General features: G+C 49.9%; 8 protein-coding genes across 14 annotated transcripts; 4 read left to right on the forward strand and 4 right to left on the reverse strand.

The window, feature by feature from the left end:
* The first annotated feature begins 4859 nt into the window (after positions 1–4859).
* On the forward strand, positions 4860–9479 carry LOC147527574 (mesothelin-like protein). The gene is made up of 12 exons (XM_086622495.1): positions 4860–4997; positions 5119–5204; positions 5660–5786; positions 5864–6054; positions 6153–6243; positions 6326–6470; positions 7097–7281; positions 7460–7615; positions 7758–7891; positions 8156–8289; positions 8479–8579; positions 8814–9479. Exons 1-12 carry the CDS (start codon positions 4860–4862, stop codon positions 9477–9479), a joined length of 2154 nt encoding a protein of 717 aa, XP_086478621.1.
* Positions 9480–12096: 2617 nt separating this feature from the next.
* Positions 12097–27382, reverse strand: MSLN (mesothelin). Its single transcript, XM_086622358.1, has 22 exons — positions 27352–27382; positions 26943–27014; positions 23860–23990; positions 23106–23227; positions 22509–22680; positions 21981–22196; positions 21706–21876; positions 20552–20698; positions 20350–20399; positions 19345–19465; positions 18933–19018; positions 18278–18407; positions 17956–18146; positions 17103–17193; positions 16509–16620; positions 16088–16272; positions 15450–15596; positions 15084–15217; positions 14423–14550; positions 13798–13892; positions 12999–13188; positions 12097–12640 (listed from the first exon to the last, which is right to left on the reverse strand). Exons 2-22 carry the CDS (start codon positions 27010–27012, stop codon positions 12546–12548), a joined length of 2784 nt encoding a protein of 927 aa, XP_086478484.1. The 5' UTR covers positions 27013–27014; positions 27352–27382; the 3' UTR covers positions 12097–12545.
* A 10814-nt stretch (positions 27383–38196) lies between these two features.
* On the forward strand, positions 38197–41506 carry LOC147527576 (uncharacterized). Its single transcript, XM_086622496.1, has 6 exons — positions 38197–38222; positions 38994–39248; positions 39669–39775; positions 40189–40301; positions 40745–40832; positions 41385–41506. The coding sequence occupies exons 1-6, from the start codon at positions 38197–38199 to the stop codon at positions 41504–41506; spliced, it is 711 nt and encodes a 236-aa protein (XP_086478622.1).
* A 1117-nt stretch (positions 41507–42623) lies between these two features.
* Positions 42624–58338, forward strand: CIAO3 (cytosolic iron-sulfur assembly component 3). The gene is made up of 11 exons (XM_086622359.1): positions 42624–42724; positions 44336–44431; positions 45622–45765; positions 46088–46220; positions 46559–46693; positions 47010–47128; positions 48321–48450; positions 48690–48762; positions 52185–52322; positions 53447–53604; positions 54589–58338. The coding sequence occupies exons 1-11, from the start codon at positions 42659–42661 to the stop codon at positions 54825–54827; spliced, it is 1431 nt and encodes a 476-aa protein (XP_086478485.1). The 5' UTR covers positions 42624–42658; the 3' UTR covers positions 54828–58338.
* A 99-nt stretch (positions 58339–58437) lies between these two features.
* Positions 58438–61944, reverse strand: LOC104379636 (hydroxyacylglutathione hydrolase like). Of its 2 annotated transcripts, none has more exons than XM_086622361.1 (8): positions 61752–61944; positions 60753–60816; positions 60547–60692; positions 59937–60045; positions 59658–59761; positions 59356–59457; positions 59189–59268; positions 58438–58943 (listed from the first exon to the last, which is right to left on the reverse strand). In XM_086622361.1, the coding sequence occupies exons 1-8, from the start codon at positions 61854–61856 to the stop codon at positions 58778–58780; spliced, it is 876 nt and encodes a 291-aa protein (XP_086478487.1). In that variant the 5' UTR covers positions 61857–61944; the 3' UTR covers positions 58438–58777. The 2 variants fall into 2 exon arrangements, with proteins under 2 accessions (XP_086478487.1, XP_086478488.1); XM_086622362.1 differs by having other exon boundaries at positions 60547–60664; positions 60752–60816.
* Positions 61945–65116: 3172 nt separating this feature from the next.
* HAGH (hydroxyacylglutathione hydrolase) lies at positions 65117–74641 on the reverse strand. Of its 6 annotated transcripts, none has more exons than XM_086622073.1 (10): positions 74613–74634; positions 72433–72463; positions 70774–70955; positions 70254–70318; positions 69289–69406; positions 68090–68198; positions 67038–67141; positions 66480–66581; positions 65932–66011; positions 65117–65369 (listed from the first exon to the last, which is right to left on the reverse strand). In XM_086622073.1, the coding sequence occupies exons 3-10, from the start codon at positions 70876–70878 to the stop codon at positions 65270–65272; spliced, it is 783 nt and encodes a 260-aa protein (XP_086478199.1). In that variant the 5' UTR covers positions 70879–70955; positions 72433–72463; positions 74613–74634; the 3' UTR covers positions 65117–65269. The 6 variants fall into 6 exon arrangements, with proteins under 6 accessions (XP_086478199.1, XP_086478201.1, XP_086478200.1 ...); XM_086622075.1 differs by lacking the exon at positions 74613–74634 and adding an exon at positions 74497–74523; XM_086622074.1 differs by lacking the exons at positions 72433–72463; positions 74613–74634 and adding exons at positions 74175–74216; positions 74497–74512.
* A 238-nt stretch (positions 74642–74879) lies between these two features.
* FAHD1 (FAH domain containing oxaloacetate decarboxylase 1) lies at positions 74880–76172 on the forward strand. Its single transcript, XM_009977193.2, has one exon. The coding sequence runs from the start codon at positions 74930–74932 to the stop codon at positions 75599–75601; it is 672 nt and encodes a 223-aa protein (XP_009975495.2). The 5' UTR covers positions 74880–74929; the 3' UTR covers positions 75602–76172.
* Positions 76173–78571: 2399 nt separating this feature from the next.
* On the reverse strand, positions 78572–91834 carry MEIOB (meiosis specific with OB-fold). The gene is made up of 13 exons (XM_009977194.2): positions 91766–91834; positions 88461–88518; positions 86988–87119; positions 86161–86233; positions 84605–84800; positions 84001–84101; positions 82241–82293; positions 82059–82154; positions 81571–81672; positions 80903–81056; positions 80365–80548; positions 79568–79654; positions 78572–78685 (listed from the first exon to the last, which is right to left on the reverse strand). The coding sequence occupies exons 1-13, from the start codon at positions 91832–91834 to the stop codon at positions 78572–78574; spliced, it is 1419 nt and encodes a 472-aa protein (XP_009975496.2).
* Between the last annotated feature and the right edge of the window lie 23183 nt (positions 91835–115017).

A 115017-nucleotide genomic window follows, 5' to 3' on the forward strand; every position in this document is an offset into this window, starting at 1 on the left:
GACAGTGGCTTCACTTCATAATATTCCTACCTTGAAGGGGAATGAACGATCACAGCCCTTCCTCGCCGCTGAACGCTCCGTGCGGGTACCAAAACCCCGAGGGGTGTCACATCGCCCATCCTGTGCATCGTGGGTGCTGGTGGGTGCCAGCTCAGCGCGCTGCGGCGCGTGGCCGCGCAGGAAGGAGGTGGCCATTGCTTTGCTTTCGTGGCTCCGGCACAAAGCGCTGCCGTCCGCTGCAGGCTGGGGACAGGCACATGGTGCACAGCTCCATGGGCACCAATGCCAGCCCTGGGCACCCAGCGGGGACCGCGGGCTCGTGAGCTGGTGCCACAGGGCTCGGGTGGGGTTGGAGGAGCAGAAGATCCGTCTCCTTCCTCCCAGGCCCCGTCCTTGCCCATCCCATCTCCCAGGAGTGGCTGGGGAGAGGAGAGGCAGCCACAGGCAGGTCCCGGAGCTGTAAATCAATGCTGTCAACCTGTTTGCCAACGAATGAATGTGGGCGACGTGCACAGAAGGTCCTGAAAAGTCACGGGTGAGATATAGGGCATCGGAGACAGGACACAGCCTTCCCTTCCCGTCCCTTCCCGCAGGCCCCGGTGTGGGAACGGTCCCCATCCGGGACGGGGCTGCCCTCGGCCACGGGGCCGGTGGTCGCTGGCTTGGCACATGGCGACACGCCGGTGCCCGCGCACAGGAGGATGGTGATGGCCCATCAGTGCTGGGGGGTGGCACCCGGCGCTCACCCCACCGCCTGCACTGAGGAGCCCCCGCAGCACCCGCCAGCCGTCACGCGCCGTACTTTCACCCGGCATGGCAGGAACCAGAGAGAAACGTCCTTTCCAGCCCTGCTCCCTCCTCGCTGCATCGTCTGTGAATCCACTGGTGCGTTCGGAGCGGGGGGTCGTGACGGGGTGTGTGTCTCGTGACGTTCTGTACGGCTTGCAGTGACCCTGGCTCCTTGTTGCACGTTACCGCAGTAAACCGTGACGTACGTCCCCTGCACTTCACCCTCTGCTCTCTCCATCCCCGCGCGGGCCAGCGCCGTGCCTGGGGCTTCCAGGAATGAGCCCGGACCAGCACAGCGGGACCGGCCCCAGGGCTCAAACCCGGCCAACCTGTTGTGTGAGCACTGGCCGCTCGTCCTCACCCTGCTGAAATCCTCCCGGCCGAAACCACCGGGATTTATCTCCCCGAAAGCCCTCCCGGATTTAGTAACTGACACGGGTGGCTGAGGATGCCCGAGGTGGCAGCAGCATCTGCCCCAGCCCTTCCCCTGCCCATCCCTGCCCACCCCAGCCAACACCAGCAGCTGGGATTGTCCTGAACCGAAAAGCAGAGGTGGAAGAAAAACTCCCCATTTCGAAACCCAGCAGCTCTCTCTGCCAGGGAAATGGGGGAGCAGCCCCGGGGCTGCTGGTGTTCAGGGGTGCACAGGGAAAGCTGCCGCCGCACGAGATCTCTACATAACTCTGGGAGCAGCTGGAAAAATGAGCGGAGACCCAAGGGAATTATTTGCAGGCTTCAGATTTGAGATTTTTTAAGATTATAGACCTGGTAAGGATGGGGAAGCAGCTGGTTAAGCAGAGGGAGCGTTTCCAGCCCACCCATGGCAGGGAGATGCCATCAGATCAGAGCCCACCACCAACCCACCACAGCCCCCAAGGACAGGGCTTGGGCAGATGCACCCTGGCACGTTCAGGTTTGGGCTGGATGCTCCTGTGGCAGCTCCTCCTGAGGTCATTTCAGGGCCAGTTTGAAGCTCCGTGAGGACACGGTGGACGCGGTGACCCGCAAAGCAGCCCCGGTGTGCCCCTGCCCTCCCACTCCAGCCACCACTGGCCGCCCAGCCCGCGGCAGGGGCCATGTCCCACCAGCAGCCTCATAGCAAACAAGTTTCTGTAATTTTACTCCTCCAACAAGGGCTATTTTTACAGTAAATCCTTCCAAAATAGAAACCAGAAACAGCTGTGGGCGTTGACCAAGCCCAGGTGCTGCAGGACCGGTTGCTCGGTGGGGGACGAGGACAGGGACACCAGGGGATGGCAAACCTGGGGGTGGTGCAGCCGGGACCCCGGCCCGGCCGACGGCTCTTGCCCTTTCCTTGGCCAGGGATAAATGCAGCGTGGGGCTCCTCGGGGTTTCCATCACACAGCCTGGGAAAGGCTTTGCTTCCTTTCTGTTTGGTCTCCTTCTTCACGGCACGTGCTGGTTGGCATTTCAGAGGGGGGTCAGAAATTCCAGGGAGAAAGCTGTAAAACAGGGAATGGGGTTGTCCATGGCCAAGATGAAAGGGATGGGTGTGAGGGAAGCACCTCCTGGATGGTGGGCACTCCTCTCTTCTGCACCCCTGTCGCCCTATAAAATACACCCCTGAATAGCTCAAGGGTTTTTCACTAACTGGGAGGCCCTTTCACTAACTGGGAGGCTCCATCAAAAGCACAGAAATCACCAAAGCAAAGGATTTAACTCCTTTGCCCCAAAGTTCAAAGTGACCCTTTACAAAGGAAAAAAAAACAAAAACCAAACCAAAACCAGGAGAGGACGGAGCTTGTTGAGAAACTGCCCCGTCACACCCCGCTCGCAGCGCCACATCCCCACCCCGCAGCACATAAGTGCGGAGCCGTCCCAGTGCTGCCCAGTCCCGGCTGTGCCATACCCTGGGCACCCGACCGGAGCCCCCCGCACGGAGCACGACTCGGCGAGGCCGTCGGTGGGATTTAGGGAACACAGTAAGACACAGTGGGAAAATTACTCCATCTAGTTGGAAGGGCAATAAGGTAGTTAATTGCTCTGGGCAGCGCTGAGCAGCCCATTGATGGCGTTTCTAGAGCGGGGGGGTATTTTTTATCGGGGGTGAGGGGTCAGGTACAGGGGGAGGAAGATGCCTGCTGGTGCTCCTCCACTGGGTTACGCTGGATTTCTCCCAGTCTGCGCTGGTGTGGTCGCATGCGGAGCCGGGGGATGGAGGGGGACCCTGTCCTTGCAGGGTCCGGGCGGGATCAGGGCTCTGGGAGTCAAAGAGGATGATTTCTTGGGCAGTTTCTTCTTTTAATAATGGATGAAGAATGAAATTCTGTTATATAGGATTTAAAATCTCTCCCTTGGTCGTGAGGGGGTTGTGCGGGCACTCTCGGAGCACGGGTGGGCACGCTGACCCCTCGCGCTCCCACGGCTCCAGCCCCAGCATCGGACGAGGGAATCAGCTGCAGGACCCTTCCCAGCCCGACCAGCAGCTGGCACCATCCCGGGGTGTGGGACACGCTCCCATCTGCGCTTGCCCGCCCCGCGCCCAGGACGAAGCCCCGGCACAGGCAGCATGGTGCGGGCAGCCCCGGCCCCAGCGACCCTCCGTGAGTCATGTCTTGTGCCCCCAAAACTGGCCCTGCCTGGACCCCCATGCCTGCCCCAGGACGCTCTTCCACCCTGGGGCACTGGGATGCTCCAGCCCACGGTGCTTTTCATTCCCAGCCCGCGTTAGGAATCCGCACACACAGATTTCCAGGGGCAGGTTTATCACTTCTTGTCTTCTAAACCCACCCTGAGGCACCCCAGCTTGCCCGGGCTGGCACAGGGTGGTACGGGGGCTGCTCTCCGCATCGTGTCTGCCAGCGTTTACTAAATATTATTAAATAGACAAAGAAAAAGCCCTTCCCAGACTTCAACCCTGGAGCTGCTTTGGAACAGCCCCCGACTGCCATGCTACGGTCAGGGATGTTTTATAACCCGCTCCCACCTCGTTGCAGGTTTCTCCGCAGACCTCGTGAACGCAGCAGCGGTGAGTCTGCGCCGGCTGCTCCAGCGGCTCCGAATACGCCCGGGCTTTGCCAAAACATCGCAGCTGGAGCCGCGAGTGGCAGAGCTGCTGTGAGCCCCCCGGCTCCGGGGAGGCAAAGCCATCACCTCCCCGCTGGCCCCCGTGCAGCCCGTGCCCGTGGTCCTGTCCCGTCCTGTCCCTCGCTCACCCGCTGCCCAGCAGCCTCCCTGTCCTGCTCCCAAGCCAAGGGCAGGGACCCTACACCCAGCAGGCACCCAGCAGGGAGCAGGGACAGCCCTGCTGTTGGGGGGTTCCCACTCCTGAGAGCAGCTGGGGGGGGTTTCCCCCCCGACGTAACCCAGGGCAGCCTCAGGGCTGCTGCGGGTCTCAGCTGCCTGTGGCACCCGCAGCCTGTGGTCCAGGCACGCCGGCTGGGGCACATCCGTCCCATTCCCTGTTTGGTCCCCAAGTTTGTCCCCATCACTCACTGCGGCTGAGCATCCCCCCATCCTCCTCCCCAGGCCACCCTGATCGTCGGAGCCGTCCTGTCTGCCACCGCACAATGTGCCCAGTAAGTACCAGCCCAGCCGGGGGCTCTGGCACATGGGGGGCTGGGGGGCACGGGTGGGTGTTCCATTTCTCCCCACCTCCGTGTCACAGCCGCTGTGACAGGTCGCTCGGGCTGGATTTAGAGCCTTGCGCAGCCGGTTCCGGTGCCAGCGCCGGGGCTGGGATTTCGGCTGCAGTGGCTTTTGTTGTAGCACAAACACACCAGGAATTTCCTTCCCTTTACGGGGCTGACGCAGAAGCAACAGGAGCCACCCCCGAGCCGAAATCCAGGCTCTGCTGGTTTCTCCCCCACCCAAAGCCCAAGGTATGGCAGGTACCTCTGCCACCACCCACCATGGGGACGGGCACCCTCGTGGCTGCAGGGCATCACCTTCGGCACCACCACGGCACTGGGACTGGGGGACGTTTTCATGACACCCCGTGTTATTCCCACTTACCACACGGTCAGGGCGAAGGGGGATTTCCCGAGGGAACGTGCAGGTTTGTCCTCCACGGGCTGTTGGGGAGCTAAAGCTGATGGTGAGACACAACCATGCCCTCCCAACGCAGCGTCCCGGCCACGCTCCCGCAAGGTTTCCCGTGCGTCCCGGCCAGCGACCTGCCCACCACTGCCATCCTCGCGTTCGCCCAGGGACTGCAAAACAAAACAGCGGAGCTGAGCGGTGCCCAGGTGGGCATGGGTGGGGGTCACGGCCCCCACAGAGCCCGATGGGGCATGGGGAGACAGGGGTGCCAGGGAAAAGGGGCTCTCACCGTGTTGGCATTGTCAAGCAAAGCCTCTCTGTGCCCAGCTGTCCTGCCTGGCCAGGCTGCTCGCTGCCAAGAACCTGACGGCCGATTTCGGCAGGTACCCGCCGGACCTGCTGCTCTTCTTTGAGTGAGTACGGAGCGCAGCGCGCGGCTGTGGGTTTGGTGCCAAATCCCACCACGCAGCGCCTGCTGGCATGGCCCTGGCACACCCCGCGGCTCTGGGTGGGAGAAGTGTTGTGGAAATGCCCTGCATCCACTGGCACCTTCAGACCCGCTCGGGGCGTTTGAAGCCCTGCAGCCCCCCAGTCCCCTCCTCTCCCTGCTCCTCTCCAAGGCTGAGCCCATGGCGTGGGGCGCATGGGGCCAGGCAGCCCCCAGCCCGTGCCCAAGGCATCATCCCCCGGGTAAGATGGGACCCCCCAGCCCCGTGAAGCTCAGCAGCTTATTCCTCAGAAGGGAACAACCATTTAAAATGACTCTCCCCATGCCACCCCAACAAAAACCATTAAAGATCTCCTGCCCGGACACAATGAGCCCTTCGTCCCCGCTCCTCCCCACCCCGCTGACTCTTCCTCCCCGCAGCTTGGCCAAGGTGGGCGGCGAGACCTGCGCAGCATTTTACGCCCGAGCCTCCCGAGGGAACCTGGACCTGCTGCCCAGGGGCTCAGTGCGGCGGACGGGGCTGCTGCGTGGGGCGCTGGGCTGCCTGGTGAGTGGGGGCTGAGTCGGGGGGTCCCCCCCAGCCCTCCCCGGGTGTCGGTGCGAGGGACGGGTCGTCTCTCCCAGGGGGTGCGGAGCAGCCGCCTGCGCCCGGAGCAGCTTGGCAGCCTCGGGGCACTGGTGTGCGACATGGAGCCCGAGACCATCACGGCATCGGCCCCAGGCATCCTGGAGAACCTGAAGCTGTGCCCGGCGCTGTCGGGGCCCCAGCGGGACGCCCTCAACGCGGTGCTGCTGGAGGGTCGCACGGCGTATGGGTGAGGGGCTCCGGCTGCTCTCACGGGGGTGGGCGACGCGCAGGAGGGACGGCGTGCCCGTGAGGGTGCTGAGCTGGTCCTTCTTCCCACGGCCACAGGGCTCCTTCCAGCTGGGATTTACAGACTCTGCAAAATCTGGGGCCGCTCGTACTGGCTTTGAACCAGAGCACGCTGAGCTCGGTGCCCGAGGTGAGCCCCTCCTGGGATGTGGGGGCGAGTTGCCCGTGAGCCGGGCTAGCCCGGAGGACTCAGCCCCTCCGCCCCCCGGCAGGCAGCACGCCAGGCTTTCGGCAGGAGCATCGCGGCCGCCTACAGCAGCCAGCGGCGTTCCCAGCGGGAGCAGTCCCTGACCCTCCTCAGGGCCTTCGCAGCAGCGTCGGCTCCGTCTCACCCCAGGCTGAAGCGCAGCGCGGACCGTGAGTGTTCCCCTTTTTCTCTTCCCCGTGGCCAGTCCGGATCAGTTCAGAGCTCCTGGGGGGGGGAAAAATGCCTCTGGGCTGGATGGCATGTGGGTGCCCCTGGGGAGGGAGGCAGGACTGGGCAGAAAGCTGTGGGATCCCGTAATTTAACTGGGGAAATGGGGGAAATGTCCTTCCTTATGGCATGCTGGGCTGTTCGCTCTTACCTGGGAGCAGGAATGTGGCAGCAGCAGCCGGGAAGGAGCTGGAGGGGGAGAAAACTCCCAGGCAGGGGCAGCAGCAGGGGAGGATGCTGCAGACCAGAGGATGCTCATGTGGGTGACATGGGAAGGGTTCACCTCACCGGAGCGTCTTCAGGTGGTTTTAAACAGGACAAAGCGCACGTGGGCTGCGGAAACATCAGCGGGTTATTCAGGAATAACTCCTAAGGAATGAAAGCAAATAAGGTGCCTTTGTGGGTCGGGGACCCAGTGGGTGGAGGTTGATTTGCCATCCCCTAATCGTCATTTGCCATTCCCTGATGGTTCACCGGGGCTTTCCTGAGGGCTCTGGGTCCCACGGTCGGAGCAGCGCCCAGCGGGAGCAGGGAGCAGCAGCTGCCTGATGCACCCACCTGCCCGCAGGCTGCCTGCCCGGCCCCATCACGGCCAGCACCGTCTCCGACCCCTTCTTGCTCATCAACTACGACACCAGCGAGCAGTTCGACCTCTGCCTGAGCGACGAGGTTGTAAAAACGAACCTGGAGGCTCTGCTGGAGCAGCCGCTCACCGTGGAGTACCTCCACGTCGTGAAAAAAAAGCTGGAGCAGGTGACGGGTGACACAGGGCAGGAGCCCCCGCGCAGCCCCCCGTTAGCATGGGCACGCTCCGGGGACAGGCGCCACCGGCTGCGGGGATGAAGGCACCCGAGCGGGTCCTTTGTGCCCGTTTCTGCCTTCTTTTCCCTTCCCTGACCCTCTCCTGTGCCCCGCTGGCCTGGCACTGCAGATTTACCCATCGGGGATGCCAGAGGAGCAGTTGAAGCTGCTGGGGCCGCTGGCTCGCCAGTACACGGCGGGGGAGATCAGCCTGTGGCCACTGACCTCCAGCGAGACACTCTCGGCCCTGCTGGACCCCTCGGATGGCAAGTGGGGGGCTGCCCAGGTAAACCGTTCAGTGCCCGCGCCCGGCTGCGGGCAGAGGCATTGCCTGAGCATGCCACGGTGGTTTTGCAACCCACACGTGTTTATTCCCGGAACACCTTCCTTCCCTGCCTGCGTGCAACCACGCAAACCGTGCTTCCCAGGTCCAGCAGCTGCTCAGCAGGTACCTGGCCCTGGGGGGCACCTTGACTGGCCCCTTGCTTCAGAAAATCGGTGGAAGGCACCTGTGTAACCTCCAGGAGGAGCAGATCGAGCAAATACCTCCAGAAGCAATCAGGTAAGCCACCTTTTAGGGATGTTTTTCAGTCCTGCGAGGCCCCTGGGAAGCGGTGGTGGGATGGCAGACCCCCACCTCCGTTTTGGCTCTGCCCACTGGCAGGCAGCACAGCGGGATGGCTGCGTCCCGCTCCCAGCCCCTTCCTGAGCCACCAGCACCGTGGGCAGGGCTGGACCACTCACCTCCCCCTGCCAAGAAAAGGGCTTTAGCTGTGGTACGGGGTGGTGTCCCCGGCTCTAACCTGCGACCCCCCCCCTTCCCCAGGACTGCTGGACGATTAAACATCTCTTGTTGCTCCCAAACCAAGAAGGACCAGCTCTACAGAAAAGCCCAGGAGGCCTTTGCTGGCCAGGCTGGCACCACCAGCACCTATTATTGCCGGATTTGGCCGTACCTGGGTAGGTGTTTCAGCCTTCACCCTCCTTCCCATGACGACGGAGCATGGATACCTCTTCCTCGGCCAGGAGGGTTTGGCCATGCCAGAGACACGTCTAGCAGTCCCTAGAACCCCTTCGAAGGCGTTGGAAGTGTTTGCACGTGCCTAGGTGCCCCACACGTGCCTAGGTGCCCCACACGCTTTCTTTAAGGTGGAGCTCTGGCAAAGGACCTGAAGGATTTGGCTGCAGCTGGTGTGGCCATAGACATGGACATTGACACCTTCCTTGGCCTGAATCCCGAGGAACTGCAGGTACATCCCTGGCACGCTGCTGCTCTTCCCTGCTGAAGGACAGGGCCAGTTGGGGGCCAAGCAGTGAGGTTCCAGACCACAGCCCCATCAGATCACCAAACCCCTTATTTTTTCACCTTTTTAAGTTTTCTTTTGGAGGTTATTGCTTGCTCTGCAGTCTCGTTTGGAAAAGCGCTTTGTGGCGATGCCGGGCGCGCGGATGCACACGGACACGTTGTTGTACGTGTGTTGCAGAAACTCAGTGTCACGGACGTGAAACATTTGCTCGGGGAAAACCTGCCTTACCTGAAGGAAGCCGAAAACGAGACCTCGGTGATGCGCTGGGTGAAGGGCCAGTCCCAGCGGGAACTGGACTGTACCCTGGGAATCGGCCTGCAAGGGGGGACAGCGGAGACGGCCACCCCTCCTCACCCCACCGCCTCGGCCAGTATCACCTCCATGCCCACCACCGTCCCCACGCCTATTGCCACGAGCAGCCTCCCTACCACAAGTTCACATACCAGCCCCCCCGAGGCCCCCACCCCGAATGCTACCGGCCTGACCCCCCCTAACAGCACCCCCCCACGCACCCGCACTGCTGTGCCCAGTGCTGCCAGGAGTCCCGCTGCCACCTCCACCGCCCGACCTGCTCCGACCACCGGCCCCATCGTCCCGTGCTCCATCCACCAGCCTGCCACCTCAAACAAGGCCACCTCCCCCACTGTCCCCCTCCTCACCACCATCCTGGCCACTGTCCACCCCAAGGCCACCGCTCCCAGCTCCCTCCCACCCCCTGCTCCCACACAAAGGGCCACCACCAGCACTAGTATTGTTACCACTCTCAACACCAGCACCCCACTGGTGTCCAGGAACCCCCCCAGCACCTGGGGGTACCATCAGCCCTGCTCCTGCCACCCATAACACCGTCGCCCCGAGCACCCACAACGCTCCCAGCACCCTCATCCCCAACTCCACCTCTGCACCCGCTGCCACCACAGCCACAGAAACGAACCCCCCTCCCCACAAGCCCACCCCGATTCCCAACTCCACCGTCTCCACCCAAAAGAGTGTCGTCTCCTCAACAGCCAAGACTACAACATTGGCTTGCAAGACTGGTGCCCCTCCAGCATTTCTGAGCCCCTCTTCCACCAACACCAGCAGTGAGACCACCAAAGACACACCTGTGGGCATGCCAGAGCCACCGAGACCAACATCCAGTGGATACATCAACCTGCAGCCTGAAGCTGGTAAGGTGTGAATGTTTGGAGTAGGGAAAGGCTTAGGAACTGATGGCGAGGCAGAAGTCTTCACTGACACTCAGTAGCTGATCCACCTTGTTCCTGACTGGATCCAGTCCCACGGTGTGTGCTGCTGCCCACAAGAAATCCCAGGCAGTCGCTGGCTGGACGGGCAGCGACATGTCTCTGCTGGGCGTTACAGCCCTGGATCCGGAGGATGCTGCAGATCCCCTGAGCTCTCAACCCCAGCGAGGTCACCTGAAGTTGTCTCGTCACCTTCCGAGCAGGCAGCACCCCTCAACCGCTCGGCAGAAAGCCGGAGTGACGTCATTAACACCAAAGCACTATTTTTCACGAGGCCCTTCCCTATTTTAGCGGCACACGGGGTTTCTGAACAGGCAGCGCTGTAAAAACCCCGAAATCTCAAGTCCTCTGTCCTGACAGAGCTACATCCGCAGCTTTAGTGACTCCAACAGATTTACTCCTGCTTTATGCTGGAGAAAGGAAAGACTCGGTCCCGCCGGCTGTTCACGGCCAGGTGACACTTACGACGGGTGCAGGTCAGTGCCCGAGGTGCAGGAACGGCAGGAATGCCCCAAAAGGCAGACAAGGGCTGTCCTGGCTGGTGCGATCCTCTGGGATACCTGAATCCCAAAGCAGCTCCGACAGCTCACGCATGCCGTTTGCCTGGATAATCCAACCCTTTCTCACCTGTGTTCTGTCCCTAGGATCAGGATCCAGGCTCTCCTCCTGCCTCCTGCACGTACTGACTGCAGCCGTGGGAAGCTCACTGCTGCGAGCGCTTCTCTGACACCGCCGGCACCGTGCTCCCTGGATCCCTCCTTTATCCCTGCAAAACAAGGGTGCTGGCAAATTCCCTGCTGAAAAGCAACAATCCAGGAGTTTGTCCATTTGGTACCAGCACGGAATTTGCTTATTGTTTTTGAGGCTGGGCAGTGAAAGGAGGACAGATCTTTTTCCAGCCTAAAGAAGCCCCGCAGGTACTTACTAGTTAGTTGCTCTGAATAATCCAGTTATGAGGAATATTGACTGGTCTCGCAGTGCATGAATGCTGACAGCCGGCCCAGTTCCGCCAGCTTCACTCAACACTGACTGGTGTTTTAGTTCTAAGCAGTCCCACGGGGATCTGCTGAAACACTGGGACAACTCAGGGACTTGAGTTTCTGGCCGTTGCAAGAGAAGCAGAACGTGGCCAGCACCACAGTCTGAAAGCTCAGAGAGCCACCGACTTGCATTTGACTTCTTTAATGAACTTACGAGATTTTTGACCAAGATTTGTTCAAACTACGCCAAGCCTAGCCAGGGGATGATTAACTGAAGATGGTTTATCCTGATTACTGTTGCAATGCTATATAATAAAACATCAATCAACTTTTTTTTTTCCTAATCCAATGTGTTCTTCGATGCGTTTAGTGCTTTGCACTGTAGTTTTTCTAGCTAGCTTAAATCAAACAGTTTTCGCTTCTTTTGTTCTGACTTTCTTCAATACCTAGTGGCTCCTCCTCCAACAGCTCTCCTACAAGAGAGCATTTCTCTCTCCAACTTGCAGATCTCCCACTTACTAGTCTCGTTCTCCACAAGCTGAGGAGGTTCTTCCATGTCATTTGTTGAGAGTGAGTGAAGGCACGAAGAAACAAACCAAGATTTGTGCAAGTACCCTTCCAGCACTGAAAGGGGGCCCACAGGAAAGCTGGAGAAGGACTTTTTACAAGAGCGTGTACTGACAGGACAAGGGGCAATGGCTTTAGAATGAAAGAGGGCAGATTAAGACTAGATATAAGGAAGAATTTCTTCCCTCTGAGGGTGGTGAGGCTCTGGAACAGGTTGCCCAGAGAAGCTGTGGCTGCCCCATCCCTGGAAGTGTTCAGGGCCAGGCTGGATGAGGCTTTGGGCAACCTGGTGTAGTGGAGGGTGTCCCTGCCCATGGCAGGGGGGTTGGAACTGGATGATCTTTGGGGTCCCTCCCAACCCAAACCATTCTGTAATTCCATGATTTCTATGAGGGGACCAACGCTGTTAAAAACACAGACCGTCTTTCCTACATCGGGCTCTCTCCAACCCTTAGCTCGTGCCCCGGCACCACGAGACACAGGCAGTGGGCAAGTGCCCCTTGCCACCCCGAAGTCTGCAGCAGAGGACATTCTTTTTCTGTAAAGCATGGACAACAAACATTTACATGCATGCAGGCTCTCCTCCTGGGGAAAAATGGGGAGACAGGAAGGTGTGGGCAGTCTGAATGAAGAGAAGACAACAGCAACTCATCAGTTTGCTTCTGGCATTTTTTACTTAGTTCCATTACATAGTTACAATCAGACGGAAAACTTCACTCCCACCCCGAGGTCTTGGCAGTGTCAGGAGACGAGGCTCTTTGAGAAACAGAATCGTTAACAGGCAGAACAGCCCGTTTCCTCACCCTTACACCCAGCAGGGCTGCGCAGTAAAATATTGACACCATTTGTGCTGCAGTAACGTGGCTGGGGCTTCCCCGGGTTGGTCTGTACAAAAGCAAAGATCCTGCTCTGAACGGGCTGAATCTTCCCTTCAGACAGAACACTGTTCTTTTTCGAGTAATTTGAAAGACAAAAGTACCTAAAAGTGAACCCTGGGCTGCATAACAGTTGCCAGCTAGCACAGAGCCCCTCACCCCCAGGTGTGGCTGTCCCCAACGGGCCTCGGAGCAGGTCACGGGCTGGTCCCCCTCATCTTGCCTTCTCCTGAGGGAAGATTTTCAAGACAAGACTGACATCATCAGGAAACTGGTAAGCAGAGCAGGCAGGAGGTGGAGCGTCATGGCCACAGCACCTGGAGAGGCTGAGGATGGAGCTAGAGAAAAAGAGAGAGGCAAAGAAATCAACGATTGAAGCGTTCTCCCATGGGGGAGCATGCCTCTTTATGTCACATCCAGGGAAGATCTTTCGCTTTCTAACTATTGCAGCGACAAGTGCCACAGGAAGGGGCCCGCCGTGGCCCAGACCAACAGTCTCTGCTCCCAGCAGGAGCAGCCAGCAGGACTTTCCAGGGCCTTGGCACAAGCACTGCTGGGAGCAGAGCAGAGCTGTTGGCCAGCGCTGCCCAAGGCCACTGCTTGCTTGAGCTTGGTGCACCCACCCCTCCTTTGCAGACAACTGAAAGCACTTTGCTTGCAAAAGGCAGCAATGAGAGATCCTAACGTAGTACGTACGCTGAGCTCGGGGCGTGATGATGTTGATGTAGCCTTCTTGCGTTCCCCCAGTGAGCCCAACGTGCAGTTTATTCAGCTCTGACTGTTTCTGCCTTAAGATCCACTCCCGGATGGGAGACTTGTTCTGCCATTTCTTCAGATCACCCAGATTGATGCCCAGCAAGCCCTGAACCTCGGAAGGCGTCAGGCTCTAGGAGAAATCGGAGAGCAAGAATTACAGACGTAAGTGCAGGAACGGAAATAATACCTCTGACCAAGGGACCGATGAGGTTTCTATTAGCAGAAGTGTGAAGAACAAGGAAGACAAATTTCTAGTGAGTGGTTTCAACTGGGACAGCCTTCCCTTAGATTAGGGGAATGAACACGATGGTTCCTGAAAGGCTATTTCTCCTGTCCCCTGATGACAAGCCTCCTACATTCAAGTGGGGGGTCCAGTCCTTGCCCAAATCACTGGGCTTTCTTCCCAAATGATGACATTACTGTGAACACTCTTGTTGGAAGATTTGTCACGTAGCTGTGAACCGTAGTCTAGTGGATGCCCGTCCCCTGCTCCTGCCACTGCTGCTATGAGAGCCTGGTCTGAAGAAATTCCCCAGTAAGACTGGCTTAGTATTCATGTACAATTCCAAATTACATTTTTAAAGAAGTTTCGGGCTGGTTCTCCACTTTCTACTGGTCTAGCATCATTCTGAATTTGATAGAGTGACTCCTGATTTACACCAATGGACAATGCGACCAAACCCAACTACACAGCATAACACAAATGCAAGGAGACAAACAATTTCAAGATTCAGCTCACCATCAAAGAGTCTCTTCTCAACTTCACAAAAGTAGTAACTTTCATGTTCACGTTGTCCTTGCTTAAAACTTTGAGATCCACACTAGGAGCACCTCCTGGAAGCAAAAAGAGAAAGTGTATCCAAGGATGGAGGACAGCCCTCAAACAAGCAGTGTTGTGTATCTGTATAAGCTAGAGCTATAATGATGTATCCAAAATTTATTAGGCTGGGGCTGCTAACAGTGAGTTCCAACTGCAAAATATACTTCGTTTTGCTGGGAGGTATTATTGTGTTGGCCACTAAACCAATCTGTGACAATACCTGATGCTAGACAGAGGTGTAAGAAGAGTTTGCTCAGGATGTGAATAAATTCTTGGCTTAACAGGGAAAAATCTATGGTTTGTGACATGGAGAAGGGCTGGGATAAGCATTAAGCAGCAGCAGCTTGATTTCTCATGGATCTGGCAGATCTTATCCATCCCTGAAGTCATGAGTTTGATTTTCCCTGTGACAGTCTGACACTTGGTTTGGGCAACGTTAAGTCAGGTACAAAATATCTCAAGAACATTTTATGCCATCTACAAGTTGGAAAAGACTGTTCAGGTTCCTCTCTCTTTCCCCACACCACACTGTGCTGTTACACACCGAGATAGGGTTCAATGAGCTCATAGTAAGCAGGCGAACGGCGCTGGTCTGAGAAAGCACGTTTTGCTTTAGCATATAAGATTTCTTTAGTCAGCTGCGAGCAGTCCGAAGGATTCAGAGATGCCAGTCTGCAGAAAAATGAAGATTTAGGGAGAGAAAAGTTTTTATTTTCAACCTGAATCAATTTTGAACTATTCTGAGTGTCTCTCTGGGATCCTCTACATAGGACAGGTGACCCCTCTTCCCAGCAGATAGAGAGAGAAGCTGAGAGAAAAAAATAATGGCTCAGTCTCCTGCTCAAAATGATGTGTCTTCGAAGTTGTGATGGGAAGTTTATGTGTTTGCAAGACGTAGCTAATGACTTTCATTTAGCAGTCTTTCAAAGGAATTTAAATTAAATTTAATTAACTCTCTCTGGCCTCTAGATAAAAGCACGCATGCAGACCATATCAGTCAGCTGAGCTGCACTGAAGAGAGCTGATTGCAAATCTGAGCCTTTCCTGGCAGGATGGAGAACAGCAGGCTTTCAAACCCGCACTCAGAGCGGGTACTAAGCTGCTTCCCAGATTTCCCTTCACTGAGTGGAGAGAAAAGGCAAATGCACTTGCTGATAGGAAAGTGCTTTTGCAAGAAGCCAAGAGCATCACAATATTTGACTCACTTCAAGCTGTTGGAGTCTATCATATTCAACTCAGTTGTGTTTAGAAGGCACACGTATTTTGTGCCAATGGCATTCAGTGCAGTGGCATTCAAGGCATTTCCCAAGTCAAGATATCGTCTAATTATTGCAGAAGCCTAGGAAAAAAGAAATTTTTTTCAAAAGTTAACTTGAGTCAGAATTTATATTTTCATTCTCAAAAGAAAAACAAATGCGATAATTACAAAAAGAAAATTGGATCATTACACATCTATTTGTTTGGACCTCAAGGCCAGGCCAATCATCTTTGAACCCACTAAGCTAGTCCTAGACCAGCAGCTCCCAAACCAGGAGGCAAACATGGGCAGGAAATCAAACCCAAATTCCTACCTGATCATCAGGGGGCTGATTTTTTAGCAAGCCAGCCAGCGTGTCAGCTGAAGTTATCTTCCATTTGGAAACATCCCCAGGCGTGATGAAAGAAATGAGGGGGCCCAGCTTGGGCAGCAGGCTTTGAGGATATCCATCAGGATAAGTCTGTGGAAAGACTGTTGTTATTGCTGTGAACACTCATTATCATGCCTGCGCTTATGTCTTTATGCTCTTTGCAAAATTAATGTGAAAAAGTCCAAAAGATCTGCAAGGAATAAGAAACCAAAGCCAGTGAGATTCCATGAGCTCATCGGTCCTTTTTCTGCAGGACTGAGGGAGCTGGGTTTTTTAGTCTGAAGAAGAGAAGACTAAGCAAGGACTTTATTATTGTCTTCAACTACCTAATGGGAGACTATAGGAAGGATGAAGCCACACTCTTCTCAGAGGTGCACAGTGAACAGATAAAGGCCAACAGGCAATGAAAATTCTGATTAGATATTAAGAAATCCATATTTTCCCAGTAAAGGTGGTCAAACACTGGAAGAGGAGCCCAGACAGACGGAGTCTCAGTCCTTGTAGATACTTAAACTCAACTGGACAAGTCCCTGAGCAATCTCATCAGTAGATTAATTTGACATTCTTCAACCCAGTATTACCTCATCCAGATTCCTCTTCAGCACAGCTAATTGCTGAACGGTGAAGGCGTAGGTTAGTATCTGAGAGAGGTGATTCTCCAGAGAGACGTTCTTCAGGCAAGCATGTAACTCCTCAGGTGAGTAGTAAATAGGCATCAAATCATCATTAAGAACTGTCTCTGTTATCTGCTTGTCAGATGGGCAACCTGTTGAAGCAATTATCAAATGTGCTCAGGGTTAAATCCTTTTCCTTCACGCTTTGAATGCTCCCTTGCTAGAGATGGACACGTACGCAATTGTGGTACCACTCTCCTCCTGGGTGACCTGCCACCAAGTGTTTCATAGTTCAGCTCACACACATTTAGGGAGATCCACAAGCACTAGGGTCGGCCCTGACACCAGGGGTGATGCTGTCACTATGAATTAGAAAAAACTCCCATACCATCAGCACGCTTATGCCTAGTAGGCAGGAGTTCTTCAACAATGGTGGCCAGCTGTTCCCTTGACAGAGGTGAATCATGGGCGAAGTTTTTCAGCCAAAGAGTTAAGGCATTCTGCAAGGAAAATGTTTCATCAGAGGGATATTGCAATCTTGGGCATACCACCAGCATAACAACTTGCTACTCACACAGCCAAGAAACCTCATTGTTAAGGTACTATGGGCAGCAGACCTGTTGCTATAAGCCTAGAGATCTTTCCTTGGTAAGCCAAAAGCAAATTTCTAAATGCTTAAACTTGATCATATCCCATGTCCCATAAATGATTTTACCTCCTCACAAAGCATTGTGTATGGTTACTATGGCATTCCACCCCTGGTACTCTTCCAAGAGGATGACAGTGATCTGGATTTGCAGTTCCAGGCTGTCAGCTTGATCAGCCCTCACTTCTCACAGACCATCCATCCCCTTGGGCACCACACTTCTAAATGAAAACACTACTGAAAACATACTGGCTGAACCACCTCCATCATATTTCTTCCACACTGCAGGATCTAGGAGTGCTTCCCAAACTCCCCACACCCCTATGAATAACCCACCTTGGGAATCTTCTGCAAGATGCTGTGATCGAACACAGGAATCAACCCACTGAGCTCATTCAAGGTGAATGCTGACCACGCTACAGGAGGCCTGCATACAAAAATTAGCAGGGATCAGCTTTCAAAGAACAACAAAAAAAAGCCACACCTGAAAAGCTGCCAGGATTATGTCCTTGTAACATTTGAAGTTAAGGAAATGCAAGATTTAAATCCTAAAAATTCTCGATCACTTCCTGTTACACAAAACTTCATTCCTCCAGAGCAGGAGCAATTGTCAGTACCATGAATAAGGGCAGCTGGATGGGAAAACAGCATTTAACAAAGACATGATTTTCTTAAGCATGAAACACAGAGCATCTATTGCTTACTACCACCCAATTCAGTGCCAAGATGTCAAGGCATTCGACCCAGGAAGGGAAAATATTTTGCCTCCCTGGACAATGCCTCTGGTAGATACAGTCAGGGATTTATCACGTATGTGTCAGTTTGACAGGTAGAAACAGAATGTTTTCTGAAGGCAGTGGCTGACAAACAGCCAGAGCCCACCTGTGTGCATCAGGACAGCCTCAGAGAAGTTGGGTTAATGAAAAATAGACCAGAGGAAAGGCTTTTATAACTAGAGCAGGTGAGACACAGAAGTGACAATGTATTTTTTCAGTGGAATTCCAGCCAAACCTTTCAGCTGAAAGAAGTTCAAATAAACCAATGTAGAAGGCTCAATCTGAAATTCAAAATCAACTCATTATTCAAGTTCTTGATCACGCTGGTTGTCTGGAGTTCGATCAAGTCTTAGTAGGACAATAGTTTTGGTTAAGGCAACTGTTTTGCTGATGCCCAGAAGAAAAATCCATACCCAAATGTAGTGTTACCACTGCTGATGACACTCCTAACAGCCTCTTCTTGATCAGGCAGGAAAGATTCACACTTGCTTAATTGCTTCAGCAAATTCCCACCAGAATTTCTAATGTATTCTCCACCCAGGTCACAGAGCAGACGTCCCAGAATCTCTGCATTTTCCTCGTTTACTTGTGTTCCAGGAATTTTCTGAAATAATGCAGGACAGAAGTGTTAAATAGAACTGGATGCCACTGGAGAAGAGCATTCTTGCTCCTGTGGGCAGCTGACAAGCCCAAGTTCTCCCCAGGTTTGTGCAGAGCTGTCCCCTGATCACGTACCAAACATGCTAAAGCTTCCAAGAGCAGCTGCTTCCGCTGAGACGACTCTCTTTGCAGAACATCAAGATTTGCTTTCCCAATTTTAGTGAAGTACTGCCTACAGCTTCCTGTTGCTGCATAGTCTGAAGGACTAGAAAGACAAATACTCCATGAAATCCAGTGAGTGATATCAAACAGCTGGTCAGGTTCAAGGCTGTTCGACATACACCGTGTCCAATATAACATCTTCCATATCCACAGACTAAACTCTATGCAGTTATTCTTCCAAAAGATCCTAGTCTACATTTTTTAAAAATTCACTTTCACCTTAAGGAATCTATTGTGAGACTCAGTTTAAAATTGTTCAGTATTTAAATACAGAACCACAGAGAGTAGCTACTGGAACAGAGAAATCCACTCTACTGTCTATTTTCTTTGACATTTTAAGGGAAAAGCAGGTTCACAGAGGCCAGAAAGTACTAAAATCACCTACTGGCTTCATATCCAAATAGATATATTTCAAAAGAGCTTCATACTGTTTACATTAATATGATGGATGGTTGAATCTGAAAGGACCTTAAAACCCTTTTGAAAGCTTTCTGCAATCTGTATTTTTTTTTTCTCCCTGTAAGGAGTCCTGAACAAGCTTGGAATACACATCATAAGGTTTAGTTACCTTAAAAACAGCAACAGATCTTCAGGATAGCTATCCAAATCCTTAGGAATTCCATGCAGTGTCACCATCTTCACTAAGCAACTCAGCTAAAAGGACACCACAGTTTCCATCAAAGAAAGAAAACAGCATGAAAACGTAGGAAAAAGTAAAACACATAAAAGGATTTTACTCTACTCCAAAGTAAGAAAAAACAAAAAACGGAAATCAGAGATTTTGGTTACTGAGAAACCTAGCCAACTGGGTTTTGACTTCTCCTTTCTTCAGGGAAATTCGGAATTGTGGGATGGAGACTGAGGACCAGTTACATTTGTTCTAGTCCCTTAAGGTGAAGTGTTTTTGTTCTTGCTGAACAATCCTCCCTGCTACCTTCATGACAACATCAAACGTGGCATTTCGAAACACAGGAACTGACCTGGTCTTCACCTAGCTTGACATTCTTCTTCTTCATGACTTGGGCCAGCTCCTGAAGTCTTTCTGCTTCCATCTCATTGGCAGCTGCACAAGTGAAGCCTTGGAGGACTGACTGGGAAAGCCTGAACATTTGCAGAAAGCAAAGCAGAGGGGCAAGAACTTCAGGAGGAAATTCTGCACTGATCTCCCACGTATATGACGACAAAGCCAGCAAGCATAAACCTCCCCCATTCTCAAAGCTTAACGCTCTCCAAACTCCATTCCTTCAAAATTGCTAGTCTTGACCAATGTGGGAGATGAAGAAGCCGTCACTGGTCAAACAACCATGATCTGGATACTTGTACTGGTAGTAGAAACGCAGGGACCTCCACCCCGAGTAGTGTTGCTCTATCCTGATTTCCAAGATCAGTCTCCTCCCCGTGCTTTCAGTACATACCACATGTTGAAAGTGAAACGGAGCTGTGCAGGTCCTCACCACTGAACGTGGTTTGCACAGCCTGGGAGAGCTCAGGGAGAAGTCCCTAAAACTTTAATTCCTTTCTGTTTGGAAAAGCTTTTATTGTGAAATCAGCAGGACACTGACGTCGACTCCATTGTTTTTCCAGATATATATCACGGCTTTCGTAATTTTTCGTCTCAGATACAAGGGCTGACAAAAGACATATATCAGTCCCTCTAAACTTAATCCCTGGAACAGCACTGTGGAAAACTGATGTATTCTCCCATCAGAAACACCTTCCACGGAGGCAGTCAGAAACAAGGTTCCAGGTGCAGTCTGAGCCAGCAGCATCATTTTAGAAAAAAGTGTGGCTGATGGGTACATTTTGCAGCTGACACCCTGGTAAATCTTGATGCTACATGCCTGTGTTTGGGTTTGCATGGTGTTTCCCATCTGTTGCTGCAGATTGAACACGGTGGGTCTGCCATACGTGGCAAAAGAAACACAGAAATTGCAATCAAAGCAAACACAAACACAGGGAATGGAAGGAGAGAAGAAAAACGCTACCTGCTGAAGTCAGGCTCTGTCTTTATCACATCACTGAAAAACATGGCAGCCTGTGAAGCAAAGCCAGAGGGTCAGTGGTTTACCATGCTCTTCTGCAACTTTCACCTGTATTTTCAGACAGATTGCAGAGCGGACTCGTAGCTCTGTCAAGTCCAAGGCTGACACTGAGGGGTAAAAAGGACACAAGCCACAAGCATATTACCTGTTCTCGAGTCCACATTTTACTGTTGAGATCCTGAATATTGGGCTTCTCTTCCCCAAAAACAAGCAATGATTTTGGAATGTAACCGGCCAGAGCATCAGGGATGTATTTAACCAGGTCAGCAGGGTGGCCTACACTGGAGGAAATCTTTAAAAAAAACCCCAAACATATCATTCAAACACTGTGGCTAAAATAAACAATTGCTGGAGAAGAAATGATGAACTGGAAAGAAGCCAGGCAAATTCCCCTGCTGATCATCTGGGCATTTCTTAGAGACCTAACACTATGAAATATTTCCTGTTTAACACATCCATCAGGCTACAAGAGCTGCTTGGAGCTAACACCTGGGGTCCTGATGAACGGGAACGATTCGGTCTCATCAGTTTCCCACCTCCTGGTTTTAAGCCCTGAAAATGTTTAACTGGCCAGAGAGGAGGGACAAGTATTTCCTCTCTGCCAACCCAAACAAGATCTCAACTTGCTGAAGGCACAGTGCAGAACAATCCTGTGGTGAGTGAGATTTTATTTCCCTGATGCTCCTCACAGAGCCCCTGCAGCCCTGTTGACCCAGGACATGCCATAGGCAGGGCCAAGCACAGGTCAGACTCTTTCCTACCAGAGGGAGGATGAGTAACAGCAAACTTGAATGCTACACATGCAACTTGAAGGCTAAAGTCATGGCATGAAAGAGGCAAAGAGGCGTCCAAATTCTACACAATCACATGGGGAGATAAAACGTGCATTGCTGAAGGATCAATCTATCCTAAAAGGGACTTCCTAAGCCACCTTCACTTCTTACATGTTCTCACTTCAAACCATGACAATATCCTTCCTCTGAAAGCATCTTTTTAAGTCAGTAGGGAGTAGTTTCTAGGACCACCCTGTAAAACAACTGTCTCTTCTGCCCTTGCCCCCAAGAGGCTTGGCAGGACACAGTGGCTGGCTGCCAAGGACATCTAAACAGGCACAGTGATAGGGACCTGAGATGCTTGTCCTGCTGCACATTCTGCTCAGCAGTGACAAATACCCCCAGGGGAATGCTGGCTGGGTGTGCAGGTGTGTGTCAATGCCTGGCCCCAGGTAAGCAGTGTTCTTAGCTGTGAGTCACTGGAGCTTTGCTAATTTATGACGCCCGAAGGAAAAAACAACTTCACCTTTTCCACAAATGTCATTTTCAGAGCAGGGGGCAGGGTCATAATTTGCTGAACAAACTCAGGCAACTTAATGGCTTCCAAGATCACTTCTGGAGACAGACTTCGAAGTGTGCTGCTGTTGAGGCCAGCCACCAAGCTCCCTAGCTTTGCCAGGCTCTGTCCATCCAGGATCTGAAAGACAATGCACGCAGGGATGAGTACATGAAGGGCCAAACGTTTGCTGGCAGCCAGCTATACCAGGTGTGAGGTGCATTTGTGAACCTTATCCTTTGTACCTGATAGCCAGAGCTGAGCAGTTTGTTGATAATAGTGCTGGACTGCTCAGCATTCCAGCCACGAACTTCACCCAGGGCAGGAATAGATGCTTCAAGGTCTTTATCGCTGATGCCGTTTCTGATGTCGGATATGGACAGCCCAACTGCAGCCTGGCCCAACGCATGCAGGATCGCAGGAGGGAAGTGCTCAAACTTCTTCACCAAAGAGGATGCAACCTGAAAAGGTCCCACACAGACAGAAAAGCAAGTCAGAGGAGCAATGACGTGAGCCCATTGGATCCTACAGCCTTTAGATGTCTTAAATCACTGGACTTTCTGTCTCAGACTTGCATGGTGAAGCCTGTTGATGGACTGCCTCAACCACTGAGAATTTTCAGATTATGAACACCAGCCAGACGACACAACAAAAAAAGCAAGATTACCTACAGGAGTGTTCGTAAGAGGAAACATCAGAGTTGAATCCTCAACCCTCAGGGATTTTGTCCAGGTGAATGAAGAACTGAGTGGCAGGACTGGACTGGAGATTACCTGCAGTTCCTCTGTTGTCAGGGACGAGGGAGCTCTCTCTCTAGTTATTTCTCTGTGTGTCAGGTTCAACGGGCAGTTCCTACTGATCCTCTGGGCCAAGGTCAAAGCCTCTTCTCTGGTCAGGTTGCTCACTGCTGAGGGGCTCAAGTAGCAAACAAATCTGTCTGGGAGACTGCAGGTGGGAGACAAGGAGGAGAGGTTGCCAGTATGGTAAGACAGTGGCTCTGTCAGATCTTTCCTCTTTTTCCAATGGATGCTCTTCTCCAGAGCATGTTTCCCCCTAATTCATTTTAGCTCTAACAATGCTGATGCTCCTGTTTACAGAGAGCAAGCACTGCTGTGTCATGCAAAACTGCAAAAGCATGCAAGATGCGCTGTTGGTCATTAGCTGGTGGCTGGCACTGCATGACAGTCATTTCCCAAGATATGGAACTTGTGGTCTGGACCTCCCCAAGATCAAGTGCAATGTAATGATGTGAGGAAAAGAAATATGCTTTAAAGGAAGCAGCCATCAGAATCACCACCGAGCAAGCTTTTGCTAAGTCATGGTACCACGCTAATCGTAAGTTGGGTAGGAAGTCAGGTCAGGTCCTGTACCTTGATAAGGGAAAACCAGGTCCAGAGGTCAGTAGTGAGGTATAGTACACAGCCGTCTCCCGGAGCAAGGTGAGGTTGCTGATCATCTGTATGGTGACTGGATCCCTGGCAAACTTTTGAAGCTGAGGTTGTTGACATAAGGGGAAAAAAAAAAAAAAAAAAATTTAGATCGATACTTAAATCCTGCCAGTCACTTGGGACAGTTTGAACAAACCTCACTTCAAGCAACAAGGGTTTTTTCACCTGGCTTTAAAGGTCTAAGGAAATTAATTTTTTTTTTTGCTTTCAAGTAATACACTGGGACATTGTTTTATTTATCTTTGCACTCCAAGGGGCCTGTAAGCCTCTCTATGACTACTGTAAGGCACAAGGGTGGGAGAGCTGCTGAGGGACATGGCCCTGCCCCACAGCACCGCTTGCACACGCAGGCCTGGTGCAGTCATTCACCAAACTGGGCTCAGACGTCGGTCTAGTCCTGAGATAAAGTTTGGGTTTGCTCCTCGTATTGACTCCAGTTTGCTTTCTGCAAAATTACCTATGTGAAACCGACTCTGTGCAAGTGCCTCTTATCAGAGGAAATCACGATGGAGATAAAAATAAGAACCAAAGGGACTGTTCACCATAAATAAACAAGATAAATGTTCCTGCTAGCAGCATCTCCATGAATTTTGGTCAGGGCAGGAAGACAACCTCCCAGGCACAGAGTATTTTGCACACTGTATGCTCTTCATCGCCATGATGAGCCTGCACTTACTGTTGGTTCGTCGCCAAAAAGCTGCAGGTCTTCAACAGTAGCATGCTCCAAAAAGGATCCAAGATAATTTTCAAACCAAGCAGTGGAATTCAGACCCGGAACAGCTGCACTGTAGCATTTTTGGTTTGATCCTGCAAAACAGGCAGACACCATAAAACTACAGACTTGTACTGTATCAGCAGATCAGTGGAGACTGGAGATTTCTGAATGCGGAACGGGCTTCAGGCTATCGGAGAACTCAGTCAGCAGGGAGCTCCCTAAGTGCCCCTGATCACACCTTGTGCTCAAATCCCCGTGTTTGTGCATTCACGTTACAAATGCACGTGGGACAGGACACATGCCTCATTCTTTCACAGTCCTCCAAATATTTCATCACCAGTCTCTTTCTTTCTCCCTTAAAATTTCGTTTTGCAGCTTCTACTTGTTTCTTACAGTGTCCCCATCAACACATCAATCGTAGCCAAGCCTGTATTGTATTTCATACATTTTTCCTCCTAAGTCCTCAACTGGATTACAACCCCCTGTGCCGCAGAACTGCACAGGATGCAGGTAGCACCAGTGTACAACAGCCCTCACACCAGTCCTGCCCAGGAGCTTGACAGGGATTTACTGAAAGAAGTCAATCTGACACTGCTGGCTCTTGGCAGGTCTGTGCAAGCCTTCCACTTGTTTTGCTCCTTGTTTCCCAACTTTTACATTGTTCCTGATGGCAACTTGCATCTCCCCTACCAACACCATGAAGATGGAAAGGTGGTGAAACCCAAGCTTAGGAAACCAGTAACAACATGCACAGACTCAAATCTCCCTGGCATTAGTATTATTTCCTTCAGATTAGGAGCCTGCCGAGCTCAGCATCCCCTGTGTACAGAAAAAAGGGGAAGGTAGAGACTTCCCACTAGTTTCTGACAGGACAGAACAAGTGAATGCAACAAGTACTCCATGAAATGAGAGGCAGGAAGAGGATAAGGCAATGGTTGGAGGCTCCTGAGGCAAGCTGGCAGGCTGACTGTCACGATTTGCTAGCACTGAATCACTGCAGAGCTGGTTTTGTCTGTTTATTTCTCTACTGGCACACTCGGGACCCAGTTGGTCAGCACTGTCACCTTCACCCCTCTCCTGGGGCAGCTGTGCTGGACCTCAGCCCACAGTGAGACACCAGGGCCCTGCGGAGCTGTCTGCCACAGTCGCCCCTCGCTCACCACCGCGCCACACGGCATGTCCACCCTGCACCATTCTCCTCTCTCCACAGGGAGAACACCAGCAACTTCAGTGACTTTGGACCAGGCACCACAGCTGACAGGAGGCTGAAGTGGCTATGGAGATCACCTCCATCCATGCCTCATCTCCTGGACCCACAGACCAGTAGTGCTGAGTAGTGCCCAGCAAGCATACGGAGGTGTGGCAGAGCCCAGGGTCAGCACCATTGCTCCATGGCTATAAACCATCAGTGACTCCCAGCCCTCCCACTCCTCTGGGGGAAAAACTGTCAGGATTGGCATTATCTACAAATATTTGGCCAGAAGTGACTCGTGCAGGGAAATGTGGAGAAGCTGAGCCCCAAAACCAAAACACAGAAGCAACCTCCTGTTGATCCTTTGCACCATGCGGCTAAGAGACCGGGCTAAGCTGGCCCGGGGCAGTGTCAGTCAAACCCATGGTGATATTTGGGCACAGAAATCAACAGGATGGGAGACCCTTATCACTGAACTGTGATGGGGAAGAAGAGGAGGAGGACGACGAGGAAGGCAGTGGCTTTCCTGGGTGTGGATGTGTTCACCAGCCCAATGACCTGCATTAGGAAGAGGATTATAAAATAGCTCGTAGGGATGGACAAGAGGAGTCCCTAATTAGTGTAACAGCTTTTTTGATTACTAGCTGCTACACCTTCTTAATCACGTAATTAATGGAGAACTGTCACTAAGTAACAGGCAAAGGAAGCATACAGTGCTTTGCTCCAGGCTGGACACAAACTTCACCCCTAGAGAAAGTCCCGAAAGAGTAACCAAAACCATAACCAAGAGTTCAGTGCCAACGCCTGGCGCTGAGGCCGTGCTTCCCTGCTTGGAGACACAGCCGGGCTGCTTCCAGTGTGAAAATCACTTCCTGCTCACCTCAGGACTGGACCTCGGAAACATGCAGTCAAACCCTTTGGCTTCGCTCGTGGAAAGCTCCTACGCTTATGTTTAACTCCAAGGATGCAAATTGTTCCATTGACTCGAAAAAGCAGTGTTCAGAAGCACCCGGGAGCAGGAGGAAGAGGAAGGGTGGCTTCTCACTCTGCAGGATCAGGGAGGACCCCAACCTATCACACAAGCCACCTGTGTACTTCTGCTGGACAAAGACATCCCTCTTTGTACAGGATGTTAATAGAAAATCAGAAAAATCACATTTTCATCAGGGTGTCCACAATATATTGGCCAGTTTTGAACAGCAACAACAGCCTAATCAAAGAAATAAAGAAAAAAATCTGTTTATTTGTTTTCCTTCCTATAGTACTGCTAACTAAGCCTACTGCAGAGAAAATGATAGTCCCTTTAAGTAACTGTTTGCCAGCTGATGTCTCATTAGTTTGTTTGTAAAATTACCAGTTCATGTTTTATTGTCATCAACATTCATTGCAAATGTAATCTCAAATCTGACAAGGAAGGAAGAACAAAGCGCTGACACTTTCCGAAAGAAACAAAGATCCTGCTCTGGAATCCTTACTACCAAAAAAACAGATGGAGGGAAAGTAGGGGAATATAGAGGTAATCAGATTCAGCTAAGATTGTTTCTTAAGTGCTTTCCCAGAGACACCTGGATACTCCAACAAACGGAGCAGTGAGCAGACAGCTCTGCAACGACAGGAGGAGAACAAATTCCCATTTTGTCTTTCCACTCGGTTTATTACAAAAACTAATATATTTCAGTTCACAGATGCAATAACAAACAGGCATAACTACAGGCTGGGGATTTAGAGCAACCACCAAAGTAATGTTCCGCAGTCTTTCTGCACAATTTTCCCATTTGAGGATTATCTCAGCTGCAGCTGCTGGTAAGGAACATCCTCCCAGGACACCCATCACCCTCATGGTAATACTCACCAACCAAAAGGAGGACGCCCAGCCCTGGGAGTAAAGGCAGCATTTCTGCAAAGGTCTTCAGAGTGCCCATACCTGTGAGGAATCACCTTATTTCAGCCAATAAAAATCAGACATCAACGATGCTTCATTACAAAACCAAACTCGAGAGCAGGAATGTTAAAAGGTGACGGTCTCATAAGCAAACTGACACAACACCCTTCACAAAAGCTATCTGAAACTAGACCCAAAGCACATGAAGAGCTGTTGAGGGTCAGCTATGCCTGGGAAAGCAGGGAGTTGCACGCAGAGAATTCAGAGTTAAGCTAGATTCACCACTATCAACGCCCTGAAGTCAGGTTTCCCTCTGGCAGAGGAGGAGAAGAGGTTGCACAACCTGGCTTGGACTTGGCCGGATAACCGTGGGGCTTACCTCCAAGCCGCCAGTCGCCGGGCACCGCGTGTGCAGGGTGACGGTCGCAGAGGGCTGCTTTTCACTGAGCAAACCAGGGTGTGTCTCTGGCTTCTCAAAACTGCATCTGAAATTACAGGATGGATTTGGAGCACTGCACACACCTGCAAGTTCTTGAGAACACAAATGTTTAGCAGTACAAACAAACGGGTGTTGTTAATGCCATTCCTAGGATACAGTAGGAAACACTGAGCCCGACGTGAGGCTGCATGGAGCGAGGAGAGCAGTGAATAGGTGCGTTCCCTCCCTGCCCTGCACAGCACGTGTTTGGCATTCACAGGAGACAATAAAAATAAAGCTGCATTCCCAGGACAGAGCTACTCTAGGACCACCCTCCTCCAGTTACTAAAGAAATGTTTGTCATCAGGAAATTCTGCTTCAGTGGAGCTTGAAATATTTGGCACTTTTCTTGAAATTGCTGCTTACCGCAGATGTCTCCACCTGGGAAACTCCAAAGAGGAACACATGGCAGCTCTTCTGCTGGCCGGCCACGCCATTTTCAGATCACAGGTTACGTCCAACTGGGAACCCTGCTCCAGGCTCAGCAAGGTCAATCAACTGAAGCGCAGAGCTCTCCACTCAGGGCAGAGGAATCAGGGTAGCTGAAATAAAAAAAGAAAAGAATGCAGCCCTGTAGTAGGATAAAAGGCCAGGACTGGGGCAGGCAAATCCCACAGCATGGCCACCAGCTTATTTCCTTGATGAACCTTTGCTTGCTGAGGTGCTCAGGGCACACTGGCTTCATACCAAGGTGCCCAGCATCTGCACCCAAGTGCCATATGGGCTCTTGCACCAGCACCCGCAGCAGCAGCTTGTTAGCACTCACAAGCACAACAGCAATGAGACCCCTGAGTAGGAATGTTATATCCAATGGCTCCAGAATTGTAATCCCAGAGATGCCTGGTCTCCCTATCATCTGACGTGGCCTTTTCCTCAACAAACCCTCACTTACTTCCTTGCTGCAAAGTTCCTAGGACATAACTTTATGGGCTTTTCAATTCCTGCAGGCTGCTCTATTGTAAAAACTAAACAACGTTCTTGTTGTTTAGAGATCACATTTGCTTTTAAGGGGTCTTTCTGCAGCAACCATGCTGCAGGAGCTGAGGAATTAGTTTGTCCTGTTCCTTTGCCCAAAACACACAAGGTGGTGTCCCCCCACGATCTCCCCAGACCTGTGCATCAGCAAACAGGAGGACGTGATTTAGACTGAACTTGTGTTCTCCCCAGGCTAACGGCCACTCTCTAAGCACTTCAGCAAGGAAAACTTGGTAAGCATAATCTGCAAGAATAAAAATGAGACCTGCTGCAGATTGACAGGAGGTGGATATTAAATTATCTGCCACCCATTTCAGACTTTTTTCCCCCCTTGGCTCTGAGCCCCTAAGTCACTAGGAAATTGCCCGCAGTAACTATTTCAATTTCTCCAGATGTAGCAGAGTTATTTTGCACCCTCAGATTTTAAAATCTTTGTTTGATCACTTTACTGATGCTTTTCAAGAGAAGTTTTTTTCCATAAGCCTGTAACGCCCCAGCCTTAGGCCTGCCCCATCATGCCCACCTATAACTCATGTGTTAGTGGCAGCACTGAGAAAACCCAGTGTTGACTCACAACATCACCACCTACCCAAAGACTGGCTCTCTCCACACTCCCAGTTCTCTTTATCACACTTAACATGTTTATCAGCTATTTTGGAACTAGTGCAGCACTGAATCACAAACGTAGTTTGTCTGACTCAGAAGTGCACAGGACGCCCACTGTGAAAGTGACTCTCATCAACACTCATTCTAAGCTACCCAGACCTGTACAAACTTGAAACACATCATTCTGTAAACAGTTACATTTAGAGACTTCTAGTTCAAAGCAAGTAGCCTCTTCTCCAGGAAATCCAAATGAGGTTCCCTTGAGAAGGAGGGGAGATCCTTCAATCAGGTTTCAAATATCAAAGCTTCCAGTCTTGCACCTTTTAGAAATTCGACATTGCAAGCAGGCTGTCCACGATGGAGGGTCAGATAGGTATGTGCTGCTGAGGAGCCCTGGACATGCTGCTGGAGGAACTGTGGGTCCACATAACAGTCAACCAAGAAAGCAACAAAGACCGTGTGGCACAGCAAGCCTCTGCCATCTGCAGTCAGACCTATGGCTCTTCCCTAGGGCATCGGGAGGTGAAACACAAGAACAGAAGAGATCTGAAAAGCAGAAAAAACCAACACTGAGCCCTGGCCACCGATGAGGAAACCAGGAGGAAGGGGCAAGCAGAATGTCAGGATTTTTTGCTCATGTCAGCCAGGAAGTCATGCATACCTAAAGGGTGTGCAGAGCACCCCCTCTCATAGGAAGAGAAACCAGAGTTCACAAAGGCCAGGAGGAACTTTCATCTGCAAACAAACCGGTACTTTTCTTAGTCCTGTTCACAGAGTGGTCAAGCAGAAGCATCCAGTACCTGCCACTTGTGTCCATCCTTTAGCAGCTATGAGCCATGAGCATGGATCCAAGAGCACTAGGTGTGGTACAAACAAGAAGGTCTTTGATTCAAAGAGCATACAGTTGAGGAGATGAAGACAGACAGAGGAGCTCAAAGATGGGAGGATAGGCAATGATTTCAACACAGTAAGAGGTGAATCACTGTCACGTTTTTTGCTTCATAGCAAAGCAAAATTCTGATTGTTACATAGAGTAAGGCTGGAGCTGATTTGTGGTATTGCATCTGCTTGAGGAAGCCTAAGTGACAGTTACAGCTCTCTGAAACAGGCCTTCAGCTGGAGGATTTCTAGCTTTGAGATGTGGTGCCACATGCAGCTTCACCACTTGCTAACACTGAAAGCTGGCAAGAGCAGTCTGGGCTGTGACAGGTTTTCCTGCACTTTCCAGCTCCCAGCCTGGCCCGGCCCAGGGACACAGCCACGTTACCACGGGAGGCTCAGCACTGCTTAGCACGTCAGGGCAGTTTTCAGAGCAGGGTAAGACCACCCTGATGGGTGGCCAGAGAGGAGAACGTCAGTCTCGCACAAAATGACACAACTGTGAAAAAGCAGGTTTTATGCCCATAATTCAGCAATAACCTTCATGTCAACCAGAAGGGACGTGGTCTAGGAACTTTATTCCTATTACCTGAACATCCTTAGCAGCACACAGTGATCCAGGTGACAACTGTGGCTAAGCAAGAATGAGATATTTGCAGCCCACGCCTGGGCAGGCGAGTCTTTCAGGGGACGGAGCCCAGAACACCCTCAGCTACCACCTCCCCAGGGGCAGAGCCCTCCCTGTCATTAGTCTCATCTGCACCATGTTCCCTTCCTAAACACGGCTCTCCCCACCCTTTACGGACTTTTCTAATTTTGCAGCATCAGGCTTCTCAGCTGCAGATAAATGGCAACACAGAGCATGTAACAGGAATGCTGGTAAAACCTGCTCTCGGTGGGAGACAACCTGAGATCTTCTCTGATCCAAGAAGTACAGAGCTGGAAGGGGTCTCTGGAACTGTCCGGGCCACCCTTGGCACCATGGTGCAATTGTATATACCCAGCCTGCCCTTGCATAGGCCTGTGAGGGGGATTTTGGAGCTCACCTGTAATAACAATCACTTCTAGCTCAACACGATTATGCAGGAGACCTCTCTCTGCCTTCCCTTCCCTCTCGCATTCCGCCCTCTTCGCAAAGTTTATTTTCTTTTGGAGAAAGGCAATGAAATCTGCAGTGGGTGAGCAGGAGCGGGACAGGCCTGAGATATGGTTTGTACCACAGGAAAGTGAGTCAGTGCCTTAATAACCACCTTCCCACCCGACCTGACGGTGCATGTGTAGCATCAAGTATGGCTCAAGTGCTCTTCAGTAACAATAAACTGCACAATTTATTGCCAAGGTGTTCCTGCCATGCTAAGCCAGGTGTGGCAACGGACAATAAATCCTTCCCCATCCCTTCCCCACCACTCACACCACACACCCCACTCAGCCCGAAGTCACTGTGCTTCCCAGAGGTTTTCATCCAGGACAAAAGGGGCTTTGTGCTTTCTCGGAAAAGTCAGGTCTCCCATTAGCTCAGGAGAGCACCCTTACAGGATGGGCCTCAGGCTTTTACTGATGTAAGTCAGACCACAGCAGAGCTCCTCTGTAACCTTGCAAGGGCCATTGTGACTCACTGGGTCCAGAGAGCCCCACCAGTGAGCTCTTCTTTATCCCTAAACACAGTGCATCACCCAGAACTGGAAGGAGACGTTCAAGAACAGGAACAACAGAGCACAAAATAAGAAAGCTTGCTGAAGAGAAACCAAAAGGGGCAGTTAAAAGGCTAAAATGTTGCCGATACCGTGGAAATTACGTAAAGGTATAGTGAAGGCTGAAAGCAAATGCATAATACCTCACAAAGAAACCCAAACTCCTAACTGAACAGAAAGGCAAAGGAAGTTATTGGAAGTAAGAAATTTTTCTGGTTTTATAGGATCATAGAATCATCAGTTGCCTCATGAAGAAGAAATCTGTCAGGGCCGTGCTGGGACAATATGATCCAGTTGTAAAAGGAGGATCTGGAGGCATCTAGGAAGGGAAACCAAATTAATTCTTTGTTTCCATGTCCATCACAGTAGATCCCTTCACCTGCACTGGGGCGATGCCCAGTATCAACACAGGCTGGAGGATGAAGAGATTGAGAGCAGCCCTGTGGAGAAGGACATGGCAGGTATTGGTAGATGAAAAGCTGGACATGAACCAGCAATGTGCACTGGCAGCCCAGAAAGCCAACCGTGTCCTGGGCTGCACCCAAAGCAGCGTGGGCAGCAGGTCGAGGGAGGGGATTCTGCCCCTCTGCTCTGCTCTCCCCAGACCCCCCCTGCAGTGCTGCGTTCAGCTCTGGGGTCTCCAACACAGGAAGGAGATGGAGCTGCTGGAACAGTGAGAGAGAGAGAAAACTCTGAGAGACTGAGAGTCCCCAAAAGAGAGATTCCAGCTTCCCAGTCAACCTTCATCTATATACTGGGCATGACGTTGCATGATATGAAACACCCCATTGGGCAATTTGGCCCTTGATTTGAAATGTAAGTTCAAATCCTAAGGGGAGTTGTGGGCCTTTTGTCCCAGCCATGCCTCCCCCAGCCTGTTGTGCTCCTGCACACTGGCAAAAAAAAGATCCTTGCTGTCTCAGTACCAACTCTAAACATCAGTGTGCTATCAACGTTCTTCTCATAACAAATTCCGTGCTTAATCCAAAACACAGAGCTCTTCTAGCTGCTAAGAAGAAAAACTACCTCTATCCCAGCTGAAACAGCGGGCAGCGGGGCAAGGGACGGATGGGCTTGCTGCTAGAGCCTGCCAGAGCTGCACGAGCCCCCTACAGAAGGCTGCATCTAGAGCTGACAGAAGAGGATAAAGACAGAAGTGATGTGAAATCTGTGGTTGAAGGCATCAAAAGCTCCAAGCTCTCAAAAATGGTGTTATGATACAGTCATCACTTGCAATTAGCTCTTCTTTTATCCTCTCAGGAGGAGTGGGACTTGGCACACAAGGGAAGACTCCCTGAGAACTGAAGTAAGGCTGTGTGAAATCTCTCCCCTCCTTATCTCTCCAAAAATGCCAACAAGGAAACACTGCTAAAAAACCAGCCACGCGCGAGAACTGTGATTTCAGTGGCAGTGAACCAACTAGCATTGCCCCATGGCTCAGTGCTTCCTCTGCACAGCAGTCCTGCCCTTGCTTCTGCTGCTCTGGACCAAAGCCGCTGTTGCCCACCTGCAGAACCGCAGAAAAAGCCAGGAGAGCTCTCCAGGCACTCATCAGAACGTGTCCCAGCTTAAGAGTGGATCAGTCTCACAACCACTTAGCCTGGAGCAATGTTCTGGGCTGGCAGCCTGAAAAGTCCTGAGTTAAGGCAGAAGATGCATTTTTTGAAAGCCTCATGTCACAGATAATCTAAAAATAAAGATTTCCTCTTGAACAGACTGCTGTGGTCAGTGCTGGTAACACGAGAGCGTTAGTATGAACGGGCACGTGTGCTGCCTGGCATCACAGCCTTCGCAGCACAGGCTGCGTAGCCACCTTCCTCTGCAAACCAGTGCAAACCAGTGGATTCACTGGGACAAAGCAGAGGGACAGTTCACAGCAGAAAAGGAGCTGACTCTCCACACAGGCAATTAAATTACACAGCTCTGTCTCAAGGAGCGGCAGATACTAGAAGCAGCCATCGGTTCAGAAGGCGACGGAGCAAAAATTACACCCTCAGGTTTATTATCAATGCAAGTAGAGTTTCGAATTGTCAGGACTGGTTCTTATCTCCATGCAGATCTTTAAAAGAATGCGTAAGCGCACAGGTCACAGCCAGCTAAGTGACTGCGTGGAATTACGTGCCTCCTCCTTAAATGTCAGCTACAGAGATTTTTATAAACAAGGCAGTATTTGGTTCAGTAAGCAGCTTCTCTCACCTCTGTTTGCTTAAGCATTTGGTTACAAGCAGGGGATGTACGAAAAGAAACATCATTGTCTTCAAGATGTTACTGCACCCACACCTAGGAATGCCAGTGGGGTCACCAGAACCTGACACTGAAGGTTTGTGCTTCACAGCTCACACAGACCAGCTGTCCTCCCCTGCCTGCACCCACCGCCCTTCGCTCGAGGCTCCTTCTAGGCTGCACTGGAGGAGAGAGGAAAGCCAGGGGTCTCAGAGACCTGCCTCCCATCAAACACGCCGAATTCTCAGGCACCTCAGCACTAAAACTGAATCCTGACTTATCTCCTGTTGCAGCAACTCCAGAGCAAACCCTGTTCTGGCCACAGGATGCTCCTTCCTCTGCACGCTGCTAAAGGAAGCGCCACGGAGACTAATGCAAATGCACCAGAGATGATTAAGACAGGATTAAAAGACCAAATAGCATCAAATATCAGCTTATAGCTGAAAGTAAAGCCCAACCACCACATTACACCCTGCCAGAGGTTTACACAAGAGATTTTGCTCGCTTTCTACCTCTCTCTCTCCTCTTTAATCTCCTCTGTAATGTTTGTGTTGCACATAGTCAAAAACCACCTACGTCTAACGCTCAAACCTTGTCCTGAATTATAAGCCCAACCAAGCTAAAAAAAAAAAAAAAAGTGTTTACTCTGACACCTGATCTTCCTCTCTCTGTAAGGTTTCTATTCCTGCTGGTGACCGACTGGCTGCACTAGAGAGCAGAAGTGTTGTTTAGCAATGCCCTAATCCCGTTTATAGAATCACAGAATAGTTGAGGTTTGAAGAGATCTTAAAGATCATTTAGTTCCAACACCCCCCGCCAGGTTTAGCTACCCATCAGGACAGGGTCTTGAGGCTATGCCTCTTGGAGACACTCAAGACACATCAGCAGCCAGGAGTAAGAAGCACGACCAGTTTTATGGACATTTACATTACTGGAAGACCAGTTTTCAGCAGGAGGAGGCTCAGAGCTGACACGTGCTCCCAGAAACCCAGCCCAGCCTTGAAGGGCAGCTCAGGAAGAACCAGGCTAACACAACACTGGCCCCTCAACCATCAGCTCTGCTGGTACCATGGTGCTCACAGCATTAAAAGTATTTGGCATCCAGCACTACAGGAACAGTGCTACTGGTGTGTCAGCTGCTGTGCCACATTCTCCCAACTCCCACGTCCTTTGGCTGAGCAGGTCCTCCCAAAGCACACACACACCTTCCAGAGTGCCAGGCAAGAAAGGGTGAGGTGCCGCAGGCACCTAACAATGCTCCTGCCCCTTCTGCCTCTGTTGTGAGTATCATCAGCACTTGGCCATCTCAACCATGCACTGAAGTGCAGCAAAACATAGCAATAACTGACAGGCACTCCTTATTCTCAAGCACACAGAAGCTCTGCCTCTGTATTTCACAGCTTCAAGGAAACGTGCTCCTGTATGAGTCAGAAGAAACCAAGAGTTCTCCACTGCTTCTCCTTACAGCAAGGCTGACACCTTGCGATGCAACAGAGCAGTCTAACCTGCCCCCTCCTTTATCTATGAATATACACGCACGTGTGTGCACTTATAGTGGTGACAGCTCACACACAGACCTAGGAAAGAAGGTGGGGCAAAGACAGAGCCCACGTTATGGAAGTCAGAGACCCAGCTCATGAACTGGGAAGCCAAACTCAATCTCTAGCATGACTCACATCTCTCACTCTCCCTAAACCCATCAGCCAAAGGTCACCAGCCCTAAACACTCTTCTTAAGTACCCTCTCCCCCCACTCACCCAGCACCTTGCTATGCCAAGTACCTGCAAGGGACTTACTTTGCTCAGAGTGTCCAGCCTTGTCCTGCCCCTTGCAGTGACCTGCTCTGTAGGGAAAGAGACAGAGGGTTTAACCTGGCTGAATGTCACATTCAAAACAGCACATGGAGCCACAGGCAGGCAATTTGTCTGGCTGTGTCCTTATTTTCCAGGACGGGAAAGGCAGAAGAAATATAGGTCATTTACAGACATGCTCCACCAGGCAAACAAAATAGCCAGGGTCAGATCTTCCTTTGAGTAAAACTGCAAAAGCAAATAAAAGCATTTGCTAATACAGTACAAAGTTAGTTATGATTTCTATTAAATAGATTTCACCTGTTTGTAAAACAGTGCAACTAGGAGCAGTAAGATGAAAGAACATCAGGAAGAGATGAGAGGAAATACCTTGTCTAATGAAACAGATTAAGCTGAGAGACAAACTCCAAAGGGCAGCACTGGAAGGAAACGGCACAGACAGTCACGTCTGGGCCACACAAAGCAGGGAAGACCATGTTGCCAACAACAGTCCTGCTCTGACCCAGGAAAGATGCATGAAAAGACCAGCAGAGTTGGGCCCAGGATAGACATTTCCAACCCGGTCTTGAATTTCCCTTTCTGGCACAACAGTATTCTTGGGGGCTGGCATGACACGGCTCTGCTTTTTGCATCTGTACAGGACTTGTATATCGATAGCAAATGGTCCAGATCCAACAGTTTATATTTGCTATATGGCAAACACTCCGAAATGAATTTGGCAACCCATTTCATGAGCTGTTCAGGGGGTTCAGGGATTCAGGAAGCACACAAAGAGATCCCTAGGGGAGGCTGCACTATCACAGTCTCTAAGGACTTCTGACAACAGCCTAGACAAACATCTGCACAGAGCTAATCCTGCCCTGCAGCACAGATCTCTCACACACCCTTGGTGGTCCAGTCTTTCACATACAGATGGCAGCCAGTAAGAAATGAAGCAACATACCATTCCCTGACAAGTGAGCTTTCCCTTCCTCTTCCTCTTTCATTTCATGAAACTCTGTTCATGCTACAGAAACATCTCTCCCATCTATAGCATCACAGCACCAGCTGGAAAGCAGGAATTAAATCTTTCTGATGTGATTTCCCTCCACGGTGTGTTCTCCTTGAGCCAGGCATACATGTCCCTGTTGCCCACGAACCAGCAAGGCATCTGTAGGGCTTTGCTGACCTTCCTTGAAAGCCAACACACCATGACAGGTAACATGAGCCAAAATCTCAAATGGGTTTTCAGCATTCCTGTGCGTTCCCGCAAACCACGAGAGTGGCGCTCTCATGTTCTCCTGTGCTGCAGGTTCTGCGTGTGCTTTGGGACAGGAAACAAGTCTGGACTGGCTGCAAAGGAACTTGGGGGCATTTGCAGCCAACGCTTGTTACGAAGATTTCACTGGATTAACGACAGATTTCAGTGGGGTCAGTTTGAGCTTTGCCTCTGCTCAGCTTAAGCCCCCTGCTCTGCTACAGCTCCTTGCGCGCCCACGGCTGAGCACACTCCCAGGAACAGGTTGCCCAGAGAAGCTGTGGCTGCCCCATCCCTGGAAGTGTTCAAGGCCAGGTTGGATGAGGCTTTGAGCAACCTGGTGTAGTGGAGGGTGTCCCTGCCCATGGCAGGGAGGTTGGAACTGGATGATCTTTGAGGTCCCTTACAAGCCAAACCATTCTATGATTCTATGATCTAATTCAGTAACCAGACCTTGCTTCAGCCACAGTACAGCTCTTCTTCCCAATGCAGGGAATCCAGCCAGCTCTATGGCTTAGGTCTCTGCCTTTCAGCAATATTTTACTTCTCTCTGATCATCTCCCATCCACCACTCCAACCTAGAGCCAGGATGTAAACGGCAAGGGCTTCTCTACTGCTGATCTCTGGTAGTCTAAGGGCTTATAAAAGGCTCTGGACCAGGCCTCTAAAATTGTCAGCATCCATTAAAACACTTGTGTACGAGCGAGAAGCAGGCTCTGCCGCCTGCCCTGGTCCTGCTGGGCTGAGGCCGCTCGTACCAGTTAACAATAAGCCCAGCTGAGAAGCCTGAGCGTTGCCCCAGTCCCGCTTCACACAGTAACCACTCTGCTGACTGCCCCAACAAAAGCAGTGGCTGTGGGAGTGTAAAGGAAAGGAAATTCAAGCACCTGGCTTGCTTTGCTGTCCAACTCTGCTGACAAAAGAAAACCTGGATTGCCAAGGTCAACTCCCTCACAAGAACACAGTCAGGTCATATTTCCAACTTTTGTTGTTAAACAGGAGAGGAAGGAAGGGGAGGAGAGCAGCGAAGAAGAGAAATTATGGTTATTTTGCCAATTTTTCCTTCACCACTTTTTTAGCTTCGATATTCAAGGCTTTCTAACAGCTCTGCTCATCACCTGCCTCAATTTCTCCCTCCTTCCTCAGAGCTCTGCTTTCCTAGGAAGCACTAAAGTTCGAGAAACAATGCTCATGATGTCAGCTGAGATCATCTTTCCACAAATCACTGACACGTCCCTGGAAGACACAGCTACGTGGCTGCACAGGCTGCAGCGTTCTGCTCCCCCACGTGAACGCAACAGCACTGGAGCTGCTGCCCTTGGGCATGCCATGCCCCTACTACCACTCTGTGTAAGTGCCCACAGGGCTGCAGCTGCTCCAAGGGCAGTCACTCTTGCATCACTAGTTATGGATCAGGCAAGAGCTGCTTTTTACCTTCATGTTTTATCACTGGGTGTAACCAAAATCAGACAGTGACTCTGCTCAAAAGGGGGTATTTTCTTGTAGAATCACAGAATGGTTTGGGTTGGAAGGGACCTCAAAGATCATCTAGTTCCAACCTCCCTGCCATGGGCAGGGACACCCTCCACTACACCAGGTTGCCCAAAGCCTCATCTAACCTGGCCTTGAACACTTCCAGGGATGGGGCAGCCACAGCTTCTCTGGGCAACCTGTGCCAGTGCCTCACCACCCTCAGAGTGAAAAATTTCTTCTTTATCTCTAATCTAAATCTGCCCTCTTTCAGTTTAAAGCCATTGCCCCTTGTTCTGTCACTACACGCCCTTGTAAAAAGCCCCTCTCCAGCTTTCCTGTAGGTCCCCTTTAAGTACTGGAAAGCTGCAATAAGATCACCCCAGAGCCTTCTCTTCTCCAGGCTGAACAACCCCAACTCTCTCAGCCTGTCTCCACAGCAGAGGTGCTCCAGCCCTCAGATCATCTTTGTGGCCTCCTCTGGACCCGCTCCAGCAGCTCCATGTCCTTCTTGTGTTGGGGACTCTAATGACCAAGAAGATAATAGACTTAAATCCTGGATAGGGACAGGCAACTAATATATTTCATTTTGTTACAATAGTGCTGCAGATGTTCCCTTAACAGCCTCTTCTGATTTAAATGTTTATCCAGAACTTATCAAGAACTTCAAGATGGTTTTGCTTTCCTTACACCACAGCTAAATCTGACCTCTTTACCCAGCATGCCGGTCAAAGACGCAATAGTGAAGACAGTACTCGTAAAGCTGAGACCTGAACTCCAGAACTTCTCCAGTGAAAGCTGGGCAGCCTGGTTCCAGCAGCAGCTGCCCTTATTGCTGTCTGGTATGAACAAAACCTACCTGGGGTGGCTGGGGACCAACGTCTCCTGTAACTCCTATCAAGCAACGTGAGTTGACCTCCACTCTTAGGGTGATGACAGCACAGTTAAAAGCTAGAGTTTCAGCTAACACCTCCATGGTTTGGATTTTTAAGACAGAAGGACTGAGCTCTGAGTCTCTTAGCATTCTGTTTATCATCTGAAACCAAACACAGAACCACTAGGCAGGAATTGCACAGAGGTCTTCCAGGTCGCTTAATTTGCTTGTCACTGCTGGAAAGCTGTGAGCAACTTCCATATGTTCTAAAACGTTTTTCTGCTCATATAAATGGGAACTTTCATGAGCCTCTTCTGTTAAGTCCAATTAAGAGATGCGGCAGCCTCAAGCACCACCTACACCACGCAGAAGGTTGGAAACAAGAGGTCAACCTCCTTAAAACTCCAAACAAGTACAGTTCCTGTCTGAAAATGTCCTCTTTTCTTTCCCAGAGTCACAGGATTCAGTATCGCTTACGAGTCCCTCTCACCTTCCAACAAAACCAACATATATAACAGCTACATGAAAACCTACCTGAGCCAACAATCACACCCAACAGGTAACAGCACCAAAGCAGCAGAATAATTCTAAAACCCAAAGGATAGACAGCGATCACAGAGTTTGTTTCCAGGCTACAAAATATCAGCCATGGATTCCTACCTTCACTCAACTGTCCACGTGGCAGGAACCAACTTCACTGAGCAGGAATCCAGACTTGATTTAAAGTCTCCATGGAGCTGTTCCCGTTGTGGGTTGTACTCACACTGCATGAGGATATTTCCCAGAGTTAGAATTGGCTCCGTTATAGCCCCTTAATTCAGCAAACAATCTAAAACAGCCAATACCCAAAGGAACAGTGTCCTACTCCTGTGCCTTTCATTAGCATCATCACGCTGCCCTGAAAGAACACAGGTCATCTTAGTTTGTAACGCTGCCTTGTCAATAGACCTGCAGGTTTTCTCCTCTTTCTAGGGATTGCCTGTGATATCCAAAGAGGAATGAGAAACTGGATTGACATAAATCTTGGGAAATTCATACAACGATCCTCCATGCAAGATCTCGTTCGCTTCAACGTCAAATTCAAGGTAGTGAGCTGAAAGTGAGTGCAGAGCAACCAGCACCGCCATAGTTCACTCTTGACAACAACATGTTGTACTGGGCTTCAGAAGAATTAGAATTTCCTCGGCAAAGGCCAAATCACAGCCCAAGGCGTCATCAAATTTGCCTCCAACCACCCCACCATGGTCACCAATCCATTCATAGGGCTTTAATGCAGAAGAAATGATCACAACACATCACAAAATTGAGCACTGCTGCCAGCTCTGCCTTGGAGACACCAGCCTCTCTGTAGAGAGCAGGGCCAGGTTCTTGCACAATCCCACCTGCACTTTGTCTGGGAGCAGCCAACATGACCCAAGTGCTGCTGTACAGCTTCGAAGTCTCTGTTATGTAATACTGAACAAGCAACTCCACATAATTTTGTATGAACGCACCCAATTCTTGCATTATTATTATTTTTCCTGTGTAGGAACTCAGTGCTCAGAGCCTGCAAGATTTGCTGGGACCTAATTTTGCATTTCCCCTTGAAGCAGGATATTCTCAACAGCCATCAGCAGGTGAGTGAAAGAGGTACTTCGGAGTCACTATCTGGATTCCCCTAGTGCTGACACCCTTGCATTTGTTTAGAACGAGAACAAATTCCGAAAGGCTTTTACATACACAGCAAAAGAATACAAAAAAAGGTCACTCCTTGTCTGCCTGAGGGCAGATTCTCTCCTACTGTGTAGGAAATCGTAGCTTATCACGTGAAAAAAATGACGTGTCAGATTGTGCAGTGGGATCTGCTGGCACACATTCTGCTGTAAGCTCAGTATCACTGCACAGAACGCTGCATACTGGGTCAACTGGGAAGTCTCACTGGGTCTCGCTGTGAAGGAGCAGCAGGACCGTTGCACATCACGTGTCCCCCAGTGCTCTGCACAACCTAATCGTAACCGACTTCGCAGCTGACACTCACTCCTTCCCTTGGGAGTCTACTCCACGAGTAAAACATTTCCAAATGGGCTATGGGGAAGCTATCAGGAGGTGGAACAGCTATTCCAGACCCCTGAACAGATCGTTGTCTCTGTGGATACAGAACTCATTAAGTGCCCTAATATTTATTTCAGCACCTCCTGTAACTGGAAGAGCAACAACATATATGAGAAACCACACGTTTCAGCTTTTTTACTGCGTTCTCCCCCTCTGGCTGCTAAACACTGTTTTGTTAGGATTATCCCCTAAATGGTAAGGGGTTCTAGCACAGAGAAAGCTGCACAACCCTTCAATCAACAAGGTTGCTTACCTTCTTCAGAGTTCATCGCTGCTTAGCAATAACCTAGAGGTGCAACTGCAGGATGGTAAAAGTCATAAAGAAATCTGCAGTCTGGTGCATTGGCTGGTAAAGTACGTTGTGTGGAGCCCCATCTTCACACCTTAACCAGAGCTTTGAAGCTGCAAGGACAAAACCCAACAGTGCTTTCAGGATCGGGCCCTAGAAACCACAAGTTTCTCCTTGGATTCTACCTGGAAGTAACAAGCAGCTCTACTTATTAACAGCACACTGCACTTAGCACTGCCCATCTAGGTACCCCAGGTACTGTGCAAAGATGGTTTTTTTGTTAAATAAAGCTCCTGTTAACATAAAGTTTCACGCTGTAAGAGCCCAAATTTGCAAGGCTTTCCTGGAAACACCACTGATGCAGGGAAATCTCCAAGCAGGGTCTGCAACCAAGAGGATGCCAAGTTCTCAACCAGACCACCCTACAGCCTTACCAGCAACCCCAGAAAATTGTCACACTGCTTTCTCCGCTGCTTCTCACGCAAACAAAACCACTTCCTTCAGAGAACTAATCGTTTCTCACCCCAAACCCCTTAACAAACGAAGTTTGTGCGTTTGCATGGACACAGCCAGCAGCTCGGGGAGGATTTACAGCCTCAAATCCCTCCGCCACACGGGCAGCAGCCTCACTGGCTGCCGCTCTGGGAGGGAGCAGCCCCAGGAAGGGCGGCGGGTGTCCAAGGGGCCCCCAAAAGCTCAACGGCTGCGAGGACTCGCTCTCTGCGGGAACATGGAGACCCCGACACAGACCCCGCGCTGTTCGCAAGGCCGCGCTGCCACCCTGACCTCACCTCAGCCCACACACGGCCCGTAGGCCCCGCTAACACACAAACCCTCCCCACCCCTCCCGCCATCACTGCCCCTTCCCCTCGCAGCCCCCCCGGACCGCTCCGCGCATGCGCGCCCACCCCCGGCGCAGCCGCGGACCGCCCCGCTCGGCCCTTTCCGGCGGTGTGGCGCGATCCCTTTTACGGCGGCGTGGCGCCATTTCTTTTACGACAGTGCGGCGCTTCTCGTTTTACGGCAGTGTGGCGGTCCCCGCCCGCCCCGCTGGCCGCCGCGATGGCGTCTCCCTTCAGCGGCGTGCTGCAGCTGACAGACCTGGACGATTACATCGGGCCCTCGCAGGTGGGTGCGGGCCGGGGGCTGCCGGGGCTGGGGGCGGCGAGGGCCGGCCGTGGGGAACAGGCCGCGGCCCTATGGCGGGGCGGCGCGGCGCTGCCCACCGCCGCCGATCCGCGGGTGCCGCCTGGGCAGGGTGAGGGGATGGCGCTGGGGGGGTGGGTGACAGCCCCGGCCGTGCCGCCCGCCCGCCCAGCAGCTCTTGGCCCGGGCAGGGCCCCTCGGCCCGGCAGCGTGAGGGGGGGCGGGGGGGGAAGCACGGCCGCCCCTTTCCCGCGTCCTTCGGGTGCTGCTGATTAAAGTGATAAAAGGGAAAAAAAACCCGGAGGTGCCTCCCCGCCTCCTCCAGCCGGTGTGTAGGGAGCAGAGCGAGGAGCAGCGCAGATCGCTGCAAGCCTCTGTCAGCAGCTGGAGAGAGAAATCCCGGCTCCGCAGCCAGCTGGGCATTCCCAGCCCGACCTGGAAACCGCCCTGTTAAATGTTAGTCCAGATCCCCCCAAAAAAGCCTAAACCAGTTTCCCTGTGCACTGCTCAACCGCACGGATCCTTACGGGAGCGGGTGGCAGAGAACTGGGAATGCGCAGCGGGGATGGAGCAGCACTGTTCCTTCTGGAGTGTTCAAGCAAAAGCACAAAATAGTCATCCTGGATGTGTTTTCTGACAAGTACGGCACAAAAACTGTCCTGAAAAGAGGTCAGTGGAATGGGGTGTAGCAAATCCCGTTAACGTTTGAGCAACCTGGTGTAGTGGAAGGTGTCCCTGCCCATGGCAGGGTTGAAACTGGATGATCTTTGAGGTCCCGTCTAACCCAAACCATTCTGTGAGTCCATAACTCTCCTTGCAGTACTTGGGTTTCCTGGTGAAGTCCTGCTTTTCTCTTTCAAGCAGAGATCCTTGTTTGTTTTATTCAGTGAGCGTAGCTGAAGAGTCATAATGAATTGTTCCTGCTGGTCTCTGAACCTTGCAAAACGTAGTAAAGCTGGATTAATGGGGGGGAACAGAGCTGAAAATGTTGACAGAGCAAGGAGGGTAAAAGGCAAAGCGAATCCCCGCTGTAGAAGTAGGACAAGGAGTAATGAGGCACCTAAAGAATAAAAAAATGGCACAAAATGCAAAAGCACCCTTGGGACTTCATCACAGCACGATGCAGAGCGCTGGAAGCAGTCCATCTGAGGTCGGTGGAGTCCTTTGGACGTTAAATGGAACTTCCTTGGCACGAGGCACACGTTGAGGGGGTGACCACGCCTCCGTCGGTTAAAAGTCGGGATGGAGAATGCACGGTGGGCTGTGAGGTTTCAGGGAGCAGGGCTGTGCAGGCAAGCCTCCCTGCCCTTAAAGGCTCCGTAAAACAGGCTGTGTTCCTCGGCAAGAACAGCACAGCTGCCCTCTGCTTTTGGTATGATGCCAGAAAAGTGTTCCTTCTGTGAAAAAGGGGTGAGCAGTTCTGCTTTTCCCTTTTCCGTGGTGGTCACGGGCGCTGTGAGTAAATCCAGCAGAGCTTAGGGAGAGCGAGCCACGTTCGCTCCGCACTGGTGCCGGGTTTGAGCGTTCTGGTCTCTGTTAAATCTGACACTTCGTGGCTCATCTCCTCGCTCTTGGGCTTCGTTTCTCTTCCAGGAGTGTATCAAACCTGTAAAAGTGGAAAAAAAGCCTGGAAAAGCAGCAGCGAAGATCAGGATTGAAGCAGATGGGAGCTATTTTCAGATCAACCAGGTACGTGTGGGTTTTCTTCATCATTGTGTAAAATATCCAGAAACCCTGAGTGTGGTGTTATGTATTTGCATTTAACGCCTCAGAGAGGACCAAGATATTACAAAAATGTTGCTATTGCTGTCAGAATTCTTGTGTCTTTTCTCCAAAGCTCAGCTTTTAATTGCCTGGTTTTGTAAGCAGTGTTTTTGTGTTTATCTTTTTGTGCTCTGAAACCCTGGCGTTAATTAGAAATCTGTTTTGCCATCAGTACTTGAGCATCAGCAATTCGTAGATTATTTGAGACAGTGTCTTTTCTTACTGCATTATGTCATGCAGTGGGGTGCTCGTTCCCAAAGAGGTTCAAATAGATACTCTCAAATTTGGCTCTGATTTTTTTTAATAATATTTCAAATTAGTTGTTAAATAGCCTGCAGAATTCGTAAGCCTCCTGTTTACAAAATTAATGCCGAGTTCTGGGGAATTATTTTCCTCTTTACACAGAAAAGGTTATTAGCATTTCTTAGTTAACCAAGGGAATCCAGCTAGAAATGGTGCTTTTAACTTTAAGCAGATAACGACCTTTTGGTTTAAAAAAGGGGGATAGAGCACTTCCAGAGAAATCTGGTTTCTTATTTTAGAATTTTAATTTAGCAGTACCTAATTGCTTGGTCTGTTTCTGACTTTATTAAGAAGTGAAGTTTAAGAGGAGACTCTTATGGGAAAACTGACTTATTCAGGTCAAATATTATGAAAAATATTTCCTGCCAGTGGCAAGCCACACACTGTCTTTGCTATGCTGCCATCCAGTTCTCCCATCAGCATTGAAAAACTGAGCAGGACAGACCCTGTTGGCTTCTGGGATGGTATATTCAGTGTTTTGGTGCAATGTTGCCCCACCAGATAGCACAAAAAATTGTGGCCTAAGCAACTGGTCTGTGTTTGAAGGAAATGATGTTCTTAGTCTTGCTAAAATTTCCCTGAGGCTCCTCAGCACGTTGGCATCTGTGTGCCAAATAATCCCACGAAAAGCAGCAAACTTCCAAGATATTTGTCTTCCGCCACATCTTACTAAAAATAAAAGATACTTTTTTTAGTGATGAACTGAGAGCGTGAAAGGGCAACATCTTTGTTACTAAATATAGCAAAGGTGGGAAAAGTGCTCCCTAATTCCACACTGGGACCAGAACTGAGTCTGATCTGTTTCTTTCCAGGATGGAGAAGCCCAAAAATTGGAAAAGGCTAAAATTACTCTGAACGACTGTTTAGCCTGTAGTGGCTGCATTACGTCGGCAGAGAGTGTTTTAATCACTCAACAGAGCCACGAGGAGCTGTGCAAAATCCTGACTTTTAACAAGGTGGGTGACAGGTCCTGGCTAGGCAGGCTGCAGGGTTTGAAAGTCCTCAGGGATTGGTGTGATGCATCTGCAGAAGCACGCGTGGAAAGAGCGCACACAGAAATCAGTTTCAGAGATCTAAAGGATCTGAGGGCATTCTTAGTGCATTGTTTTGTTTTTTTTTTTTAAAAAGTAATCCTGGGTTTGGAAAGGACCTTTGCTGTAGTTACTGACTTCAGAGTTAAGCTGGGAGATGTTTTCTGTGTTCTAGTGTGCTGGGAGCTCTGCATGTGCCACATTAATACTGTCTGAACAGTGCTGTTATTCGTTTTTTTTTTCAAAGACTGCTGCTCCCAATGAACAGAAATTGGTGGTGGTTTCTGTTTCACCACAATCCAGAGCGTCACTAGCTGCAAGATGTAAAATGGGTGTTCTGGAAACAGCGAAGAAGTTGACTGCGTTCTTAAAGAGTTTAGGCAAGTGTGGTGGTGTGTTCTGTTGCTCACGGAGGGGGCTGCTGGGAATACGTTAACCATAACTGTTACGAGCACACAAGAGTGGCTACAACTTCAGTCACGTAATAAACTTGGAGTGATGGAAGGAAGGAACTGTAAATTTTGGATTTGCAGTCCTCCCATCACTTTTGCTCGTCTTACTGTGCCAGCGTGCTGGGGCGAAAGGTTCACTCTCAACTGCAGAAATTGATACCTGTAACTAAGACGTAAATAAGTTTGAATCCAGTTTGGCTGGAGGCTTTTGTTGGGGTTTGCTCTGTCTTTCCTGTGGATTTTAACCCAGATGCTGTGCTGCCTAGGTGTGCACTATGTGTTTGATACAACCTTCTCAAGGAACTTCAGCCTGTTGGAGAGCCAGAAAGAGTTTGTAAAACGCTTCCGAAAGCAATCCGAAGACAAAAAGGCTTTGCCAATGCTCGCTTCTGCCTGTCCAGGTGTGGTATTAAATCAGCTACAGAAATAATGGGATGGCATACAAATAGTACACTGCAAAAAGCTAGGCAGAAAAGTTTAAATGGATAAATTTCCTTAGAGGATTACTCTCTTCCCAATACAAAGAGATCTTTGTGTTAACAGTTTCCTGCTGATCTCCAAAATGAATCTTGTGTTATACTTCCTTTGCTTTTTGTGCTGAAGTGAGGCTGAAAATGGCTATTAATGGATACTAAGCCCGGGGTTGGGGGCAGGGTGGGCAGAGTAAAGGGCTGCTCGTTGTTTTTTAATTCAGTTTGCTAATCACACTCTTCCCAGGTTGGATCTGCTACGCAGAGAAAACCCACGGCAGCTTCATCATTCCGTACATCAGTACCACCAAGTCTCCGCAGCAGGTCATGGGCTCCTTGGTCAAGGGCCATTTTGCAGAACAGCAGGTAAGGATCTGAAGCATGCCATGGCAGGCTGCTAAATTTGAACACTGAGAGGTGACGTTTTTTTATTTTGCTACATGTTACACATGAGAGTTTAAAGGTAAAAATTGTCCTGCAAAAGCCAGCAAAGGCAGCATCTTTCTCACTCCTATTTTGTCTAATGAGACAAAATAGCAGCTAGGGCACTAACACTAAGCACGTGCTGCATGGACTACTTCTGTGTGTGCTTTGGGAAGGCCAGAGAAACTTATTTTTCAGTGTCTTTGTGCTCCCATCTTGTCTGTGTGTGGTATTTTCCTGTTGTTTAAAGTTGGTGAAGAACTTAAACCAGATCATCCTAAGACAAAACTTCAGTCAGTGCATACGTGCAGATCATGTCTTGTCTGAAAAGCTTGTTCCCAGCTTAAAGTTCCATTTTAGTTCTGTTCTCAGTCTTTAACCTTTGGAATCTTTCCAAATGTAAATTTGATGTTTAAAGACTAGAGTTATACTAATAGCCTAGATTTGTCCAGTAAGAAACTTAAGCACCACTTCTGGTTGGATGATTTATTGTCCATTAACGAGCAGCAGTTTAACACTTGCATGGAGTAAATGCTGACATCTGCGTACTCGTTACAAAAATTGGCAGCTGCTAAGAATATTTGGCACAAGATACTGAAACAATGGCCTTGAGTCAATGGCTTGTTTCCTCAGCCTGTGCTTATTTCTTGGATGGTCATGAGGTTTTTTTGTCCAATGCCAGATCATTTCTTAGTTGCAGATGCAGGGGCTGGGTTTTAGTAGCGTGGAGGAAGCATATTCTCTAACTGCATAATTAGGAATTCACTTCACTGGTTGACTTTTTTGGATCATCTGCACTAGGAAAAGGACCAGGGAGGAACCTGTAAAAGATCATACCACTGGTGCTTGCTACTAAGGAAAATCAGGTTCTATGAGAGAAGTAATTTAATGTCTATATAAATGTGTGTGTGTATAAAAGTTCGGTAATAGTGGAGAGTATTTCCAGAGGCATGGTGGCATTAGTTTCATCATTCTGCTTTTTACCTGGCAAACATCTCTCTCAATAGTCCTGCTCAGGCAGGGGGATTGGACTAGATGATCCTTTGAGGTCCCTTCCAATCCCTGACATTCTGTGATTCTGTGATATAGGTTTGATGTTGGCCAGTTCAACTGCACAGCTTTGTCTTTCTCGCAGCACTTAACGCCTGACCAGATATACCACATAACAGTGATGCCTTGTTATGACAAAAAGCTGGAGGCTTCGAGGCCAGACTTTTTCAACCAAGAGTACCAAACTCGTGATGTGGACTGTGTAATCACCACAGGTAAGCAGAGCCAAAGGCAGTCCAGCCCATTGCTGAAAGCCTCTGTAGCGTTTGCTGGTTTAGTAACCCTTTGTCTCTGGGAAAGGACATTGTGTGTGGATGTTGCTGTGCAATTACACTTTAATAGCACAAATCATCTCCGGGTAAGAGTTGCAGATTACTTGCAGTTTCTTATCCGTGTATCTTCTTTTCCTTTATCCCCAAAATAAGAACTTTTTGTATCTGTGGTTCTGTTTTAGGAGAAGTGCTGAAGTTGTTGGAACAAGAAGGAGTCTCTCTGTCAGACATAGATCCTGCTCCGTTGGATACCATGTAAGAACAAAATCTCGTCGGCATCTTCAGTCATGTTCTTTTTCATCCAGTATTTGTAGAGCTGTTCAACACAGTTTGCTTTTCCACTACTGTTCTACATAAGGCTGCATGTGTTTGTACTTGATTTGTTTTCTTGTGTCACCTCAATCAGGACAATTGTGCATTCAAATAGTTAATGTACAGAATATGATGAATTTCCACTTTTCAAGAATCTCAGGCTATTTGTTCTGCATTTTAGTAGTCCCAAGGATTAGCAGCTGTCACTGTAAAGCAGCAGGATTGCTAGAATTAGCTCAGTAAGAATATAATGACAAAACAATTGTGCAGAGAAGTACAAGTTGCATGACAGTGATTTACTTCAGCTGCTGTTACTCACAGTATAGCTGGTGGAATCCCACAAAAATCTACCTGCAAACTGTGAAAAGTGTAAAGTCCAGATCAGTGATAAAAGAGTTTGCTAAAAGAAAACCTGTTATTGCACCGTACTCAGTTCGCTTTATCTGTTCCTAGTTCTCAGAGCTCCTGTAAGGATTCCACCATTAAAGCGTAAACAAGAAATATTTAGGTCACTCAGCTAACCTCTAGGAGTCTTTATGTGAAAAAAAGAAAGGTATCTAAGCCATGTGCAAAAATTAGACTTGAGTTGCTTCAACTGAAAAGTAACATCTGGTTAAGTGACAGCTGCACAGAGATACAAGTGGCTGTGGCAACCTGAAAACCACGTTTGACCTGTCTGGATTGACGTGCGGTGGTGGTTCTGCCCAGAATGCTAAACAAAAGCGTTCTCTTCTTCAGTTTAAAAGAAATATCTTTGTAGCTCTTGGCACGTTAATAAACAGAAAGGCTACATGTGCAGCAACCTTGAAGCAGTGAACCAAGTATATGGTTCAAAAACTCACTGCTCAGGAACCTTAAGTTTTTAGAAGAGATTTTGATTCCACAAATCTGCACCATCTGAGTAACAGTGACACCAGTCTGTTTTCAGCTGTACCCCTTGCAGATGTGACACTTGAAATTTGGGTTATTTCTAAATAGACTTCAAGTCTTTCCAGTCCAACCAAGTGCCACTGGCAGCCTTGGCTCCGGAATTGTCTGATCAGCACGTGTACGTTCACAGTGCTGTGAGAGGAGCTGCTTTACGTGAGGCCTATTTCCTAGATTAGTTTTAATTTTTATACACATTGGGCACTCCTGTGCTTCTGAAAAGAAGGAGAATGTGAGGTAGAGACAGCCTCTTGCTGTTCAATCCCTTTCATGTAATGAATACTTAATTTAAAAAAGAGATTGAAGATTATGTGCACGCCCAGAGCCTCAGTTTCCTTCTGCTACGTTTCAGTGCATTGGTAGGGGTAGGTTTCACGTAACACATTTACAAGCACAGATGATTCATGCACACTTTTTCCAGGATTAAATGCCTTTTTCTCTCATGGTGCATACACAGATTGCTTTCACATCAAAAAAAGAGAAGTACTCCCAGCTATAATAAACTTCTGCATGGTTGAGTCCCAAAAGCACAACTTCAAAAGTTGCCCCTGTGAACAGGTGCTTTGATCCATCTGCTGTGTTGCTAACACCGCTCACAAACAACGGAGGGGTAAAAAAGATTCCGAAGCGTTTGGGTTCCCTTAGGAAATGACATTATGGAAGTGTCAGTTATAACATAGAACTGCACGTCTAATTACTCGATAAACATCTCTGGCCAGCTGCTTAGGAGCACGTTCTGGGCAGTAAGCCTCGTGCTGGTGGTGATAAAGCACCTCCATAACCTTTTGGTGGCTTTAACAGGCCCAGTAAATCGACTGCTTGCAAACAGCACGTATTCCTCAGGACTCGGAGCCTTCACATCAGCAATCCACTGGCTGCTGTTCCACTTTATCCACCAGCACGTGGAAAAGCCCATTAAGAGGTTATTACATTTGGCAGCAGGAACGAGATAAAGCGCCAGAAATCCCAGGACTTTTGCTGGTACGAGCGTTTGCTCCAGGCCAGCACTGGAGCTTACTGGCAGCCCCGTTCTAAGAGAGCAGCAGTACGTGAGGCCAGACACACCGAACTGTTTTGTTAATGAAGCTCAGTTCCTGTAAACAAGATCAAATTAAAAATAGTTTCTGGGGGTGATTGCAGGCTCAAGTGTTGCCTTCTGCAGTTCTTCCAAAGCGAAGATTTTATCTGCAAGAGGCAACGTCTTCGACTGGGCTTGAAACTCCTTGGCCTGAGTTCAAGTGTTTTCCCTTCTGCAGCTGTTAGGAGGAGAAGGAAAGTGTCGCTGCCTGCTGAGTGCTCACAAGCAGATCCCTCATCTTGTTGTTCTCTCGTAACAAAAGCCATTGTTGTGGCTGCCATCTGGTGAGCTGTTCTTGAGAAACGTTATCTTGACCGCGGAATAGCTGGTTGTGTTTTGGCATGTCAGTGAGGTGGAATTATTTGTGCAGCACTGGGATTAGCGAACTTGTGGTAACGTGGTTGTTCAACACGAAAAATGTGTTGAACTCAAACCAGGAATCTGCTGAGGACAACCCTGTACGGAGCAAACACCCTGGCATCTTGAGGCTTGTTTGCCTTTGTGACACAACTTTAAGCACGTGAAACCACAGCAACACGGATTTCTTCTCTCTCTGCTTCTGATCGTAGTGCTGATGCCTCCTAGAAGTGCTCTCTTCCGTCCCAGCAACCACATCTAAAGCAGCTGGTTTCAAAAAATGTGTCGTAACATGGAACTAGAGCTTTCAGTAATGAACTCTGCTTTTGTTGATGTCACAGAAAAGCTTTAGCGCTGATGAGCTTGACTGAGACAGGACTTGTGCTAGGTTCTCTTCTCCAAGAGACACGTAGGTTGCACAGACCTGTACCACCATTGCTTCATTACCCTCCTCCTGTTTCAAAGTGAGGGTGGTGAGGCACTGGACCAGGTTGCCCAGAGAAGTTGTGGCTGCCTCATCCCTGGAAGTGTTCAGGGCCAGGCTGGATGAGGCATTGAGCAACCTGGTGCAGTGGAGGGTGTCCCTGCCCATGGCAGGGGGGTTGGAACTGGATGGTCTTTGAGGTCCCTTCCAACCCAAACCAGTCTGTGATTCTATATTAAACAGGAAGCTAAAAAAATATGCATGTCAGGTGATGATGATTGTCCTTGTAACTCAAATATTCCAAAACATATTTTTGATACATGAAGACTAAGTTGGCATAAGTCAGGCCTACGTGACAGTATTTCCACTGAGCTTGACCCAAAGGCTGCTGGGCAGCACAGGGTTAGATCTGCTGGGCCCTGAAGCTATAAATAATTGGTTCCCAGGAGAAAGGGAGAAGCTGGGAGGTCAAAGGGAGGGGGGCTGTTACTTTCCAGTCCTCTGGACCTTTGCATTTGTGCTGGCTGTTGCGTTTTATCAAAGATTCTGCTAAAACTGCCTCCTCCTTCCTTCCCCCAGGTTCAGCAGTGCTGCAGCAGAGGAGCTCACCAGCCACTCCGGGGGTGGCTCTGGTGGCTATTTGGAGCACGTGTACAAGCATGCAGCCAAGGAACTCTTTGGAATTCATGTGGATACACTTCAGTACAAACCTTTAAAGTAAGAAGTGTAAAGCCCTGCAGAAAGCACTCTTTTTATTGCAATTTGGTCACGTTGTTGCGCTGCTCATGGGCCAAAACTTTCTTTGCAACGTTGAATGTTTTACTTCAAGGCATGGGAATTGGCTTCTCACTCCCACAGCTGCCAAGCAGTAAGTCAGCCAGCGCTCCGTGCAGCCTTTCCCTTGGAGACTTCCAGCCCCTTCGCCACCCACACACACACTTTATTCTGGCCTGATGGATTTTCCCAGTATCAAGTTGCAGGCAATTTTTAGAGTGATTGAGAAGACAGAGCTGGTATGGATGTGGGCTTCCTCACCGGCAGTCAGACCGATAACCTGGATTTGTTACTATCCCAGAGCAGAAAATCTTGTGTCAGGGCTTTGGGATAACCTGGATTTGTTACTCATCTGGCTATCCCAGAGCAGAAGACCTTGTGTCAGGGCTTTGGGGATCTGTTTTAACTCTCTTGTGCCAAGACAGAAAACAAATGGCTTGAGTTTGGGCACGGAGGCTCATTCAGCTGAGATTCCTTCTGGCTTCCCAGTTATAATATTGATGTACCATGAACTGTATCCCTGATCAGCAATAGTTATGTTTAGGATTCTCTGGTCTAGGACGCAGAAGAAACAGTCCCCCCCCGCCCCGAGTCTGAATATGAAATACTTGTAAAGAATAAGGGATTTGATTTTTATATCAGGAACAGGTATTTCCACTAGGAAATAGGAGCCTGGAAGCCTTCAATAATGGTTTGCTCCTTGATTTTATGACCCACTACAGTTTAAAAGTTTCCTCAGTGGCCTCACTAATGTGTAACTCGGCTGAAGCCAACTCAGAAGACCTGTCACAATGAAACTCTTGTGTAGGCTCCATTTGCTTAGATTTTAAGGATTTCTTCAGCACAGGTGTTGTTCAGCAAACTCAGCCAGGTGGCAGGTCCTCAAACGAGATTGGAAAAGGATCTCTAAGCTCCTTCCTTCCTCTGATTTGTTTGGGTGGCAAAGAACTAGGCCAGCTGTCTTGAGTAAGACTTCACAAAGAACCTTATTTTAGCACAGGGCTCTTTGAAGTTTAAAATAGAAGTTAATTTGGATAAGAACGGTTTTCTCTGCTCTTGTTCCTCAGAAACAAGGACTTCCAGGAGGTGACACTGGAGAAGGATGGAGTAGTCCTGCTCCAGTTTGCTTTGGCATATGGGTTTCGAAACATACAGAACTTAGTGCAAAAGCTGAAACGAGGGAAATCGCCCTATCACTATGTTGAAGTCATGGCCTGCCCGTCAGGTGAGACTCTCAATCCATAGCTGCAAGAAGCTGTATCCTACCCAAAATGTGAGAACAACTGGCAGTTCCTCACATCCTGATTATTGTGGCAAAGCTTTCAAACTCCTGAGATGTGATAGTCACAGCATCGGAATTTCTGAGGTTTTGTGTGTATATTTTCCTACCTAGAAGCCAGTAATTCTTCAGGATTTAAGTAGTTACAGTTAAATTCCACTGCACAAAATTGGCATAATTAGTGCTTTGAAGAAGGTCCTCCTGGTTTTCTGAGCTCTTTGCTACATGAGGAGGTTCTTCCTCTAAAATGGCACAAAATTGACCGTTATGCTTTTGGAGAACACTTGCTCCGGCTGGTGAAGAAAGTCTCCTTCTAGCTATTTTATTCCCTTTTCCACTTTGTGCAAGCCCTCTTTTTTTCTCTCCCCTGGTTCTCTTTGAGGCTGCTAGCAGAGAGCACGGGCAGCTTGAACCCAGCCTGAAGTGATGCTGAGCTGCCACTCTTGGCACTCTGAGCAAGCGTTTTCTCCCTGAGGGGCTGCTCAGCACCAGGACCCTGCTTTGGGCGACCACACGATGCGCAGCTCAACTCGTAGCCCACCCCAGCAGCAAACCCAGAACACATCCCAGGCACGTTTATCTTACCTTTAGTTGAGGCTCCAAGGCTGTTGTCTCCTGGGTTGTGTCCTGGCCTTTTTCTGGGGGCATGAGATGAGTGCCAGAGCTCCCTGCTGCTTCTCTCCTGTCTCTCCCTGGCAGGAACCAGCCCACCCTGTGCTGCAGCAGGGCTGGGGCACACCAGGCCAGTAATCTCCCCTGCAGCCTGCCCTGCTGGTGGTAGATAACTGGGGAGTAAACCACAATTATAGTGGTGCTTTTATTTCTGTAATTGTTTGCAGGTGCAGAGTAGATTAACTGTAGTTGGGTTTGGGTTTTTTTTCCTGCTGAAGCGCTTCCTAAACTCCGTGCCGTTTTCTCCCTTTCTCCCAGGCTGTTTAAACGGAGGCGGTCAGATCAAACTCGACAGTGAATCCAGCAAGGACCAGCTTCAGCAAGTGGAGAGGCTGTACGAGTCCCTCAAGACTGAAATTCCAGAGAAGAACCGGACTGTGCACGAGCTGTACGAGCAGTGGCTGGGCGGCACGGAGCCGGGAAAGGCAGTGAGAGCTTTGCACACCGAGTACCACGCCGTGGAGAGAGCGAGCGCCGGGTTTAACATCAAATGGTGAAGATTGATGCTGTGCAGATACTTTTTAACACAATTGTGTTTGGGATTCTCAAAAGACAGCCGTGGTTCTGTGCCATCCCTGGGAGTTTGCAATTTCGGGCTCCTGCGAGGGAGGAGAAGGAAATGTGCACGAAGCAGGCGATGTTCATTCCTGCAGCTTTATAGTTATTGGCGGGATAGAAATAAAAAATGCTCGTGTCAAAAGCAGCAGTAGTGCAACCCAGCCTCTGCATACTCTTGAAGGACTAAATCCACACTCCCTTTACATCCTGTTCCCACCAGCACTGATGAATTTAAGGTCCTGAAGGACTTGGCTTGCAGTAGCCTCGTGGCGATGAGCTTTACGCTGCGTGACAGTATCGTCCAGGCCTTGCTGTGTTTTCACAGCACCAAGTTTCATGGCTGTCTCTGTCAGGACATCCTCGTTTAGTTACAAATGGTCTAATTAGGCCTTGGGGTCTGTTTTTCCAGCTCCCTGCCCCTGCCTGGGCTGCCCTTGAGGTCCAGCTGCAGTCTCTGCCCTGTCAGGGGCGGGCACCGCTGCCTGCGATCGCGGCAGAAGCCTCATCTCCAGGGCTGTTACCACCTGCTGAAACGTGACTGGAGTGAACGTGCAAGAAAAAGCTAGGGTGATTATTTTTTTTCCCCTTTAATGATAACAACTGTCTGCAAGTGTGGGCAATTACACTCTCTTTCTCTCCCTAAATACACAGTAGAGAGGGAGTCACAGAATTGTCTCATCCACCCCATCTTCAGCAGCCAGTTACTGAGAGACAATATCTTTAAATTCAGAGAAAACAATTTTTTTTACAGTGTTTCAAGTAAGAATTTGTTGCCAACATTCTTTCCAACGAAGGACAAAGTCCTTGGTGCCTCAGAAAGGTGTTACTAGAGTGAATAGAAGGCGGCTGTGAGGTGTAATCATTACAAGTACTTTACCAGGACAGTCCAAGGGGTTGGTGAAACCACATCTGGGTTAATTATGGTGCCTTGCCAGAAGACAGACGTGAAGCAGAATTGGTCTCTTGCTACTGGAATGTGCTTGTCTTGTTATCTGGATTTTTACCTACAGGTATTTTCAGAGCTATTTACAGAAAAACAACTGAATTAATAACTCTGTCTTGGTCTATTTAACCTGAATATCATTTTTTCTGGAGTTAGAATGCTGCAAGGAGGGGAAGGCAGCTGCTGGGGGGATTTGCAGCTGGGCCTGAACTCGAGGGGAAGGGATGCTGGCAGATGTGGAATCTCCCTGTAGCTGCAAGTGAACGTGAACTGGAGAATCACGTTATCGAATCACTTCAGTGTTTCTCCTTTTTCCAGTTACTGCTGTGGGAGGAAGAAGGGCTGTGCAGGGAGGAGAGTTAAGTGGACGAGAACTGAGAAACAAAGCTGCCACGTTGCTTTGTTCCTTCAGAGTAAATCCAGACAGCTGGAGCTGGTTACTGCATCTAGCCCAGACCGAAACCTTGCCCGGCCCCTCTTCAGAGATAACCCTCACCCAGTTACTGCCGGCCTTGAGCTCAGGGCTGGCGAAAAGCAAAGCTGGCAGACCTTGACCCGCCTCTCCTAACGGCTTCTCCGGCAGTTCTTGCCTGTGTCCTCCTCAAAGCCTCCTCCACTCTTTATTAAAAGGCAGCCAACAATGTAAAAGGCATTTTTTTAATGTTTTTAATTAAAAGCTTTCTGTTTTCCAGGTGTTGCTGATCAATCAGTGAATTCACAGTGTTCATAAGGCAAGAATCTCCCACAGCTTTCCCCCTCCCCACGCTGTTCATTTCACAAGCGGGTCGGTGGTTCCAGTGCGTGCCCTTTTCCATGCGTGGCATTAGAACCCAGTGTTACACTAAACCATAAAGTTTTTATCTACAGCGAGAGATAAGCACTGCCAAGGCAAAGTCAGTCCCCTGCGCTGAAGTGCTGAGGTCAGAAACTCCCTACCTCAGTGCACGAGAAACACGGTCTGTTTCTGCTGAGAACATGCACGTCGGGCCAGAAGCGCACAAATAAATAAAGCTAAATTAGCTGCAGATTGAACAATTGGGAGTTTAAAGTTTGTCTTTTCTCCAGTTACCAACAAGTGCACTGCTGGAGAGTCACAGGACTCTCCACTCAGAATGTACCAAGATGCTCCCGGGTGTCTGTTCTTGCCATGGTGTCAAGAACAGCTTGACGTTCTTCCAGCCCCTGCGCTGCGTGCTGCTGCTATCAGCGTCAGCAGGCAGGGTGCTGGGAGCCCTCCCCGAACACACATGGGTGCAGCTCTGCTCCCAGTATAAACAAACTGCCAGAGGAACTCCCAGGTGACGTCTACAAACTGTACCATTACATTTAAACTGAGGAACTTTGAGGCCACAGTACCGAGGCAACTCGTGCAGCAGGATTAATTCCTCCCCTCCTGGAGGGGAGAGTAAATTCTGACTCTATAACTTAATAAAAGGAAAAAAAACAAAAACCTTAGTCTAGTTTCTAGCAAGGGAAGAAACAGCCACAAACCAGGCTCTAGTGGCGACGGATGCGGCTCACGGGTGAAAGATCCTGAAGCCAGCTCTATTCCAGTGTTAGGAGCTCCGAAATTTCTCCTGGGCGCTGTTTAAGATGCCAACACACGGTGACGGATTGTGGGACCCACTCCGCTCCGCTGTGTTTTCATCTGAATTACACGGAGCGGGTGTAAACGCAGCAACACCGCGACCGTCGCGCCCGCTCCGCATGGGGAGGTGAAGAACCACCCAGGGACGTGCGGCTGTCCCACACGGAGCACCCTGCCCAAGCCCAGCCCCTTCGGAGGGATTCTCACTCCTATTTACAGAGCCACCATCAAGCCCTAATTCTTTTTCCCCAAAAAACCCAAAACTACTAGCTTGTACCGCGCCTCCCCACCACCCGCAACGCAAAGCTTTGCACAATTCTCAAATTTAAAAAAAAATAAAATACAGTACTGATTTTGCACAAACTGAAGAGGCTTAAGAGACCCAGCTCCTCCCTCGCTCTTACTCTAAAGACGAGGCAATGTAAATGTAGGTTTCAGCCAAGTGTTTTCCAGTTTTTTTGTCTTGGGAAGGTGGGAAGCGGCAATAGATGCGCAGCAGCACGTTGTTGTTTGCTGCCTAAAAACTGTCACACCTTCAAAAGCATTTCCCAAAGACGCACACCTTCCTCCAGGCCTGAGCTGCACGGTTTGGATGGCTCCCCTAAGTCAGCAATTCCAGTACAAATCCCTACGCAACATTCCCACGTTGGCCTACCATAAAAATAAGGAAGAAAAAGGGGAAAAAAGTACCTAAACCCCACTGCAAGGAGGGTTTCTGTTAGCCCAGGTCTGGAGCCAAGTAGGTACTGCTGATGGCCAGCAAAAATGCCAGTGGTCTTCCTGGCTTCCTCTTCCTCCACACCTAGTTGCTCCCAGCCCGGCCAGGTCGGAGCTCAGCGCCTTTGGCACCGCACTGCTGCAAAGCTCTGCTCCAGCTGACCCCCCCCGGAGCGCGGTGCAGCACCCAGGTCTGGCAGGACCACAGGCAGGAGCACCCAATGGGTGCCGCTGGTCCGGGGGGCACAGCACCGCAGCCCCCCGTGCATCCCCACCTTTCCCATGCTCTCCCGTGGCTCCTGCACCCACCAACCCGAACATGGCGAGCGTGGGTGTCCTCACCTCCAAAACACCTCCCGACCAGCAGCGACCGCAGCCCAGCAGCCCGGGGGGCTTCATGGTGCCTGAGCTCGCCGAAAGCACCCACATGTTCCCGTGCCCCAGGGAGCGGGCGCTCGGCAAAGCTCCCGTGGGCCAGGGGAGCTGGCACGGTGCTGGGGGGAGCGAAGCAGAGCAGCCTTGAAACGAGCAGGTTAAAGCCAGAAACCACTTCCCAACTTCAGAGTCTTACAGGAGTAAGGCAGAGCCGGCCGGAGCAGCCCAGGAGGAAGCCCCCACCACGACGGGGACACCACGGCTGCTCACTTCTTCTCGAGAAAAGGGCTGAAAAGTCCCCAGTCAAAGGCCAGCATGGCCTGGGGATTGGGCCGCTCCTTGGGCTTCTTGAAGTTATCCTTCTCGGTGCGGAGGGTCCTCAGCACCTCCACCGGGTCCGTCTTGCCCGTGAACTTCTGCAAGGGCTCCTCCCTGCAAGGAGACCAGCTCTGCTGTGACCACGGGGAACGGGATGGGGACCCCCCTCCCCACCGGGACCCCAGCACACACCGGGATGGACAACAGGGGAGTCACATCCTGGTGCTGGATGCCTGCTGGGGCACACGTGCTGGGGCACCTGTGCAGGACCAGCCAGCCCGGGCCTGCCCCCCCCAGCTTGGTTCGGGGTTGACCTATGCCAGGGCCCATCGCACCCCCACGGCACTGGCGCTGCTTACGTGACCCGCAGGAAGGGGTTGTAGAGGAACTCCTCCTGCAGCGTGGAGGGCACGGTGGGCAAGTCCTCATCATCCCGCTGCTGCCAAGGAACCAGAGACATCCCAAAACCCATCAGCATCCAACACCCCCCTCCACCCTCACCCCGGGCAGGGGCACGGCCACTTACTTTGGCCCACGCGAGTTTCTTCTTCACTATTTCATTCTCCGGTTCCACTTTCAAGGCGAACTTGAGGTTTCGGACGGTGCATTCGTGGCCGCAGAACACCTTCTGCAACACCAGCGGAAAGCACCTGGCGTCACGCGTGTACCTGGTGCCAGGTCTGACCCACCCTGATCCCACTGCAGCCCCGGGGACAGGGACAGGTGCTGCCTCCAGAGCAGTGCCAGCCTCGAGCCCCGTCCTGACTGTGGGGTCTCTCTCTAGGCTGGGGCTGAGATACGGAGGAGACACGAGATAAGAAGACTCACCGTCTCCTTTGGCAAAGCCCCCAGGATTTGGGTGAGGTTGGTGTACATCTGCTCCGCCGTCCCCTCAAAGAACTTCCCGCAGCCTCCCACGAACAGGGTGTCACCTGCAGGAAAAGGGGTCTGGACATGGAGGGCACCCTGGCCCCGCTCCCAGGGAAGGGGTGCCCTGTGGGAGCCCCCATGCGCTGGATTCGCCCCGTGAGCACCGAGCATGGGGGGACAGGCAGCAACCCCCGTGTCCCCAGTACCCACGGGGCGCACGTGGGCAGGGTGGGATACCTGAGAAGAGAGCCGGAGCATCCGGGCAGCCGTCCTCCCACATGAAGTAGCACATGTGGCCCGAGGTGTGGCAGGGGGTGAAGAGGCACCTCACCCGGATGGCCCCGAACTGCGGGGAGAGAGGGTCAGGACCCCGCTGGGGTCACCCCGGACCTGTTGGACACCCAGATCCCCCCAGACCACACAGCACCGCCTGCCCGGGGGCTCAGCAGGTCACAGACATGCTGGGGGACAGCCTGGGTGAGCCCCGGGTTGCACAAGCCTGCTCCGACGCTGTGCAGCAGCGGGGTCCCAGGAGAGGGCTGGGCCCCCCAGTGCAATCCCGAACAGGCTGAGAACGGGACGAGGTTTCTCCTTCAGCCCAGTGCTCCGTCCCAGCCCCGAATCCACGAACCTATGGTGCCATATCTGCAACTGCCCCAGGGCACGGGGATTTCGAGCACAGCCCCAGCCAGGCACCAACCCCATTACGTCCCGGTGCGGTGCCGTGCTGTGCCACTGGGGACTATGCCATCGCCCAGCACCATGCCAGCCACCACCGCCCCACGGGGCAGGATACATGCACGGGGGGCCGGGCCCCAGGTGCTCCCGTGGTCCTGTGGCCACATACCGTCAGCTCCTGGTCATGGGTCACCTTGTGGGTCAGGGCCCCGATCCGCTCATCGGCACCGTACACTTGCAGGCCAGGGCAGATCCTCACCAGCTCCTCATTGCCCCTCGCGTGGTCCCTGCGCCAGCAGAGGTGGGAATGGGCACCCGGTTCCACACGGGACGTGACCACCCTGACGCCCCCCACTCATGCCAGCGGCGCTTACCAGTGGTGGTGGGTGGTGAGGATCGCCCTGAGCACCACGTCCTCCTTCCTGACGATTTCCAGCAACTGAAACGTACCCAGAGCAGACGGAAGTGAACGCACGGAGCAGGGGGCACGCACACCACGGCTGCTACAGCTGCATGGCACAGTTGTGAGCAGCCGGTGCCCGCTGTGCCCGTCCCAGCGCAGGATCTGTCCCGTACAGCACCGCTCTGCCAGCGAGAGGCCCAGCGGACCACGGCATGGAAAACAGTCAAAACACAACCGCCGAGCTATGAGAGGATGATGGTGGGACGAAGGCTTGGCTGCCCACGCCCCCCCTTTTCGAGCAGAGTGGAGCAGACAGATGGAAACACGCTGCTTCCACGGGGACAGCGACATTTTACAGACGGTTCTTTCGCGGTGTAAGCACGGAGGGTGCAGCACGGGCCGTGCACGGGGTCGCCGCCGTGGCAGGGAGATGGCGGCCATGTAACCCATCCCGTCTCCTCCGCTACGGTGAAGGGCCGAGCAGGGCTGCCAAGGCTGCCAACCGCGCGGCTCGGCTGCCAGCAGGCTCTTAACACCAACTTAAAATTCACCACCACTGACAAACCCTCCGGGCTGCTCCTGATCACGTTCCTTGGAGGAAGGAAACGTCTGAGTCAGGAACAAACGCTTAAAAACCGCGACAGCGTTTGCACGACGTGGAGCGGCTGAGGGTGGCACAAGGGGGGGTCACCAGGCCGGGGGACCACGGGGGTCACGGTGGCGAGGGGTGACCTCTCCTCTCCTGCCTGCTCCAGCAGCACGGCCGCAGGCTCCCGGAAAACAGGACTTGACGTGGGAGACGCGCTCCAAAGCCCTGTTTGAGGTTATTCTCCCTTGTTTTGGGTCTGGTTTGGGCCCCATGTGCCAACCCCGCGTGGGGCCACCGCCGCAGGCACAGCCCCCCCAAAGTGGGACCCCGCAGCCCACCCGGGACTGGCGAGACTGGGGAGGGGGGGCCAAGCACCTCTCACCCTTTTGGGGACGGCGGCGTCCACCGCGACGGCGTCCCGGGTGCTCTCCTCGATGACCAGGTACATGTAGTTGTCCTCCAGGACAGAAATCACCTTCACCTTCATCGTCCCTCCCCCGGGACACGGGGGGTGCGCGGTGTCCGTCCCCCCCCAGCGCGACCCCCGCGGAGCCCACGCAGGACGCGGCCGGTACCTGCGGGAGGTCCCTCCCCGCAGCGGGCGGGCACGTCCCGCCCCCGCCGGTGCCGTGCGGGGCGGATCCGCCCCGCACGGCACCGGCGGGGGCGGGACGTGCCCGCCCGCCGCGGCGTGACGCCCCCCCGTACGGCCGCGGGTGCGGGGGCTTCGTTCCGTCCTTCCCGTTCCCACGGTTCCCGGCGCACTGCGGCTCCCGCAGCTGCCGGCGGGGAGCAGAGGGATGAAACACCCCCTCGGTACGGCACCGGGGACCCCCCCACACCTGCAGGACCCCCTCGGTACATCCTCAGGGACCCCCCACCTGCAGGACCCCCTCGGTACGGCACCGGGGACCCCCCCACACCTGCAGGACCCCCTCGGTACGTCACCAGGGACCCCCCACCTGCAGGACCCCCTCGGTACGGCACCGGGGACCCCCCCACACCTGCAGGACCCCCTCGGTACGTCACTGGAGACCCCCCACCTGCAGGACCCCCTCGGTATGGCACCAGGGACCCCCTCTGTATGGCACCGGGTACCCCCCCACACCTGCAGGACCCCCTCGGTATGCACCAGGGACCCCCCACCTGCAGGACGCCCTCGGTATGGCACCAGGGACCCCCCCACACCTGAAGGACCCCCTCGGTACGTCACCAGGGACCCCCAACCTGCAGGGGACCCCCTACCTGCAGGACCCACGGCTCACCCCCCTGACACCCACCAGGTCCCACCAGCACCCAGGCTCACGAGGATGAGGGTGCAGGGGAGCGCAGCAAGGAGGAAGGATGCAGCACACGGTGTTCCCCCCCCCAGATCCCAAAACCACAGCCCTGCCAGGTGCTGCCCACCTAAGCAGCAAGTCACAGCCCGGCCTGCAAAAACGGCCACTTCTCCCATGAAATGAGAGGGATGAGGCTGTCCCAGCCCTGGGAGCGTTGTGGGGTGCCAGCTCCCACCAGGCACCACTGGGAGCATCAGCAACACGAGCTGGTACAGATGAGCCCTGGGCACTGACGCTGCTGTTCAGCAGAAGGGAGATCCTGGGAGGGTCCAGGGACAGACTCCGAACTGCTCAAGCCCAAAAATCACCCAAGGCACAGGGCAGGCAGGAGCCTGGCACAGTTCAGGGTTGGCCATGGTCCCCCAAACACCACTTGTGACGGGGGAACGGCGCTTGCAAGCAGGAAACGAGCGCTGAACGTGCTCCGTCCTGCTTTCAACAACAAGGTACAGGTGGATAAAGCCCCAGAGGATCCCAAAACACCACCGCTCCCCCCCAGCATTAGGCAGAAAGATGCTTCTAGTTGGCTGACTTCAATCACTACTACAAAATAAATAAATTAAATTAAATTATGAGATAGAAGGAACCCCCTTCTCCCAGACTGCCCCACCAACGCCCAGTTTACAGCTGTTGTTTATTTGCTCATTTGTCTAACGGCCATCAGTACAGTCACGCTCCGTGGCAGCAGCACAGCATTAAAGTTAAGGAGGCAGGAAAGTCCTAGGTACCGCTTTCGTTTCTGAACTACATAAAATTTACCTTTTCAAAGCAAATAAAGAAACGGTGCTACCCCAAACCCCACTCGTGCACTGCCATGAGCGTGTTGGCTGGAAGAGCAGACCAAAGTCACACCAGGGACACCCAGGTGGTTACGGGCTCCATCGAGGCATCACTTACCAACACGCACTGGGGAGAGCAGGAGAAAACTGGAACCAAAACTGTCTGAATCTTTTGTTAGTTTCAGCTGCAAAACATTTGTTTGAAAATCTCTTGTACTTGAGCAGATCTGCAGTATGCAGCCGAGACCAAGACACAAGGAAGAAGATCTAATTAGGAGGAAAATATAATTAGGAGGAAGATGCATTAAAGAGGCAGATGCCAAGCCCGGGCTGGGTCCTGCCACCCTTTGCTCGCGTCTCTCTCGTTTAAAGACACCGAGCGGAAGGATGGGAAGGTGCAGGGGAGGGGTGGCCCACTCGGCGAAAATCTGGATTTATTTTCCCCCAAAGCTCATCCCATCCATTTTGACACACTATTGTCCGGTCAGAAAAATGGCCCGAGGGGAAGCCCCCTCCCTGCGGTCTCCAAGCCGGGGCAGGCAGGGGTCATGCAGCACCAGCCGAGAACAGAGATGGCTGTTAAGCCCCAGGGAACACACAAGAAAGAGAAACGTGCCACACTAACATGGTTTCTCAGGGGGATTGAGATCTGAGCCCAGTTTAATCTGGCAATACGTGGACAACTTCTCCATTTATAACATCACCTCTGGGGCCTTTTCCAGCAGAGAGGCTGGACCAGGCAGGGGCTGGAGGGTGGTGATCAAGCCCAGCAGCCCACAGCATCTTCTCCAAGTCAGGCCCCGTCAGCTGGAGTCTCCCAGGCCCAGCACAGCTACCACCAGTGCTCACCAGAACAGCTGCTCTCCTGCTGGGGAGCAGCACCCAGCTAGTAACTGCTCGTTTGCCACGTTACTCCCAGCACGGTACACAGCAGCTGTTCTGGCTATCTGCTGGAGGAGCCTCACCGCTGCTCAGCTGTCAGACACGCAGTCAGTCACTGGGCCAGTGGATTCTTCCCGGGGTTTTGAGGCAGCAGACTAATCCCTGCTTCGTTTGCGTGGTACTGACACAAGTGATGCACAGATCACACTTCAGGTACACGCAAACAGGCTTAAGTGAAAAGTGAAAGGCTATAAGCAACAGTGCCGTCTCTGAGCCAGCACGCTGCCTGGGAAAGTTCCTCCAGTCCATGACAGGGAACATCAGAGAGAAGAGAAAAGCTGGACAGTCCCTGCGTGCCCTTCCCAGAGCCAGAGCACCCTGCGTATTTCACAAACTAAGCCCCGAACTGGGGGTGGCAGAGCAGGTCAGTCACTGGTGGTAGTGCGAAGCGACAGCCTCAGCAGAGTTTAAGCAGCAGCACGGAAGGGAAGTTGAAATCTTCAGCTGGTAACGGAGTTACTGCACGAGTCTCGGGCCCCAGTCCCACTGTCTGCATGTGCATCAGGTTCCTACAAAAATAACAGGAGCTTTTTCCTAGACCTCGAGGTTTGACCCTTCCCCAGCCCAGCCTCCGAACCACATACCAACACTTGTAAAATGATCTGCATGTGCCACGTGACAGTTTGAGAGCCAGCAATAGAAGGATAAATATTCTTCATCATAACATAAATATGCTGTAGAACATCTCAACAAGGGCAAAGTGCTTTTTTTTTCTTAATTAAAACAAACCAAAAACCTAAATATGACTGTCTCAACCACAACAGAAGGTTCAACTCCTAAAACATCTGAACATTCTAAATTACACTTAAACTGACATTAAAGTGATCCAGGCAGGGTGCTCAGTCCTTCGGGACTCGGAAGTTATCCTTCTCCTTTCTGATGGCCCCCATTGTTCGGACGGGGTCGGTCTCCCCAGCATGCTGCTGAACTGTCTTCTCCCTGCCAGGAGGGAACACCAGGGACAGCAAATGCAGAGACTGCAAGATTAAATCTCATATATGAAGTCACCACTATCATGTTTCACCGGCATCAAGGGGAAACGTTGCACTTAAAGATCAAAGACTCAGGGCTTCGGCACAGGCTTATCAGCTTCCCTGGTTTAAACGCCCATTGGCGAGAGGAAACTGGAAACACTCTTGTGCCTTGAACAGCACCTTTTGCTGCGCCCAGCTGCCAAAATCTGCACCATGAGGGAAAATAATTACACAACAGAGCTTGTTCCATCTCCTTAGTCAGGATTTCACTGGTGGAGATGCTCACCACCACCCTTCAAGTTTCACTGCAGCAAGCCTCCTCCAGGGCAGCAAGTACATTTTACTGTACTTATTTTTGAAAGGCAGATGTTTTAAGGAGGGTCTTGAAGGCATCGCAACAGGAATGTGTGAGGTGGGAAAGTAATTCCTGCTTATGGCTCTTTTTTTGAGGACCTCCTCCTTCCCAGATCCCCCCTCCAAACAGAAGGCACAGAAGGGCCATTCCTACACCCACATCCCCTCCATACCTCACTCGCATGAAGGGGTTGTATGTAAACTCTTCTGCAATGGTGGAGGGTATGGTTGGCTCACCGCTGTCGTACTTGGCCTGTAATAAGGGAGAGATTTCTGCTTAATGAGGATGTTTTGGTGAACAAGAAATGTCCTGTACATCAACCACCGTGCCGCACCCAACTGCCTGAGATGCTCCTCGGGCCAGGCCCCTCCCAGGGCCACACACACAGCCGGACAGACAAGCACTCAGGCGCACAGGGAGAGACTTGGGACAGAGCTGACTCTCCCAGACAGACATGGATATCAGCCTGTAATTATACCAGGAAGTTTCCAGGGAGGGTCACGTCTCCACCAGACAGCAAACCGTCTTGTCTGGGTCCCACACAGATCCTGTTCCCCAACACATCACTCCCCTGGATGCACAACATACTGCAGCTCCTGCTCTTAACTCCCTTCCCTCAGCCTCTCTTTCTCCCCAACATTCCTTTTTCTCCTCTACCTCCTCAGAGAGGCTCTGCCTCCATGAAAGCATCAAGCCTAGGGAAAGGAGGAACCAGCTTACCTTGGCCCAAGCAAGCTTCTCCTGGATAGCGACATTATTGGGTTCAACGTGTCGAGCAAACTTGAGATTGTTGATCGTGTACTCGTGACCGCAGTAAACTCTCTAGGAAGAGACAGGAAGACACTGGGTAACTCTGAAGGTACAAAGGTGGAGTGACAGGTACCATCATTAATGTTATGGTACGGCAGGAACAACAGTCAGCCCTCCAGGACACATGACGCTCTCCTCCGGAGACGTGCACAGGAGAAGGGCCAGGAGTTATCAGCCAGTCCTACCTGCCAATTTAACTGCAAGCCTGATGAAAGAGCCCAGAGATCCCAGCTCGCTAGCCTTTCTTTTAATAAGCAGCCCCTACTCTTTCCCCACAAAGCACAAACGTATTTCGGGTAGGTATTTCCCTCCCAGAGAACTCAAGCTATTCAGCATCAAAGACAATTCCTGATGTAAGCATTCATTCCTTCGACACGGGAGAAATCCTCTCTCTAAACAACATTATTAGGAAGACAGTTTCTTTGATGTTTGTAGTAGTTTCTGGCCCATAAAAAGAGAGGTTCATACCGTTTCGGGGTCCAAGTTGCCCAAAATCTCAATCAGCGCTCTGTACATTTCCTCTGGAGTTCCCTCGAAGAATTTCCCACAGCCAGCCACAAACAGCGTGTCACCTGCGAGGGAGGCAGGACACGGCATCAGGACCAGACAAGGCTCCTCACACCACAGCATGAGCTCATGGTCCCCGAGGGCTCAGTCCTGCCACTGCTGTCCTGGCTGCAGCTCAGCAGAAGGCACGGGGAGAGCCAGGCGACACCGCTGCCCCGCACGGGCTCCGCGCTGCACGAACCCATGCGGCAAACACAGCTTCTAAGGCAGGAAACCCCTCAGCCTCTCCAGGCAAACCATGCCAGCGCTTCCCTACCTGTGGGCAGCCTGCTGTCCTCTCCTGTCCTTTCTAGAGTGGACAAGGAACTCGTGTTCTCTTTGCTATGAAGCTGAACAAAGATGAGCCACCTCTGCGTTTTCTCCCCAGTGCTCCCTAAAATCTTGCTTAAGCCGTTACTTCTTCCATGCAGCAGCTGGTGCAAGCTCTGGAGAATGCCCGTCAGGAGAGGGAGGACATGGCAGTCTGGGGAGACTGGGCACAGCCTCATGAAGGGGGAACCCTACTCTCCAAAACAGGATCCGGAACTTGGCTACCAGAGATGGTGCACCAGCCCTCTCTTACTCCCCAGTTTTCTCTCAGTTTGGATACAGACATGAGTACAGATATACGGAAAAGCAACAGGTTTTGGAATCGGCCACAGTTTGGCCTGAGACAGTAAACCAACAGCTCTTGTTTCAAGGAAGAAAACGCTAGATGTAGGACTCATCCAGGGCTCGCTCTTCGTGTTGCTTGCAAGGTGTCCAGCAATGGTTTGCAAACCCAGAGGGGTTTCACCAGTTCCATCTACAACTACTACTTGGTAGCACTTGGTGAGGGGACAAGATGTGGAAGGTAACCAGCTGCACTGGCAGTGAGGGCTGCACGCACATCCAGAGTCAGGAGCACACACAGGCAGAGGAGTAGCTTACTTTGCAACACAGACTGCCGGCAAGGTAACCTCCCAACTCCTCACCTGTAAAAACAGCAGGTGGCTCGGAGCTATTTGGCTTAGTCACATAATAACAGATGTGTCCAGAAGTGTGACACGGCGTACAGAGGCATTTCACATTAAGAGATCCCACCTGAGAAGAAGGCAGAAGACTAGAGCTTAAGCTACCGTTTGCTAGCATTCGTATGGTTAGAAAAGAATTGCAACTATTACAGTGGTCTGGGAGTCCTACAGGCAAATTCTCACATAGCTGGCCAGTAAACATCAGCTCTGCTCCTGGGAGAGTCCAGCAAGAGGGTTTTATGGCAGGGACTTGGAAGGGAGCTGTTTCCTCCTGGCAGGTGTCTGACAAAGAGAACTGCCAGATTCTTTCATTTACATGCAGAGTGACTCAGCGTCTGGTTGGCAGCGAGAGCAAACAGATCCAGAGCAACACAAAATCCTGAACAAAGTTAATCGAGTGTAAAAAACTCCAAACAAAAATGAAGCTGAAGGGAAGAAGTGGATGACGCTCATAAAAAGGGAAGGATTAAGCACATTCATGAGGCCAAGAGGATGTTTTCCCCACAGCCCTAATTTCCAGACCTTCCCATGCACTTCTGCGCTCCCTTCTTTGCTGCTGCTCCCCCCTCCAAAAGTGCACTGCAAGACTAGAGGTGACATTCATGCCAGCCTGCACGTTTCACAGCAGTTCATGTCATCTGCCAGCACATCTGCAAACAAACAGCTGGGATCCAACAAGGTTTGCTGCTTTAGCTCTGGAAGAGCAAGGCAGGCAGCTAGTGCCGCTGGCCCACTTGCTCTTCACCCCGTAATCCCAGCCTTCGCTCAGAGAGGACCACCTGCATTTGTTCAGTGCTAACCAGGCTCTAAGCAGAGCACAAGCCCTGTCCTTTCACACCTCGGTCCTGACCGTCCCAGTTAAGGTAGCTGGGAAGGAGCACACACACCCAGCAGGCCCCAGGCAATGCAGGTGTCTGAGCCACACCAATGTCCTCATCGATGAAGTATCACCCGCCAAAACAAGACAGAGGGGTTACGGTTCACAGGGCTGGAAACAGGCAAGAGCTCTATGTAAACTATCAACTACATCCAAGAGATGTTAAAAAGTCAAAGAGCTGTGACCACATACTAACTCGAGTTGGATCACACTGGTCCAGCTCTAAAGCTGTGACACAAACGGGAATTGCCCCCACACGAGTCCTGCAGTTCACTCCCTTTACCTTGAGTGACGTCAGGTGAGACACTTTCTGGGTCAGTGCTCCGACTCTGCTGTCTCCCCCATACACACGCAACCCCGTCTCCATCTTTACGAGCTTCTCGTTTCCTCCAGCGTGGTCCCTGGAAGGTCAGAAAAATGGACTTGGGCAGGGTTGAAGACGAATTTGTCATAACTCATATTACAACGGTAACCTCCAGGTGATCATTTCTGATCAACTGTTCTCCCAGTATCTAACACTGTCCTCATATCAAAGAATATGCCACATCAACACGAGCAGAGATAATTTCTCCAGTAACTAGGGCAGAGAGAGGGGGACAACGTCCCACATGTTCATACCTAGTTGGAAAACACCAGCCTCAGGGGCTCACAGTCAACTCTCCAGTAACTAGGGCAGGAAGAGATCGGGCTAACTGGGATACATGTAATTCAGCGTTCCACAAGATACCGTGGAGCAGGCACACAGATGTCCAAACAGCTCAGCATTTGCTTGCAGTGCTGGTCCTGCCAGACCAGGGCAGGCTCTCCAGCCACAGAGGTGGCTCCACTATGACCCACGGGAGAGGTTACTCAGGTTCAGCAAAACATTCATCTTTAGGTCACTGGCAGAGTTAATCTGAAACTCAGGTAATCCTCCCCAGCAGCGTGCCTCACAGGCACACGTCCCAGCACCTCCAAGAGACTGTGCTCTCTCCCGAGCTCCACAGCTACCTGCACACACACTTACTTCACTGGCCACCTGGCCAAAATCAGCATTTTAAAGGTTAAAGGCACTGACACACAGAGCTTGCAGCTGAGATAACGTATCTGGTCATAGCAAGCCCAAGGCAACTCTCCCTGAGCTATGATCCTTCTCCTCACACCTGAGCTCCTGCTTAGAGAAGACCAACCTGATCCAGAAAAGCAACAATTCTTGACGGCTTGTTCTTATGCAGAGGGAGGAGGGATCTCACTACAGCAGATAGTTACCAGTGATGGTGTGTGGTCAGGACGGTGGTCAGCTTCACGCCGTGCTTTTTGACTGCATCCAAAACCTGCAAGCACGGGGCAGAGCAAAAGCATTACGACCCGCATGAAATGACTTCACAGCAAACCCGGTGCCTGCCGTAACTTGGACACAACTGCTCCAAGGTTTGAGAGCCACACCAGCAACTCTGCAGAGAGCTCATCCCTCTCCAAGTCATAGTTACAGATCAGGACACGATGTCTTTGATCCAGCTAGCCATGACTAAGCCCTCAGTCCTGTTTCCTCTTTTCTGCACTGCATCAAACTAAGGGCAAAGAACAAAGCCAGGTCGATAACCCTTGAAGCCAGGGACAAGCTGTCGGAGCCCAGAAGCAGACTGCCTGTGGAGCACTGTCCATACCTATGCATGGCCAGTATTTCCTGCCTTTCCTCCACCCTGAGTCAGTGTGTGACTAATTCTCTCATGGATGTGGCAACCTGGAAGGATCTCCCAGAGTCTCACAGGGCAGCAGACAGCATTACCTTCTGGGGCTGCACAGGATCAACTATTGCAGCCTCCTTCGTTTCCTCATCGATGAGGAGGTACATGTAGTTGTCTGTGAGGGCTGGCAGTAATTCCACCTTCATGTTGCCTTGTGTGACCGTCTTCGACTTCCTCCGCTCGTGCTCCGTGTGCAGGAAGACAGCTCGCAGCTGCGCCGGACCTGCGGACCCCAAAACAGTCAAACCTCAGGTTAGCCCAGGGAGGGGAACAACTAGCCCAGGGCACGGCAAGTCTCCCAGCCCACAGCCCCAGAGAAGGAAGGGTATGGACAGCCCAACCTGCTTCCTTCAGAGGAAGAGGAGAGAGGCCACCATGGAACAAGGTGGTAGTGCCTGGCTGTGTCACCCTGTGCCCCGCAGCGCGGGCGGCTCCCGGTGCTGCCCAAGAGGACGGGACACTTTGCTCCCAGAGATGTGCTCACACGGACAAAGCACTGTACCTTGACTGGAGAGAAGATTTCAAGGGGCAGGAAAACAGAACGGAGAGGGAACAGTGGACAAAGGTCAGGCTGGGACAGTGACTTTGCAAAAAAAGCACAAAAGGCCACGTTACAGCCAAAAGGCAAAAAAGGGGCAGGGGGGAGGGGAGAAATACAGAAATACACATACTGCTTCTACAGAAGTATCTGGTTCATTACTGGGGGCAATCACATCCTGCCCAGTGCATGGAAAGAAGACAGGCCCTCCGCATGGGAGGCAAGGCTCCCCACCTGGGCACGTACCAGGCACGCACTGCAGGCGGGTTTCTTGCTCACGGGCTACCTGGATGCAACAGCAATGCTTCCCTATTTGCTTTTGGTTAAATGTTTAAACAGATGCAAGAAGCAAATCTAATTCCAGCTGCAAATAACCCGGGCTCCACTGTTCAACTCACAGATACACAGTTGTTGAAGAAAAAACAAAGCCCGAAGAGGCTCTGCCATAAAAAATAAAGGGAAAGGAAACAAAGAGGACAAGGTCTTCCATTGCTGGGGCCCTGCAATTCAGGCCTGGGTCCATATGCACACAGGGAAGAGGCGTCAGTCTCAACAAGTCAGAAACGAGGTGTCGCCGTGCCCAAGGCCCTCGCTCACCACCGAAGGTGACCGCGTTGGTCAGAGCCGCGCCGGCTCAGCCGCTGTTTCATCCCGCATCACTGACTCTCTCCCTAAGGCTCCCGACGCTCCGCTTGGTGCTCGGCCACCTCCATCGGTGCCAAAGGGAGGGGTCACCACGCTCCTAATCAACCACCCCACTCTCCCAGCACAGGCCAGTGCTGCCCACCCCTGATAAGAGCCTGCTTTTGAGAGAAGGCGCCGCGCAGACTGGCTGCAGCCAACGCAGACAGCCCCTCCGCAGCTCCACGGACCGACAACGCTGCAAAACCCAGACCCAAGCTCTCACCATGGCATGCACCTGCTCCTGCTGCAAACCCAGCAGCGGGACCTGTAAGGCCCCTCCGGGACAACTGTCCTGCCCAGAACTTTTTCCCCTTCTACCTCCACCATCTCACTTGCTTATGGGGGAAGGGAGGCAAGGAGGGGAGATGGCAGTAAAATTAAACACAGTGCTGCAAAGAAAACGCCAAAGCATGACAGCGTAGGCATGCACTGAGTATTTGACGGTGAGGACACGTAGTATTGAGAAAAGCATCCATACCTGCTGAGTGTTCCTCTGGAGCAGAAGAGTCCTTTCAAAAAAAGAACACAACAAAAAAAAAACACCTTACTATTTCTTGATAGGAAAAAAAAAAAAAAAAATCAACTGCTCTTTAACTGCCCCCTAACATGAAGCACTTTTGGATGCTATCAGTCACAAGAGCTATATATACTGCATGTTTGTTTGCATGCTAGACACTAACTGGGGAAAAAAAACAACCACAAACAAAAGAAAACACAACTTGAAGTTAAAGTCAAAGGAATTACTCACATACTTAAAATGCTTTCTTCCTATGAACCATTTCTAACCTTGGCCATGATCCCAAAGTCTCTCTGCATGTTTAAGTCACAATTCTTGCAAAACAAACAAACAAGCTACACCACATAAGGAAATGTTTTCTAAAATGAATTGAAACAAAGGACTGAGAAAACAACCACCAAGTATGAAACTCATTCTGAATTCCCATCTGCAGCTAAGCTGCACCTTTCCAGAGCGGGCAGGCAGCAGTGCTCTCACGCACGCCCAGCGCTGCTCCTACGAGAAGGGCGTTCTCAGAGCCCGCTCTGCTCAAGGGGGCTCCCCCAGGACACATAACCCCAGCACTAACAACACATCCTTTCGGGATCGCCATCATGCACGCAGGTCCGCTCCAAAATCAACGCCCAATGACTTCATTTTCACTTGGTTTTGTAACGCGTCCCTCCTGAAGCAGAGAGGGCTGGAGAGAGCAGAACGCCATCAGCCTCCGAATCACACGCTGCGGTGTTCTGGAACGGCTCCTTAGTGCAGCTTAAGTCACCAGGAGGAGAGGGTTTGCCAACGGGAAAGGTTAACGTTATCGCATAACGCGTACATGCCGGAGACTGAAGGCAAGCAGGCAGCAGCACAGCTTTAGCAGTAGGCTCCCTCAGAAGATGGATGCTTCCTACGTTTTCCCTGTAGCATTTTGGTTCACTTTCTTTATTACAGAAAAGAGTGGAAAATTCCTATTTCAAACATGGCTGTCACTCCAAAATGACTGCTCATAAATACTCAGATGAGAGTCCCTGTGTTGCATAAGAAGAAACACGACATTCACTTACTGCGTACTCTGCACACAGATGTTTTTTGGATGCCCAGCGAGTCTGTGGCTCCACACACCCCAGGTAACCCCCGCTTCCACTTGACTTGCCCGCCTGGCACACGCTGCTGGTGGCACAGCCGGGTCCAGCCAGTGTGGGCAGGGCATGCACCCATCCACTGGTGGGGCAAAGCCTGCGTGGAAGGCACAGCACCCACCCTGCAACCTGGGGAGCTCAGGAGCTGCTAGCTGCTCGGTTTGACATACTCGCTCCCAAGATAGCATCAGGGTTTCCAAGTCTGGCAGTTAACTCCAATGGATTCTCACTCCTTAAGGCCAGGTGTTAAAATTGGAGCGATGCAAAAGGCCTCTGGCAAGACTTCCCAGAGACACTGTAAAGCTAAAGCCCAAGCTCCAGTTCAAGGAGACACTTCCATCATTTAGGGCCTCGATATAAACACAAATCTTAAGACAGTTTTGGTTTTGTTTTTTTTTGTTTACACTGCCAATATAATCCGCCATCCATCACATTCAGCGAGGACGCCAGCGCTGTCCCCGAGCCCTCCTTGCAGAGCAAGGACCAGCACTTTGGCAGCCCAGAGACTCGGCAGGAGCCTCCCAGACCGGTTACCGATGCGAAAAGCCACCGAGAGAGACAGGCTCCAGCTGAGCAGCTACTGACCTACTTGGGGCTGTGAGTCAGCTAAAAAACCTCGGCACACCCCTGAGCCGGGAAACGAGGAGAGAAAAAACCTCCGTCAAACTTCCGAGATGGCAGGGGACCCGCTGCCAGCCGGGCTGGACCCCACCGCCGGCTGTCCCGGGGCATCGCACGCAGCCCCCGCGCCCCGCTCGGTGCCAGCTGCAAGGGGGTCGCTGCGCAGCCCCCAGCCCCGCTGCAAGGGAACATCCCACCGCGCCCCAGCCCGGCACTGCCCGGCCCCGCGGGTCCCACCGGGGTGCACCCCCGGCCCCGGGCCGGCCGCGCCGCCCGCCCCACGTACCGGCTCGGAGCAGGGCCCCAGCTCCCAGCGCCGCCAGGGCGGTGCCGAGGCCCCGCCAGCCCCCGCCGAGCATGGTGCGCCGCGCCCCGCCCGGTGCCCAGGCCCGGCCCGGTTACCTTCGCTCCCCGCCCTGCGGCCGGCCCCGGGGAGGCGGGCGGCGGCGGCCGGCCCCGGTCCCGGCCCGGCGTGCGGCGGGGGCGGTGCTGCGCCCGCCCGGCCCCCTTCTTCCCTCGGCGCTGCCTCTCGGCTCGCCGGGCCGGGCGATTTGCTCACCCGGTAGGGAGGCGGAGGGCGGGCGGCTGCCCGGGGCAACCCGCGGCGGGCAGGAAGGGCGGAGGAGAGGCGGCACCGGCGGCACCGGCAGCGGCTCCGGGCCCGGCAAGGACGGCCCAAGGGCGCTCACGTCCCTCGGCGAAGGGGACCCGCCGCGGCCATGGCCTCCTCCAAACCCCTGTCCCGTTTCTGGGAGTGGGGCAAGAACATCGTCTGCGTGGGGCGCAACTACACGGAGCACGCCAAGGAGATGGGGAACGTGGTGCTGCGGGAGCCCCTCTTCTTCCTCAAGCCTTCCTCGGCCTACGTGCGTGAAGGCTCGCCCATCCTCCGGCCCTACTACTGCAACAAGCTGCACCACGAAGTGGAGCTGGGGGTGGTGATCGGGAAGAGAGCCCAGGCCGTGTCCCAGGAGGCCGCCATGGAGCACGTGGCAGGCTATGCCCTCTGCTTGGACATGACGGCCAGGGACGTCCAGGAGGAGTGCAAAAAGAAGGGTCTGCCCTGGACCTTGGCCAAGGGCTTCCGTTCGTCGTGCCCGGTAAGCGACTTTGTGCCCAAGGAGAAGATCCCGGACCCTCACAAGCTGAAGATCTGGCTCAAGGTGAATGGAAAGCTGAGGCAGGAGGGGGAGACATCCTCGATGATCTTCTCCATCCCTTACCTGATCAGCTACATCTCTGAAATAGTCGCCCTGGAAGAAGGGGACTTGATTCTGACGGGGTCTCCCGAAGGAGTTGGGTCTGTGCAGGCCAACGATGAGATAGAGGCTGGGATAACTGACATCCTCTCCATGCGGTTTAAGGTGGCACAGCAAATACGTGGATCCTAACCGGGAGCTGGGCTGGGCCCCTGTCTGCGTCGGAAGAGGCTTTTTTGGGAACATCTGGCAAACGAAGAAACACACAAGCTGTCCTGTCCGTTAAAACCACTTACATGGTCCAAGTGTCTAATGGACCATCAGCCAAAGACACGTAACGCATGAGCTCGAACGAAGTTCAGCTACAATAGCCTCCTTGCCGTGGAGACTTCAGCCTCCTCTGAGACCATGAACTTGGAGTCCAACCTGGGCAGGCAGTTAATACCTAAACCATACCTTGGGACTGGCAGTGGGGAAGCGTGTGGGACAGCTGGGGATGGGAGCTGGGCTGGCTGTCCCTGTGTGCGCTCTTCGGTTCCAGTGATGCTTTGAGCTTTGCCAATGTATTGCCTTAAAATAAAAATTGCAAATTAAACCATTAAAACGATGATTTAGGAGATAAAAGTTCACCCATGCTATGTAAAATCAAAGATGTACGTGTAACAGTAAATCAAGAATTGCAGCTTGAGAAATAATTTCTCCCCTTGGGATATTCTTGGGGTATTCTCCAATAAAAAGATGTTTGCTTTTTAGATTAGTTTCATGATTCCTCCGTGCGTTTTTCAAGTGTACAAATTAAATGAGGATTGCTTTCCCTCCCGCTCCGAGGGGTGCAATGCAGCAGGAAGTGTGCCAGATGCTTGGCAGATATTTTTCCTAAACTGAACTTTAAATCATAGATGTGCTGCTAAAAGTAAAATAATAGAAAATATCAAGAACAAAGCAGCTCGTTGGTAAAGATCACAAATAAACTTGTCTTTACTTTTACTGATTTAAATATATTTTTAATAAAAATCTAACTGCAACAATTACCATTACTTGCACAATGCAGTGCAGCAGCTGGAGCTTTTAAACCTTTCCAGCTGTTAAAGAGCCATGCCGTGTGACTTTTCCCTTTTCCAAACTCCAGCTGCTCTAACAATCTCTACCAGTTCGCATGACAGCCAGTTCTCTTTCAATTCAATGGAGTGACAAAGTTGTAAAATATAATTCAAAAAACTCCCCTGCAAACATCAAAACTTATCATTTTCAAAGGTTGCACAGAACTGACTTAATTTCAGACAAAACCAGATGGATTATTTTTTACATACACGCAAGCACCAAAAGTAAATGCTTCCATTCATTTGAGCCAGATCCTAATAACCACTTTGGTTTTAAAAGTGCATTTGGGGAGTCCTGCAGAGAAAATTAACCGTAGCCCGAAGACGAGCACCTCTGTGGAAAGAGCAGCGTGGTCCAGGATGCCACAGATCACCTGGCAAAAAGCAAGCAGAGCATGTTGCAGAAGAAAAATAAAAATTTTTCTGTCAACTTAATCTCTGGCTGCATGCATCCGTGTACACCGCTGTGCACCGACCCTGCAGACACACAGACATTCGGCTTCGTGGCATTTTGACTCAGGCCAATGGCTTAAAGCCATTAAAAGTGGTGGGTATGACGAGCCCTAGATGCTGCAGACATAATTCAGGTTTCCATCAACTGAAACAAACATTCGGCCGTTACCTCTGAGCAGAACCATCCCCGGGCTCGTAGAAGCCGAAACGCTCCATGACTGGAGCCTGCCCCTGCCAGCGGGGAAGCCGTGCTCCGAATTCCTTGCAACTCGGTGAGCTGGGCCAAGCGAAGTCAGGCCAGCAGAGCTGAGCTGAGCAGGGAAATCAGGGTGAATAGTTCTGAAAGAGGAAGGATTAAATTCACTTTCTCTACCGTTTCTGTTTTCTTCGTGCCTGTAAAACACTACCATCCATGGCGACAGCAACAACGCTACAACATTTTGCAGTTTGGTCTTAAGCACCACGTATTGATTGCTGAGCTGAGTTGTGATTAAAATTAATGGAAACATTAATGGAAGTTAATGGAAACATTCACTTCCACATTTTCCAGCCATCACAGCTAATATTCTGATGTTCTTTACTGCTGCAACAGGAGAGACGCAGCAACCCAACACTGGCAACGTTTTTTGGTTCATTTATTCCCTTCTTCCCACTCACGTGAGTAGGGGGATGAAATCCTGGAGTGTTGCTTGTCAAAATTCAGTGTTTCCGTGGTGGTTTTCTCTCTGCCATGTTGCTTTAACGGTGCACCGGGGGTGATCCAAGTTCCTCAAGGCATTCTTAGCCTGACAGATACTTTGCAAGAGAAGGGCAGTGGTGTCTCACCGCCATTTGAAATATGCTCAGAAGATGAGGGCTGGTGAATGTAGCAAGGACATCAGCTGCAGGGAAAGATACAGATGAAAGGACAGAAATAGATTAAAAAAATAGGAAAAAATACAGAGTGAAGGGCAAAACGTACATACCTGGGATCTTTATGTTCAGCTAACAACAGCTGTCTTGGTGAGGAAGAGTCCTTTCTTCTCTGCCACTTTCAGCCTTAACTTGCTTGGTTGGTTGTCAGAGGTCCCTGGTAATGGTTTACTCCGTTCTAGTAAGACTTAGTCTGCGTAAAGCAAAGCAAACTTGCAAACATCATGGATATTTCTAAGCCACTGCAGTTGCCAGAAGTTCCGTGTTTGGATTCACCAACGTACACCACAAACTCAGGCAGTATTTCAAAGTGGGTCTTTATTTTTTGAACTACCACAAAAGTAGAAGGAAAGTAGCGCAGCAGTTAAAAACGCATTAGCTCAACAGATCTGTCTTGTACTATTTGTTACTTCTGATTTTTTAAAATGTCTTCTAAACTGAGAGAAGAAAGCTTCTGTCCCCCTAAGGTGGGTAGAACCAGCTTTTCTTAAGCTGAGGCCCCAGTACACTTTTTAAAGTACAATCACCTGAGAAAGATGGACACAGGAGCCCACTTACAGGGATTAGAAATGCATACTCCTTCTTTACTATCAGATCATACTTAGCAAAACACGACAACAACAGCATTCTACCTCTAACAATACAGTGAAGAAACAGCCTTTTTCCCAGCTGTTATCAAGCCATATAGTGTAATCTCTTATTTCCAATGTCTTTTTCCCAGCAAGCTCTGACTGGCCTCTATAGGGTCTGCCAGTTTGCATGAAAGAACATTCACTTTCAGTCTGGTTCTCCAACTAGGCGGCGAAGTAACCTGTAAAAATAATTAAGGGTCTTTGTTTTGACTGCTGTAAAAGCAGCACTTTGAAATATATTATTTTTAAATATTACACAACATGTTTAATTGACAGATTTGGTTATACATATTTTACATTATTTTATACATGGGTATGCACATTTTATGCTTTATACCTGTCACCACGGAAGTAAAACACACTCATTTTTTCCTAGAAACAGAGGTGGGGGGGGGGAACTGGGAGAGTAAGAACAGTTTTGCTAAGAAGGGCAAGTTTAAAAAAGGGAGTCAGTTTAGAGTTGTCCTAGAACAGGCAGCTCTACGAAAAATGAATGCGGCCCAGTATACAACATGCAATTAAAAAAAGTCAAGAATATTGCAAGTAATAGCAGTCTTCCAACAATTGCTCCAGGTGTGTGAATCTAATATTGTTGTTGCATTAAGGAGAACTGCAGATTTTAGACACACCTAATCACATTATTGCCAAAAATACAGGTGACTTAGAAATATGCTTAGGTAACCCTATACACATATGTTGACCAGGTATTATTCTTGCAAAGTGAAGTGTTGACTTTATTCATTATAGACCCACAGCCTTAGAAGTCAGTGAGTAAATTATGTGTAGGTGCTTTGGCAATATCAGTGCCTTCATCGGTATGGGCTCAGGGCAGTTTGTGTCTTCCACAGTTTGCCTGAGAGAGGCCTGTGTGTCTGATCCTGCAGGTACATCCCCTAACGCTGAAATTATGACAAAGACCGTTTACCTGCAATATTCAGAACACGTACAAAAACTAATCCTTGTTTTAAAAAGTTCGGTGGCACTGACATGGGATTTTTCAGTACTAAATACACTAGTGAATGGAAAACAGCCACTGTTTTAAATTAACATTGGATACTAACTTTAAAGTAAATCTTGCTTCGTTCCAAAAGAAGTTGCCATTTCAATGCAGTCCTCTTGTTTTCCGATAGTCTGAGGAACTCATGGACCTGTTAATAACAGGACAGAACGGAACACTTCTTCAGCATATAGTTACAATGACATCTCCACAACAAAATGATGATGAAAAGACTATTCTGTGCATTTTTTTATACATTTTCATAGAATCATAGAATCACAGAATGGTTTGAGTTGGAAGGGACCTCAAAGATGATCTAGTTCCAACTCCCCTGCCATGGGCAGGGACACCCTCCACTACACCAGGTTGCTCAAAGCCTCATCCAACCTGGCCTGGAACACTGCCAGGGATGGGGCAGCCACAGCTTCTCTGGGCAACCGGCTCTAAGCTGTATTTTCCCTCTTTTAAAATATAGTGTTTGGTGTAATATATGTACCGAGACAGTCAGATTAATCAGAATAAATTGTGAGGTGTTTGAGAATCAAAATTAGGGAATTCCAGCCGTGTTCTCAGAAAAGCAAGTTAATTCTCAGAAATAGAAGTTAAAGCAGTATTCTGAATAGGGTATTCACTCTTACATTTAACACATTTCTTCTGATTAGCAGCTACTGACTTCTAAATCCGACTTGTTAAAAAGCCAAGAGAGTGTGTGTGCGCGTGTATCCGTATCCGTACACAATTTTTTTAACCAGTGTACACACATTTGCACACATGTATGAAGAACATTTGCGTATATTTGTAATTCCCATCAGGCTCCACAGCTGAGATCAAATAACAACAACCTCATTCGTTTCTACTCACTGTGCAGCCTAACGTGTCCTCAGCTACGCAGTCAGACAGGTAACAAGAACGAAGAGTGCCCGTGTGATCTGTCAGATCAACGAGCGTGTCAAAGCTTGCAAAAGTTGACTTGGAATCTGAGGAGATGTCACGGCAGAAAGTGCATGTGTTTGACGTTTCATTCACCACCAAATAGCATATTGAACTGAAACATAAGGAAATGGTTGATGCATATATGCAATTCCTCCTTGTTGGAAACTCTTTTCTAGAATGAGATTTCAAAAAAAAAAATATTCATCTTTTAAACTCTTAAGTCTGTCTGAGACAAAACAGCCTCTTTCTTCACTTCTCTAGGACCAGAAAGAGCAGGTCCCTCATAAAGCCAGCTCCTCTTCCTTGCTACTTCTGGAAGCCTACACAACAGAAATTCACATGGCATCCTCCAGAGGAGTTTTATTTCTCATCCATAACTGGACCAAAATATTATTCCATCTAACTTGGGTCAGGGGAATAAGGATAAGCACTTTTTAATACAAATTTGAACCAGGCAGTTGCTTACCATCTGTTGCGAATCACTTTAGATGTATTATCATCAATGTCCAGCGTGGAAATGTAGCCATAAATAATACCATAGGCTGGTTCAAGTTTCCTGTCACTCTGGAAAGCTTTTTCTTTCAGCTTTTCCACGGTATAAACATCAACTATAGTCTCCACTAGAAGTTTAAAAGACACGTTAAGTGTGTCTGAGAAAGAAGCAGCAGAAGAGCAAAACCAAAAAAGGGTCTTAAGGTAATAAAAAGGAGAGGATTTGGTCTAAAGCTCCAGAAAAGCCTCCCACACCTTCCTTTTGAAGCAGGCTTATCATTTGGGGAAAAAAAAAAAAACCAAACAAACAGAAGGGGAGTGAAATGAGGAAAATATCTAATATTTAATCTTTGTATGCCCCAAAATGAGTTTTTGGCAAAAACTTTCCCTCTCTCCGTTTTGAATGTATTCAAGGCAGAAAGAGCACACCAGACAGGCTGCAAGTTGGCGTAGTCACCAACCCTGCAGGTAGAGAACGGAGGTTGTAAGGGACAGTGCAGTGACAACAGGCCACATTAAGTGTTCAGCCAACCTTAGTTCTGTCTCCGTGAACACACAGAGCAAGAACTTGATGTTTTGACTGCACTGTCCAGCTACGTCGTGTAGTTAAACACAAATCAAAGCGTTTGGATCCATCCTTACGGTTAATGGATTCTTTTGACTGCTCCTCCATTTTGTCTTGCAAAGCTCCTGATTGTGCACTCTCTTTTATGAAGCTGAGGAGAACATTTGCTTCTGCTGTTTCTTGAAAATGTATTTTTAAAAGTTATTAATATACGTAGCATGTTGGAAGTAACGGCATAATTACATTTTACAACACTTTATTCTAGTAGCACCAACAAGTTGGCTCTTGGAATTAGCTGAGAGATGCTTTTCTTTTTTTTTTACTTTAGCTGTTAGTCCTACGTGGAATATATGAAGAAAGCTGCTTAGATTAAATAAATAAATAAAATTTTTAAAAAAGAGGGAAAAGGGTGGAAGTCAAAAGCGTTGGTCGCTACGTAACAGACAAGAAGCAGGGAGCTTTCTGAGGGAAGAAGACAGAAGAAATCTGACCTCCGATAGATTCCTTCATGCATTCTGCTCTATAACAATTACTAACACCAAAGCAAGACTTCAACAGCTCTTACCTGGGTTAGTTGTAATGATGGTTTTTGATATCACAGTTGCAGTCATACAGTTCCTAAATTTGTCAAAATTTATTCTCACGTCTGATGCAAATATTACTGTGCACAAAAAACAACCCTGTTAGTGTAGCGTTAAGTATCACATTAAGAACGACAGTAAAAACATAAAAACCAGACTATTATACCTGTTTCTCGTGGGATCCAACTCTGTGCAAGCTGGATAGACTCATTATCCCAACTAAATTAAAAAAAGATAATGTAAGAAAACATTTTTGAAAGAGCACTCAAACTGTTTAGTACTGATCTACTAAATAATATAGTTATAATTGGTCAAAGGGGACACAACTCCTTTGTTACATGCACATGGAAATGAAACGCCATGAATATCCACAGGCATCTAGTTTGCAGCCAGCCAGGATGCTTTATGTACAGTCTGACACAGTCCCTATTTTATCCCATGCCAAACAGGATTAAATAAAGGGCTATTGGACTGTTCAAAATGATTCAGTGCGGAATATACCTGGAAAAATACTGTGTGTATTTCAGAGCTTTGGCAGAAGTAATTTCTAACTAAAGCAGCTCACAGTTAAATTACTGTTTATCAGCTGAGCCTTTTCTGTGGGAACAAGGTGATTGCTCACATCACTAGGCCAGATGTTCAGCCAGCTTTCCAGCGCTGGAATCTGTGTAACTCTGGGTGATGAGACTAGAGCAAGGTCAGTGGTATCCCTCAAAAATGGTAATTTGGTGGTTAGGTCCCTTGATTCAATCTCATTCAGTTCCTTGTAAGTTTGGATGGCAAGAATACCGCCGAAGCACAGTTTTGCTCTTAATCCATAGGAAAAGATTTCAGATATTTACTTTTCATCCGTCATTGCTCAGCCACCTCTTCACTGACGGCCTCTGAAATACCTTCACCACAGTGCTGTTGCTCAAGGATTTCCTGAATCCTTGCCTCTACCTACGGCTCCATGGAAGTGCAAAAGGCAGTTCAGAGTAACTGCAGGAACACCATCGAGTCCCTGCTCTGAACACTCCTGAAGAATCAGCTCCGAGTCGCTACGTACCGGCACTGAAACAAGAGCACCAGAGCTGCTGCTCCAAATTAACACGGGTGGCAGCTCAGAAAACTTCACAGCAGAGATGCTTATCAGTGCTCACGTGTAAGACATTGACTGTGTTCAACGTTACACGGAATGATAACACAGTTTCTAACTCAGGCACAGTGTGGTGCTATCCTGCTCCTTCTATCCAGGGAACAAAGGTCATTCCAACCAACAGACAGCAAACCCAGCGCAAACGAGCACCCACATGCCCTTGCACGCAGATAGGCCACGAGTTTATTGCACTGACCGTGGGCAAAATGCAAAAGTTCCTGTGTAAATAAATCACCGTTTACATGCATAAACGGTAGGGGCGTAGTCGTGTCTGTAAATCGGGTGCAGTTTGAAAATGTGGCCAAAATGGTATGAAAATGTTTCTGCACTATTTTAAACATTTTGAAATTATTTCAACCTATTTCCATTCCACTTGTTAGTTCTGCTTGGCTTTAAGAATGAAGCATGCTTCTCTTCTCCCCCGTCCCTCCCCCAGTTTGTGGAAGAAATGTACTGCTTTGCAGCTGGTTTGAAATGCCATTTTCTGAATTAGTTCAAATTTCCACATTAAAAAAAAGTAACTATTTGGAACTAAGCTTCATTTTGCCATTCATGATCTAGCAGTCTGTCAGCAAGTCATAAAACTAGACAATGTGTGTAAGGTCACTCCAATGAATCTCTTTTTTAAGCCCCTGTTCAGTGTACATTGCTGCCTCATCACAGTTGCCACTCAAATAACAATATATTTAAATTAAAAGACAGCGTTATAACAGCATGTTTTTACAGTTAATTTCTTTACCTACTCTTGCATAAATTTGTATATTTTAGTTAATTAAAAAACATTTTACCATACTAGTGGAAAAGACATCTCTGTTTCATCAAACAGCTTTACTTCACATCTCTGACCTTTTCTTTTGTCTGAAGTCATAAAATACTTCGGCTCTCCAACCTTTTAGAAGAAAGAGAAGCAGTCACTTTTCCTCAACTGAGTGTTTAGGAGAATAAAAGTGATAAACTAGAAAACAGAAGAGTTAAAAAGGGGCGGGGGGGAAACTCCTATAGATCACTAAAAAAAAACCCAAACCCAACCCCAGGTACACCACTAACAGTTTAACAACAGCAATTTTACTTAAAGGGACCCCTTTTATTTTATAAAAACCTGTGGTTTAAAAATTTCAAGTTATCTACTACTTGCACATGCACCATTTCAAAAAGACAACTGACGCAGGACACTTCTGTTCCCTTAATTTCCCTCCTAATGATGTTGATTAAAATCTTATCAAACATAGATTTGTATAGTTATTGTAACTCACCTGTAAGTGACCACCGACCTAAAGAAACAAACAAAACCAGTGGTTCCCGTCCACTATGAGTCCCAAAATCCACGTTCACACTTAAGTCAATTAAGTTTTAAGTAGAAAAACACTACTCTGTCGTGGCTCCTTCACTTACTGACATTACAGCTGCGAGCATGTTAAGGACTCTCCCATCAAGGCTTTGTCCATTTGCGATGATGTCGCCCAGTGAATAATAGTCCTGGGGGTCCTTGACGGGCAGGTGCAGCAGAGAAAGCAGTCCGGTGTCCATTTCGTAACGTGAAGACGTTTTGACCACTGAGTGATTTTCACTGAGCAATAATTTATAGCAACTAGAGAGGATGCACAAAACAAATCACATCACTCAGCATTTCACTCACCAGTGTGTTAACAGTGTAAAATGTTAATTCAGTTCACATAAGGAAAAAACTGCTGGCTTATTCCTTTATCGTTTTCCCTAAAGGTACAGAAAAGTTGGAATTAATTTGTTCTAAATTTATTTTTTTTTTAAATCATATACTTTTTTCTTATGGAAGACTTATTACTGTGTACTTTCTACTTATTTAGAATTAAAAAGCCACCATGAATTGTACAATACATATTTGTAAGTCCTTCAGCACTTATCAATCACTAAAAATAAAATAAATTCTGAAATGTCTGTAATCCAGGTAATTGAGAGGTTTTGGGATCATGACAGAATAAGACTGCTATAGTCAAACTGGATTTGGTAAGGTGCTTTCAAAAGTAATAGCCCAGTGACCTCAGTAATATTTATCGTGCATGGCTAGCCGGTGGAAATAAGATATATTCAACATATTCTGGATAAACACTTTACAAATCCTTATGAAATCTACAGATTTAGAGAGGAGCTCTTTTCCTTGGTGAAGTTTCCACCTGACATTTGCTTTTTTACTTCTTTCTGCTTAGCCAGGAAGTGAGTGTAACTGCTACAGCTATACATTTGCTACAAAGCACAGAGATGATCACCAAGAAAAAACATAGAACTTCTAACTTGCCAATTTAATGTGCGTATATGCAATATTCTTACAATTGCCATATGATTAAAAATATTAGAGTAGGACCAATTAGGAAAGAAACAGGTATATTAGTCTACCTAACATCTACATCTTACGTAGCAAAGATAAGTTAAACAGATCTAAATTACAACCTGCAATATTAGTTTCATATACTGGTTCCAACTGTTCAGATTTTAGGGAATACACTGAAAGACAACGTATATACATGCACGATACAAAAGGAATGGCAGTGCCTTGCCAAGTAAGTGACAAATGCCCCTACAGTGTATTAAAACACCTTCCAGATGAACATGTTGTGTGAAGGGATTTTAAAAGGCTACGCTGTCTGTGAAACAGTTCTGTCTGATAAAACGCTTGGGCAAAAGCACATCCATTTCAGATAATTTGAGCAGACTTTACTCAGAGAATGAAATTTACTCTGTTTCGTTGCAAAGAGCGTTATTACTTCGAGACAAAGCTCCAAAGACCATATACTGAGAAATACATTCTCTTTTGAGATTCTTGGACCATACACAGAGAGGAAGACACAGCTACACAAGATGACTAATCCCAAATACTTCTACCAATTGCATGCTGCTGCAATTGGCTGGCGACTAAAGCAAGAATTAACTTGGTTCTTTCTAGAAAGAACTACCAGTCTATGCTTTAAACTTACCTAGGAGTTACAGGGTTGAATTTTTCTTCCCTTTCTGCTTCCTTTGTCTGAACTAAAGGATTTTCAATGATAACTAAAATAAAACATTGATAAGTAATGTTAGAAAATGGAATATAGATATGTGTAAAGCAAGATGGCTTTTAAAAATGGTTGTTTTCAAGGTTCATATGGAAAGGAAAAGATACGTGCAGTAATTACTGCTAAATATTTTCATACTGAAAACCACATCTGTCCAGAGAGCTCACGTTATGGCCAAAGTCCCACAGGAGTCCTCAAGACATTTCATGGAAACCAAAGGACACCAAGTTCTTGTATATTCTTCATAGTCACGAGTTCTATCCGAACACTCTGATCTATCAACCGGGGGCAGCAAAGTCTTTCTGTTAACGGCTTAAAAGCGCAGACCGTAAATAAAGACAAGATTTTGGTTGTGTTTTTGTGAACAATCATAGTCAGATCTGTAACTAAACGAAGACAAATGAAAACACCAAACTGCTTGACAGAGTTTATCTTTTGTAATTTATAAGAACTGAGTAGAATGTAAGAATTTAGAATGATTAACTATAGGTAAGTGCCGGGTGGCTGCGTTCAGGGATTTGTACCAGATCTTTTTGTTGACATACTTACTGGGTTTGAATTTAAATCCTCGAAATCTTATTCCTTTCCTCTTTATACTTAGCATAACTGAACAATTTGTTTCCAATTAGACTGTTTTCTGAGTCCTCAGAGAAAACTATAGCAAACCCACAAATACATAACACTGATTTACTGGAAAAAAACCCACGCACATTCAAACAGCAACTTGTTAAGAATGAACTCCGGCTTACCACAGTCACCAACTCTAAAGCTTTCGGAAAGTGCTCTCACGTATTCTTCTCTGCCCCAAGAATTTACGTTTATGAAGTGAGCCGGTGAATCACGAACAGTAAAACTGAAGGTGTATCTTTCAGAGCCAACGTCTGCAAAAATAAAGAGCACTATTACAATTCGTTAGCACAGCTTGATTCCAATCTGGAATATATGCGTGAAAACTATTGTTTCGAGGCTTTCCTAGATTTTGTTGTGGATTTACTACCCGCAACCCGGGGAGCACCACTAGAGGTCCCAGCAGGCGGTGCAACAACCACCTCGGTGCACAACTCCCGCCGCAGCTGCGCCTGCACCATCCCGTCTACATCTCGCTTAACTTTAGGCAGCACCGTACAAACTCAGAGATCTGATGCAGGAGAAAGGAAAGAACACACACACCTGAACAGGGCTGGTGCGTGAAGCAACGCCGTGAACGAGTGTCTGTGGCAGCCCGAGGGGCGTGGGTGGCAGGCAGACTGCCTCTGGGCGGCTGTGCCCCTGTACGGGACCACCACGTCCAAGGCTGCAGATCACAGATGGGATCACTGGCCAGATAACGCCAAGGGTTCAACTGAATAAAACAAAGTGTTTCCAGCTCTGTGGAAAGTTCACGGTCAAGAGAGTATCAGTCTGAAACACTACACTCCCTTTTCTCTCACAGCTAATTAACAACCATTTCCACTGATCAAAGAGCATTATGCAATGTGTTAATTGAAGTAATCAATGAAAACTGTGTAGCAATCAGCCTGGAGTGAGCACAATCTGACCGCAGTTCCGTGGAGGCCTAAACACGAACACCACATTTTCAGACTGTGTGGAATTGTTTCTGGTGACGACGATGACTTCCTCCTAAAAATCCACCACGAGAGCAGCTCAGCATGACAACAATGCCAACAGAACAGCTGGGCACTTCACTCAGAGCTGGAACAGTTCTCTAGGGTGGGAGATGCTCCCTAACAGTGCCTATATCACCCCTAAGCTGTAGATATGCTATTGCAATTTACAACTAATGCCATATTAACATGTTATTCCCGTTTTTCTTTAGGACTATGCGATGAGGCTGGTGCTACTCAGAGCAGAAATTACTTGCTTCACTCCTCAAGACATGTCCTTAATATTTCTGTTTTAAGAGAGAATGAATATGAAGGGACCAGGTCAATTCCAGCAGTATTTATGCAATAGTGGGCTCATATCGGTGCCTTCTTCAGACCCTTAAACACTTACTTCCAAGATGGAGTTTTTCCAAACAAATTCTAATGGATAAGGTTTAGCCAAACTAATGCTGCTCTTTTGTCTTAGTTCTCAAACACAATTTTTTTTTTTTTGCACATTTTTATTCTATATGTTTTACACCAAGAACTCTGGTTATCATTTAAATATTGATTTCAGCCATGTATGCCAAATTATACCACACAAGAAAATGAAGCAAGAACAGTTAAAAGGGACTGTACTTTTTCTGTCTGGAAAGCCTCTGACATCTGTTTTCCCAATAACCACACCGATCACATTCTGAAAAATAAAAAGATTATAGAATACAAGTATTAAACACAGATGCATACGATATATAAGATTTCATGGGCTTGTACACTAGTGATGATAATAAACATATTTCTGACTGGTAATCATTTTAATCTATTTACTCCACAGCACTACACAAACTAAAGACTAAAACACAAACATACAATTATATCTCAAGGAAAAGAGTGAGTAATAAAAATATTGAAAGAAACACATCTGTTTCTGTTGGTAAAGACAATGGGAGGACAAAAGCTCCCCCACAACATTCACGATTCTGGCTGTTCTGCAGCAATCTCTCCTCAGGTAGGCAGCAATGTTGTTGACTCACGCTCTCTGCACGGGTCTCAGATCTCCGTGAAAAGTCTGGACAGGATTTATTTTACAGTGAACCATCCAAGGTTTCCCTTGCTGTCAGCACCGAGATACACACACGTACACCCACAGGGAGGGCCGTTTGTCCTGCCCTCATCTCAGCAACATCAATTTCTACAGGTGCCTCTTTCTTGCCACCTGTCTCTCTGCCAACCACAAAAGGAGCTTGGGCAATGAACTTTTTTGATGATTTAAACCAAAATCAATCTTATTCTGCTTTGCTAAACTTGTATTTATTATGCAAAAGGAGTCTTGATTGTCAAACAAAACTACTGGGAGCTAACACACACAGGAAGAAAGATATATAGATAAAATATATGTATTGATAATACATAGCTGCGTGGTTTTGCGTGGTTTTTTTTTTTAAAAAAAAGGTCCTTCTCAGTGTGAGAGAAGAGTCTTGCAGTGCTAGTTTGGGATTTAAGAGGTAAGCAATGAAAGTTGGTACGGTAACGAGGACTGGAAAGAGAGACTGACATTACAATAGCACACAGGTCCTTCAAAACTGAGGAGTCCCTGGAGAGGGACTTTTTACAAGGGCGTGTAGTGACAGGACACGGGGCAATGGCTTTAAACTGACAGAGGGGAGATTTAGATTGGATATAAAGAAGAAATTTTTCACTCAGAGGGTGGTGAGGCACTGGAACAGGTCACCCAGAGAAGTTGTGGCTGCTCCATCCCTGGAAGTGTTCAAGGCCAGGTTGGATGGGGCTTTGGGCAACCTGGTGTAGTGGAGGGTGTCCCTGCCCACGGCAGGGGGGTTGGAACTGGGTGATCTTTGAGGTCCCTTCCAATCCAAACCCTTCTGTGATTCTATGATTCTAAAACATGAAACAGCTTGTCCACTTCCCACGTGCCCTTCCTTGCACCACTGCCGGCCTTTCTCAGCCGAGCAGGGAAAGCGCAGCGGGCAGTGGCAAGGGGCAGCGTGGCGATGAAGAACCCACCCAGGCTGACTTTTGCAGCTGTCCCCAAAGCAGTGCGACCTGCCCGACTTCACTGTGACAACACTGACGTGTGCCCAAAAGTGAGCTCGTTTTCCCGGTTGGCTTTGAATCGCTAGGTGGAGCAAGGTAGCTGTCTTACTGGGTGATGGACATGGGCTCGTGAGAAGGGAGTATGTGTACAACAGTAATATCCTACTTCTTCCAGACTTTCTAACAGAATACTTCCCATCTGTCCACATGCAGTGATTTAGATTAGGATTTTATTGTTCTATTTTTGGTTTTGTTTCTTAAAAAAAACCCAAACAAACCATTTCAATTAAGTCAGAGTGCCACATATCCTGTATTGCACCACCAGTCATAAGAACTGACGTTTAGGATGACTCTTCACAGCAATCAAGCTGATGTAAATCGGCAGTTTCCAAAAGATATCTCCCCTGTTCCTGCTGCGAATATGTTCATTTCTCTTGTGAGAGCACTAAGCCTGCACAGCAAACTGGCAGAAGGAAGTGATCTGGCTGGAAATATTTTTTGGGGGGGAGGAGGGGCAGGGAAGAAAGAGGGTAGAAAAACTTCCAGAGATCATTTCCTTGATCAGCTTGTTGAGCAACTACACGTTTCACTAGAAGAGGAGGAGCGAAGACGCCTGCAATGAGGAAGCAGGACGTAGGGCCTTCTTTGGCGGAGCATTGCTTAAGGCTGCTCACCCAGATCATGAGACTACAGCGTTAGTTAACACGCTGAAAGTTCCTTAGACTTCCATCTATCTCACTTTCAAAAAAATTAACTGCAAAGTAAAAAAACATAACTTTGAGTGGTGTGTGCTCAACTGTTTTAAAGTCCTAAACGCATACTGGGCGTTTTATCATGAGATGTGACTTACTTTTTTTATAAAAACACTTTCTCTACTATGAGTTGTTAATTATAGTACTCAAGATTATTTTTATTTGTAAAATAGATGCTTTTAACTGAGTTAGTGGATCTCTGTATTTGGGAGTAACTGTGAATGACAGATTAAATTAGCTTTTCTGGAGACCAGGAGTTTATAAAAAGTTGGAAATAATATACAATACCACTGCATATAAAACTCCCTCTCCTAAAATCCAAAAAATCTCGCTATTTTTCTCTTTTGGATTTTAGAGAAACTTATTCAACTCTCTAAAATCCAAAAGAGAAGAATAGTGAGTTTTACAGCACACTCTTATTCCAGTGATGACAATCCTCACTCATACCAGGACAACAGAAAAAAATCATACTCAAACATCTGTACAACTTTACCAACTACAAAGCTTTGCTGTTTGGTTAAATTTACTTTTTGGTTCATCCTTCTCTCCTGTACTCCCACCAATAAAATTCTTACCTCCTTATAAACTGACAACCCCAAAACCTGCTTTTTGTTCTAAAGAAACAGAAACAATCCTGTCTGACATGTGAGGTTTTTGTCCAGTTAAAACACCATATCATTCAGCAAGAGTTTTGTCTGAAGAGTTCGGGACTACGTTATTTAGCTCAGAGGGACGGAGCGCGCCAGCAAAGAGTGCAGGATTGGGCCTCACGTTCGTAGCTTGCAGAGAAGGGCTATTGTAGGTTACAGATGTATTGTGACTGCATAATGCTGACTCTGTACGTGTTTTTACAATTCAGCATCCATTTAAAACATTACAAAGGAGCCTCTGATACTTTCAAACCTCGAATTGTCCAGTCAATATCTATAGTTGTGGTATCCACATACTAGGGACAATAACAGCATCAATTTTCATTTTGCTGCTCTATACACAAAGAAGGTAAGGTGCTTTATATCTAACAATTATACTAATGCTATTAGTATCTAAATACACGTCAATTACATAATTTTGCAGTAATATAATACAGCCATATACTGTTTCATTTGAGAACAGAAGTACTATGTCTATGAGACTTACAGGACGAGCAAGATTTGGATGCAGATCTGAAAGCGCAACAAAGTCCCGTGTTGAACTAGAATAAGCCATTCTTTATCTGTAACTTGAGAAAACTAATTTAGATTTTTTGAACATCTAAACAAATCACTTCAAACTATTCATGGTGAGAATAACAGGTTATTTTTTAACACAAATGTTTTGACCTAAATAACGCCTATCTTCAATAAAAGACCATCTGAAGTAGACAATTCTTTATTGTTTGTATTCGGTGATATAAGTTATGCATTTTACTATGACTATTCTACCTATGCTTCTTAAATAAGGGTCTGCAATATTTATTTATTTATTCATTCAACATTAAACGACTCCATTAGAACCAGCCTCTGAAAAATATTTACCCTCCTTCTCCTGTCTGGGAAGTCCAACTGAATTTAATGAGGCAGTTCATATATAAAAGGCCATTTACATGGGAGGAAAGAAAAGCGTTGGGTTGCAAACCACCTTAATTGAGGTTTTGGACTTAATATTAAATTACTTCAAAATATGAGTTCATTCCTCCCTCAAAAGTAGAAGAGTATTCAATTTATTAAAATAAAAATTTTTAAAAATCAGTTATTTTCAGGCTGCCAACATAGCATTACTGCCCATTCCTGTGAGCTACTGCACACTCAAGTCCTCTCTATTGATGCCAAAGTCGGGCCATGGTCGCTTTGTTAGCCTGTCTGAATGCCTCTTATTATTTCATGGGTACCCTCAGAGACATTATTGATATTTAGCAAATAGCTGTCAAATTCTACTTTTTTTTTTTTGTAAAAGGAACCATCAAGTTGTCCAAATCTTAATAACCTTTAATAGGAGAGAACGGCTGACATTTTTCAGAGGACGCCTGTTCAAAGTTTATAACAAAAGTCTTGAATGGCTTTCGCAGCCTTTATACCTGGCACCTCGTGTGGGAATCGTTAACCATTTCCTTGGGCCTTAGTAGAACGATCTGTTGAACGTACTAGAAAAGGAATAGACAGTCTACACCTTAAAAAAGGTGTTTATCTGAGAACATAAAGTGTTTTTCTCTAAAAGAGCGTTTCAAACTAGTCTCACAGAAGGACATCCCAAATCTGCCTTACAAAAACTACTCAACAGTGGAGCCCTCAAACCTATTCCCACGCCGTTATTTGGAAGAATTCAAATTCGCTTATGTTGGAAACTCACCTCAACTACCCCTCGAAGGCAGGTTAATGATCTTGCCTCAGAAGAAGTTAAATATTGTTAAATGGCATATCTCACACCACAGCTGAAAGAAAACAGCGCTGGGAGCACCTGTGTCAAAGGAAAATCCGAGGGGCGATTTAGGATTTAAAGCGCCCTGACAGGGGAGGCTGCAGCACACAATGGCGCCTCTCAGTCGCCCTCAGAGGCAGTGGCCGCGCTCCCGGGGACAGCTGAGTAACTCGCTCTCCAAACCACCCGGGATCAGCCCTTCTGCTGGGAGAAAGGACAAGGTGGAAAACACAATAAATAGCAGCATGAAACCTTTGGCACCGCTACCCCGTCCCAAGCTGGCGGATGGCACCTTGCACCCCCAGAGCTGGGCTCTACACTGCAAATTTTTCCTCACATGGACCCTTCATCATCCTCATTCCATTCCCTGCCCAAGCTCTGCACTTGGAGCACTCACCACAGCCCCACCGACTGCCAAAGGGCGTCAGGGCAGACACGGAGCAGCGGGGATGGGAAGGAAGCCCCTGAGAGAAAGGAGCGAGGCGCTCAGGGCAGGGGGGACAAAATGGCGGGAAGCCCCTTGGGCGGGAAAACGGCTTTGCACCTCTCGCTGCGCATGGCCGTCCTCCGCGGGCCGGCGCGGCGTGAGGGGGAGCGTGCGGAGAGCGGCGTGGGGACGGCCGTGCGCCACACAGCAGGCGCTGAGAGGACAACTACCAAAAATAAAACACCAGAAATTCAGAGTCCTACGGCTTTCGCGTGCCTGAGGAATGGCGCTCGGTGCAGAGGGGTCGACTCAGGGCACGGCGCCCGTGGTGCCAACCAGCGCGCTCTGCGGCAAGCCGGAGCGCGGGTCTCCCTCCCGTGAGTGCTCCGATCCGTGGGGCTTCCCGCGCGTCTCCCGCCGTCACGGCGCCATCGCTCCCTCTGCAGCAGCCGCTTTGTCCCGACGCACGTGAGCTTCCCCAGGCGGGATGTTCATTTGAACCCCCCGATCGCATTTTTGCTCGCTCTTCTAAAAATTCCTGTATTTCCTTGCAGCGCTGCACCGCAGCAGGCTCGGGAAGGATTTTTTTCCGAAGCAAACGTACTCAGCAGGATCGCTAGTGGATCCCAAGTCCCTGGAGTTAACGAAGCCAACGAAGAACCAGCCCAGGATTCTAAAGTCAGGGTTATTCTGCTGCAATTATAAACACACACCACACCAGCAAGACAAAAGCAAATTCCAGAAAGCTTTGGAGGAACTACTCCCTAGTTGTTGGGGGTTTTTTTTGGTAGTGGCTCTAAGGAAAAAAATATTGTAGCCTGTATTTTATAAATGAATTAAAATCTATGTTTCAAGATATTATTTGTATTGATTTGCACACAGCACTCCTGGATTTGCAGGCCCTGCAGAAGACTGGAGTGAGCCATTTTGTCCATCTATATTGCTTATAAAATTATTTTTTATAAAATCGATGCTCTTTGCGTTTGTATCATAAAAAATTTTACTCCTGATGAGTAATTTTACGACCTCAAGGTCATGGCTATTGAAGTTTTTAGTGCAGCCTGACAAATCCTCTGTGTTCACTCTGTATTACAGGATCTTTCATTTCTTCAATTAAAGAGCTGAAAATGGATACCACCTGTGCTCCCATATTTATTGTGCCACTAAAGTCCATGATAATTACACCGTGCTGATGACAAACGGCATGCCAGAGAACTGACAGCCTGGGTGGTTGTTTTGGTTTAGATCACCTTTTATACAGCATGATCCATGGATCTAACTTTGTTCCATAGGTTTGAAGTCCCCAGCAAACAGAATGAAGTAATTTTTTTGTTAGCTCTGTTGTTTTAATTATCTCAAGCAAATGAACCAGTAGAAAATAACGAACATGGTGATGGGATCCTAATCGAATGGGAAGGAGAACTTGTGCACTAACTGGAAAATGCTGGCAAACGTACAGATGTCATTCTTACCACTATGACTGCAAGGTAAACCAGGAAAAAAAAAACCACCAAACCACAAACCCTGAAATGAGGATCTGCGGGGGTCTCCACCGCTGCAGAGGGTGATAAAAGCAAGACCACAGCCCATGGGCTTGCAGGTGTCGAGCTTGTCTAGCATCTCAGCAAGGTTTTGGTGGGAAACAAGCACCTGTTTAAATGGAGCCATGCTGAACCAAGCTGGGATCCTGTGCTGCTGCCCAGCACTGTCACTACTTTCATTAGGTTTTGTCCAGGTTGAGATGCTTTTCTCCCGCAGGCACAAAAGGCAGGTGAAACCCGACGCTGTGGGCATCCCCAGCCCAGGGCCACAAGCTTTGTTTGGTTTCAAAGCCCCCAGAACAAGGATGCTGTTGTGCACCGCTCCTCAGCGTCCCCACAGCCTCAGCAGACACCTAATGATCCGGTGGTTTTGCTTTGTGGTTTAGTCCCACTCGCGTTTTCAATGCACCTACACTTTGAAAAAAAAAAAAAAATGCTTTTCACTTTCCCATGACAGCTCCTGCTCCGAAGATGTTATCAGGACCAGGAGGAGGAGATGCACCGATCTGGCCACAGGCACAAAGGCAGCAGATGTGAGGCCAGTTATTTCGCTGGAAGACACGATTCAATGCTGAATTTCTGTCTCGCAGATCTGAGATGAGAGTTGCTTTGACTGATGTACCTGTTGCACAGTGATGTGATGGCTTCTGCCGTTCTTACTGCACATGGCACAATGGGGGACAGTCAGCCATTTGGGCTCCGGTGGGTTACTGTGAACAAATAACATCTTTATTGGTGTTTAAAATAAACAAATGTCTAACCTGAACAGCTGCTGCTAAATCACAGTGTCAGCTGATTCTCCAAGTTAGGAATTTTTAATATAAACACTGAAGAGAGCCCGCAAAACCAAAAGTTACTCAACTTGTACTCAGCTTTCCTCCTCAATCAACCTCAAAGTGGTCTCTAAAAGAAATCAGCATCCTTATCTCCCTTTGACAGCTGGAAAAACAGAGGCAGGAGAAAGACCAGAAGCAGTTTCCTGAGGGCCACACAAGGACTTGCTCCCCTCTCCAGTGCTAGCACCAGCCCCTGCAGGCGGGCAACAATATTAATTTAGTATTTTTCTCATCTCCTGCTTGATCCTTGAAAGGTCTGAGTGATTTTAACTCTTCAGCACTTCAGCGGCACTTAGCACCCCGCCGGATTCAATCTGTGATTAGCAGAGACTTCCCATACGTGGTTGCAAATTGCACAGTCCCTGCTAATTAGGCCTTTATGAATGGATTTATTTAAATTACGCTCATTGGTACGGTCAAGGAGTGCAAATGCCATTTCATAATTCACTTAGCAATTTGTTACGTGACGATCAGTACTGTTTGCATGCAGGGGAAGCTAATCCCCGGCCAGCAGTAGCAGGGACATTTCAGAAATCATCTTCAAAAGGATCCTTAAAGCTAGAGCAATATAAAAATATTTGCTCTCTGAGTTCCACGCTGCCCACAGCATTTACAAAGTGGGCTCATTGAATGTATTTATACATTCTTAGGACCTAAAGAATCTGTAAAATGAAAAGGGCAGACCTGTAATTTTATGTAATTGACCTGACTGAATGCATGAAAAGCAGCAAATTATTAAAAGTATTCTCTGTTCGGCGGCTGTGGCTGATACCTGAACTGGCTGCTGGTTGGGAGTGCTGATGGAGTAATGCTGGACATCTTTAGCAGAAGTGATGCAGGTGCTGATGCAGCTAACAGGTGCTCAGTGTGTTGAGGGATATTTAATCTAAATTTCTCCCCTCACAGCAGTGAGTCATTGTTCATCTCTCCCTTTACCCTGCACTCACCTTCCTCCCCACCGGAGTCATGCCGGTGCTATTTCAGTGGGATTTCCTTACTCTGAGCAGCACTGCGACCTCCTGCAGCCCAGGAAAAAGCAGCAACTTGAGAGTTTTATTTTTAAATGAAAACAAACATGAACCACAGCTGGGTTTTGCCTAATCTGTGCAAAATCTGGCTTCTTTGGTCCAGGGAAGACGCCAAGACCTGAGGCTGGTGCAGGAGCAGCAGGAGCAGTGCTTGTGTGCCTGCAAGCAGCTCAGATGCCAAACGTGTGGGTGAGCAAACAGGACCACACGCCCAGGGCTTGGGTGGGGATGCCAACAGCTCTCTTCTGCATGAGGAAAGCCCTATTGCTAGCAGAGAAGAAAAAAAAACCTTTTTTCAGGTGTAAAGCTATGTGGGACATGTGAGAGCTGCTCTTTCCAGCTGTTCAGGAAGGAGGATGTTTTAGAACAACAGCTGCTCTCTAGACAACCAAATCTCCCTCCGCGCTGGAGGAAGGCAGCATCCTCGCTCTCCAGGGCTGAGCTCTGAGCTCGGATGCCTGTTCATCAACAAGCTCAATCCTTAACTATTTCAACACTAATTAATCCCTTATGCAGCATCCGCACGAGGGTGGAGCAGAAACGTCACGCAACGCGGGCGAGCCGGCGCGACCCGGAGAGGGAAGCAAACCGTCAGCCCCGGTCCATACACTGAGATCGGGTCACGTCAGGTGGCCATGGCGGAATTTTAGCAAAAAATAACCACTATGATTAAAATCTAAGACCTTCTGGATAGTAACTAAGTAGTTGGTGTACTTTCAGCAAATACTTCGCAAACAAACATATCCCAGAACTAATCCTTCTGCGTCTTCTTTATAGCAAAAAATCAGGATAAGATGTCCATATAAGAATTTACTGCTCGGAAACACTGGCACAAGCCTTTTTGCCTTCATTTTGTCTGTACAGTGATACTCTACCTTGCTTTTTTGGAAGATTAGGCTTTAATTGCCCAAGATTTTAAAGCCCTCAGCCTGCTGTTTAGCTTGCCTGAAATTACAGGGGTAGAAAGTGCTTTTTTTTGGAGCCCACAAGCAGCATGAGAGCATTCAGGCTATAGAGGATAACTTCTCCTGCACATAATTCCAAAATAATTTAAGTGAGGTCAGCGAAATTACTTGGATTTTCATCACTTTCCCCAAGACCAGAATTTCCTCCCTCTATGAGCAAACAAATGATGAATATTTTCCAACAAAACATCATGAATTAAAAAATACGACAATTAAAAATAGTTTTAGTGACAGCTCCCTGACACTGGGGAAGAATGCTTTAGGGGGGAAAAAAATGAAGATATTTAGCATTGGTTGGCTGCCATTCAAACATTTGCAGCTATTCAAATCAATGAAACCAAACCCAAATAAATTATATGTGGATTTCAGTTTGAGACACACGATACTGGACGCTACCAATTAGGACGCATGGGATGAGCGTCTTCCAGCACCAAAAATGGGGCAAAACTCTTCCAACCTTCCATTGCTCCAGTTTCCAACCAAGTTTAAAACTTGATCCCTGCATGAGCAGTTCGTAAGGAGGAAAACCTGGGACATAATTCTCAAAGACAGATGGGGATGGCTTTAAGAGAAAACAGGGATCTTAGAATAAATAAAATTTTTTCCCCCACCGCAGAATTCAGCGAACAGAGCACCAGTGAAATCCAAATGATCCATCCAAGCTAAACTTTCCAGCAAAAATATACCTTTGATCTCCTGGCTGAGTACTTGGCCCTGGTGTGGTGGTGGCAAACCTCCCATTGCCTCCGAGAGCCAGGACCACATCCAGCCCCTTCCTAGGTAATCACGTATCAACATTTCCACCGTACGCCTGGCTGCCTGTCAGCCAGCTCGTTAGAAAATTCCTGCAGACCGACAGTGACATTTCAACTTTTTATCCATCAGAAAAACAAAACCTCCCCCCGAAGCCCGTTCAGAGCACAAAGGTACAAGACCTGACCAAAACAGGACTTTATCAAGAAATTTTCCCTTAAGAAAATGAACGCTAGAGGTCAATCTAACAACTTGTCCCGGAAATATATATCCCCGGAATAAAATATGGCGGACTTCTTCTGTGTACTGTACACCTCTCTAACTACATCCAGATTCACTGACTTGGCAACACACTTTGTATCTAACAAGAGTTTCTTCTGCTCTATTGAATTTGTTCTTGTCTTGCGATACATTAGTATTTCCTTCTCTGGAGCTCGTCCGTGTGATCCGTGTCCCGATTCACGGGGCTCACTAATGCACTTAACTACCCGTTTATGAAACGAAGGGGGAAATTGGCACTTGGTGTGTAAATACTGGAGGCCAGACGTGTCCCTGATGTAATTCTGCTGCAGTTGGTTGAGTGAGATTAAAGATGAGCCCAGAAACAGAGGAGCAGCCATCGCCGCACCGATGAAAGCCCGTCTGACTTGGGATATTGTGTCTCCTGGATAAATCCGTGGTTTCAAAGAGACAGCAGAGAACTGGGCTGGGATACAAGCAATGGGTTTGTGACTTCTAGCCTTCAAGTCTGGTTCCCTTCCAAAGCATCTCTCATCTAATAGCAGTGGGAATGACTTAATTACCGGCACCTCACTCTTTTTTTGTCTCATCTCCTGCACTCAGATTCTGGAGGACCTTGTGGCTACAAACTCCCATAGACTATTTACGCATAACACACAAAATTTTTTTTTTTTCTTTATCATTATTAAATGCCCAGTCTTCCAAATTCAGTGAATTTCTTCCTCCCTCTTCCTTGCTCTTAACAACAGAAATAAGATGTAGCCCTGCCAGCCTGCTTCAGCCTCCCCATTGCAACCTTCCTCAGCAATCCCCAACTCCCCTTTTATAAGGCTCCTGTCTTGCCCAAACTCGATGGAGATGTGGAAGACATCTGTGGAAGGCTTCGCCAACACAGAGGCTGCCTGCACCGGGAAAGCCAAGGGAGATTCAAGGCACAAAAGTCAAGTCAGATGAAAGCACGGATCCGGCAAAGAGTTTTCCTCCCAGGGAGTCACTGGGACCACTCGTGTGCTTCGCGCTGAGCACATATGTGAGTGCTTTGCTGAACCCAGGCCAAAACGCAGTTGTTCTTTATGAATGCGGGCCAGATCCTGTAGCACCAAATAACGCCGATGAGTAACATTTATTCACACAAGTGGTCTCTGTGGAGAAGGGCTGCCAAGTCCTGGCCTTGTACGATCTTTAGCAAGCAGCCAGAGCAAAGCTCCATATGGCAACGCCGACTCCTCACTCAGCAGCTTGTCTGCTGCCAGCTCCTCAGTGAAAACAGCCCAGCGAGGCAGAAATGTTCCAGCTCGACCTTCGTGTTACGATTAGCTTTAAAAAACTGCCAAACAAATTCCTTAAAATTCTTCCAGGGAGTTTCTTCCTGCTGTGGCTGCTTGTATGACTGTGGCGGTCCTGGTTGCAGGCAGCAATGCTCTCCTGGGGCAGCACCCAACCCTTTCCCAGGTGAAGGCATCTCCTAGGGCATGTCCAAAGAGTGCCCATCCTTAGTGCCCAGCTCCTCAGAGGCCCAGAACATCCCAAGGCTGCCACAGAGGTGATGGGCTACCAGGAAAAGCCTCTTACACTCCTCTTCAGGCAACCTGGCCCTAATGTGGAGCTTAAGCTTGTGCAGGGACACATCTCTCTGATGGCTCTTCACAATTAATGCATGCACAGGAGAGATTTAGATGGTACAGAGACAGATACCTTGTGCCACCATGCAGCTGTCATGCATTAACACCCTCGCTCCAAGACAGTCAAAATAAGGCAGAGCTGAACAGAAGAGCTCCCTCCTAATCAACCTCCCTTGCAGCTTGCCTCCAGAAGCTGGAGGCTCTCAATCATAGAATCACAGAATGGGAGGATTGGAAGGGAGGTTGGAAGGGAGCCTTAAGTACCTTTAAGTAGGTACTGGGAGGCTACTAGAAGGTCTCCCCAGAGCCTTCTCTTCTCCAGGCTGAACAGCCCCAACTCTCTCAGCCTGTCTCCATAGCAGAGGTGCTCCAGCCCTTGGATCATCTTTGTGACCTCCTTTGGGCCCACTCCAACTGGTCCATGTCCTTCTTACATTGGGGGCCCCAGAGCTGAACACAACATCACCTTGGTAGTTTTTCTTCTGTTAAAATGTGCAAGGGAAGATGCAATCCTTCAGTCACAGGTGCTGCCCTTCCTCTTGTCACAGCAGAAATGGTACAGGGCTCCAGTGCCAGCTGCAGGGACTCTGTGGGGGAACCCTCCAGGCTCTGTGGGGACCCTGCAGCAGAGATCAGCAACTGCCCATCCAGGGTCCCACACGCATCCCATGCTGTCTCCATCCTTCATCATCCCCTCTTCTGAGGTGCCATGCATGCAATTCCTAGCCAAGATCCATAACAGGGGTTGACAATTTTGCAAAGGTCTCCAAAGATGTCATGCACAGCACTTAAGAGATGTAGCTGCCAGCAAGGACTGACAGCAGTTGATGGGGAGTGTGGCCATGGCACATCCCTCACCACCACCAGCTGCTCTCCACCACCTCCGGCACAGCCCTCGGTGCCATCATCCTCCTCATAGGGTCTGGGCATACAGCAAAGTTGAGGGGGACAGCAGAGCAGCAAAAGCCACAGCAGTACCTAAAGTAATGTGGGCTCAACCCAGGCAGGGTCAGCCCTGCTGAGCACCTGGGCAGGATCAAGCCCCAACCATGGTGGGGAGCCCAGGTTGTGCTTATGGGGCTCTACAGCATCCCCGCAGCCTCAGCCCCGCCGTGGTGCACATGGTTACTGCCAAATCAATATGTGAGTCTTCCTGGTAAATAACTGTGTCAGTGGGACGTTAATGGTGCACATTGCTCGTGGTGTCAAGGCTTTTTTATTTTTTTGTCAACGAAGCAAAGTCATTCGTTTTCCCTCCCCCTTCCCAAACGCTCAAAATGGGCTCCAGACCCACCTCCTACAAGGAAATGAGAACCAGCCCCGGAGGATCACCCAGCAAGAAGCCTCTGTTCGGAGATCTGACGCCTCTTCAAAGACAGGGGAGAAAATGTGCTCCTACCTCCGCTGATTTATGAAGAACGTCTGCGTCACCGATGCGGGGGAAACGCTTAAACGCTACCAGAGGGAAGGGGAATCGCGCCGTGGCTGCCTGTGCTTAAGGGGTTACACTGAATAACCCCCCTCTTAATTACAGGGTTTGTTTCATATAATTAGATCTATATTGCGTTTTGAAGGAAAACCAACCGACCTAGGGACTGCAGCACATGCTGCTGGATTATACGCTCACCAGCAAAATAAACGCTCATGTGCCACCGCTGGGACCGGCCGGTGGCAGGTGGGACGTGCCAAAGGCAGCTCTTGAATCGCACATGGCAGCGGCCAGCGGGCGACTGTGCCCCCGTGTGTGAGGGGATGTGGGGAAAGCAGGTGGCTTGCCCGTGCTGGGGGGAAACAGCCAACATCACCTCTGATGGAGGCAGGAGCAAAGCCAGAGCACTGGCTGCCCCCAGACCAGGCTGGGCAGCCAACCCAGTGCCAGGGGAAAGGTGGGAGAAAGGCTTGATTAAGTGAGGGGCACAGCCCAGGAGTGTTGTCTGAAGCTAAGCTGTTCTTTCCTTCCTTTCTTCTTTCCCCTCTGAGCTGAGAAATTCCGGGTGTAAATTGTTCTAAGTTATATCTGTTTGGTTTTAATTTCTGCTGATGCCCTGGTGTTATTTATGCTCTTGAAATATAGTAGTAGGCATGAGTATAGCGTTGTGTTCATGAAATACAGCCCGCTGTCTATAGTATTTATTGATCAGTGCAGTAAATAATTCCAACAAGCACAACTCATCCAAGCAAGCAGAGGACACGGCCAAAGGCTGTCCATCTGCCAGGGCCCAACGCAGATCCTTGCCAGGGCTGGCAGGATTGCACCAGCAACACCGGGCTGATGGAGCTGCTCTTGAAATGCTCTTTTTCATTCAAAATGAAGCCAAGAGAGCCAGTACAGTTCCCAGGTGGGTCCTGCTGGCAGCTGTGCCCTGGGCTGGCACAGGGTTCCCAGCCAGGATGGCCAGTGCTGCAAGGACCTCCCTGGGCACACAGGATGCAGCCCTGCGCCCACCATAGGATGCTCCCAGTTAATGCCAGAAGGGCAGCAACAGACAAAAAGCAACTGCTCGACTGCATCCAAGCTGGAGCAAAGGCACCCAAGGGACATGCAGAGGCACTGAGAGCTGGATCCCAACATCATCCACAGCACCACGTGCTCCAGGAGAGCCAGGAGACCACTGCTAGAAAATAAAGCTCTCTGCAAGGATCTTTTTTTGGTTTGATTTGACCATGCTTGGGGAGAAGAGGAAGGCAGTACATAACAGCCTTGTGTATAAGCAGTTGCTTGATTAGCATAGTTAATGTCTCTGGAATTTATTCAATGTCTGAATTCTTGCACTTTTTCCAGGGGAAAGGCAACAGCGGACTCTGCACAAAGCTGTCCATGCAGAACTGTGCCTCTCAACTGTCCCAAGTATTTCCCTGGAAGCCCTCCCTGTCCTGCAGCAAGAAGAGAGACCCGGCAGAGCCAGGCACTAGGCTGGACAGATTTAGTGTTGCTGCACTGGGACTCATTTATCTCAGCTCAAAGGTGAACCGACACCATCCTCAAGGACAGGAGCTTAACAAGCAAAGTGAGAAGATCTGAACCAGATCTTGACCTGGTCTCAATCATGCAGCTACACTGAACCAAACGAGGTTGATTTACACCAGCAAGAAGGCAGTATCTTAGGTTCGAATTCATGCCCAGCTCCTACTGCCACCAGCATTGCTGGAGCTCATCAATGCCAGGCAAAGCTCACCCTGCTAACTAATGCCAGCTGTCCCAGCAGCTCAGGCACTGCCAGCAGCCCAATGCAGAGCCATGACGTGACACCAACACTCACACTCCATGGAACACTCACGCCAAGAAGTCGTATCACTGACCTCAGCATCCTGCCTCATCGACAGCCTTAAGACTCTCAGGGTAAAATGAAGACCCTCAGAAAGGGTCGTGCTGCAGCAGGCACTCTGGGTTTCACGTGGCTGCCCTCACCGCAGGATGCTGCGTGTCTTAAACACAGCCTGGTTTTAGGAAAGACCCTTGGCACCACGTGGGACATAGGGACTGTCCCAATAGCTCTCACCAGCAACTTCTCTTAGCTTTGCTGCAAAAAAATCACTTCCCAAAGGAGACAATCTTCCATCAAACTCATGCCTCAGCCACGAAGCCAGTCTTGGGGAAGGTGCCCAGTCAGGGACCGGAGCAAGTTACAGGGGAGCAGCGGAGTTGTGCAAACCGGCAGGTCAGGAGTGGGGTCTGTGCACAGGCCCCCTCGTGCTGCCCAGGTGACGTGGCACACACAGCAGCTGCAGCACCTTTGGTGGCACCTGCAGTGTCCCCAGATCCTCTGCTAACACAGGGGCCCTGCACCTTGCAGCATCCCTCGCCCTGCTGCGGGACAGGAGCGACAGGGCTGTTGCAACGACATCTCCAGCGATGCGCCGAGCTCTGGCCGTGCTCATCCCGGTCCGTCTCGGCGCAGCGTTTCCGAGCACAGCACAAAAGGGATGCTTTCATCAGCTCTGCTCATTTCTACCCTGGGGCAAGCGTGATACCCTGACAGCCTCTCACCAGGGGACGGCTCCTTCCAGTGGAGTTGGTTGCTGCCCCAGAGGGGGTGAGCACAGCCAGAGACACCCTGGGAATCAAAGTAGGATCCCCAGCTCCAGCAGCACAAGCCATGGGACAGCTCTGCCTCCAGCCAGGGCCCCGCTTCACACCGCTGCCTGCACACACCAGGGCCTTTTGCCTCCCCAGGCTCCCCCCCAAATATCCTCTCTTGCTCCACAGACACAGGGGAGACAGCAGCAGACACCCACTGACCCCATTTCCTGAGCTGCTGTCGAGCTCAGCACCTGCCCTTTTCCACCAGCAAGGAAGCTGCAACATCCTCCACCTCCTGCAAAAAACCCCAACTCACTTCCACACCTGAAGGCACAAGTCCCCACTGCCAGAGGTGCCCCCACACACCCGACATCAGCAGGGTGGGGGGACCAGCACCCACTACACTCCCCAGCACCCCAAACCCCACAGATACTGAGCGGAGCCACTTCACCTTGGCCTGCTCCTGGGGTAGGAGCTGGTTGCCAAGCTCAGACTTGGATCTAGCGATAGACTTTTGTGCTTTGGCTCATGGATGCTGAAAACAAGAGCTTTAATCATTGCTTTCATGCGCCGAGAGCCAAAATCGCCTTGTTAAATACAGTAAGTGATCAGTGCTCGCAGTAAAGAACATTTCAATGGCTGCTTGTGTGGGTTATTATTTCAGGCTTGCCTCCCTTCCCCTCTTGAGAAAAATTACGAAATGTGGAAATTATTGCAAAGCCTCTCTGGACTTGGAGCGTTTTGTGCCAGTTAGAGGCACTTGCTCTGGGCAGCGCCTCAGCCCATGCCTGTTTCGCTGCCTGGTCGTGCCTAGTCCCACTCTCTGACAGGTGCCAGTCCCTGGGCAGATGGCACCAGGATCGCATCCTTGCACACAGGGACACAACTGGCCTCGAGCTCAGGTGGGTCTAAACGACCCAATACTTGTCCTGAAGGCAATAGGAGTCTGTGCTGTGCCAGCCTGGGGGTAAGCCTGGTCTCCCCCTGCCTGAGCATGGCACATCAGCCAAGCCCAGAAAATGATGATTTTATGTTTTTTTTCTCCACTTGTGCATCCCTGAGCAGCAGCAGGGGATCCACGCTGTGCCGTGACCCCAGCCCAGAATCTTTTTCTCCCAGCACTTCTCTTTCAGCCCTCTCTAATATTACACAATTAAAGTTGCCTTTGAGCTTTTATTATGATTTTTTCCCAAGATAAGAGAACTGTAGAAGCAGAGGGAGCCCCAGCACCATGTCATTGGAGTTGACAGAGTGGGGAACCTCAAGCTGGGAGTGCTGCAGCAAGACCAGGGTGTGCAGAGGAAGAGGAGGAGGAGGATGCTCAGCCGCACCATCGCTCAGCCCCAACTTTGATGAAGGGACCAGGAGAGCAGGCTGCAGCAACACTGCCTGCTCTGGCAGTCAGGGGATGTTTTGCTGGAAAAGGAGGATTTTCCCCTTTGTGAGCAAAACTCCCTCAGCCTGACAGCATAGTTTGCACCACCTCCTCCCCTGCAAACACAGCTGGTGGCCAAAACCTCAGCAGGAGGACAAGAAAAACCCCGGCAAGGGGACAACTGTCAGTTTGTGCTCGTTTCTAGAGAAAGGTTTAGGGTTACAGAGAAGCACACAAAACTGGCTTTGAAGCACAGGCGGCTCTGTGCGCAGCACGCTCCGCAGCGGGGTTCGGCACCCGCAGATTTCCGCTGAGCCTGGAAACGCTGGGAAAGCCCGACCCACGAGGAGCAGAGGGAATAACCTCCATCTGCAAACACGCTGCCTGCCCTCAGTGAGGAAGGGCGATGCAAAAACCCCTGCGCTGCTACCAGGAGCTTAAACCCAAGGCAAGAGGAGAGGCAGGGCTGGGGGTACCACTGCAGCCACCCGGAGCAGACCACCCCGCTAACACCAGCTCCCTGCATTATTTACGGAGCATCACAACATCCTACTGTGCCGGTGATTCATGGGGCACTTTCCTCCCTTTTGTTACACTCATAAATCTCCTGGCAAAGCAGGGATGGCACATCACAGCACGCACCCATCGGGCAGCTCCGCTCTCACCTCCCAGAGGATTTTGTACAAGGCAATTGTGGCAGTGGGGCAGGGGACAGAGGAGGGAAACGGCTCCAGGAGATTTTGGGTGAGCAGATGAAGCTAAAAAAGGCAGAACAAAGCCCTGAGTAGTTTCAGCACAAACACCTTTCTGCAGGTCTATGTGCAAAGCGAAGCCTGTGCCCCGCTGGCAGGCAGGCAGATGCTGTCACTGCCAAGCTCACTTCTGTGAGTTTGTTGCAGTAGGAGAAACAGGGTAGAGCTATTGACTCCAGCAGATGTTTGGGTGCTCTGTGGCACACCCCATCACCCCTTGGCATGGTTCGACCCAACTGATAGCTCTGTGCACATGTTAAGACTTGGGCATGACATGGATGGTGTGGAATAAGGGGTGGATACTGTCCTGGTTTTGGCTGGGTCAGAGTTAGTTTTCTTTTTAGTAGCTAGAATAGCTGCATGTTCTGGATTTAGTCTGCGATTTGTTATGAGAAGAAAGTTGATAGCACACTGATGTTTATAGCTGGTACTGAGACATCCAAGACCTTTCAGATTCCCGTATTTTTGCCAGTGTGCAGGGGCACAACAGGCTGGGGGGGCATGGCCGGGACAAAGGACCCAGAACTCCCCTTAGGATTTGAACTTACATTTCGAATCAAGGGCCAAATTGCCCAATGGGGTATTCCATATCATGCAACATCATGCCCAGTATATAGATGAGGGTTGACTGGGAAGCTGGGATCTCTTGGGGACTCGGTCTCTCAGAGTTCTCTCTCTCTCACTGTCTTTTCAGGCCTCTCATTCATCTGTGATGGTGGTGTGGGACTTATCTGTTTCAGGATCACTTCCCAGGACAGGTGTCTGTCATCAAGTGATGAGCAATTTCACTGTGCATCACTGCTTTGTATATATTATCATTTTAATTTATTATTATTTTATCATTATTAGTTTTAATTTTATACTATTATTAAATTGTTCTTGTCTCAATCCACAACTCTCCTTCCCTTTTCCCTTTTATTTCTCTTCCCCATTCCCCAGGGGATGGGGGAGGGTGAGCAAGTGGCTGCCAGCTGGGTTAAACCACAGCATCCCTGCTCTGGTGGGCAGGAGGGGCTGGGGGCAGTGGGGGATGCAGCACCCCACAGGAGGAACAGCATGAGAATCACAGCAGAAAGGACACCCCCCGATACCTTCCTCCCACTGCAACTAGAGCAAGATCAGAGCAGAAACCTCTTCAAAACCTGCCCTGAAGACAGCCCCAAGGGCAGCACAGCCCTGCCCAGCACCCAGGTGCCAGGGGCAGGAGACCTGCAGAGCAAACCTGAGCACCATCAGCAGGGAAGGCAGACGCGTCCCGTGGCAAGAGCAGCTCTGAACCAAAAGCAGCCGGACACAAACAAACCCACGAACTGCCAATGGTCACCAAGTGGCTTTGGAGGATGCTCCCACCCTTAGCTGGGTGTGAAGCAGCTCCGCAGCACCAACTCAGCCACGCACACACGAAGATCACTCCAGACTGACCCATCTCCAACTCAGATGGTTTTATGTATTCTTTTGTTTTCCAGAGGCAACACAAAAAGCATCAGTGCAGCCACAGGTACAGCAAAGAGCAGTGGGGTTTGCCCACTTTGATTGAGACAATATTCACATACCTTCACCGTGCCCACCTTGCCGGACAGGAGCTCCTGCACTGCAGACGTAACTTTGACCACCTGTACCTATCCCCAAACCTCCCCATACCATGGCCACAGCCCCCAGACAGGTTCCTGACACCAATATCCACTCCAGAGCCGGATGTGGCACTCCCAATCCAGCTTCTGTGGGCTGGATGTGAGACCACACTATCCCCTCCCAGCACCAGGTGATGCCACCATCATGCTTCCCCCACAAACCACTCCAAGTGCTGCAGAAGCTGCATTAAAGACTCTCAGGTGTGGCAACCAGGTCTTCTTCCCTGCCTCACCCCTCTGCAAGGGCTGGGAGCTACTCATCCTCTCCACCCAGGCATGGCTCTCTTTCTCTGCCCCATTTTTCAGAAGGTGTGGGGGACCGGGGACAGTCGGGTGGGGACCCGTCACCCACGCAGAGCCAACAGGAAGGGAGTCATTCCTGAGGAGCATTGCTTCTAACCCACTCCAATATGGCAAGGCAATGTTAACCAGCTGGGAAAACGCTTTCAAGACCCCTAATTAAAGGCTGGCTGTTGCACAAGCCCCTTTCCCATCCCTACCAGAAGCGTTTCCCAGTTTCCCGGCCTCTCTCCCGCTGCTCTCCATCCCTCACACTTTCTTTCCCACTGGCATCTGCCAGCAGCACGCTGGGGCTGCCAAGGGGTGCCTCTCCAGCGATCAGCCCCTGCTGTCAGATGAAGTTTGCACTCATAGCAAAAGGGGAAAAAAAAGTGAAAAATTCTCTCCCTGTTGGCTTTCAGGCATGGCTGGAGGCAGCAGCTGCCTGCGTGGATGCCAGTGCTGGGGCAAAACTGGCACAGCCAGTGGAAGCATCAGCTTCATCATCTGCACCACCCCTCACCAGCCACAGTAAATTGGGAGAAACAAGGCTAAATCAGACCCTCCAGCACCATTTCTCACCTCCAATGTTGGCCCTCACATAATGAGCTGTGGCATTGCTTGGTGCCCCAAAGGCTCCAGCCATCCTCCTCCTCCTGCCTGGTGTGTCCGTGGCCTCTGGGGAAGGAGTGGTGGTGGCAGTGCCCCATCCCACATCTCTCCCTCTACCCCATGCCCATGGGAAGCGATGGAGGGTACATGATTAAGGCCTGGAGCTCGCCTCCCACCAGGGGAAAGCTTGCCAGAAAGGCACCAATTTATTCTTTCTATTGACAGAAATTGATTAATTATGATTAGAAACAGCAACATGTTGCTTCACAAAAAAAAATATCAGAGCTCTGGCATCAGCTGAGGGCAGTGCCCAGCCCACACAAGGGTGCACAGCCCGACGGGGTGGCTCCACGGGGCCATGCTGCCTCTGGCCAGGATCCAGCCCCTCGCACAAACATCTCAGCTCTTGGAGTGGGGAGAAAAGGCGCCGCAAGCAAAGGAGACGTTCTTCTTCCTGACCACGTTTGTCACAAACCCCACGCACCCACTGCGGCCCCAGCAGGATGGAGACCACCCCGGGCACCCAGAACGAACAGGGTGAGCAGAGCATTTTAAAACACTCCTGGCAACTGAGTTAAACCTGCGCTGGATGAAGCTGAGACTGGCACCTCTCCTCCTTCAGAAGTCACATCCCTTCAGATGCACAGGCGAGGTTTGAAATCCAAACGGAGAAGCAGCTTGCATTATCGAAACGGCTCAAACAATACTTTTTTTTGCACCATTAAATGCAAACAAACTTAGCAGAGCTGGTTTCCTCCCAGCAGCCACACCACTCACACGTCTTTCACATCTGCTCTTGGGACCCACATCATTTGGTGGTGGCAGGGGGGAGCCTGGGCTGGGGGGTCCAGCCCCCACCTGCAGCAGGACTCCCAGAGACACCCTCGCAGTGGGGACATGCCAGCAGCCTGCCCTGCCCCACCCCAGTTTGGATGGGCACTAATCCCAGCAGGTTCCTCACAAATAAATCATTTGGTTAATTATTTCAGTAAGTGATTACTATTTTCCTAAAAATCCTCTTGCTGCCCGCTCACAGGCTTCCGGAGGGGCTGAGCACATGGGCTGTGCTCATCGCACCCCAACCCCAGTTAAACCAGTGAACAACCTCACCCAGCATCAGGGCACGGGTTGAACCAGGCAGCCCAGAACCCTCCTGTGTTAAACACGAGCACCACATGCTATGTTTTCTTCATTACCTTTGCGTGCCCCAGAGCTGCCTACACCTGATGGTCCTTATTTGCGCCCACATGTGGGACCCAGCTCACACTCCCCATGACTTGGAAGCCACCACTGGGCACCTGGTTGCAATTACAGCAGCCTCTCCCTCAGCATGGGCATTTTCTTGTCTGTTGGGGAACATGGCATGAGTTTATTCTGTGTATTGAGATTATATCAAGATCGAAACCAGAGCAGAAGCCAGTGGAGTTGGCAACTCTGGATAGTGCTCAAGGGCCATGTGCAGTGCCGGGGGGCTTCACGGGAAGGCAGGACACAGCAGGGGAACACACATTTTCCTCCCTGGAGCTCTGCTCTGTGCCAGCCAGGAGGGGAGGCCACCACAACACACCCTGCAGCAAGAAGCATCACAGCCCCAGACATCCTCCAGCACAGGACAAAGCAGAGGTTTGCAGGCAATGCTGTCTGTGCTGCAGCTCATTTCACCAGGAAGCACGGCTGTGTCCTGCAGGGACAGCCCAGCCCTGTTTGTGTCCCTCTCTCACCGAGCCACTGGGCCCCCAATGTGCACCAAAGAAGCACCAGCAGCCCTCAGGCGAGCACTCCAACACCCAGAGAGATGCAGGAGCATGCCACGGGACAGACAAAGCTTTTCTTGGAGACCCCAAACACAAACACTGGAAAACTTGAGATGCACCAGCACCCACAGATGTTGCCTGAGCACTGCTGGGTGCAACCACACTGTCCCTGCAGCCCCTACAAGGAGCATGAAGGCTGACCCACCTCCCCAGCAGCAGCATCCCCCCTTACCAGCCAGATCCTGCTCCCCAAGCTGGAACAGCCCTCTGCACCCTCCACAGCCAAGGCAGGTCCTGCACAGGAGACCCAGCCCCTCCACCCTCCCCACATTTATAGCCCACAGGTGCCCCACAGCCCCAGCAGCACGAGCCCCACCTGGGGATTTTGATGTGGGACCGGTGTGGCTGCAGGCAGGGAACAGGGATGGATGGGGCATTCGCAGGGAGAAGCATGGCTTTCCCTCTTCCAGGTTGTAAAACTTTCCCAGGGCACATGGAGATGAAATGTGTCATTGCAAATCAGCCCTGCTGCTCTCCTGCCATCTCCAGACCTTCACAAAGGCAGGGAAGTTTTAATTTCTTCCTTTTGGAGCTTTTTTTTTTCCCTTCTATTTTTGTTCTTTCCCTTCTAATCTCCTAAATTCAGTATAAAAGAAAAAGGAGTAAATAAAGATTTTGGAAGACTCTTATAACCTTACTCTTCTCGGCTTATGCAGCAGTTGGGACAGAGACGGAGGCCCAGGGCACAGGACACACAAGGCTTTGGATAGCTGGATTTCCAAACCAAAAATGGGTTAGAAATGGAAACTTTGGTTAACTGAGACAGGGATGAAAACTTCATTTCACACTTGGCAGCAAAGCTGGATCTCCATCGCCCTCTTGCTCTGGCACTTCCCTCATTTAACCTGGTGCCCCAAAGGCATTTCTGCAGCACGGGGCAGGGGGATCTTGCCCCTCATCCTCTGAGCAAGCAGCCATGGCCACACCACTGCCCAAACTCCCCCGGATCTCACTTAGAAACACTAAGGGAGAAAGTCATGACAGTGGCCTCATGGCACCGCGTCCCCTCCCCAGCCCTCCCGGCGGAGCACAGTAGCAGAAACGCAGAAGACATCGACACGGCTCAGCATCAGCTCTTGAGAACTTTATTTCCAGAGGTCTTGTGCAGAATGATACAGCGGCGACGCCTGGCCCGGAGCCTCTGCAGGAATTTTCTGGGAGCGTTTCTGACTGATTTCTGAGCCCCGGCACTGCACAGGGACCGCAGTGCGCTGGGGTGGGCGGGCAGAGCCCCCGCCCCAGTGGTCCCCGGTAGTGCCGCTTCCCGGGCAGCATCGCGGGGTCCCGCTGGGTGAGACCCCCCGTCCCCTGCCTAAGCCCAGCAGGGGTCCCCGGGCTGATACCGATGATCACAAAAGATACTGCAAAGGGGGTTTGAGCTCCCAAAGGGCTCCCAGACAAGCTCCACCAAAGCTCCTACAATAAAGAGGGGAATTTTCTTCAGTAGTCCTCGGCTCTTGGGGACATGCCACAAGAGCCTCTGCTGAGGTGTGACCTGACACCTTCAGAAAATCAGCTGCTGATTTTTCTTAAATCTCCTTTTTTAATTGGGGGGTGAAGCAATGACGACAAAGGCAGTTTCTCCTCTGGATAGACAGGAGAAACACATGTTGCACTAGCATGTGATGGGACCCCTGTCCTGCTGGTGCGGGGAACCCTGGGGAATGAAACACTGCAGTGGAGAACCGCTCAGTGAGCACGCTGCGTTTGAAGCAATTGCTGCTCAAGTGATGCCCACCCTGATGCCCCAGCCCGCCCCTTGCATGCCAACTCACTTCTCTGGCAGAAACCCCCGTGACCCTGGGTGAGCCCACACCACGGGACAGCACAAGTGGGACGTGGGCACTGCGGCCCATGTGCTGCAGGTGACCAGGAAGCAACACAGCACAGATGCTGGCAGAGCCACCAGCCCGGCTGCTGTCCTGCACCGAGCAGCTTCGTCTGGAAGCGCATCGCTCTGAAAGCATCAGAAATGACCCAAACTGCCACCGCGGTGGACACAAGCCTGGGCTTCTGCTCGGAGCAAGAGGTTGGAGATTTCATCCCGGGCACCTTCCCCCTTCCTACCCAAAGCCGCTTTTATTGTCTTGATCTAATGAAGTGCAGACTTCACCTGGACAGACCCAGAAGTGGCTCCTCTCGAGGCAATGAATACAAATACTTGACCTCGTGAGCCGCGGGGCAGCAATTAGTTTAAGCAGAGGGTTTGTGTAACACTTCAAAAGTCTTAATCCGTGCGGTCAGCCCTGGCACGGTATTTGCCAGAACCTATTGAGTAGTCTTAATGAGTCTGCAAAGCGAGCTTTCAATACATTTTGGGTCGCTTCAGATGCTTTAAATGGCATAGTCTATATGGTATTGTGCGGCTTTAGAATGGCCCGGGCTTTAAAAAAGTATGGCTCCCTTTCACAGGGCAGACAGAAACCATCTTTAGAGCCAGGACCCTCAACGTTTTGCATATCAATACGGCGGGGGCTGAATGCAGTCACTCAGCTGAGAAATAGGATCACTATCAGCGTTTCCAGGCTTTCACAGCCACTTGGGAAACTTTAAAGCCCTTTGCGGAGAATAATTTGGTCGAATGTCGTGGCTGGAAACAAAACCTAAACAAGCAGAGCGCAGACCATCATGCGGAGCTGCCAGCGAGGCTGACAAGGGGCTCCAGCGGCTCCGACACCCAGTCCCGGGGCGTCGGTGGGGCCGGGGGGACGCGGCCGCGGGACCCCGCACTGGGCACGGGGCGCCGAGTCCCACCCGGCAGCGGCCAAAGCGCTCGGAGGGCTCTGGGATCGTAACCAGCAGGAAACCAGTCCGGATTTCATCTCTTCTTACTGTTCTTTTACAATATCCCGTCTGTACGATATCCCAAAATGCCTTAACACCGGCGGTAAAGCCCCCGGGCTCTGGCACCGCACTGGGGGCATCTGCATCTGTCCCCAGCACCGCTCCAACAAGCACGGACCCGCACCACGACGTCCCGCTCCCCGTGCAGAAACAGGCACCTGTTTGTGTTCAACTCTGACGTCACGTTCAGCCCGTCCCCGCTGACGTCACTTGTCCCGACAGCGACCAGAGCGAACGGGGCAAACGCGCTGAACCTCAGCTATGGCCCGGAGCAACGATACAGAAAATATACGCCACCTCGAAGGGGTGCAAAGGAGATGCCAGCGGATGGGATACGGGAGCGGGGAGAGCTGTGCGGGGTAAAGCGCAACGTGCCGGTGTAAAACTGCGTTGGAGGTGGGAGGAAAGGGGCCAGTGCCCGGTGTGCGTCCCAGGAGAAGTGGCACCTGCCGCCTCCATCACCCCAGATAGCAGGAGTGAGGAGGGGAGGCAGGATCCCCAACACAAGAGTCCCCAACACAAGAAGGACATGGAGCTGCTGGAGCGGGTCCAGAGGAGGCCACGGAGATGATCCCGAGGGCTGGAGCACCTCTGCTATGGAGACAGGCTGGGAGAGTTGGGGTTGTTCAGCCTGGAGAAGAGAAGGCTCTGGGGTGATCTTATTGCAGCCTTCCAGTGCCTAAAGGGGCTACAGGAAAGCTGGAGAGGGGCTTTGGACAAGGGCGTGTAGTGACAGGACAAGGGGCAATGGCTTTAAACTGAAAGAGGGGAGATTTAGATTGGATATAAGGAAGAAGAAATTCTTCCATCTGAGGGTGGGGAGGCACTGGAACAGGTTGCCCAGAGAAGCTGTGGCTGCCCCATCCCTGGAAGTGTTCAAGGCCAGGTTGGATGGGGCTTTGGGCAACCTGGTGTAGTGGAAGGTGTCCCTGCCCATGGCAGGGGGGTTGGAACTGGATAATCTTTGAGGTCCCTTCCAATCCAAACCATTCTGTGATTCTATGATCCTGGCAGGATGATCAGCCTTGGGATGCTGCACCATGGAAGAAATCACAGCCAAAGCATATTTGCAAACAATGCGGGGCCTGAGGGCACTGGAAAACACATCATTAGCTCATTAAAGAGACAAATACAAGTCACTAATAAGATATTAGAGGTTAATTAAATGTTTCCCCCCATCTCTAATTAAGGGAAAACTAGTTAATTCAGATCAAACTAATTTCTGCAGCCTCCCATGCTGGTCCTCTATGGCTGT

The sequence above is a fragment of the Tauraco erythrolophus genome, chromosome 17 (assembly GCF_009769465.1).
Source record: "Tauraco erythrolophus isolate bTauEry1 chromosome 17, bTauEry1.pri, whole genome shotgun sequence".
Lineage (NCBI taxonomy): Eukaryota > Metazoa > Chordata > Aves > Musophagiformes > Musophagidae > Tauraco > Tauraco erythrolophus.

Bases quoted from the DNA above. Each gene is read 5' to 3' on its own strand.
- MSLN (XM_086622358.1), bottom strand. From the start codon at position 27,012: ATGGGCACTCTGAAGACCTTTGCAGAAATGCTGCCTTTACTCCCAGGG. The intron at 19,019-19,344 runs GTCAGTTCCTGT...GTGTCCTTTTAG, and splicing joins TCAAGCTAGGTGAAGACCAG to CTGAGTTGCTTAGTGAAGAT. The intron at 14,551-15,083 runs GTGAGTCAAATA...ATTTTTCTGCAG, and splicing joins ATAGACTCCAACAGCTTGAA to ACTGGCATCTCTGAATCCTT.
- HAGH (XM_086622071.1), bottom strand. From the start codon at position 74,569: ATGCTCGGCGGGGGCTGGCGGGGCCTCGGCACCGCCCTGGCGGCGCTG. The intron at 70,956-74,496 runs GTACGTGGGGCG...TGGGGTCCGCAG, and splicing joins TGGGGCCCTGCTCCGAGCCG to GTCCGGCGCAGCTGCGAGCT. The intron at 65,370-65,931 runs GTATGGAGGGGA...CCCTCCTGGCAG, and splicing joins AACCCCTTCATGCGAGTGAG to GGAGAAGACAGTTCAGCAGC.
- LOC147527574 (XM_086622495.1), top strand. From the start codon at position 4,860: ATGCCCTCCCAACGCAGCGTCCCGGCCACGCTCCCGCAAGGTTTCCCG. The intron at 7,282-7,459 runs GTGACGGGTGAC...CTGGCACTGCAG, and splicing joins TGAAAAAAAAGCTGGAGCAG to ATTTACCCATCGGGGATGCC. The intron at 7,892-8,155 runs GTAAGCCACCTT...CCCCTTCCCCAG, and splicing joins ATACCTCCAGAAGCAATCAG to GACTGCTGGACGATTAAACA.
- MEIOB (XM_009977194.2), bottom strand. From the start codon at position 91,834: ATGGCTTATTCTAGTTCAACACGGGACTTTGTTGCGCTTTCAGATCTG. The intron at 84,102-84,604 runs GTAAGTGAAGGA...TTCTTCTAAAAG, and splicing joins TGCTCGCAGCTGTAATGTCA to GTTGGAGAGCCGAAGTATTT. The intron at 79,655-80,364 runs GTGAGTAGAAAC...TGTTATTAACAG, and splicing joins AGGACACGTTAGGCTGCACA to GTCCATGAGTTCCTCAGACT.
- LOC104379636 (XM_086622361.1), bottom strand. From the start codon at position 61,856: ATGAAGGTGAAGGTGATTTCTGTCCTGGAGGACAACTACATGTACCTG. The intron at 59,762-59,936 runs GTATCCCACCCT...CTTTTCCTGCAG, and splicing joins TGCTCCGGCTCTCTTCTCAG to GTGACACCCTGTTCGTGGGA. The intron at 59,458-59,657 runs GTGAGTCTTCTT...CTGGTGTTGCAG, and splicing joins GGGCTTTGCCAAAGGAGACG to AAGGTGTTCTGCGGCCACGA.
- LOC147527576 (XM_086622496.1), top strand. From the start codon at position 38,197: ATGCCATGCCCCTACTACCACTCTGT. The intron at 39,249-39,668 runs GTGAGTTGACCT...TTTCTTTCCCAG, and splicing joins TGTAACTCCTATCAAGCAAC to AGTCACAGGATTCAGTATCG. The intron at 40,833-41,384 runs GTGAGTGAAAGA...TATTTATTTCAG, and splicing joins TTCTCAACAGCCATCAGCAG to CACCTCCTGTAACTGGAAGA.
- FAHD1 (XM_009977193.2), top strand. From the start codon at position 74,930: ATGGCCTCCTCCAAACCCCTGTCCCGTTTCTGGGAGTGGGGCAAGAAC.
- CIAO3 (XM_086622359.1), top strand. From the start codon at position 42,659: ATGGCGTCTCCCTTCAGCGGCGTGCTGCAGCTGACAGACCTGGACGAT. The intron at 46,694-47,009 runs GTGTGGTATTAA...CACTCTTCCCAG, and splicing joins GCTCGCTTCTGCCTGTCCAG to GTTGGATCTGCTACGCAGAG. The intron at 52,323-53,446 runs GTAAGAAGTGTA...CTTGTTCCTCAG, and splicing joins CTTCAGTACAAACCTTTAAA to AAACAAGGACTTCCAGGAGG.